The sequence below is a fragment of the Pelobates fuscus genome, chromosome 5 (genome assembly GCF_036172605.1).
Source record: "Pelobates fuscus isolate aPelFus1 chromosome 5, aPelFus1.pri, whole genome shotgun sequence".
Lineage (NCBI taxonomy): Eukaryota > Metazoa > Chordata > Amphibia > Anura > Pelobatidae > Pelobates > Pelobates fuscus.
In genome coordinates this window covers 66,955,235-67,099,413 of record NC_086321.1, presented here as the reverse complement: position 1 = coordinate 67,099,413, position 144,179 = coordinate 66,955,235, and the positions used below count along the sequence as shown (strand labels likewise).

At 43.8% G+C, this 144,179-nt stretch overlaps 1 protein-coding gene across 1 annotated transcript; it reads left to right on the top strand.

The window, feature by feature from the left end:
• Positions 1 to 45,320: 45,320 nt before the first annotated feature.
• On the top strand, positions 45,321 to 137,736 carry MTMR12 (myotubularin related protein 12). The gene is made up of 16 exons (XM_063453958.1): positions 45,321 to 45,452; positions 66,990 to 67,056; positions 73,873 to 74,009; positions 75,219 to 75,291; positions 81,730 to 81,866; positions 86,305 to 86,398; positions 87,809 to 87,938; positions 104,804 to 104,879; positions 107,130 to 107,233; positions 108,631 to 108,755; positions 113,631 to 113,709; positions 114,572 to 114,642; positions 132,554 to 132,723; positions 133,532 to 133,702; positions 135,758 to 135,919; positions 137,000 to 137,736. Exons 1-16 carry the CDS (start codon positions 45,378 to 45,380, stop codon positions 137,582 to 137,584), a joined length of 2,256 nt encoding a protein of 751 aa, XP_063310028.1. The 5' UTR covers positions 45,321 to 45,377; the 3' UTR covers positions 137,585 to 137,736.
• Positions 137,737 to 144,179: the final 6,443 nt, after the last annotated feature.

Below are 144,179 nucleotides of genomic sequence, written 5' to 3'. Positions count from 1 at the left end.
CGGTTGTAGATGCGCAACAGATTTTGGGGGTCAAAGTTTGAAAAAGTATATGATGTAAATAATGGTATCTCTAGAAAGACCATTAAATGGCGAGAAAAATGGTATATAATATGTGTGGGCACAGTAAATGAGTAAGAGGAAAATTACAGCTAAACACAAACGCTGTAGAAATGTAAAAAGAGCCCTGGTCCTTAATGGTAAGAAAATTGAAAAACAGTCTGGTCACTAAGGGGTTAAAATACACTGTTAGAACTGAGTGCATGGTAATAGCATGTTCATTACATAACAAGAGTCATGTTTAGCTCCAGTGATACTGGGTCTATAGACGATACTTGAAATTAGTCATAGTCGCTATTTTAGCTCTCTGTACTGGAATGCTTCCTGTTTTGCCTTCACTGTTTTGGCTAGCAACATTTTAAATCAACCTTTGCCATGGCTACCCCTATAAAAAAAGTTGAATAATTAAGTGTTCTTAATGTTATCTCACGTATATATCATTAAGTGTTCTTGCATAGCAAGACCACTTAATGTTATCTCACATATATATTAGTATTATTATTCTTATTATAGCCAAATTTGCCACCCTAACTCCTCCCACAGTTTTTACACTACATAGACAGTAATATACCAAAACGTGCAGATTGTTCCCGATCGCGTTGCTATTACTTTGTGGAACGTTTCGCCGAATGGTTCTCGGAATATCGTCGTTCTTGTGGCGAAATTTGTCCCATAGGAATGAATGGCAAAGCTAGAGTGGGAGCTGGCAAAAGCTGAAAAATCAGGACATGATTTCTAAACTGCCACCACTCCCTCATTTTCAGGCCCACCTACACAAATCTTATATCAAAACGTTCAGCTATCCCTGCTGCCACTAGAAATGTCCACGGCTAAGCCATAGTCCTGATAGTTTTCGCAATATGACCATTTGTTTGCAACTCACGCAGTCCATTGACATTCATTGAAACTCCACTCTGCAAAGCTCACATTTGAAGGGCAATTTCTAAACTGCGACTGTGCCTTCATTGTTAATATCTCAGAGACATACTATACATGTAGGTCTGGGTCTTGTGATTCTCACAATATAAAGCTCTTCACTGTAGGATAAATTAAAATACGACCGTTTGAAGATGGCAACCGCCAAAATACTCTGATCTGTGCAAGGCTGCAGCAGCAAGTGATGTCATAGACAGGGCCTTTTGCACCTGCTAATATAAATGTATGGTTTAATGTAACTGTGCAACAACATTGCGATTAAATGTGCTATATAAATAATAACAGTTACTCTGCCCCCTCCAGTTGTAGACTACTGGTGGAGGCAAGAACACTTCACACAATTTCCCCAGAAATTGTACCTTTTCTAGTTATTATTATTATTATAGCCAAATTTACCACCCTAACTCCTCCCACAGTTTTTACACTACATAGACAGTAATATACCGAAACGTGCGGATTGTTCCCGATTGGATTGCTATTACTTTGTGGAACGTTTCGCTGAATGGTTCACGGAATATCGTCGTTCTTGTGGCGAAATTAGTCCCATAGGAATGAATAGCAAAATGTTCAAAACTAGAGTGGGAGCGGGCAAAAGCAGAAAAATCAGGACATGATTTCTAAACTGCCACCACTCCCTCATTTTCAGGCCCACCTGCACAAATCTTATATCAAAATGTTCAGCGATCCCTGCTGCCACTAAAAATGTCCACAGCTAAGCCATAGTCCTGATAGTTTTCACAATATGACCATTTGTTTGCAACTCACGCCGTCCATTGACATTCATTGAAACTCCACTCTAGCCAGATCAAATCTGAAGGGCAATTTCTAAACTGCGACTGTGCCTTCATTGTTAATATATACATTCTATGTATCAAAATGTAGGTCTGGGTCTTGTGATTCTCACAATATAAAGCTCTTCGCTGTAGGATATATCGTTTTTAAAATACGACCGTTTGAAGATGGCAACCGCCAAAATACTCTGACCTGTGCCAGGCTAGAGCAGCAAGTGATGTCATAGACAGGGCCTTTTGTACACCTGCTTATGTTTTTATAAATGTATGTTTTAATGTAACTGTGAAGCACTTTGGGCAATTAAATGTGCTATATAAATAAAAGTTGAAATGCATTTCTCACTCTGTCAATATTGGCAATATCTGTATCTTTAGTGGCCGATACCGATATTGCCGAAAATACCGAATATCGGCCGATAATATCGGTAAAACTTATAATCGCTCGATCCCTAGTTGTAGATTACTGGTGGAGGCAAGAACACTTCACACAATTTCCCCAGAAATTGTAGCTTTTCTAGTTATACTTGTTTCTGTTATATTTGATCAGATTATAATACTTCATTGTCGTATCATAGAGATTAAATGTAACACTCACCAACTGGGGTTACTATTAACATCCTTGAGAACAGTTTTGCCACCAGGTAACTACAAATCTAGAATGTTTTCAACAAAGCCAAAACCGGAGAGACCATCCCTGTGAATTTGGGAAGCTGGATAATGTGACTTTACTAAGATTATTGCACAGCGCTACGGAATCTGATGGCGCTATATAAATAATAAAATAATAATTAAATGCAACTTTGTCTCACTAAGCAAATGATTTGCATGTAGTTTGGCAAGCTGTGTTTATGTTTTTTGTTTTTTATATATATGGCTTACAACATTCTACCTATGTTTTTACTATTGTTATATCTTGGGGGTTTATAATGTATGGCAACTATCACTTTTCACTTTTGGTTGATGATTTTAAGAAAAAGCTGCTTCTCCTTTTTCTTTAAATTGTTACGAAACATTTTCTGATAACAACATTATTACTACATTTGCCAGTACTAACCATGTTAGTTTCTTTGTTTGTTGTCTTCAATACCTAAAGTCTGAGCTTTTTGTAAAATGAACCAAATGTCTAGTTAGTTATATTCACTACCGTGAATTCTCCATACATCAGAGTGTAATGCGCTAAAGAACTTTGTTCTACTGGTGTTGGAATTGGATTCTCGATGCAGTGAATAGACTTGCAAAACACTAGTTAGTTCTTTACTTTAACTGCTGCATTAATCTGCAAGTTAAACATTTGGACTCTATTTGGCCCACCAGAATTTGACAATGGGAAGTTGCACATGTGAACAGAACTGATACTGGAGAGAATGTGTATTCATTACCGCTTAGAAACAAATCCCAATCCAGTAACATATAGACTTTATATTCCGTATGATCTAGGACAGGCTTTTTTTGGAAACTAGTGGAGGATGATCAACTTCCTCACTGTAGAAGATAACTTGAACCTTGAAGCAGAGTGGAAAACTCAACATTCAGTACTTCATGTATGAGGTCAGGGTAGGAGACTGTGGACCATGATACCATAGTGAAAAGAGAATGGCTAGTCACAAAAGGGTAAACTACCCACTTATGGGAAAGACATCACATCAAATACATCACACAACTGGTACAGGGACAGACAATTTTAACATTCCCCCAACTACAAAAAGAGTACAACCTTCCGAATACAGCTAAGTTTTCATTCCTTCAAGTAAGGGCATGGTTACAAAAACACTATATACCAGCTATGACAAATGTAAGTGAGTTGCGGCTGACAGCCTTCGAAAGGGTAATGACAACACAATTACCAGCTAAGAAATCAATTTTGCTACTATATACCAGTCTCACTACTGACACAAATATCAAAACACTGCCATTCATTCGAGCATGGGAATATGAGCTTAACCTCAACCTCCCAGACAAAACATGGGAAAAGATATTCGCAACCCACAAAATGTTCATCCCACATAGAACTGTCAAAAAAGCTACTATATCGCTGGTACCTAGTGCCAAAACGGCTACATAAGATATACCCAACAGTTTCTGATCAATGCTGGAGATGCCTCAATGACCTAGGAGACATGCTCCACACTTGGTGGGGATGCCCAAAACTATCAAAATACTGGCGAGAGTTAGCCAATCTAGTAACTTCTATAAAGAACCATAATAAAACTTTGGAATGCGCAGCAAGAATAGCAGCGAATCAACAGTCTAAGGTATGGAGAATAGCCTGGGAAAAATGGGCTTTGGCAACAAATGCCAACACACCGACCCATCCGCAGCACCGACAGCCACACTCACATAAACAAATTGTGTAAAGAAATTAACTAAAATGGGTGAAGATAAAAAAATAGACAAAGTATATGTGACAGGATGGCACTGAGCATTCGCTTACCTCAGGCTTAGGCCACCATTGAGCCTCCGATTGGCCTTTCCCTAAACAGAATCACACACAGAACTGGCCTCCATGGCCCGCAGCAGGGCCAATAAAACAACAGGTCAGATGAAGAAAAGGTCCAAAATGGTACAAAGCAAACCTAACCCCCAGAGAGACTCACAGTCCAGGGGACCATTCCCCCTCCTCCCCCCTCCCTGACCTACCCAAGTTTCCCACCCCAAGGTTTAGTTTGAAAAAGCCACAACATGTAATGAGCAAATGAAAAGCGCAATGGACTTGCGCCCTAAGCACCAAGTTGCAGCAGATAACTGTTATAAATTGACACACCCTAACTGTCTTATTCAATGTACATGTCATGCATGTTTGTGAACACAAATTGCGTAATGTTGGCATCTGAAATCTGAATACAATTGTGTATTGTGTATGTACAAAAATATGCCAGACTTTATAAGAATTTAGAGTGTAAGGCACTTGAAAAACAAAATGCATTATTTAGTAATCACACTTCACACGTAGTGCATAACCCAACCATATGAAATTAACTAAAAACAAAATTGTAGCGCTATAAAACTCCTTTAAGTGCCATCATAACAAAAAAAGAGAATTTTGGGGGCGGAGCCTGGCTTCCTAGCAGGGTGGACGTGCTACACGATAGCTCCTGCAAACCAGCCGCAAAAACGGGGAATATGGATAGGGGGGCTCTGCAGCAGACATGTATCCAGTACAGAAACAAGGCAAGACTAAGACAGGCACCAAACAAGAAAACAAGACAAGACTATTAGAACCCAGAACCGGAGCAGGACAGAAAGCAGAACCCAGAACATGTACAGGGCAGGAAACATGAACAGGGCAGGACAGGACTGTACATGGACTGGGAATACAAGACAAAATAAAACAAGACAAGATTTAATAGGCAAAACAAGAGGAGACAAAACTAAGTACTATATTTGTAAAACATTGGAGATCTAGACATACATAAATGGCCAAGATTTATGCAGCCCACCAACTGCGGCAAAGTACTCCAATTAAGGTGTACTTACCGGCAAGAAAAGGGCGGAGGACTTGTAGCAACTGCCTCCAGGAACCAACTGAAACAAAAAAGGATGAATGGAAAAGGAAAGGGTGTGGAAACAAAAAAACAAACATTTAAAGGAATCCAGGAGACTGGGAATTCCAGGAACGGAATACAGGACTGAACCCAGAAAACCCAGCATAAAGAAAACAAGACATGGAATAGAAAAACAGAAAAACCAAGAAAAACTAAACAAGAATTGTGAAAAGAGTACTGGATACCAGAAGCCAAGACCAGACATCTCCACAGGACAGGATGTGACAAGGAGAGAGGATGAATACGATATTATTTCCAGCTCCAGTTTGTAGGTTTTTTCAAATTCCATGCCTCGCGAAGGAGCTTGTGACGTACTGATAAGATTTGTACGGGACTCTGACCGGGGAATACTTATGGGGGCCACAAGAGGCTCTCCCACAGTGTCATTTGAAGGGGTGCAATTTAAATTTTATAGAGACTTCTCAAGACACACCATACAGTGGAGGAAGACCTTTCGGCAAGTTACTCAGCTACTTCGGGAGCAAGCCATCCCCTACAAGTGGGGCCCACACCGACTACAGGCGGACAAGGCCGGCACGACATACAAGCTATCACTGTCAGGGTACCTGGAGTCTCTACCTCGGAGGAGGTTAGACTTTCAGACGGCTGTCCTCTCAGGGGGGCTGACTCACCCGATCCTCACAGCTCTTCCAGCCGTTTACACGCCGGCCGCGATAGCTCCGCCTCCTTTTATGACGCGGCGCTCAGTAGCCGACGTCATGACGGCAATCACGTCCCGACCTGCCAATCTAATCCCGAACAACGAATCAGGGCTCGTCAGGGGCGGAGTCATCAATTAAAGAGCCAAGGTATAAAATAGGGATGTGTGTAATGGTTCATTGCCCTGTCGTGGTTGTAGCTAGTCTGGTCACTCAGTGCTCTTTTTACTGTTTGTCTTTTTGGTTCTGACTCGGCTTTGTGTTTTCGTTCCTGCTTACCTCTCTTATCCTTTGACCTCGGCTTGTCTCTCGCTTACCTGCTCTCTCGTTCCCTCGACCTCGGCTTGTCTCTGACCATTCTTTGCTTACTCCTTACGTTAGTCCGGCCATTCTAAGGTCCGGTATACGTACCTAGCTCCTGTTTGTATTCTGCGTGTTGGATCCCTGTCCCGATCCTGACATTACGACAGGGCCAATGGATCCTGCAGGTACAAACGCTCAGATTGGTTCTCCTGACTCGAGATTTGAAGCCATGGACCATAGAATGGACCAGATGGCTCTAGCGCTGCAAGCATTGCTATCTCATCCTAGTAATCAATCAGAGGAGATGCGTACGCCATCCATCTCTCTTGTTAATACAGGCCTAGAGGTAGCCACAGTGGGAGCCTCTTCCCGTGTTACTTCCCCTTTACGCTATGGCGGCTCTCCGGATACCTGTCGAGGTTTCCTAAACCAGATAGGGATTCATTTTGAATTACAACCCCGCGCCTACCCTACAGACAGGGCGAAGGTTGGATTCATAATCTCATTACTCATTGACAAGGCTCTTAGATGGGCTAACCCTCTGTGGGAAAATGATAATCCGTTAGTCTATAACTATAATGCATTTGTCGCTGCTTCTAGGAGGACTTTTGACCCTCCAGGAAGAAAGGCCAATGCAGCTAGACTACTATTACGTCTTAAACAGCATAGCCAAACCCTTGTGGATTATGCGTTAGAGTTCAGATCCTTGGGGCAGAAGTCAAGTGGAATGAACAGGCCTATATGGACGTATTCCTGAACGGATTATCAGATGAGATCCTAGACGAGGTTGCCACAAGAGATCTTCCTGAAAATTTGGAAGATTTAATTTCATTTATTTCTCGAATAGATGAACGCATGAGACAGAGGCAGAACACTCGAGATAGAACTCGTAGACCTTCCATAAGACTAGCTCCCGCATTTCAGAATTCTGAATCTACAACTTTAGCTCTCCCAGAACCTATGCAAATAGGTAACACTCGTCTCTCAGAAAATGAAAGACAATACAGGAGAAGGGAGGGGCTGTGAATGTATTGTGGAGTAAGAGGTCACCTACGCCTAAATTGCCCTAACCACCCGGGAAACGCTTGCACCTAAGTTTCTCAAGAGGACAGGCCTTGGGGGTTTCTATCTTGTCCTCTATATATGATTACAAAGATCATAGGCTTCTGTTACCTGTTTCTTTAGCTTGGGAGAAGGGAGTACTTAATGCTATGGCATTGATAGATTCCGGAGCAGCTGAAAGCTTTATTGACCAAGCCTTTGTCACGAACCACTCTATCCCATCTCAGCTAAGGGATACACCCTTGGCCGTTGAGGCCATAGATGGTAGACCATTATCAGAACCTGTTATTTTTCGTGAGACTATACCAGTTAAGTTAACCATTGGTATTTTACACGAGGAAGGAATATCACTCATGCTTATCTCATCTCCTTCAGTTCCAATAGTCTTGGGGTATCCCTGGCTTAAGAAGCATAACCCTATTATTGATTGGGAACAGGGTGAGAGAGTCTCCTGGGGTCAGGGTTGCCAGAGAGGATGTTTACAGAAAATCTCACCGGTTTGCGTAGTTGACGCGCCGAGTAACTCTACCCAATCCACAGATTTACGGATACCGTCTCAGTACCTGGATTTAAAGGCAGTCTTTGACATAAAGAAGGCTGATACTTTACCCCCACACAGGTACTTTGACTGTAAGATTAGACTCCTGCCTGGTACTATGCCTCCGAGGGGTACGGTATATCCTCTATCCACTAAGGAGAACTTAGTCTTAGAGGAGTACATACGGGAGAACCTAGACAAGGGATTTATTAGGAGATCCTCTTCTCCAGCCGGGGCCGGTTTCTTTTTTGTGGATAAGAAAGACGGCACTCTACGGCCTTGCATTGATTATCGGGGCTTGAATAAGATAACAATTAGAAATGCTTATCCTATTCCCTTGATTACTGAGCTCTTTGATCGACTGAAAGGCTCCAAGATTTTTACCAAGTTAGATCTGAGGGGAGCTTATAACTTGGTGAGAATTCAGCAGGGAGATGAATGGAAAACGGCTTTCAATACCCGGTATGGCCACTATTAGTATACGGTAATGCCCTTCGGGCTTTGCAATGCACCTGCAGTATTCCAGGACCTAATTAATGAGGTTCTTAGGGAGTTTCAACATGAATGTGTTATTGTATATTTGGATGATATACTAATACACTCTAGAGAGACTGAGACTCACCACAAACAAGTCAGAAGGGTATTGCGCAAACTTCTACAACATGGTTTGTACTGCAAATTGGAGAAGTGTAGCTTTGACCAATCTCAGATAAACTTTCTTGGTTACGTTATTTCTGGAGACGGGTTTAGGATGGACCCGGTTAAACTCCAATCAATTTTAGATTGGCCATTGCCCAAAGGACTCAAGGCCATTCAGAGGTTTATCGGATTCTCCAATTATTATAGGCGCTTCATTAAGGGGTACTCTTCTATTATTGCCCCTATTACCAATATGACTAGACAGGGTGCTGATACCAAGACTTGGTCTCCTGAGGCGCTTGTTGCTTTCAGAACACTCAAGGAACAGTTTGCCTCAGCACCGATATTAGTTCATCCTGACACCTCTTTGCCTTTTTTACTCGAGGTAGACGCCTCAGAGACAGGTATAGGCGCTATCTTGTCCCAAAGGCTAGGTTTGAATAAACCGCTGCATCCATGTGTTTTTTTTTCCAAGAAATTATCTGGGCCTGAAAGCAGATATGATATTGGTGACAGGGAACTATTAGCGGTCATTATGGCTTTAAAGGAGTGGAGACATTTGTTGGAAGGGACTTTACACCCGGTTACTATTTTGATGGATCACAAGAACTTGTCCTATATAGGGGAAGCCAAGCGCTTGTCTGCCAGGCAAGCTCGTTGGTCCTTGTTCCTTACTCATTTCAACTACGTGCTCACTTATAGACCTGGTTCTAAAAACTCTAAGGCTGATGCATTGTCCCGCCAACATGAACCTTCTACTATGTCTGATACGGTTTTTTCTTCTGTAGTTCCCAAAGATTCTCTTTAGGCGTTTCGGTGTTAGGTACCATCTGTTTGAGAGTTTGAATTGCGTTTCTGTAAGATTTAAGCAAGGTATATATTTATATAATTTGTTTAGGGAATCTATCCACTCTTCTTCTGCTATATGTACTTGCATGACATGCGCATTGTCGTCTTTTTGGCCTATTCCTGTTATAAACCAATTAGAACCTTCAATAATCACAGACACATAAATTAATTGGCAAAATATTCCACGGCTTTATTAAATATATATAAATAATAAAATATAAATTTAAAAGGTCATTGTCAACAACGCTTGAAAAGACATCCCCCCAATTAACATAACTAAATACCCAGACAATGACCTCAAACATATTTACAGAATACATCCATATAACAGTGTAACATAGCATAAATAACATAAACATTAACATAGCCACCCAGGGCATCCATTTCCAATTGTAGGGGCATACCAAGACACCCCTACACCATTATCCCAGCCACCAAGGGCATCCATTTCCAGTGTAGGGGCATACCGAGACACCCCTACACCCCCAGGTTCGTAGCTACCGCCGAGCTCGAACCTACCACCAAATCTAAAGGTAAGTATTCCTCCTGACCTATCCCACTTACCAAAAACCGACCTACCGCCAATTAACCTAATCCATCCCCCGCCACAGCACAGAGCTTGACCACCTCAAGTCTCCTGCGCGCCCCCACCCCGAATAAACAAGGCCTGTCTCAAACCGTCCTGGAAGCCCAAGTTAAGAAAATCCAAACCCACCTCCGATAAATGAACTCCATCACGCCTGAAGTATCCTGGTAACATATCCTCTAGTTCCCTATGTCTCACTACTAGCCGCCCCAGACCTTTTAATAAAAATTGCCAACAACTTATTGAACTTGCGTCTATATCTTGCCATAGCTGCGAAACCCCGCGCATGACGCCAATGGAAACGCGGTACCGTTTCCGACCAAACAATAACCACCCCGAGGAGCAAGGACCTCAACTTATCCACGTCCCTCTTTATACCACAAACTAATTCCCTTTGCGGCACCAGACCAAAATCATTCCCCCCTGTGTGGAACAGTATGAAATCGGGGACTTCCCCCTGACCTATCTTCCAAAATAACTCCAAACACGTATCTCTCCATCCAAAACCCCGAAAACCAAACCACAACAAACGTAACACATTCGATGGAAAGCCGAGCTGCGTGCCTTGTCTCCGAACTGCAGCTCTCCGTTCTGCCCAGTAGACATATGAATGGCCTACTATCCATGCGACTCCACCTGAAAATGAAAAGAAATAACTTATAACCACAGGGCCATCGTAATTGTACCCCATAATATCAACTTTTTTTACATTAAAAGATCAGGTCGGACATATGAACGGAACCTGAGCGATTCCCATCTCCCAATCTTTTTAACTAACTCATCCCCTAGGCCCAACCTCGCCGCCTCCGTGGCAGCCCCGATCCTGAACGAGTGGGTGCCAAATTGCGTGAGATCCAGGCCCAGGCGTTCCAAGCCCAACTTAAAGACCCTGGTGAACTGAAATTTCGACAACGCCGAACCGTCCGCATGGCGAAAAAATGAACCCTGCCCCTTTGGACGGATCTCCACATATCGCCGAGCACTGCTCACCGGGCAAGCCTCCACCTGAGGTATTGAAAATAGTTTAATCGTACGACCTTTCCCAAAGACATCAGTCTTCGAGCGCCGTAGTCGAATAGCTACCTGTTCTACCCCTACGTCCATGTCCGCGAACTGGAGACCACCTTGCCTAAGCTTGCTGCCACTTACAATCTCACTCACCCGAAAAGCCCCGAAAAATGCCCCTTACAAAAGCCACCTTAAATAACAAGACCTCGAACAAAGATAAACATAAACTCGGCAGGGCTCCCAATAGTTGTTGAAGCAACATAAAAGACACCGGCCTCCTAATGTCAGGTGATAACTTCCCTTTGTGGTAACCCTTTACTGCCTGCCGCACAATAAAGGACTTCGTCGAATCCTACCACCCACGGAGCTTGAAGAGGAACGCCAATGCTGCCAGGTTTCCGGCCGACCACTGCCGGAGAAGCCCCCGCTGCGAACAGCCGGCAAAGCAACCATAATAGAGTATCGAGAAAACCTTTGCGGATACCATGTCCCCCGTACAGCCTAATGCTTCGTCCCACCTTTTCCACACTTTACTATACGCTGCCAACGTGCCCGGAGCCAACGAATCCCTGATCAGTCTTCCAAGCAAGAGGTCCCGAGCCGCCACATGTGATCCGGACATGGCAGACCCTCCCTTTGTGCGTTCGGAGCCTCCCCCCGAAATTTTTCCCACTGAAAGCGAGAAAGTGCATCAGCAATTACGTTCAAGAATCCAGGAACATGACGTGCACGAAACACAATATTCAACTGCATGCAATACAAAACAAACCGACGAAGTAGACGCACCACTGGGACCGATGACGCCGAAAGATTGTTCACAGCCTCCACAAAAGCCATATTGACTGTAAAGAAAACCACTCTCCTATCGCGTAAGACCTGGCCCCACAAGGAGAGCGCTACCACTAATGGGAACAACTCGAGAAAAGCCAAGTTCCGAATCAGTGGGCTGACTGCCCAACGTTCGGGCCACTTCTCCGCACACCAATGACCCGCAAAGTAAGCCCCGAAACCTACGCTTCCTGACGCATCGGTAAAAAGTTCTAACTCGGGTGATTCGATACACTTTTCCCTAAAAAAGACCCGCCCATTGAAATCCTTCAGGAAGGCCTCCCACACACCCAAGTCCTCCTTCATCGGAGCGGTGACCCTGATAAAATGATGAGGTGACCGCACTCCCGCCGTGGCTTTGGCTAGGAACCGGTTGAATACCCTTCCTACCGGAATAATGCGAGATGCAAAATTCAACCGCCCCAGCAAAGACTGTATAGCCCGCAGTATCGCCTTCTTTGCCCCACGCAACTCCGAAATGGCGTTGCGGAGGGACTCTAACTTATCTCATGGTAACCTGCATTCCCCCGCGACCGTATCTATTTCAAGCCCCAAAAAACTAAGGCATGTAATAGGCCCCACGGTTTTGTCACGAGCCAGAGGTACCCCAAAAACCTGACTAACCCATTCAAGACACCGTAGCCTGAAGCGGCAAGCATCAGAGCCGGCCGGCCCGACACACAAGAAATCGTCCAGGTAATGGACCACAAACTTGGTGCCCGCTTCCTTCCTCACTACCCATTCCAGGAACGTACTAAATTTCTCAAAGTACGCACATGAAATGGAGCATCCCATGGGCAAACACAGATCCACAAAATAGTTTCCATCAAGATAACAACCTAATAAATGGTGACACTCTGGGTGAATGGGCAAAAGGCGGAAAGCTGCTTCTATACCCGCCTTAGCCAACAACGCTCCATGTCCTGCTTCCTTTACCAGCTCGACCGCTTGGTCAAATGATGCGTAGGAAACAGAACAGAGAGCCCCGTCAATGTCATCATTGACTGATGACCCTTTCGGGTATGACAAATGGTGGATAAGGCGAAATTTTCCCGCCTCCTTCTTTGGCACTACGCCTAAAGGGGAAACCCTAAGATCCGGTAGCGGTGGCTCCCTATACGGTCCCGCCATCCGGCCCAGGCGAACCTCATGAAGCAATTTCTCACATACTACATCATGATGTTCGCCCACTGAGCGCAGATTACGGAAACGGGGAACCACAACCCGTTCCCGGAAGGGAATGATGAAACCCTTTGTAAATCCCTCAAACAATAAACGGGCATCCTCCCGCTTACCGTAACTGTTTAGCCAAGGGAGCATCGCATCTACCCTCACTGGTGACCGCCCCAGAGGCAGCGGATGGTGCTGAAGCACTTCCGGCCGTGCCTGTTGGTGTGGGCTTGCCCCGCTTGAAACACCGGTTGTAACCATGCCCCCCACCGCATCCGGAGCATTCATGCCTAAAGCGGCATGCGGAGCCCCACTTACATTGGCCTTCATTATAGAGCCAGCAAAATCCCTTCCTTTGAGCAGCCGACGAGGTGGAAGAGGAACCGATGCCAGCCCCCCCTTGAAAGGGAGCCGCCTTTGAGCCATCATCAGCTTCATCCATAATGGCAGGTCCATCTGGTCCCACCTCATTCCCGGATTAGCCGATAGCCTCTGGCGGAACTGTTCGTCGTACCGCCACCAGGCTAGTCCCCCATATGTGCGGTAAGACTCCCACACCCCGTCTAAGTAACAGAATAATTGCGAGCATTTTTCCGGAGCCTTTTCCCCCAGTACACTCGCCAGTATGCAAAAGGCTCGCAGCCAATTCCTGAAAGTTTTCAGGATTTTCCTATACCGACGCCGCTTTTCTTCCTCCTCTTTCTTGGAATCCTTTTTGTCCTCTTCCTTCAAGTCTAGGTATTCCTCTAAGGGGAGAAGGGAGAAGATCTCCACAAATTCCCCTTTCCACAACCTTTCTTTAACCTCCAATTTGAGGTGACACCCCAGCGGACCCGCAAACGACACATGCACGTTCTGCCTTGCTGCATCTGGAATCTCCCCAACTAGCATGTCCCTCTCAGCCACCACTTCTGTGGCTACTGACCCCGCTGACGCTGCTACTAACTCACCTGCACTGCTCCCGGCCCGTTCGGAGACTGGTTTCTCCCCCGACCCCAAACCCGACGACCCCGGCAACCAAGCCTTGTTAAACGAAGCCCCCTTATCCAAACCTGAACTCCACGATGTAAGAAATGTTTTTAAACCCTCTAACAAATCTCCAGAAGGTGATGTACTGTGTGACCCCGTGGTGTCGCTGATCCTGGGGCTGCATCCTGAACTCCGCCGTGTGATGGTCCTGGCGAGGCTGCTGGAAAATCCCTGCCGTCCTGAGGCCTCCTGCGGCCTGCTGACCCGACCTCCAATGGCCTGTGAACGAAAGAAGCAAAACTGGGGAGGCCGTCATCAGAACCCAAGTCCTCCCTGACCTCACCCATTGGGCCTCTATGTGGACTGCTACTCCTGGCATGCTGGCCCTTACGGCCGTATCTATCCCCGGAAAAGCTTCTGCCCCGCCTGTCGGGAGAGCCCCCGCTCACTGACCTGGAGGCACTCCCCCGCGAGACTGCTCCCCGAACAGGTGAGCCACGGCAAAGACCATCCGCAGACTCCCCGCAGCTACTGCGCTGCCTGCTCCGCCGGTTACTCCTGGAGCGATGGCTAGCTCTCCTGTCCCCCCCACTGTCTCTGCGCCAACCTGTGGGGCTGTCTGTCCTCTCCTGAGCGCGGCAGTCCCTGCCCACCCGCTGATCTGTTGGCCTACAGCGCCCCATCACTGCGCCAGTCCGGGAGGGGGCCATGCCACTGCCTGCTGTGACCCCGCCGCCTGTCACCAGCGCCCTATGATCTGTGTTCTGGCCTGTCGCCTGCGGCTGCTGCGCTTTGGGGAGGGGTGCTTGCGGCCTGGCCCTAGCCTGCTGCAACCTGCTGTGTGCTATGGGCGCTTCCCTACCTACCCTGGAATAGGCTGTAGGTGCTGACTGTCCCCTGCTGTCCAAGCCCCTACTGGCTGCCCCATCCTCAGCGGAAACTGACTGGGGTGAGAGGGCCTCCTTCGCCAACCCCTGCTTTTTTCCCCTTTTAGCCCTAACTGCCCCAGGGGACGAATCACCGCGGTTACTCCGTCCAGCTGGCTGCTCCTTGCTCCCAGCAGAGCCCGCTGCCGGTAACGGGTCTGCTGCCTCCGGTGACACTGCGCTCCTTCCCACCGCCGGGTGGCGCGGCGCCATCTTGTCCTGACCGCACACCTCAGACACTGACTGACGACCTTGGTGTGCGGTCGCCCCCGGGCCGCCACCTCCGCGGATCCTAGCCCGGCCGCCACTTCTCCTGGTGCAGGTCTCTGTCATGCCTGCTGACGGGCTGCGGCTCCTAACCGCGCCAGCACTGGCATCAGGGCTCAAGCGTTGTGGAGGCCTGGTCCGGCGCGATGTCCTGCGCGCCGGCGCCGCCGACGGACCCGCCATGCTCAGTGCTGCCCCCAACTGCTGCTCCATCCAAGCCGCTCCATGCTGCCGGACTGCTGCCTTCACACCCTCCAGGATCGCCGCCATATCACTCTCAGCCACGGAATCCATCTGTAAAACAAAGAAGAAAAATCCCCACCAGAAGCCAGCAACAGCTAACAACAGGTAAAGATTTAAAATTAAAATGGAACCCGAATTTAAAATGGCGAATTATTATATGACTAGGCCACTCCCCTTTAACCAACTAACCAATCAAGTCACACTCATCCATAGGCCTGCCTCCTAGCTATGTCAAGGCCCATTCCACCTAGCTTTGCTATTCAATGGGCTTCAATTATTTTTCCCATTTATTAATCAATTCTATCGGTTTGTTGTGTTTCCATCTGTATATAACTTTGGCACATTTTTCCAACAGATTTTTGTAATTCTTCCGTTCGAGTATATGTGTGAGATTTATAATTTTCTCCCCCTTGTTTTTAAGGAGGCATTTTGCCATGAAGCCCTTAATTCGCAAATAATTAAAGGCTTCCCTGGGGGGAATATTAAATCCGTATATAATTTGATTGAAGGAGTTGATTTTATGTTCCTCTAAACAGGCTTCCCCAAACTCTGGCCCTCCAGATGTCGCTGAACTACAACTCCCATGATTCTCAGCCTATCTATTTCATTCATAGAATAATGGGAGTTGTAGTTCAGCAACATCTGGAGGGCCGGAGTTTGGGGAAGCCTGCTCTAATATGTTTTTAAATTCCCTTATCATCCCTGTTGTCCAAGTATCTATTTTAATATTGTCTAGCATATCGGAGATGATAGAAATTGGAAGCACATCGATTATTCTATTTCTAAGTCCTATGTTAGTTGTAAATTTGTCCCACCAGCTTGTTAATTCTTTAAGTATCTGTGATTTAGTTCGTGCCTCTATAATAATTTTTTTATTCACATCTAAAATAGTAAAGATAGGTTTCCTACCCCAGTTTTATCTTTTTCCATTTTGTACCATGTTTCTTGAGTTGCCGCATTGTTTTGTGTGAGCAGTATATGAAATAGTCTACTGGCCAAGTAACATTGTAAAATTTCTGGACACCCCAATCCTCCATCCTGCCTTGATCTGGCCAAAACTTTCATTTTAACCCTTGCTTACTTGCCTCCCCATACAAACTTAAAAAAGGATGAGTGTAATAAAGATAACCAGTTTTCTGGGAAATTAGAGGGATCATTCTCTATAAATACTGACATTTTGGTAGAATGTATGATTTTAAGATGTTGATACTGCCCGACCAAGAAAAGCCCAGACCTTTCCAATCGTTTACATTTTTATTTGTTTGTTTTAGTAGAGGTAAAAAGTTGGCTTCTTATGTTAGTAAGATATTGTCTGCGTAAATATTTCATTTTATTTGTCCTTCCGCATTAATAAAACCTTTCATTTTTTTTGTTTTGTCTTACTGAAATCGCAAGGGGTCCTAGCACCATTATATACAATAAAGGGGACAGAGGGCACCCTTGTCTAGTCCTGTTCTTAATATTTAAATTTTGTGATGTAAAACCTGACCCTGTTACCTTTGCTTATGGAGAGCTGTAGATAGCATACATGGCTTGTAAGATTGGTCCAGTGATTCCAAATTGTATTAAGGTAGCGAACATGAAAGCCCATCCAACCCTGTCAAATGCTTTCTATGTGTCTATTGACAGTAACATTAGAGGGGTTCCATTGATTTCTGTTTCTTCTAGTATGTTTATTATTTTTCTTAGATTATTGATTGAGGACCTCCCTGGTATAAAACCTACTTGGACCTGACACCTCCTCCCCTCGTGGTATAACTATTTAATGCTGTCAGCAAGAATAGAGGATAATATTTTAATATAAAAAAGAGATAATTCATAGTGCTTTTTATATAGTGCAATATCACTTAAATATGCAAAATAAGTAATAACATTTATATGCTCATGTGTGTCCATTCAGTAAAATATATTTAATCTAAAAACAAAATAAACATAAATAAATGGAGCAGACTTCATGGAATATAATTATTTGTAAGTGTCCCCCCTAGTACACTTACTCATACCAGAGCCGGTTCTGTGTAGAGAGGATCTCTATGACTAGATAGGCTCTTTCTACATGACTCCTTCCTTCTTCTTAGGTGTTCTAGATGTTTGTGAGATCTCTGGTGTAGTGACTGACATACAGTGCATTTGCAGTGATCAGAACACTTGAAAGGCTTTCCTCTTTCCCATGTACGTGTTACATTGCTGGACCTTCCTCTAATGACGTCCGTAGCATGCACATTTTACTCGGTCAGTGATGCGGAAGCACCCCTAGTGGTTGTCAGTGTAACGGCCACAAGAGATGGATTTTAACCCTGCAATGTAAACCTTGCAATTTCTAAAAAAAAAAAAATTAAATGCCATGTTTACATTGCAGGGTTAATAGGACAAAACAGACCCGGATAGGGTAATGTCATTCATCCCACCGGCCTGCAGGGATGGCTCCTCGACTGTGCCACTGTGCCCTGATGGTTCCAAGGCCCACACTGCGACTTCCCTTAAGAACACTTGTGTTTTATATGCATACTGTTTGACTGACTTCTATTTTACTGTTTATATTTTTATCACAGTTTTGGCTATTAACAGTACATATTATATCAATTTGTGACTGCCTGACAGGTCTCTTATTTCTGGTCATGATGACCCGAGATTCTCTCCTCCCCACCCCTCACTGTCCACCGACCACTGTAATAATGTTAGAGCACCGTTTAAGTGGGGTAACAAGCCTCATCGACTTCCCTAGAGTAGTACTGCCCATAGATCACACTAGACATGTGCAATTCGTTTCGGTCCGAATTTAAATTCAGAGGAATTTCGGCAATTCATACATTTGGATGCTTCTGAATGTCCGAATTGCCGAATTTCCGAAGTGCCGAAGTGCTTCGGATTTCTGAAAAGTGGCAAAACAGGAGAGGGAGGGAAAATTAAGGTGATGACAGGAATCTAACCCTTAAGCCTACTCCTAAACCTACCCCTAACCCCAAACCCACCCCTAACCCTAATCCTAACCCTACAAGGGTTAGGGGTAGGGTTAGAGGAAGGTTGGGGTTAGGGGTAGGGTTACGGGGAGGGAAGGGTCGAGTTAGGGTTATGGTTGGGATAGAGTTAGGGATAGAGTTAGGGTTAGGAGATAGGGGTAGGGTTAAGGGTTAGGATTAGGGGTGGGATTAGGGGTACTGTTAGGAGTTAGGGGTAGAGTTAGGATTAGGAGTTAGGGTTAAGATAGGGTTAGGGTAGGGTTAGTGGTGGGGTTAGGGTTAGGAGTAGGGTAAGGGAACTGCTAAAGTCCCAAAGTCCCGAATTGCCAAAGTCCCGAGTTGCCAAAGTCCCAAATTTCGGAAGTGCCGAACCAAACCAAAATGCCGGAGTCCCAAATTGCCGACGTCCCGAATTTCGGAAGTCCGAACCAAACCAAATTTTTTGCCCATGCACATCCCTAGATCATACTACACAAGCACGAAGGCATAACCTAATCCATGCCCATACATACCCTACCAACCATATCTCTACCATAACACGGGTAGCGGATGCAAGGTGTTTAACCATTGAAATGTATTTACCTTACAAAAAAATTATAAAACCCCTCGGTCATAATCACTAACAGCTGTATACTACATGTACAATGCTGCATTGTTTATGTTCTTTGAACGTTACTTTTTCCTGATTTTATCTGGACTGCTGTATTGTATTTTGTACAAATCTCCGAGAATAAAGAAAGGTTGACAAAAAAAAAATAGAACAAAATAGCTGCACCAAAACACTTCTTTAAATGTAGCTGGTTGTAAATGGGGGGTGGATGTACTTTCCTGGAAATATTGGAAATATTCTTCTCCAATTCTGCATTAATTTATTTTTTATTTAAAAATAAAGATTAGCAAAAAAAAAGCTGTAACAAAAAGCTCAATTTAGGATAACCTTATTAAAGCAATGACTGTCCACTTGTCTTAGGTTTGTGGTGTTTACTAAAAGTAATTCACCTATTGTACAGCACTGTGAAATATGTTGTCACTTTATAAACAAAGTAACAATAATCAAGGTAATAAAAATCACCCAGTTTATCTTTGCATAGCAAAGAAAGATCCTTACGCCACATTCTATCAGTGCCCAGTAGAGGGAGCACTTGATTCAGTCGAGACAAATCCTGCATTGCTTGTTTTGCTCATTCTTAAGATAAAATAACACCTCTAACTATCGTCCTATATCCCTGCTCCCTTTTTCCTCAAAGCTCCTGGAAAGACTGGTCTTTACCCATGTGTCTCGTTTCCTCAATTCCAACTCTCTTCTTGACCCTCTTCAATCTGGCTTCCGCCCTCTCCACTCTACTGAGACTGCGCTTATCAAAGTTACTAATGACCTAATCGCAGCTAAATCCAAAGGCCACTACTCCATACTAATTCTTCTTGACCTCTCTGTTGCCTTTGACACAGTTGATCATGCTCTCCTTCTTCAAACTCTTCAATCACTCGGTCTCTGTGACTGTGTCCTCTCATGGTTTTCCTCTTATCTCTCCCAACGCACATTCAGTGTCTCCTTTTCTAATGACACCTCCTCCCCTCGTCCTGTCTCGGTTGGAGTCCCCCAAGGCTCTGTACTAGGTCCCCTTCTATTTTTTCTTTATACTGCCTCTCTTGGCAAACTTATTACCTCTTTTGGTTTCCACTACCACCTGTACGCTGATGACACCCAGATATATCTCTCCTCCACGAGCCTCTCTCCTGCCGTCCTGCAACGTGTCACTGCTTGCCTTTCTTCCATCTCTGACTGGATGTCCTCCCGCTTTCTGAAACTCAATCTCTCTAAAACTTAGCTCCTTGTCTTTCCTCTTTGTAATACTGATCCTCCTCTTTCGCTCTCCCTTCAAGTTAGTGGTTCCCACATAAGTCCATCCTTGCAAGCGTGCTGTCTTGGTGTCATACTTGATACTTCACCTTTGAGCCTCACATTCAGTATGTTGCCAAATCCTGTAGATTCCATCTTAAAAACATAGCCCGCATCCGCCCCTTTCTTACGCAAGATGCTACCAATCCTGCATGGATTATTATAACCCTCTCCTGATTGGTCTTCTCAAAAGCCGTACTGCACCGCTACAGTCCATAATGAACACTGCCACCAGACTGATTTTCCTCTCTAGTTGGTTCTCTCACACCTCACCCCTCACCCCTCTGTCAGGCCTTACATTGGCTTCCTGCACGCTATAGGAGTCAATTAAAGGTACTAATGCACACCTAGAAAGCACTGAAGAACTCTAGCCCCTCCTATATCTCTTCACAGATCCATAGGTATGTCCCTTCTCGGTCTCTCCGCTCTGTCCGTGACCACCTCCTGTCCGTTGTTCGCACCCGTACAGCCAACTCACGCTTGCAGGACTTCTCGTGGGCGGCTCCCTTCCTATGGAATAGCCTGCCTACCACCATCAGACTCTCCCCTAGTCTTGCATCTTTTAAGACGTGCCTTAAAACCCATCTCTTTAGGAAAGCTTATGGCCTCCCAGACTAACCTCTACCTCACATACCTGTCTCTTGCGCTCTCCTAAAGGGCAGCACTCTACTCTCTCCTCCAGCTCTGCTTTACTCCCACCCTATTTTATATATTGTTGTTTTTTTTAAATTCTTTATTTAGGTTGTGCATGGATTAACAGACATGGTCACACCGCCACAACAGCTGGTGCCAACAATAGACAGTAATAAACAGTAATAAACAACAGTGTGGCTTGTTATGCAGTGCACATTTTCTTTTTTTTTAATAGTCCAATGTTAACCAGTAGGCTAGAGGTACAGGTCTAGGCTGAGTATGTCCTGCATTTTCACACAGGCACAATTTCAAGATATAAGCAAGTGTAATTAAGTGTAATTACTAAGGTCGTTTATTAAGCTATTCAGTCGATTTTAACTGCTATCAGTCGAGACCTGAGCTAACACATTAGATTTAGCTAACGAGATACACTTTTAATATACTTGACTAGTTAATCAAGAATACATTGGTGGTAGTTTGAACGAGTGTTCTACGAGTGAGACCCCCTGGGATCCCCTACATGTGCAAACATAAGGACATGAAACAAAATAAAAAGAGAGTAGGTGTCAGCAAATAATATACTTGTCCAATTGAGGCATTTAAAAACGGGTGGCATTGGGCACCTTGCCTGATAGCGTGTCACAGTCACTATGGGGTCAGCCGATGCCCTGTTGTGGCTGAGTGTTGTCTCCCAGTGTTGTTCGCGGTAGCACTTACCTTTTCTCCAGTGTGTGGGAGCTCCAAATCGCTGTCTCTTGCGGAGGTGTGTTTGTCGGCAGGTTTGTTGGTGAGTATGTTGCCCCCTTAACTGGGTGCTGCACGGCGTTCTCCTGTGTTTGGCTGGGGCAGCGCTGTTTGCGCCATCTTATTGTGGTCGCCTGTTTGGGTCTTTCACCTCTCAGGGTCGCCTGTCTTAGGTCTCCGATGAGGGTGCCATTGGGGATTCTGTTTCGGTATCTCCTGGACCCCAGGTCCCGGTTTGCCGCTCTTCGCCCTGTGTCGCGCGTGTAGTCTCGTGAGGGTGCCCTGCTGGAGCTCCGCTTTCGCGGGTTTAATTTTTGGAGGAGCTCTTGCGTTCCGCTTCTGGATGCCTCGTGGTGAGTTGTTTGGCCTGTCGGCTTTTGGAGATGTGTACACCGGGCACTGTAAGTGAGCCTTCAACCGCTGCCAAAAGGCGGTGAATATTGCTGTAAGTCGGCGTTCCGTGTCTAGCCAGGCAGGTTGTGGACATGTTGTGTGTGTGGTGTCTGCCATTTTGAGAAGCTTTGTGGTAGCACAGTCCGGGCTCGTCGTGATGGTCTCTGACCCACCGTTTTGCAGGGGTATCTTGTGGGGGTAGACCGGGATGACCCCCACTGGTCCAGGGGGGGGGGGGGACAGGGGCTCAAGGCTTGAAGCTTGGTCGGTCGTGGCCATGGGAGAGCGGCCATCTCTCCTGTGCCAGCCGTCTTGATAGGCCTCATCCTCATGTCAGGTGAATGTGGTTGGTTTGTCGCTTATTTAGTGTCTTCGTGTACACCCCAACATCACCCCGCTCCAGGAAGCCTTTCTGGCCTGATTAGTTGCCGTTTTTGGCTTGATAAGTCAGCTTTTTTGTCGATATTTGCAGGAGCTACTGTAATCAGCGTCTTCCCTGCTCCATGGTCAGGCCCCGCCCCCCCTATTTTATATTTCCTGTCCTATTGTGTTTTACACCCCACCTCCTATAGAATGTAAGCTCGTTTGAGCAGTGTCCTCTCCAACCTATCGTCCCTGTAAGTTTTTTGTAATTGTCCTATTTATACTTAAATCCCCTCTCGTAATATTGTAAAGCGCTACAGAATCTGTTGGCGCTATATAAATAGCAATAATAATAATAATAAAAAGAATAATAATGGAAATACGTTTGAACTTAGCAAAGGACAGCTAATAAGGAAATACTAGCCTGAGCATCAATGACTGGCAGTGATTGGCTGGGGGTGTCAGTTAACTGCTCTCAGCCAATCACAGCTACCTATTGCTAGTATAAAATTTTATCACTAATGAATAGTGTAATTTATGCCTTAGCTATACGTCATGTGAGGACCAGGCTGTGAGCAGCTGTTGACCCTCATTCTGGGTTAAACTGTTAGCAAGGGTTAGCAATTTTAAAACTACATAAGGATATCCTGTTCGAGCACTGGACTTTACAAACAAAACATGAACAAATACTGCTTATATAAAAGAGAGGAAATAATAATGATTCCCTTCTTATCTGCAAATAGTTTCCTATTCTAGAAAGATTGTCTTATAGGACTAAAGAATTCCATAATTCCATATATATATATATATATATATATATATAAAGCTGGCTAAAAATGATATATAGACCATAGAACGCACTTGAAAACTGTGCAAAAGCTAAACGTACATCTCCTGGTTAAATCCTTTGTCATGATTACATTATTACTGCTACGTAAAGGGTATGAAAAATTTGTTTTCACAGACAGAAACAAACAATACAATCTAACGGACACAAGGCTGTATTGTTGCTGGTAGATTGAGGATTCCAAATCAGCGGAAACTTAGTTTTGCAGATTTCCAAAGATATAGACTATTTCCGTGTATTATGCTTATTGCAATTTGTAGTATGATGCCTGTTATATTTCCACGTATTGTGCACCGTAGGATTCTACATATTATGATTAGACAGAAATGTTCAAACATCCTACAGCACTCTGTAACAAGTAATGCATTTAGTTGAGCAATAAGAGTTTATTTGCCAACGAATGCTGAAGTAATGCCCCAAAAAATTACATTATTTAAAAAGAACACAAAACCTGAAACATGAAATTTGAAGAAAGTAGACTAAAAATAAAAAAACAAAGTTATCTATAATTGATGGAGATTACAAATAAGTCACTGCCTTGGATGCATAACGTCTTAATTACCAGTGCGCTTTGTTTAACCCCTTAAGGACTGCGGACGTATGAGGTACGTCCGACTAAAAACGGTCCTTAAGGGTATGTCCGCGGTAAATATGAGTGCTGGAAGTGATTGTGATTGCTTCCAGCCGCTCTATGGGTATTACACGATGCCTCGATATATCGAGGTGACGTGGAATATCCCCCCACACTGCAGGGGACCCAAGTGATCGCTCCCCCCGGAGCGATCCCTTCCCGGGTTGCTGCACGTGGTGTCCGGCAGCAGGGCCGGACTGGGAATTAAAAGCAGCCCTGGAAAAAAATTATTTACCAGCCCCATAATGCGTCGCGCCAGCATAGTGTGCAGATACAGAGTTAGAAAAGATAACTTAAAATTACAATTATTACTCCAACGTGAAAAAAAGCACTCATAGGCTTAAAAAAAAAGAGTGCAGATTTATTTTAAGCAGATGTGCCTTTGCATATAACCAATGTTATAGTCCAACTACCATGACATATTAAGGAAAGCTTGGTAATGGGACTGAAATGGTGAATGTATGTAGGGCACAACTGTAAAAAATTACGTTATCTTGTTTATTTTGAGGTCCTGTGGGTGCACTCTTCACTTTAAATATGTTATTGTGCTGGAGTATGTACCTAGCAACAAGACTGGGCCAATATCTGCTTATTACATATTGTACATATCAATGGCATTTCTCAGTGTATTATGCATATATAAATGTACATTAATATATGTGTAAATATTATAGGCATAATTTTATATATATATATATATATATATATATATATATATATAAAATCAGTGGCGGATCCAGAGCCTGATCTCAGGAGGGGGAACCAATAGATTATTGAAAGAAATAATCCGTGCACAATAACCACTACTGCTCTGTGTAGTGGGTATGGTGCCAGTTGTGCCGGGACCCGTTTCCAGAGTAAATAGTCAAACCGTTTAAGTACAGTTTGACAACTTACCTGGGGTCTGCTGGGATATGGGGCTGTAGTAGGGTTTAGGAGCAGTGGTGCAATGTGTGAGGGGTGCAATGTGTGTGAAAGGTTCAGTGTGTAGGGTGCGTGGGGCAATGTGTGTATGGGTGGCTGTGTGTGTAGGGCAATGTGTGTATGGGGGTCTGTGTGTGTGTATGGGGGGGGCAGTGTGTGAATGTGAATGGTGTGTGTGTGGGCAGTGTTTGTATGGGGTTAGAGTTCACTCTCACCACTTGGACCACCAGGAATCCCTGGTGGTCGCAGTGGTGAGAGTGAACTCTAGCCTGTAGCTCCAGGGCTAGAGTTTCCCTGTGGCACTCTCCCCCCCCCCCCTCTGTCTCTCTCTATTCACCCCTCTTTCTCCCCTTGTGTCTCACTCTCCCCCCTTTCCCTGTGGCACTCTCCCTCCCCCTCTGTCTCTCTCTATTCGCCTCTCTTTCTCCCCTTGTGTCTCACTCTCCCCCCTCTGTCTCTTTCTCCCTCCTTTCCCTGTGGCACTCTCCCTCCCCCTCTGTCTCTCTCTATTCACCCCTCTTTCTCCCCTTGTGTCTCACTCTCCCCCCTCTCCCTGTGGCACTCCCCCCCTCTGTCTCTCTCTCTATTCAACCCCCCATTCCCTCTGTCTCTCTCTCTATTCACCCCCCCATTCCCTCTGTATCTCTCTCTATTCACCCCCCCATTCCCTCTGTCTCTCTTTCTATTCACCCCCCATCCCCTCTGTCTCTCTCTCTATTCACCCCCCATCCCCTCTGTCTCTCTCTCTATTCACCCCCCCACCCCCTCTGTCACTCTCTCTATTCACCCCCCACCCCCTCTGTCGCTCTCTCTATTCACCCCCACCCCCTCTGTCTCTCTCTCTCTATTCACCCCCCCACCCCCTCTGTCTCTCTCTCTATTCACCCCCCACCCCCTCTGTCTCTCTCTCTATTCACCCCCCCACCCCCTCTGTCTCTCTCTCTATTCACCCCCCACCCCCTCTGTCTCTCTCTCTATTCACCCCCACCCCCTCTGTCTCTCTCTCTCTATTCCCCCCCGCCCCCTCTGTCTCTCTCTCTATTCACCCCCCGCCCCCTCTGTCTCTCTCTCTATTCACCCCCCACCCCCTCTGTCTCTCTCTCTATTCACCCCCCACCCCCTCTGTCTCTCTCTCTATTCACCCCCCCACCTTAAGGGTATGTCCGCGGTAAATATGAGTGCTGGAAGTGATTGTGATTGCTTCCAGCCGCTCTATGGGTATTACACGATGCCTCGATATATCGAGGTGACGTGGAATATCCCCCCACACTGCAGGGGACCCAAGTGATCGCTCCCCCCGGAGCGATCCCTTCCCGGGTTGCTGCACGTGGTGTCCGGCAGCAGGGCCGGACTGGGAATTAAAAGCAGCCCTGGAAAAAAATTATTTACCAGCCCCATAATGCGTCGCGCCAGCATAGTGTGCAGATACAGAGTTAGAAAAGATAACTTAAAATTACAATTATTACTCCAACGTGAAAAAAAGCACTCATAGGCTTAAAAAAAAAGAGTGCAGATTTATTTTAAGCAGATGTGCCTTTGCATATAACCAATGTTTCAGTCCAACTACCATGACATATTAAGGAAAGCTTGGTAATGGGACTGAAATGGTGAATGTATGTAGGGCACAACTGTAAAAAATTACGTTATCTTGTTTATTTTGAGGTCCTGTGGGTGCACTCTTCACTTTAAATATGTTATTGTGCTGGAGTATGTACCTAGCAACAAGACTGGGCCAATATCTGCTTATTACATATTGTACATATCAATGGCATTTCTCAGTGTATTATGCATATATAAATGTACATTAATATATGTGTAAATATTATAGGCATACTTATATATATATATATATATATATATATATATATAAAATCAGTGGCGGATCCAGAGCCTGATCTCAGGAGGGGGAACCAATAGATTATTGAAAGAAATAATCCGTGCACAATAACCACTACTGCTCTGTGTAGTGGGTATGGTGCCAGTTGTGCCGGGACCCGTTTCCAGAGTAAATAGTCAAACCGTTTAAGTACAGTTTGACAACTTACCTGGGGTCTGCTGGGATATGGGGCTGTAGTAGGGTTTAGGAGCAGTGGTGCAATGTGTGAGGGGTGCAATGTGTGTGAAAGGTTCAGTGTGTAGGGTGCGTGGGGCAATGTGTGTATGGGTGGCTGTGTGTGTAGGGCAATGTGTGTATGGGGGTCTGTGTGTGTGTATGGGGGGGGCAGTGTGTGAATGTGAATGGTGTGTGTGTGGGCAGTGTTTGTATGGGGTTAGAGTTCACTCTCACCACTTGGACCACCAGGAATCCCTGGTGGTCGCAGTGGTGAGAGTGAACTCTAGCCTGTAGCTCCAGGGCTAGAGTTTCCCTGTGGCACTCTCCCCCCCCCCCCCCCTCTGTCTCTCTCTATTCACCCCTCTTTCTCCCCTTGTGTCTCACTCTCCCCCCTTTCCCTGTGGCACTCTCCCTCCCCCTCTGTCTCTCTCTATTCGCCTCTCTTTCTCCCCTTGTGTCTCACTCTCCCCCCTCTGTCTCTTTCTCCCTCCTTTCCCTGTGGCACTCTCCCTCCCCCTCTGTCTCTCTCTATTCACCCCTCTTTCTCCCCTTGTGTCTCACTCTCCCCCCTCTCCCTGTGGCACTCCCCCCCTCTGTCTCTCTCTCTATTCAACCCCCCATTCCCTCTGTCTCTCTCTCTATTCACCCCCCCCATTCCCTCTGTATCTCTCTCTATTCACCCCCCCATTCCCTCTGTCTCTCTTTCTATTCACCCCCCATCCCCTCTGTCTCTCTCTCTATTCACCCCCCATCCCCTCTGTCTCTCTCTCTATTCACCCCCCCACCCCCTCTGTCACTCTCTCTATTCACCCCCCACCCCCTCTGTCGCTCTCTCTATTCACCCCCACCCCCTCTGTCTCTCTCTCTCTATTCACCCCCCCACCCCCTCTGTCTCTCTCTCTATTCACCCCCCACCCCCTCTGTCTCTCTCTCTATTCACCCCCCCACCCCCTCTGTCTCTCTCTCTATTCACCCCCCACCCCCTCTGTCTCTCTCTCTATTCACCCCCACCCCCTCTGTCTCTCTCTCTCTATTCCCCCCCGCCCCCTCTGTCTCTCTCTCTATTCACCCCCCGCCCCCTCTGTCTCTCTCTCTATTCACCCCCCACCCCCTCTGTCTCTCTCTCTATTCACCCCCCCACCCCCTCTGTCTCTCTCTCTATTCACCCCCCCACCCCCTCTGTCTCTCTCTCTATTCACCCCCCCACCCCCTCTGTCTCTCTCTCTATTCACCCCCCACCCCCTCTGTCTCTCTCTCTATTCACCCCCCACCCCCTCTGTCTCTCTCTCTATTCACCCCCCGCCCCCTCTGTCTCTCTCTCTATTCACCCCCCCGCCCCCTCTGTCTCTCTCTCTATTCACCCCCCCACCCCCTCTGTCTCTCTCTCTATTCACCCCCCCACCCCCTCTGTCTCTCTCTCTATTCACCCCCCATCCCCTCTGTCTCTCTCTCTCTCTCTCTCTCTCTCTTCCCTCTGTCTCTCTCTCTCTCTTCCCTCTGTCTCTCTCTCTATTCACCCCCCCACCCCTCTGTCTCTCTCTCTATTCACCCCCCCCACCCCCTCTGTCTCTCTCTCTATTCACCCCCCCATCCCCTCTGTGTCTCTCTCTCTCTCTATTCCCTCTGTCTCTCTGTCTCTCTCTCTCTCTCTCTATTCCCTCTGTCTCTCTCTCTATTCACCCCCCCCATCTCCCCCACCCACCTTAGAGGAGTCAGGGGGCCGGCAGAGGAGTCAGGGGCCGGCAGAGGAGTCAGGGGCCGGCAGAGGAGTCAGGGGGCCGGCAGCGTTCCACACTGCAGCCTCGCCGGTCCGGCGGCACTCCTACTGCTGAGGGCTGAAGGGGGAGGGAGCATATCTCTACCATGCTCCCTCGCGGTTCCCACAATCCCCAGCAGCATCCGTGCTGTGAATTGTGGGAACCGCGAGGGAGCATGGTAAAGATATGCTCCCTCCCCCTTCAGCCCTCAGCAGTAGGAGTTCCGCCGGACCGGCGAGGCTGCGATCCGGCCCGGCGGCTCCAGCCTGGAACGCGGCCGCCGGCCCCCCTCTGAGTGTGCCACCGGACCGGCCACCCGGTGGCACATACTTGCGCAGCCCCCAGATGCCGCGGCCCACCGGGAAATTTCCCGGTATCCCGGTGGGCCAGTCCGGCCCTGTCCGGCAGTGTAGGCAAGAGCATGCTCTGCCTGTACTGAGTGTCCCCCGAGGGGTCGGGGCACTAAGTTAAAATAAAAATAAATAAATCCCTCTGCCTCCCCATGTACTTACCGATCGCCGCCGTTCTCCCCCCGGCGATCGGTCTTCTTCTTTTTTTTTTATTGTAAATATGATTTTATTTCAATACGAACGGGTCTGAGTGAGACTCGCAGGTCTCTAATTGCATGTAAATCAATCAGATAAGAAACAAAATGTGTCAAAACATAAGAAAATATAAGACACAAGATATAACATATTTAGTTGGGCGCGCAGGCACGCAATAGCACTGGACTCGCAGGTCCTTAACCAGAGTCTAATGGACCGGGCAACAATGAAATCTTTAGCTGGATTCATGGTATAAGCCTGAGACTAATCCTGACCTGTAACATATATTCCGGGTCATACAGACTCTGTAGGCGTGTATCCTGGCATCTTGTATGGGAATTGTCGATCCCTTCTGTAACATCTAGGTCCTTCTGGTCGGTGCGTGTTGGTTGGATCGGGGACGGGGGGGGATAGGATCAGGTAAGGAAGGAGGGGTAGGGTTGTACGATACCAGCGTGTGAGCAATTTGTAATCTGTCTCTTGGCTCTTGCTGAATATGGAGCAGTGGTGTATGATATTACACATCTTCTCCCATTCCAGGGCGCTAAAGGTTTGGTTCAGGGATTCCTCCCATTTACCCATAAAATTAGGCGTTTCAGTTGGTGTCTGTGATTGTAGAAGGGAGTATAGGTGTGATACCCCATGCGGTAAAGGGTCCGGGTCAGAGCACAGCCTTTCAAAGGCCGTGAGATCTCTGCCGAGAGCCTGGCCCTGTGGGAATAGCTTTATGTAATTGCGTAATTGTTCGTATTTAACGGGGGGTATAATATGTCTGCGAATCTCTTGTAGTATTTTAGGGGCAGTCCATCAGGGCCTGGGCTCCTCCCGGGCTTAGAGCTTTTGATCGCAAGCGCCAGTTCCTCAAGGGTAATGGGTTCTTCCAGCTGGTCAGCTACGTCTGTTGTTAGGGAGGGGAGTGTATGGGCCGAAAGGTATTCTTCTATGGAGTCACGGAGTCTGAGGATGTGTGAGTCTGTGTGTGGCCGCGGCATCGCGTATAGTTCCGTGTAGTATGCCCTAATGATCTCCTGTATCTTAGTGGGGTGTCTGTGAAGGATTCCTCCCTTGTCTCGAATGCGGTCAATGTAAGTGTCTTGCCTCTTTTTATTGAGCATGCGTGCTAAGAGTTTCCCACTCTTGTTACCATTTACATGAAAGAAAGCCCTGTTGCGCAATGCGGCCCTGTGGTGTTGTGAGTGTAAGTGTGTAGTCAGCTCTCTCCGTAGACTTAGCAATGTCGCCTGGTGTGTGGGGAGTTGTAGTCGTTTATTGAGGGCATCTAGGTGTTGTATGTCTGCCAGTAGTGAGGCCATGCGTGCCTCCCTCTGTCTCTTTAGGAGTGCGCCCTTTTGTATGAAATGCCCCCTAACGACACTTTTGTGTGCTTCCCATCATATGGTGGGGGAGGTCTGGGTACCATTGTGTGTGAAGTATTCGTGTAATGTAGTTTCTATGTCGGCCGTTAGTTCTGGTTTAGCCAGTAGGGCCTCATTTAACCTCCATTTGGAGATCTTGGGTCTGAATAGCGGGGACTTCAGGGTGACCGACACCGGTACATGGTCCGACCATGTTGCAGTGCCCTGGTCAGCCCGAAGTACCAGCGGTAGGTGGTATTGTGGTATAAAGAGGTAGTCGATGCGGGTGTATGAATTGTGTGGGTGTGAATAAAAGGTATAATCCCTTTCATCGGGGTGTAGGGCTCTCCAACAGTCCACGAGTCTTTCCCTCGCCAAAAGGGCCCTGATCGCTGTAAGATGTTGGGTGGGGACGTGGGAGGAGTCCCACTTAGGGTCCAGAGCCACATTCAGGTCTCCCCCTAGTACCAGCACGCCCTCTGTGAAGCTCTTAAGGGTGCGGAGTATCCGGGCCAGGAAACGATATTGTCTACAGTTTGGGGCATAGACGTTAGCGAAAGTGTATATTGAGCCTGCTATCTCCCCCTTTATGAAAATGTACCGTCCCTCCGGGTTGGTCATCACTCCCTTTTCTTTAAACGGAATGCGTTTGTGAAGCAGGATTGCTGTCCCCCTGGATTTCCCACCCTGGAAGTCACTGTAGTATCCTATGGGATAGTGCTGATTAGTCAGTGTGGGTCGTGACCCCTTTCTGAAGTGTGTCTCCTGTAAAAACACTATGGAAGCCTTGTGGGAGAGGAAGTCCCTCATGGCTCCCGATCTTTTCTCGGGTTTGTTTAAGCCCCTAGCGTTGAGGGAGAGAACCGTTATGGGGGCTGGGGTAGTGGACATGGCCGAGACCTGTCAGTCGTGTGTATGAGTGCTGTCTTGTCCGTCCGGCGGACAAGTGCTAGGATGGGGTAAGGGGGGAGCAGGGAAGTATAGGGTAAATGGGGTGGAAAGGGTCAAGGGTAGTATGTACACAGTCGCTGTAATCAGCGGTGTTGGAAAAGAGCGTCGGGGGGCAGGGGCCCCTCCGGCCGTTAGCGGGCGGAGGGGAACCGCTCACCTGATACTTGTCGCTCACTCCAGTAGGGCAGTCGAAGGAGTCCCGGAATTCCCAAGTGGGCGGGGCCCAGGGGACCAAGTGCGCTCGCAAATCGGTCGTCGCTGACCACTGTGGCCTCTCGGGGCTCCACCCAGTCAGGATCTTCCGTCTCCCCGGCTTACGGCACAATCTATCAAGAATGAAGCATATATGTCAACCTCACCTTAGAAGAATAGTAACTTGAACATGTATATCAGCCATAACAAAAAACATTTCAACATAGATCCCACTTGTACCTCCATCGTGTAGGTCACCTGGTGGCCTGTCACGGGACCCTCCCCCCACCCTCGCCTCCATTTCCCTCCCATCCTCTTGTCCCCCTATGTTATCTCCCTCTCTCTCCCTTCCCCCACTCCGGTGGGCAAAACCCAGCCTTGATGGCGAGCTCCTGGGAGCTAGTGTTGTGGGGTCTAGCCATCGGACGGATGGGGTATACTATATCTCTCATTCTCCTCTTGAGCATAAGGCCCAGTGTGTGTCTCCAACCCTCAATGAGGAAGCAGGTTAATAGTGTCCCCCCTCCCCCTAAGCTAGCCCCTCCAAGCTCTTGAGTGTCCCCCTATCTGCCCACCCTCCCCCCCTGTCTGGAGCCACAGCTCTAGCATTACTTGCTGTGTCAAAAGGCACGTCAACGTTCATAGAGTGGTGGAGCACCAGGGGCACCCCGATGTAAGGTCCATAGTTCACATCATGCCTGCGGTATCAGGGTAACAGTCCCGAGGCCGAGTCGTCTAGCAGGCGTGGGTGTTTTCAGTTGGGCATCCCCACTGGTCTAGTATCTGTGTGCGAGGTGGTCTCAGTCTCTGAGGACGGGGGCCCATGCCTTGCGGTCTGGGGGCAAAGGTGTAAAAATTTAGCGGGTTCGGCCAGGACAGTGTCTCTGGTGGCAGGTGTAGCTCTTTCTGGAGCGCCTGAGTATCTTCCTCTCCTAGGACCATGAAGGGGCAGTTGGGAGTCGCAACCTGCAGTCCTGTGGGAAAGCACCAGCGGTACCTCAGTTGGGCTGTTTGCAGTTGTCTGGTTAGGGGTTTCATCGCTCTTCTGTACGCCAGGGTTGCTGGGGACAGATCGGGGAATAGGTGAATCTCCGAGCCTTCCACTAAGATTTTATCTGTGTTTCTGGCTTTGCGGAGGATCTCCTCTTTCAGGGGGAAGCTCTCCAGACAGCAGATGATGTCGCGGGATGGGCCTTCAGGGGGTCCCTGGGGCCTAAGTGCGCGGTGCGCTCGTACAAAGCCTATAGGCGTCTGAAGCGGGCGGGCCAGTAGTCTGTTAAATAGATCTGACAAGGTGGCTTGAATAGGGGTATTCTTGTCCAGTCCCTCAGGCACCCCCCTGATACGAATGTTCTGTCTCCTACCCCTGTTATCTAAGTCCTCAATATGAAGTGCCATTTGCTGCAGTACCTTTGTGTGGGATTGCAGCATGTCAGTGTTTGCTGCCTGTGCTGCAGACATGTGATCGCTGTCTGCTTCAAGCTGAGCCACTTTCTGGCTGAGGCCTTGTATCTCCTCTCGCAGTGCGTGGAGCTCTGTAGTGATGGAGGTGCGGAGTTCTGCATTCGCCTGTTTCAGGTCTGCTTTTGTGGGTAGTTGTTGCAGTATGGACATCAGCTCAGGGGTGGAGGTTTGGGAGATCGTTGGCGTGTGTTCTCCCTGCGGGGACCGCGGGCGGGAAAAGCCCGAGGCCGTGGAGTCAGTTGAGGCCTGTTGGTCCGGGTCCGCCTGTGCCACGAGGTACTGCTTCATGGAGGGGTTCGGAGTGCTTTTCAGGGTGTCCGTGGGTCTTTGGGCGCTTGATGCGCGGTGAGTTTTCCCCATTTTGGCTGTGTGGTCGGTGAGGTTTAGTGCAAGGCCGGCGGGGAGCTCACGGTTTAGGCTGCCATGTTCGCGGACCTCCAAGCCACGCCCCGATCGGTCTTCTTCTGAGGGCCGGACGTGTTCTCTAAGCGCTCCGACATCAGCGGGCATTAAATCAACAACCCTGGACAATCAAACTATGTATGCAACACCTGATGCCCGGAAAATGCAGCAGGACACCCGGCGGAATGCACCGATATGTGTCTCGCAACTACCGGCAACACGAATGCTCAAACCGGCCACGAGGCCTCCACGGGAGCGGAGACTGGTGCCTGGGAGAGGCGGCCGCTCACCCGGCACGTGAACCGCTCGCAAGCAAGAAGCGCCCGCTACCCCCCCCTCTGGACCGGCGAGGGATATCCTGGTCCCTGCCGGGGCAGCCTACCCCCGCAAAGCAACGCGAACGAAAGATAAAACCTGCGGTTAGGCGAACTTGCAGGGGGACTGTTGAGATGGCAGAACAGGCACGGCCTGCAACACAGAGTCCCCATATCACGCCACCCAAACATATTTGGGCATTCTTCGACCGGCTCTGCGCAGGCCTCTGGACGGATCTCAATGCCGGGCGCCGAGCCTTCAAGATGGCGAGAAAAGCGGCTGCGGCCTGGATTCGCCCGGCAGTACGGCGAACCTTGGGCGGACTCTCGCCAAGAATCAGCAGCGTGGCCTCCCGACTAAAATGGCGCCGAAAAACGAGATGGCCGGAAACGCCGGCCGGGCCCACGAGCGACAGCACTCAACCACATTCACGCCAATGCGAGACCAGCCAACATACCCGAACTCACTCGGAGACTCCGGAGACCTCCGACCTACATACCGCACTCACCAACCCCCGAGCTCCAGCACGCAACGGAGGGACCAACCAGCACACACAGGCCGCCAACCGGGTCCGGAGAGAGGAACAAGCGAAGGCTTCGACCCCTGGAATGCTAACAACGAGGAGAGAAAGGCAAAGGTACACGGACAGCCCACAGGAACGCTTACTCGAGGACTCTGTCTGCCCCCTAGAGGGAATAGGCTAAGCGGGTGCCCAATGGACATTCCCTAGACCTCGGAGGTGATAACATACAAGTCTCACACATAAGGAACGTTATCCTGCCGTTTTAACATTGTTAGTTCTTTTGATTTAGTTCTCCCAGCTTGTTTTGTGTAGGTCCACAAACGGGTCACCTCATTAAAGCACAGCCTAGCCAAAAGCTTTCTGTTAAAGTTTATTAGTTGTAAGCAGTTCGACAAGCTCTGGAAAAATCATAACCTCATGTAAGATGTACTTTAACAAAATGTGCAGTACCCTCAAATGCCAGCAACTGTTTACATGATGTATTTATATTCTCAAGTGCAACTAGCTCAGTCACACCTAGCAATCTAGACACAAGCATTCCTGTCCAAGCGTTACCTACCTTACCTGAGTTACATATGTTATACTACAGCTTAACAGTCAGGAGAAACCAGAGCGTGAATAAGCATACCAAACTAAATATTACTTATAAAATTGTGCATGCATCAACATACCCCATTCTGTTTTCAAATGTTTATGAAAAAGCGTGAGGATTGCCTTTGGCAAAAAAAAAAAAAGTTAAAAAAATAAATTAAATAAAGTTTATAAATTAACAAATATAATATATATATATTGTATATATAAATATATTATAAAAATTAAATAACAGTTAATTAAAAATAAATAAAAACTAAAAATAATTAAAAAAATTATATATATATATATATATATATATAATTTTATTCTAACTGTATTTTGATGTTAATATATATATTATCAAAATACACTTAGAATAAAATTATATATATATCTATGTATATCCCCTTAACGACCGTGGTACTAGGTACTTCCGACAAAAAACTGTCATTTTTATGGGAGCCCTGGACTTACCTGGACCAGCGATCCTTGGCGATCACAGTCGGGGGGGGACTGCCGGTGATCCCAACAGTCCCTATGCAGCAGCCACCCCTGCCCTCTTGGGCCATGTGATCACCATGATCACATCGCCGCAATAGGACTCTAGGAGCTGCCAGCAGGGGGACTGTCTGAGCTGTCAGGAAGTCCTCCAGGCTGCTAAAAAGTAAAAAAAAAATATTAATAAAATAAATATATTACATAGGCACTACAACGATGTGGATTAGAGCCCACAATACAAATATTATTGCCAACACCAAATGCAAAAGTTACATGGACCAGAGGGACGAAGGGTAGGCACACGATGGGACAGGGGATCACAATACAGGGAACTACATTATCATTAGGCCAGGGGGTAATAATACCTATTAAGATAGAGAACCGAAGGACCGAGAGGTGCCGTGTGGAAGGGGCCGGGGATGTTCGGAGGCCCGCTGTTTGGGGGGAAATTGGGTGATGACGGGAGCTACTGGAAAAATACTACCATAATAGATTTGCTAAAGGTGAAACGTGATATCTAGACATTGATGTACTGTATATCCTTGCAATGCTTGCGCCCAATACACAAGTTGTTTTTGATTGTTTAACGTTAGTTTTGGGGGGGTGAGGTGGAGCGGGCGGTTCCACATTTAATTTTTGTTTTTTACTTGGGCGGAGCTCTAGTCACACTTCCCAACCATATACACTCGTGCTGAAAGTTGAGCGGCCGGGCCGTGGGTACCCTCGACTCCTGGGCTGGCACCGGAGCGAGCCCTTACTGGCGCTGGTTGCTGCACGAGACCCCCTTCTCCTTCAGAGGGGGCTTAGAATCGAGACACAACCGAAATCTGTGAGGACACCCACAAGCAGGGTACGCTCCTCCTTTTAAATATCACACCACTTAGCTGGCCCCGCCTCCCGAGACGCCGGGCCCTGCTCTATCTACTTACGCTTTCTGCTACCTTTCTCCTCTCACTTTTCTCTCCCTCCCGTTTCCTCCCCCCCACCCCTCTTCTAACCCCTCACCCACTGCCCCCCCCCCCCACCCTGGGTTGACCCGGGCCACAGACGTGTGACCACCAGAGGGCAATGGAGGGCCTAGATCCCCCATGATTCTAAGGTCGAATCCCGGATACGTGGAAGGTATGGCCTACCGAAGCACACCCCTGAAGATTATTACACAGAACTGCAGAGGACTCAACATTCCTGAACATGGGACGCACCTGCTGAGGGAATTGAGGAAAAAACATGTGGCAGTGGCTATGCTACAGGAGACGCACTTCAAGGAAGGGGCAGTCCCCAGACTACAGAATAGACATTACCCAAATAACTATTTCTGTAGTCATCCAACGGCCCACAAATCCGGAGTGGCCATAATATCAGCGGCGGAGTTGGAATTTAGGGAATTAGACCGTATACAGGACCCACAAGGGAGATATCTCTTCCTCAAGGGCATCATAGCAGATAGGATATATACAATGGCGACCATCTATGTTCCAAACCGGAGACAAGCTTCCTTCCTCCGACACACCCTGCATCTACTGGAAGACTTCACAGATGGGATTTTACTTGTAGGAGGAGACTTTAACGCCCCGCTCGACCCGACGTTGGACTAATCGATGGGTCATAGCAGCCTCCCGCAACGCAGCATCAGATCCATTCGGCAATCAATGGAGGCCCTGAGACTGGTCGACTGTTGGAGAACGCTCCACCCTACAGTGAAGGACATCACCTACTATTCCGCTCTCCACAATCGCTATTCTCGCATAGACTACCTTTTCATCACACAGGATGGTCTCTCATATTTATTTAAGGCTGAGATCACACCGGCTACATGGTCCGACCATGGCTCGGTCGAGATGGAATTGGACTTTCCCCTGTTCAGGACGGTGGCCTGGACATGGAGACTCAATGAGGCATTGCTATTAGACCCCGACACCAATGAACAAATTAACCAAGAACTAGAGCACTACTTTAGAGAAAATGACATTCCGGAGACCTCCCCAATATCTGTGTGGGAAGCCCACAAGAGTGTAATCCGCGGTACACTCATACGCATCGCTTCGCAGAAACGGAAGGCGGTTATGATTGAAATGGCCGATTTATATCAATCAATCTCGGCCCTGGAGCGTCAACACAAGCGATCCCAGCTAGATATTGTCTATGGAGAATTAATAGAACACAGAAGGAAACTCAAAGACCTTATTATGAAATTACTATACAGCGCACAAAAGGCTTTTACTATGTACATGCTAATAAAGGAGGTAAGTATTTGGCGAGACTACTGAAGGGCCCCATGCCCCACAAGCAAATTTGTAAACTACATCTGGCCATGGGGAGGTGACACCCTTCCCCCAGAGGATTGCAGAAGAATTCAGGACTTTTTATGAGACCCTCTATAATTTGCATACACCTAATGGGAATACCGAAGCCACCATTGCCCACGCAAGGATGCAGGACCTCAGGGACCTCCTGGTATATAGATAGGTAACAGCAATAAAACAAATACAAATGAATAACAGCTTATTTTGTATACTTATACTTTTAATCTTTTTAAATAAAGAAGAAATACTTTTTTACTCCACTTCCTGAGTCGTACTTCACCTTCCTTGGAGCAGGAGCAGTGTTCACGCCCCTCAATGATACCAGGGGTTATTGCTGGGATATCCCTGGAGGAAGCTGTCACCTCTGTATACTAAGATAAGTGTTGTATATTCATCTTTTTGTTTTAAGGGCAAAAAGTGATTGTTCTTTTGTATTATATACATACTATAAGAACTTCTCTGGATTGCTCCTGCCATGGTTGACCAGGGCAATCAATGCTGTGGGGGTAGGGGGGAACCTGGGATCGGAATCCTCGGCAGCCACCATTACAGTATTACTTAAACCAGGGAAAGACCCTTTGACGTGCGGCAGCTACTGACCGATCTCGTTGCTTAATGTGAATGCCAAATTGTTTACGAAAGTCCTGGCAACCAGGCTAAAACACCACCTCCCAGATTTGATCCACGCAGACCAGACAGGATTCATCCCAGGTCGAGAGGCCAGAGACAGCACCCTACAACTATTTTCCATTCAACACCATGCAAGGAGGGTGGGGACCCGGTTACTACTGCTATCCACCAATGCGGAAAAAGCTTTTGACCGGGTCAACTGGACATACATGATGGCAACGTTGAGACAGATGGGATGCGGATGGAAACTCCTCACATGGATAGCTGCTTTATACAGCAAACCGCGTGCATCCGTGAGGGTCAATGGAGCCACGACTGCCAATTTAGCGATTAGCAAAGGAACTCGACAGAGATGCCCACTCTCGCCGTTGCTGTTCGCGATGACCCTGGAACCATTGTTGCAAGCAATCCGCCAGAACCCCAATATACAGGGATACGATTGGCAAGGGGTGCAGCATAAGGTGGCCGCTTACGCAGATGACCTCCTTTTCTTTGTACGCAATCCCAGAACTACATTGCCATGTCTCCTCTCAGAATTTGAAAAATTCGGACAGATGTCTGGATTCAAGCTTAACCTCTCGAAATGCGAGGTCATGAACATCACACTCCCCACAGAGGAATTCTGTCTAGGTGGTCGTACCCTCATGTGACCTGGCACGGAAGAATAGCGGTGGTTAAAATGAATATACTCCAGACCATACCGCTTCATGCATACCAGCAACTGTTTTCTCCTCCCTAAAAACAGTGATCAGATTCGTGTGGCGGGGAGAATGATCCAGGATCCGACATGATATCATCTGCCGACCTAGAACTTATGGAGGACTGGCGCTGCCGGATTTTAGGAAATATTACCAAGCCACAGTCATGCAGCATATCCCGGCAACTAAACAATGGGTAGAGCTTGATAGGGGCCAGATTGGACCAATGCTAGAAGCAAAGATCTGGGGGGGCCTGGAGGACATACGACTCAAAGTCATAACGAAGGGATGGTCTTACAGACCTTGCGTGGCTGGAGGACACTGAGGGCGCAGACTCACATATCACCCACGCCCAGCCCAATGATCCTGATCACGCACAATAAGGCCCAGAGCGTGGCCCATACCGAGCCCGGGGACATATATACCCATACACAGGGCCCTGGAGGGTGAGAGATTGCGAGACCTGCCCTCACTGCTGGGAGATTGGCCGCCAACTCCTCTCGCCCTACTTAGATACTTACAATTGAAACATTTCTATGCAGCGCTACCACACAAAGATCGCTTACACAGAGACCTCACATGATTTGAGGACCTCTGTGAGCGAGGCGCCCCAATAGAACATGCAATTTCAGCCCTCTATCATCACCTGTTAACTGGCGGTATGCCCACGGCCACCACGTTTTAACATCAATGGGAGGAACAACTCGGAAGGCCACTCACAACACAGCAATGGGATAAAGCATTGCTCTGGCACCATAACAGCTCGATGAGTTCCTATTCTCAGGAAGTAAATTACAAACTGCTCTCCCTATGGTACAGGACACTGTCTTTACTACACCGAATCTTCCCATCGATCTCCTCGGTGTGCTGGAGGTGTCAGACGGAACGGGGCACGTTGCTCCACATATAGTGAGAGTGCAGAGACATCACCCCTTACTGGGACATGATCAAGAAAACAGTGAAACTTATCTTGGGAGACATACCAGAGTGGAACGCGGAATTGGTGCTGTTACACATCTCGACACAACCTATCCCTTCATACAAGAGATTGATCCTACGCCATCTGCTCAACGCAGCCAAGACTAACATACCAGCTCACTGGAAAAAGAGGGAAGTGCCCACTAAAAAGGAATGGATTCGCAGAGTGGAGGACATCCAGGGAGTGGAGGAAACACATGCCTCTCTGACGGGACGAGGAACCAGACACGCTGAGATTTGGATGCCGTGGTTCCTATATATAACCCGATACAGGCACGACTGGGGCGGCGACGAGTGGGAGCCCTAATTAATTCAGACTACGCCTCTCACATCTACACTGCCCACTATGTTCTACTTTCTAACCTTTCTTCATCCTCTCCCGCTAGACTTTGGGGAGCTGGGGCCTGGGGGATCGGGGGCCGGGGCTAGATGGGCCGACCAAGAGACATTAGATATAATAAACTCGGAAATTTAAAAGGACAAACAAACCATAAATGAAAGGAGGGAGGGCAGTGACAAAAGACTACGGTACCCACTCGGCGATACGGAGACCCAAGAAGGTTTATGACCTGGGTACCGGGTATTCGGTTGGGGAACTAACAATAAGCATATATAAAAATTGCATGAACCGTAGATGGGCCCACACACCACTACACTCACGTCACCCATGCGACACTTATCCCCAACTGAACGTGGAGACCCGATACACTATAGCTGATAATAAAGACTAAATATGCTAAAATATCATAATAGAGGTGAAGAAGGAACTAAGCAACTCCCGAGCTCCGCCATAAGTAAAATAAATCCAATTATCACTTAACAAGATATAAATATGGATGGAGGGACATCCCCCTCGAAACAGAATGACCGATAGCAAACATGGATTCAACTGTTAATAGGCGTAGGGGAAACTTAGAACCCGACTAACAAACACAAGATAGAATCGCACAGGTTAACTCCCACATAATTCAGAGACCATTGTGGCACCAATATATGTCCGCCACAATACCCGTATTGTGCGACCTCAGATATCATGTTCAGCGCATTGTACACTGATCTAAAGCCAAACACCCAAGAAACATTTAATAGCGGGAAACCCTGATATATGGCCTCGCACAAATGCGTTGCCAGAGCCGTTATGCACCCCCCCCCCCCTTACGTCCAATAGGCGAGCATCCACGACGCGGGGGATACAGTATTCAAGAAGTAGGAATATTATTATTATCATAGTGGAAGTAAATTTGTATAATTCATACAATGTGGGGGGGATACCCCTACGTATGTTTATGGAAATGGATAAGGACCTGCGAGTCCCACAATTATCTGGGCCTGTGAGCCAATAAGCCTACCCATCATAAGACTCTCTATAGACTTCTTGTTGATTATGTTATTGCTGTATAAAAGTTAAATACATGGCGAGACCTTTGAGTCTCACTGTTTGATTTACGCAAAATACGCAAATAAAAAAAAACGTATTTCCAAAAAAAAAAATGTCAATATATATTATACATATACAAGTGGTCCTCATTTAGCGACCTATTTGTTTTACGATGGCTCGCACTTGCGACCAGGCGTAAGTACGAGCGTCGTGGGGATTCCCCATCCTATGAAGTTTCCCCGAACATAGACGAACGCACCGGAGCAGGGAATCCCTTAACTCCTCACTTACCGACAAGAAACATTTAATAGCGGGAAACCCTGATATATGGCCTCGCACAAATGCGTTGCCAGAGCCGTTATGCACCCCCCCCCTTACGTCCAATAGGCGAGCATCCACGACGCGGGGGATACAGTATTCAAGAAGTAGGAATATTATTATTATCATAGCGGAAGTAAATTTGTATAATTCATACAATGTGGGGGGGATACCCCTACGTATGTTTATGGAAATGGATAAGGACCTGCGAGTCCCACAATTATCTGGGCCTGTGAGCCAATAAGCCTACCCATCATAAGACTCTCTATAGACTTCTTGTTGATTATGTTATTGCTGTATAAAAGTTAAATACATGGCGAGACCTGTGAGTCTCACTGTTTGATTTACGCAAAATACGCAAATAAAAAAAAACGTATTTCCAAAAAAAAAAATTTCAATATATATTATACATATACAAGTGGTCCTCATTTAGCGACCTATTTGTTTTACGACGGCTCGCACTTGCGACCAGGCGTAAGTACGAGCGTCGTGGGGATTCCCCATCCTATGAAGTTTCCCCGAACATAGACGAACGCACCGGAGCAGGGAATCCCTTAACTCCTCACTTACCGACCGATTCGTTCTACGACCGGGACGTAGGAACAGAACCCTTTCGGTAAGTGAGGAGTGTCTGTATTATATATGTATAATATATTATAAAATAATTAAAGCATTTTATAATCTATTACACATATATAATGCATATATTTGATCTCATTATCAGTGTACTTTGAAATATATATATTGTAGGTGTGTAACAGATTTTGGGGGTCAAAGTTTGAAAAAGTGTGTTTTTAAAAAAAAATGTCATCATATAATTTACTATAATTTTTTTATAAAATATGATGAAAATAAAAATTATTGATATGATGAAAATGGTCTCTTTAAAAAGATAATTTAATGGCAAGAAAAACACTATATAATATGTGTGGGTACAGTAAATGAGTAAGAGGAAAATTACAGCTAAACACAAACACCGCAGAAATGTAAAAAGAGCCCTGGTCCTGTCACGTATACATCCTCTCCATATGCTATGCACAGCATAAATCACCTTTCCAGGAGTAGTAGAAGTGCTGCTCAGTGGTCCTATGCCATAAGCCTGGGCTTTTGCGACATGCTGGTGGAAGCCGGCTGCTGCGGACCCACACTATTATATAGCCCCACCTCTGTCCTCGGTGGTAGCGACGTCAACGTGCGGGTGAGGACGCGCAGAGGACGAGCGCGCACGTTTTGGGGTCAAAGGCCGAGTACGGCCAATCGGATTCCCAAGAGGGATATTTAAACTCACTCATTTCTTCTACTCATTGCCTTGTCATGGTTTCCCTATGCTGGTTATCCGAGCGTGTGTTCCTCAACGTGTTTCTTTGGTTATTGACTTTGGCTTCGTTCTGACTTCCCTGAATTCTGGTATCCCTGACTATTGGCTATTCCTTGCTACTGTGTTTCGTTCTGTGTTCCTGACCTCGGCTAGTATTTCGACTATTCTCTGGTACGTTAAGTCTGGCCATTCTAAGGTCCGGTTAGACGTTATCCTTATTCCTAAGTGTGATACTAATACTGCGTGTTGGATCAATTGTAATCCTGACAGGTCCTTAATGGTAAGAAAATTTGAAAAAGGTCTGGTCACTAAGGGGTAAAGGGACACACCCAGGGGCGTATTAGCCGCAAGGCAAACAAGGCATTTGCCTTGGGCGGCATTTTCCAGGGGGCGGCAAAAAAAGCCGCCCCCAAATGCCCAAGGCAAATGTCTTGTTAGCCTTGCGGCTAACAGACATGCCGGCGGGCTGCAGGGCGATCGGGCGGCACTGCCTGGCGGGTGGCCGGCCGGCCGGCCGGCTGGCGAGGGAGCACTTCCCCTGAGCTGTCTGCTCAGCTCCCTCGCCAGCCGCAGAGTGAGGCTGGGAGGCGGAGCCGGAATATGACGTCAGATTCCGGCTCCCAGCCTCACTATGAGGCGCGCGAGGGAGCTGAGCAGACAGCTCAGGGGAAGTGCTTCCTCGCCCGCCCACCCGCCAGGCAGTGCCGCCCGATCGCCCAGCAGCCACTGGACTGCACCAGGGAGGAAGAGACACCCCCCTCCCCAGCATTCCCAAAGGTAAGGAGGGGGGGGGGGAGGTGTTAAATTAAAAAAAAATGTGTTACAAATAAATAAAAAAAAACGTGTTAAAAAAAAATAAAAAAAATGTGTTAAAAATAAATAAAAAAAAAGTGTTAAAATGTTTTAAAAAAAATGTGTTAAAAATAAATTTAAAAAAAATGTGTTAATGTGGGTGGGTGAGTGTGTGTCTGTGTCTGTTAGTGTGTGTCTGTTAGTGTGTGTCAGTGTGTGTGTCTGTTAGTGTTTGTGTCTGTTAGTGTGTGTGTCTGTGTCTGTTAGTGTGTGTGTCAGTGTGTGTGTCTGTGTCTGTTAGTGTGTGTGTGTCTGTTAGTGTGTGTGTGTCTGTTAGTGTGTGACTGTGTGTGTCTGTTAGTGTGTGTTTGCCTGTGAGTGTGTGTGTATGTCAGTGAGTGTGTGTGTCTGCTAGTTTGTGTCTGCTAGTGAGTGAGTGTGTGTCTGTTAGTGAGTGTGTTTGTCTGTTAGTGAGTGTGAGTGTGTCTGTTAGTGTGTGTGTGTTTCTGTTAGCGAGTGTGTGTGTGTGTATTTAGAATGCGGGGCGGGGGGAAAGGTTGGGTGGGGGTGGCGCGGGGGGAGGGGGCGCCTGAGTTTTGTCCTGCCTAGGGCAGCACAAAACCAGGATACACCACTGGACACACCTCTATGGAGTTGACTTTCAATTTCAATACATTTTTAGATAAATAATAAAGTAAGAAATATAGAATTATAAAAAAAAGAGAAGTGTGAAGTTCCTGTGTCCACAGAGTTTGCAGTTTCCGGATGTACACTGTACCCACACTAGTATGTAAATAATGCCTGTTAACCAAATCCCTTATCTTCCAAATGTCCTGAATCTTAAAATTGGGACTATCCCACTGTTCTGAGTTTAATCACCGCAGACAAGTGAAGCTCACTGCAAAAATATATTATTTGTTTAGAAATTTTAGGTTTGGTAACAAACATATCAAAACACGTAACCCTTAAACCGTAACGCAGTCCATTTGGTATATTATCTGTATTCCCAAAATCAGGACAAACAAATACATTTTTCACATACAATAGTACAAAACACGTTGGATACTAAATGAGTTAGAGGGAATTACAAATTAAAGAATAATAAAAATAAAGTATTATAAAAATTGCTCCAGCCCTCAAAATACAAAACAGTCCTTGTCCTATTCGTCCAGCTGTGATATGTATTTTTATTTCACATATAATATGTTTATTATATTCTCATGTGATATGTCCCCATGTGTTCCATCACACAATGCACTCCATGTACAACATACACACTGCTACTGGGAATGTCAGAATAGCCCTGCACGTCGCTCAGCCAATCACAACACTAACATGACCTGCTGACAGGGAAGAAAAATAAAAGTTCTTGAGTGACAGCTGATTACACCAATCGTGCCTTGCTTCCTGGGAGCTACTACGAAAAAGAGCCGTTTGTTGGATCTGCCCATTCGCTGTGGTTGCTGTGTGGGCCAATGGGAGTTCGGTGGGCGTGGCCGGTGTATTGCTAGCAGCCTGCGGACGGTTTGGGTGTGCAGTCTGAGGAAGGTAACATAGAGCGGGGACATGCTGGGGCTGGGAGCCGGAGGGGCAACCAAGTCCCCCAAGACGCCATCATTCGTGTCCTACTTAACCCCCGAGGTGAGTGACTGGGGTATTTACTGAGTGACAGCTGATATACACTGTATTAGGAGTGCCCACCGCTGGCAGCACCAACAACTGGATCCTGTCCTACCCTGGGACCTAGTATATTGATGTATTAGATCTACCTCTACTAACAAAACACACACACACACACACACACACACACCCTCTACTAACAACAGCACACACACACACACACACACCCTCTACTAACAACAGCACACACACACACACACACACCCTCTACTAACAACAGCACACACACACACACACACCCTCTACTAACAACAGCACACACACACACACACACACCCTCTACTAACAACAGCACACACACACACACACACACCCTCTACTAACAACAGCACACACACACACACACACCCTCTACTAACAACAGCACACACACACACACACACCCTCTACTAACAACAGCACACACACACACACACACACCCTCTACTAACAACAGCACACACACACACACACACACCCTCTACTAACAACAGCACACACACACACACACACCCTCTACTAACAACAGCACACACACACACACACACCCTCTACTAACAACAGCACACACACACACACACACACACCCTCTACTAACAACAGCACACACACACACACCCTCTACTAACAACAGCACACACACACACACCCTCTACTAACAACAGCACACACACACACACCCTCTACTAACAACAGCACACACACACTCAACCTCTACTAACAACAACACACACACACACACAACCTCTACTAACAACAACAACACACACACACACTACCTCTACTAACAACAACAACACACACACACTACCTCTACTAACAACAACAACACACACACACTACCTCTACTAACAACAACAACAACACACACACACTACCTCTACTAACAACAACAACACACACACTACCTCTACTAACAACAACAACAACAACACACACACACTACCTCTACTAACAACAACAACAACACACACACACTACCTCTACTAACAACAACAACACACACACTACCTCTACTAACAACAACACACACACACACTACCTCTACTAACAACACACACACTACCTCTACTAACAACAACACACACGCACACAACCTCTACTAACAACACACACAACCTCTACTAACAACACACACACAACCTCTACTAACAACACACACACACACACTACCTCTACTATCAACACACACACTACCTCTACTATCAACACACACACACTACCTCTACTAACAACAACAACACACACACTACCTCTACTAACAACACACACACACTACCTCTACTAACAACACACACACACACACACACACACACACACACACTACCTCTACTAACAACACACACACACACACACACACTACCTCTACTAACAACACACACACACACACACTACCTCTACTAACAACAACACACACACACCACCTCTACTAACAACAACACACACACACTACCTCTACTAACAACAACACACACACACTACCTCTACTAACAACAACACACACACACTACCTCTACTAACAACAACACACACACACACACTACCTCTACTAACACACACACACTTCCTCTGCTGCTATTCAATACCTCACACACACTACCTCCTAACGCACACTACCTCTGCTGCCATTCAATACCTTGCACATACTACCACTACTGATATCCAATACCACACATTCTCTCTCACCCCCCATCCAATATCTCTCACAAACTACCTCTACTAACATCCAATACCACACACACTACCTCTACTGACCTTGCACACACTGCCACTACTGACATCCAATACCTTGCACACACTGCCACTACTGACATCCAATACCTCACACACACTGCCACTACTGACATCCAATACCTCACACACACTACCTCTACTGATATCCAATACCTCACACACACTACCTCTACTGATATCCAATACCTCACACACACTACCTCTACTGATATCCAATACCTCACACACACTACCTCTACTGATATCCAATACCTCACACACACTGCCACTACTGACATCCAATACCTCACACACACTGCCACTACTGACATCCAATACCTCACACACACTACCTCTACTGACATCCAATAGCTCTCACACACACACACACACACACACACACACACACACTATATCTGCTGGCATCCAATAACTCACACACTACCTCAGCTGGCACCCAGTGCTTCACAAACACTGCCTCTACTGGCATCCATTACCTCTCAATCAGTACATCAACTGGCATCCAATACATCTCTCACTCAGTACATCAACTGGCATCCAGTACCTCACATTACCTCTACTGGCACCCAGTGCCTCACACCCAATGCTTTGCCTTTCCTGACAATCAGTGCTTTACACACACACACACACACACACACACACACTGTATCTGCAGGCACTCAATGCCTCACACACTGCTTCTGTTGGCACCTCATAACTCTCACACATTTAACTTCTGCTGGCCCCCTATGCCACAAATGCACGTATTACTTCTGCTGGAACCCAATGGCACATACTCACAAGCACAAGCTACTTCTGCTGGAACCCAATGATGCACAATCTACTTCTCCTGGCCTCTAATGCCACACACACTCGCACTCACTACTTTTGGTGGTACCCAATGTCACACAATACTTCTTGTGGTACCCAGTATCAAATGCATGCACACACTACTTCTGGTGCTTCCCAATATCACTCTGGTGGTACCCAACGTCACAGACATGCACACACTACCTCTACCTTTTATTATTAGCCATTGGTTAAATTAGAGAGCAAAATTGTTGGGGTCAAATTATACTGCTGGGCAAAGCATTCCATGCACCTCACTTTCGGACCGAATGTTCAGGGAGAGCCTTTCAGTGATACACAGACAACTTGTTTTCAAATTGGGCTACTACCAGTGTATTAAAGGGATCTTATAGTGCCAGGAAAAGAAAGCAGTTTTCCTGGAACTATAGGGTTAATAGGTCCCCCCCTCAGCCACTCACCTGAATCCAGCGCCGATGTCCCTCGGTGCTGGGTCAGGCTCCGCACACGCTCCTCTCCCGCCAACGTCAGCCGTCACCTAATGTGTGTGTGTGTTCTGATCAGAGTGCACACCTAAGGGGGGATTTATCAAGGCTAAGCAGGTTCAATTTTGGCTGCAAAGTGTTAAATACTGATAAACATTTTATTGATTTGCATGTGATACTTATTTAGCATTTTGTTTCATAGATTTTTTTCACTTACCGTATATACTCGAGTATAAGCCGAGTTTTTCAGCACATGTTTTGTGCTGAAAAACCCCAAGTCGGCTTATACTCGAGTCAGTGTCTGTATTATGGCAATTTACATTGCCATAATACAGACCGGGGGCTGTGGGGGCTGCAGAGCGTTTACTTACCTCTCCTGCAGCTCCTGTTAGCTCCCTTCTCCTCCGCGCCGGTCCGTTCAGCACCTCGGTCAGCTCCCAGTGTAAGTCTCGCGAGAGCCGCGGGGTCATAGTGCGGTTCTCGCGAGACTTACACTGTGAGCTGACAGAGGAGCTGCATGGACCGGCGCGGAGGAGGAGGGAGCTGACAGGAGCTGCAGGAGAGGTAAGTAAACTCTCAGCCAGCCCCCCTCCTCCCCCCATTGAACTACCAATGCCACTGGACCCCCAGGGAGTGAGAGCCCCCCTCCCTGCCATGTATCAAGCAGGGAGGGGGGATGGAAAAAATAAATACATAATAAAAATAATAAAATATAAAAAATAATAATAATTAAAAAAAAAAAAATAACAATATAACAAAAAAATAAAATAATAATTCATAAAATAAATAATGTAACAAAAAAATGATTAAAATAATAATGAATAAAAAAACAATAATCAAAATGCCCACCCCCTCATCAACACGTACACAAACACACACTCACACTTCATTCATATACACACACTGCACTCACACACACACACACACTGCATTCATACACACACACACTGCACTCATACACACACACTGCACTCATACACACACACTGCACTCCTACACACACACTGCACTCCTACACACACACTGCACTCCTACACACACACTGCACTCCTACACACACACTGCACTCCTACACACACACTGCACTCATACATACACACACTGCACTCATACATACACACACTGCACTCATACATACACACACTGCACTCATACATACACACACTGCACTCATACATACACACACTGCACTCATACATACACACACTGCACTCATACATGCACACACTGCACTCATACATGCACACACTGCACTCATACATACACACACTGCACTCAACTGCACTCCTACACACACACTGCACTCAACTGCACTCCTACACACACACACACACTGCACTCATACATACACACACTGCACTCATACATACACACACTGCACTCATACATACACACACTGCACTCATACATACACACACTGCACTCATACATACACACACACAGTGCACTCGCACTCATACACACACTGCATTCATTATATACACACACTGTAAAAAATATTCAATTAATATAATTTTTTTAGGATCTAATTTTATTTAGAAATTTATCAGTATTTCCCACCCTAGTCTTCTACTCGAGTCAATATGTTTTCCCAGTTTTTTGGGGTAAAATTAGGGGCCTCGGCTTATATTCGGGTCGGCTTATACTCGAGTATATACGGTATTTCTTTGGATATGTACAGGGTTATGTAAGAATTGTCAGAAATTCAAAGAGAATTTCAAATTTAAGGCCAATGTTGCTTAAAGAAACACTATAGTGACAGGAATACAACAGTATATACCATTTACTAGTGTTAAAAAACACAGTGGGTTTAGGCCCCATTGGCACTCTTTTTAAAGAAGTAATAAACGTACCTTTATTCCAGCGCCGCATGGGTCCGGTTGCAGCTGGCTTCTCCCGTGCCCCACCTTCTTGGCTGAGATCCTCAAAATTGACAATCTCAGCCAATACAAAGCTTTCCTATAGGAAAGCATTGGGAGGCTGTTGTGCATGTGTGACCAAACGTCGAGAAACTGTAAAATATTCTCAAGTAATTAGGCAATACACTCTGCATTTAATAAGTTGCATGCCTTATAATTCAATCATTATATTGTAAATGACATTCAAAGTGAAATTTGAGGAATGTGTTTTTTAACATTTTTACTGTTTTTTGGAATTTGTCTTCTGCAAAGTTTGTTGCTTGCTTCCACGCCTCAAGGTGTGCCAGACTCATAATAGTTGGATGGTGTAATACAAGCATGTCAAACTCAAAGTGTGGCACGGGCCACATAAACAAGGTTTAAGTTTATGTGGGCTGCACACATACTCACTACAGACACACACACATACTTGCTGACAGACACACACACACACACAGACTCACTGACACACACATACTTGCTGACACAGACTCACACACTTACACACACATACTTTTCATTATTGCTCCTTACCTTATGGAGCCGATGGGGGGCATCTCCCTGGGGTCCTTCCAGCTCCTCACTGCTCCCACGCGCGGTTTAGTGATGCCGGGTGCTGGAATATGACGTCATATTCCGGCACCCTGCTTCACTTCAGTCAGCGCGCACAAGGGAACAGTGAGGAGCAGGAACACTGAGCTCCCTCGCTGGCCCTCCTCCCCGGCCGGGTAAGTGTTAGCAGAGTAGGCACCTGCAATATGGAGAAAGCAGGTGCCTACTCTGCTATAACACTGAGCATGCACTCACGGCTTGCCGGGCAGCAAAGATGGTCCTTGTGGGCAACATGCGGCCCATGGGCCGCGAGTTTGACATGCTTGGTGTAATACATGCATATTAGTATAGCCATATTTTTACATTATTCCATCACAACGTTTTTTTTTGTATAGGCCTACAAGTTAAACAGATCTGGGCAAAATAGGGTGTCATTCAATGAGTATTACAAATGAACATTTTGTGTGTTCTTCCCAGAACCTATAGTACAAAGAAGAGCGTTCAGGTCAAACATTACATGGACAAACTTGGTAGGTTGGCAGTCTTAGGAGTTTACAATATATCTTTTCCCTCAGTTTTTGGACAAGTTTGTTGAATATATATTTATGGATCTCTTGTGGAACTTGGGTGTTTGCCATCTAGCATTCCCTGAAAGTTTTTTTGAGGTTCCATAAGGACACGTGCAATTTAATTCCTGACATTTTGTGGGTGTTAAATCATTTTAAATGATTTGCTACAGAATAATATCATATTTGTGCTATTTGTTGTGGATGAACACACACTTTCAGGGCAGATGGATGTACACTGTTATTCAAAGGTTTGGGGTCACTAAGAAATCTTCTTGTATTCCATGAAAACATACATGAAATGTCTTTGAATAGGAAATGTAATCCTTGATAAGGTTAGACATAATAATAATTGTGTCCTTTAAACATCGCTTTTGTCAAAGAATCTTCCGTGGAAAGAAATTACAATCCTGCAGAAGTTTGGTATTTTGGTTGTCAATTTGTTGAGGTAAAATGGAGAGATTTCACCCATGCTTCCTGAAGCACCACGCACAAGTTGGCTTGGTTGACACTTCTTACGCAGCATATGGTCAAGCTACTCAATAAAGTTTAGATCTGGTGACTGTACTGGCCACTCCATAATAGCTGACTAATTCTATCTAAGTAGTTCTTGCATAGTTTGGAGATGTGCCTTTAATTGTTATTATGCTGTTGGAGGAAATTGTCCCCAATCTAGTGCTGTTCCCAATCTAGGATAGCTTTCCTTCTTTAAAGTCTGTTTTACCCTGCATAAATCTTCCACATTACCATCACCAAAGCACCCCCAGACCATCACATAGCTTTCACCATGTTTGACAGATGTAGTCAATCACTCCTCCAGCATCTTTTCATTTGGTCTGTGTCTCATGAATGTTCTTCTTTGTGATCCAAACTCCTCAAACTTTGATTTGTCTGCCCTTAACATGTTTTCCAACCTTTCTTCTAATTTCTATATTCTTTTGCCCATCTTAATTTTTTATTTTTATTGGCCATTCCGAGATAAGGCTATTTCTTTGCAACTCTACGTAGAAGGCCAGCATCCCAGAGCCGCCTCTTCACTGTTGACATTGAGACCAGTATTTTGTGGCTACTGTTTAAAGGAGCTGCTAGTTGAGGACCTGTAAGGCATCAAACTAGACACTCAAACTAGACACTCTAATATAATTGTCCTCTTGCTGTTGTGCACCGTCTTCCTTCTCTTCCTATTCTGATTAACGCTAGTTTGCACTGATCTGTGATAGGAATAGTACACAGCGCTGTATATGAGTTTGTTTTGTGTGAATTTCTCAGAACAATAATAGAATTACAGATTTTAGAAGAAAGTTTTGGTCTTCTTGAGCCTGTAATTGAATCCACAACTGCTTATGCTCCAGTTACTCAACTAGTCTAATGAAGTCCAGTTTTATTGTTTCTTTAATCCGAATACATACAACTGAGTTTTCTAATGATCAGTTAGCCTTTTTAATTTATAAACTTGGATTAGCCAACACAAAGTGCCCTTGGAACACAGGACTGATGGTTGCTGATAATGGACCTCTGTAGATATTCCATTAAAAATAACCTATATTCAGCTACAATTGTCATTTACAACATTAAAGGATCACTATAGTGTCAGGAAAACAAAGTGGTTTTCCTGACACTATTGTGCCCTGAGGGTGCCCTCACCCTCAGGGTCCCCCTCCTGTGGTGCTGAAGGGGTGAAAACCCCTTCAGCAGCTTACCTTATTCCAGCGCCGGGCTCCCTCGGCGCTGGTGACCTTTCTTCCCCCGCCAACGTCAGCTCCCCCGTCTGACGTCAGCGGAGCCGAATGCGCATGTGCGGTAGTGCCGCGCGCGCATTCAAAGTGTCCATAGGAAAGCAATTCTCAATGTTTTCCTATGGATGCTTTGCGTGAAGGAGGCATAATATGCACCCAGCGTTGCAGATGCGCCTCTAGTGGCTGTCCGAAAGACAGCCACTAGAGGCTGGCTTAACCTCAAATGTAAACATAGCAGTTTCTCTGAAACTGCTATGTTTGCATCTGAAGGGTTAAAACCTGAGGGACCTGGCACCCAGACCACTTCATTAGCTGAAGTGGTCTGGGTGACTATAGTGTCCCTTTAACAATGTCTACACTGTATTTCCGATCTATATGATGATATTTTAATGGATTTAAAAAAAATCAAAAAAAAAATCTGCATTTCTAAGCAACCCCGCTAGTGTGTGCATTCACAGTGACTGTACTGTTTTGTAATTTGAGTATCTGAGACTGTAACTTCTTGCATCATACTAAATTATGGGTGTCTCCCTGGCATACAGACTATTTTAGCAGTTTAACAAAATGAACATTTTTTTTTTTCTATTGGAATTAAGTGGGATTATTTAAAAAAAAAAAAAATTTTTAATTTTATTTATTGAAATAATTTAATAAGTGCTAACATGTTGTGCATTGCTCTACAAATGAGTTAGAGGGTTACTCCAAACACCATAACCGCTTCAGTGATTTGAAGTGGTCACATTGGTAGCAGTCTGGATGTGTAGTAGTCTGCTTGGAATACTGCACATTCAGAAATATTTAAATTTTTGTGCTGGGGACTAGTTACACCACAGCACACGTGTAATTAGGCAGACCGATCAATTCTTTGCATATGTTATGTCTGTCCTCAGAACGCACGGCACGGTGACAACATGCGTAACAATCTTCTGTCTCACCTGCAAGGGGAAGCTTGCTCTCTCCTCCTTCCCTCCCTCCCTCTGTGTGGTGCCTTCGCATGCAAGCATTCAATACAGGTTTTAAAAAAAATAAAAATAAAATTCCCGTCTCCCATTCTCTGCCTTCCCTCCCCATAACAGTTTATTGCACGTGCATGTGCTCTGAGCTGGCAAAGTGGTCCATTCAAAGGACTTCTCTCTATGAGAAGCTTTGATTAGACTGCATGTGTGCAAGTATGATTTTAGATGGCGCGTGCAGAGGAGAGCTGACAGCTTTGTCTGTCGCTGGATTCATTTTTATTTATTTTAATTAAAAAACGAATCCATCGCCAGACAAAGCTCTCAGCGCTCCTCTGCACACGCCATCTAAAATCATACTTGCACACACGCAGTCCTATGAAAGGTTGGAGTTACCCTTTTAAAGGACCACTCCTTTATTGGTGAGTAATTTCCAATTTTAATTCTAGTTTTAAAAAGTAGTGATTTCTATGAAAAACCTGTTTTTTATTTTTTATTATTTATTATTTATTTAGTTATTTTTCTTCTTTCTAATACTATAATTCTGAAACACCTCCCTGGCTATCCATCAGAAGCCTCCAATTATTTCCCTGTTAAGAGGAGAAGGGGTTGGCTTGCAAAGACTGCAGTCATAAGAACATTTGCAAGCTCTTTTTATATATACAGTCAATGACAACAAGAAAAAAAAATGCATGCATGTTTTATTTGAGGTACATCTACTAAATAGTGACCCCCTCTCCCATTTTTCTGGTGGAGAGGTCCTTTAACTAAATACACAAGTCGTTGTAAAGAAGAAAGTTTGGCACATGGGGGAAAAAAGAGGTGAACTTGATTTTCTGTCTGAAGGAAGTAGAGCATAAACACAAAGGAACAGTCTAAGCACCATGTCACTACAGTCTGGTGTAGTAGTTATGGTGCCGGAGGGCCTGGCACACTTTCAGAGTACATAGAACAAATGTTTAAGAACAGTTTGACAACTTGGCTGGCCTGCACTACAGGCGCTTACAGCTCCAGAGAGGACGGTGGTGGGGTCCCAGTGGCCTCCAGGTATGTTGTCAAACTGTTCTTAAATGGTTTGACTGCTTCCTTTGATACTCCTGTTATCATATCCACTACATCCACCTGTTCCTTTAAAAGTGCAATTTATGAAACACAGAGATTGCCAGGTGCAGCAGGATGAATATATATGTGAGTGTGTGTGTGAATGTATGTATGTATACCGCTCTCTTAGAGGAGGATGTGAAGTAGGAAAAGTGCTGACAGTGAGTTGAGATAACCATTAAAGGGACACTATAGTCACCCAGACCACTTCAGCTCATTGAAGTGGTCTGGGTGCCAGGTCCCTCAGGTTTTAACCCTTCAGATGCAAACATAGCAGTTTCAGAGAAACTGCTATGTTTACATTTGAGGTTAAGCCAGCCTCTAGTGGCTGTCTTCCGGACAGCCACTAGAGGCGCATCTGCAATGCTGGAGGCATATTATGCCTCCTTCATGCAGAGCATCCATAGGAAAGCTTTGAGAAATGCGTGCGCGGCACTGCCGCGCATGCGCATTCGGCTCCGCTGACGTCGGCGGGGGCGGAGAGGTCACCAGCGCTGGGGGAGCCCGGCGCTGGAATAAGGTAAGTAGTTGAAGGGGTTTTAACCCCTACAGCGTCAAGGTTGGGGGACCGCTTTGTTTTCCTGACACTATAGTGATCCTTTAAGTGAGGATGAGAGGAATTACTCAGTGTGATGATAGACTTCTGATAGGAAGTAATTTTTCAAGGATTTCGAAAAGGATTGTAGAAATAGTAACCACATTGCAGAAAGCGTATTATATTTTTATTTGATCTAATCTTGGGGTGAAGAGGAGAAACTTAGGACAGCAGCCTGAACGAAGTTTATCCAACAGTTTATGGGACTGTGGGAACGATTGCTTTGGACCTTGCCAAAAGAGAATTATTTCTAACTATATACCCCTCTGATAAATAGAGAAACTGCAGAGTTGGAACATTTTGACAATTCTTCAGATCTAGACTAAAAATAACCATCCTCAGTGTATTGATGCCAAAATATTTTCACGTAAACTGTTTGCGATATGAATGAAAATAGTCACTGTAGACTGGATGGATCTATTTGTCATAATCACCACTTCCTCTTGGCTTGTAAAGCATTGCTCTAAAGTGGGATGGTTAAAGTTTTAGTTTTTTGTCTCATGTGAAACTCTGGAAACAGGAGCCGGCACATTAACTCTAAAATAACATTGCAATTGTGAAAGGTTGCTTTTTTTTTTTTTTTTTTTTTTTTTTTCCAATGTCTACCACCATCCTAACGCCTAACCCGGTAGACCAGTTTTCCAAGTTGCTGTGTTCAGGTGTGGTTATTGAACACAAGGTTTTAAGACGGCTACAAAAAGAGGTGGAGTAAGAAGAAGCCAGAAAAGGGTTATTAGTTTAAGAAAGTATAAGTTCTCTAAATAATGAATGTGTAGAAAGTGAAAAATCACGTGATATTCTGTTGATCCCTTATTTTAGACTGTAAAGAGGCAGTGTGAGTCACATCCAGGGGATGTGTGGCTAGGGCACAAAAAGGCACAAACTGTTCTTTTGACTCACGTAAATCCATTTGAAATCGTATTCCTGTATTTTAACCTATAAAACCTATACACATTTTGCTGCTAAATTGGTTTCACTGTAAATTGGTTTCAGTGTGCTATATCTTATTTATATATTTTTCATTTCTTGTATAGAATGACAAGACACCTAAAATTAAAGGGAAACGAAACAGAACAACGTTAGCTTAACAAAGTATGTGTGGTGTTTTTTTTGTGTGTGTGTACAGATCATGTCTCTGTTTATCTGCCATTTAGGAGTTAAATCACTTAAAGGGACACTCCAGATCCCTAAAGCACTGTGTAAAGAGTGTGCCCTTTTTTCATTTTACAAAAGTGCAGATTTCAATAGAAATTGCAACGTTTATAAAAATATACCTGTAATTAGGTACACTTAATTATACTGGAAGGTCAAGTAAAGGTAGGATAGGCATGCATCATTGGATCTGGCACGTCACACAGGTGCTCAAAAAGGGGTCATCAGCCTGTGTAGGCTCGTGTTTTGGGGTATTTGGTTTATGAACCTTTTTAATTGTTCGTATCTAAGTTTCTGCATGACTGTACCAGTTGAGCTGCCTAGGATGACATGTAGTGTAATGACTTTGCCATCTTTTACCATGTGTCTGATTTGTGTCTGATTTTAGTTGGCAGCCAGGACACGCCTTTGTCTCATAACTGCTCTTTATACGTAACTCATAATTTTATATAGAGACCCTTTTTTAATTTATTTATTTAATAATTATTACCTGCCAGTAACAAACTTGGTTATTAAAAATAAACTAATCAAGGCAATAACGGCAAGTATAAAGGACCTGACTTGGGCAAAATAATAATAATAATAACAAAGTATTTAACCAGGAAAGGTACATTCAGATTACTCTGGTTTCCAAGTACATGGGGATGTTACCTTAGCCCAACATCCAGGGGTTGTTACTATCACCCAATTTAATGGTACTGATTTTATCTACTTGGAAGGATGAAGGGCTGAGTCAACCGTGCCAGGATTTGAACCTGCGACCCAAGGGTTAGAACAGATTCTGCTGATGCATTAGCCCACTGAGCTATTTCACAAGATATTAGGATGAAAAATTTGAAGGGGCACTCTAAGCTCAATGGGTATTAAAGCTCAGTGTAGGGGCCATTGTGCAAAGAGACTATGCGAGTCATCCTATGTTTTCTGTTAAAATATTTTTCGTTAAAATGTTTGACAAAGAATGGGGGTCTCCTCAGCAGCCAGAGACCTTCCCTTTGCAGACACTGATAATGCAGAATTTATACTACCACATTATCTATACCAATTGTGTCCAAACTGGAGGGAAGTCTAACTCAAAGCTAATACTGAGGTATTGCTAAAGGACATTTAAATGCCCAGTATATGAAAAGAGAAAAGATGAATAAACAGCCTTCAAATGAGCTAGAAATATCTCTCAAGTATAAGGCATAACATCTCAAGTATGAGGCAACTGCTCAGCCAAAGTCTAATACAAAAGACACCCTCCAGCCCCAGTAATAGTAGCCCTCCAAAATAGACAGGAACAGATAAAGCACTTTGTATCAGTGCTACAATGTTATACACACTAACTAGTGCTATAAGTAACAGTCCTGTATAGAGAGGGCTATCTGGGAGACAGGAATCCCTAGCTAAACTTAGTTCAAATACGGCTCCAACTCCCCATAGCTAAATAAACACCCCAAACACTGTGGAAATGAAAAGTGCAGTGATTATAAAATCATCTTTTCGCCTAACGCGTTTCGGCGCTACAACAAGCGCCTTTCTCAAAGGCTATCTTTGATGATTTTATAATCACTGCACTTTTCATTTCCACACTGTTTGGGGTGTTTATTTAGCTATGGGGAGTTGGAGCCGTATTTGAACTAAGTTTAGCTAGGGATTCCTGTCTCCCAGATAGCCCTCTCTATACAGGACTGTTACTTATAGCACTAGTTAGTGTGTATAACATTGTAGCACTGATACAAAGTGCTCTATCTGTTCCTGTCTATTTTGGGGGGCTACTATTACTGGGGCTAGCTCCTTTGAAGGCTGTTTATTCATCTTTTCTCTTTTCATATACTGGGCATTTAAATGTCCTTTAGCAATACCTCAGTATTAGCTTTGAGTTAGACTTCCCATATAGCTCACTGAGCTCCATTTTCTCCTCTTGGTTTATTAGTGTGTTTATTATTTTTTCTTTTTCTTTTTTTTTAAATATATTCATGCTTATGATTTAATAAATTTATGGTTTCAAAAGAAACATTGTACTCAGACCTATATCCGACTAAGTGTATCCTAGACTCCTTGGTCTTAGGATCACTTTCCTTTTTCTCCTTTGCAGTACATTTTTTTTTTTTTTATTCTTTATTTAATTGTGCGAAAGTGGTACAATTGTACCTATCCTGACACAATAGCGGGAATAGGTATTTGATCAGGCATACACTTGTGTGACATAGAAAAATAACAGGTTTTAATCAGCACTTTTTTGGATATCTACTGCGTTTGATAGGGCATGTCAAAGATTAGATCTGTGTCTGTCAGGTTAAATAGGACATGTCAGTACTCAAGAAAGAGATTTAAGCGTTGGCTTGTGGGTCTGAGATCATGAAGGTGTCTATGCTGGTGTTGAGTGCAGGTTCAGTGCGTTGTAGGCTCAGGCCCTAGTTTTTAATGGACAATATCATGCTAGATCCCAGGATAGGAGTGTCGCCAGTGAGGGTGTTGTAGTCTACGTTTGTAAGCCATGAGGGTTGGGGCGATTTTGCTGTCTCACTGACTGCTCTCTCATCGCTGTGTGCTGCATAACAACATTTGTTTATTGTCAAGCTTTTTACCCCTAACCTTGGGGGCAGTGGGGGAGGAGGGGGTTGATATCTTGCATTTATTTTATCGGGCACGGGCGCCCTGAGAGGGGGTCCCAGTCCATCAGAGGGGTCAGGTAGGAGACCCTATCGCTCAGGTTAAACATATTCTGCATTAGGGTATTTAACTTGTAAACAATTTAAAACCAAGCCGGCATAGTATAGATATCATCTAACGAGGTCAGTAACTTATAGTCACTATGCAATGTCCCGTGAAGTTGTGCCTCCTGCTGTGTTCAGATGGTCATGCGGGGTGTCTGGCTGGTGCCTGGAGCCAGGAGAGCGCTTCCCTCCAAATCTTCCGGTCCCTCAGAGGTTTGTGCATCAGCGTTTTTTAGCCCTAGCGTTGCAAAGAATGACGGGGCTTCCTCGAGTGATGTGAGTGATGTGAGTGTGTGGGTAGTCCCATTGTGTGTCGTTAGTAGTGAGCCTGGCGCTCCCCATCTGTACTGTATGTTAGCGGCCCGTAGTTGTTGGGTCACAGGATGGAGTGAACGGCGCCACTTTAGTGTGGCCCTCGTTAGGTCCTGATAAAAGGTGAGGCTGGAGTCTTCAAACGTCAGTGGGGTCTTGCCCCGCAGTGCCGCGATTATTAGGCCCTTATCTGAAGAAGACACACAGCGTAATATGACATCTCGAGCTGTTTGTGTGGTGGCTCTTTGGGGACCTGCAATCCGATATATTCCATCTATCACCAGTTTTCTTGTCTCCGCCGGAGGTAAAACAGTTGCTAAAAGCGGTCTTGTGTAATGCGGCAGTTCCTCTGTGGTGACACTTGTCGGGATGCCACGTATTTTTATGTTGTTGCGTCTATGGCTATTCTCGAGGGCATTCAGGTGTCGGGCCATGTTATGGTGGGATTTTTGGAGCTGTTGTACAGAGTCTTGTACCGTTGTTAGGTTGGTTATGACTTTGGTCACTTCAGCCTCCGTCGCTTGTACCCGGTCTTTTGTGGTTTGTAAATCCGCTTTAAGTCCTGCTAGTTCCTTCGACAGGATTTTATGGAAGTCCTGTAAAAGTATTTGCAGGTCGTGTTTCGTCGCTGGAGGCGATCCCTCCGGGGGTGCTGGTATCATGGTGCAGAGGTCATTCCTCTCTGCTTGATAAGGCTGAGTGTTTTGATTAGTGGTAGGCTGGGTTTCCTCTGGGGTCAGTTTGGGCCTTGCAGGCCGCTGGAGCATGGCCCCAATGTCTCTTCCTTCTGTCTGTATACCGGCTTTCTGGGAGCGTCGTCCCATGGCTGGCATGTGGATCCAGGGGTTCAGTGGCAGGGGTGCTCGTGGTTCCCTGATAGATTCCGCCGAGGAGCGCCTCCAAGGTAAGTGGTGCGAGCGTGGAGTAGGCCCTGGGCTTGCTTTTCCTCTTTGGTGCCATCTTTTTCATAAAGAATGGCATCTATCGGTGCAGTTCGGGTTCCCGGGCCGGGGTATATGTTTGGAGCGGTAGGATCAGGCTGGATTCTCAAGATTGAGGCAAAATATTAGGGTGAGTGTCGGAGCTGTCAGAAATGGCGTCCGATCAGCTCGGTAGTTGGCTCCGCCCCCCCTTTGCAGTACATATTAATGGTTACCCCCTTCTTGGATATGGTCTGGACACACTCCATTGTCCCTGTTTAAGGGATATTTTCTTTTTCTGTTTCAAACTGGAGGTATGGAGTGAATTGGAGAACTGGGGACTTGTTGGCTTTAGTAGGTGATGCATTAAATATTGGGGGCAAAAACAACAATCAATCAAAATACTCCAATTTAAAATTCATCTGTGTGTTGCAAATCTTCAGACATTAAGCCACCATCATCACATGCAGAAACCCACACAGTGCTGGCCTTGTAAAGTACCCTGAACAAATCCCACCTGCTGCCTAGCACCTACAGTACTCTGGCAGCAAGCATGGCAACCTACATCCTGATTCCTGTCATATGAATACTCACAAGAATGCTGTATGTGGTGGTGGCTGCTTGGCAGTTGCACTGTTTGCCAGTCCTTCAATGCTGTATATGAGATTAAAATATTTTACAGGATACATTCTGCTATCCTAAGGAGCATAGGTTTTTGGGGTGTCTGGTATACCTCCCAGTATTGCAGATCACACAGGACAGTCCAAATCTGGAACCTCTCCTCTGCCATTCCTGTTATTCCAGTGGTCTGCATCTTGAAGACCAATATCTAAAAAGTGCAAAGCAAGCACTTTAATTTTTAATTTTTTTTTACTTACCCCCTTACTCCTCTAACAGTGGGGACAAGGACTAAATTATAGTTTTACAGCTATAGTGTCCGTAATACACGTTTCTATTACCGAAACTATAGGAGTGTCGCCAGTGAGGGTGTTGTAGTCTACGTTTGTAAGCCATGAGGGTTGGGGCGATTTTGCTGTCTCACTGACTGCTCTCTCATCGCTGTGTGCTGCATAACAACATTTGTTTATTGTCAAGCTTTTTACCCCTAACCTTGGGGGCAGTGGGGGAGGAGGGGGTTGATATCTTGCATTTATTTTATCGGGCACGGGCGCCCTGAGAGGGGGTCCCAGTCCATCAGAGGGGTCAGGTAGGAGACCCTATCGCTCAGGTTAAACATATTCTGCATTAGGGTATTTAACTTGTAAACAATTTAAAACCAAGCCGGCATAGTATAGATATCATCTAACGAGGTCAGTAACTTATAGTCACTATGCAATGTCCCGTGAAGTTGTGCCTCCTGCTGTGTTCAGATGGTCATGCGGGGTGTCTGGCTGGTGCCTGGAGCCAGGAGAGCGCTTCCCTCCAAATCTTCCGGTCCCTCAGAGGTTTGTGCATCAGCGTTTTTTAGCCCTAGCGTTGCAAAGAATGACGGGGCTTCCTCGAGTGATGTGAGTGATGTGAGTGTGTGGGTAGTCCCATTGTGTGTCGTTAGTAGTGAGCCTTGCGCTCCCCATCTGTACTGTATGTTAGCGGCCCGTAGTTGTCGGGTCACAGGATGGAGTGAACGGCGCCACTTTAGTGTGGCCCTCGTTAGGTCCTGATAAAAGGTGAGGCTGGAGTCTTCAAACGTCAGTGGGGTCTTGCCCCGCAGTGCCGCGATTATTAGGCCCTTATCTGAAGAAGACACACAGCGTAATATGACATCTCGAGCTGTTTGTGTGGTGGCTCTTTGGGGACCTGCAATCCGATATATTCCATCTATCACCAGTTTTCTTGTCTCCGCCGGAGGTAAAACAGTTGCTAAAAGCGGTCTTGTGTAATGCGGCAGTTCCTCTGTGGTGACACTTGTCGGGATGCCACGTATTTTTATGTTGTTGCGTCTATGGCTATTCTCGAGGGCATTCAGGTGTCGGGCCATGTTATGGTGGGATTTTTGGAGCTGTTGTACAGAGTCTTGTACCGTTGTTAGGTTGGTTATGACTTTGGTCACTTCAGCCTCCGTCGCTTGTACCCGGTCTTTTGTGGTTTGTAAATCCGCTTTAAGTCCTGCTAGTTCCTTCGACAGGATTTTATGGAAGTCCTGTAAAAGTATTTGCAGGTCGTGTTTCGTCGCTGGAGGCGATCCCTCCGGGGGTGCTGGTATCATGGTGCAGAGGTCATTCCTCTCTGCTTGATAAGGCTGAGTGTTTTGATTAGTGGTAGGCTGGGTTTCCTCTGGGGTCAGTTTGGGCCTTGCAGGCCGCTGGAGCATGGCCCCAATGTCTCTTCCTTCTGTCTGTATACCGGCTTTCTGGGAGCGTCGTCCCATGGCTGGCATGTGGATCCAGGGGTTCAGTGGCAGGGGTGCTCGTGGTTCCCTGATAGATTCCGCCGAGGAGCGCCTCCAAGGTAAGTGGTGCGAGCGTGGAGTAGGCCCTGGGCTTGCTTTTCCTCTTTGGTGCCATCTTTTTCATAAAGAATGGCATCTATCGGTGCAGTTCGGGTTCCCGGGCCGGGGTATATGTTTGGAGCGGTAGGATCAGGCTGGATTCTCAAGATTGAGGCAAAATATTAGGGTGAGTGTCGGAGCTGTCAGAAATGGCGTCCGATCAGCTCGGTAGTTGGCTCCGCCCCCCCTTTGCAGTACATATTAATGGTTACCCCCTTCTTGGATATGGTCTGGACACACTCCATTGTCCCTGTTTAAGGGATATTTTCTTTTTCTGTTTCAAACTGGAGGTATGGAGTGAATTGGAGAACTGGGGACTTGTTGGCTTTAGTAGGTGATGCATTAAATATTGGGGGCAAAAACAACAATCAATCAAAATACTCCAATTTAAAATTCATCTGTGTGTTGCAAATCTTCAGACATTAAGCCACCATCATCACATGCAGAAACCCACACAGTGCTGGCCTTGTAAAGTACCCTGAACAAATCCCACCTGCTGCCTAGCACCTACAGTACTCTGGCAGCAAGCATGGCAACCTACATCCTGATTCCTGTCATATGAATACTCACAAGAATGCTGTATGTGGTGGTGGCTGCTTGGCAGTTGCACTGTTTGCCAGTCCTTCAATGCTGTATATGAGATTAAAATATTTTACAGGATACATTCTGCTATCCTAAGGAGCATAGGTTTTTGGGGTGTCTGGTATACCTCCCAGTATTGCAGATCACACAGGACAGTCCAAATCTGGAACCTCTCCTCTGCCATTCCTGTTATTCCAGTGGTCTGCATCTTGAAGACCAATATCTAAAAAGTGCAAAGCAAGCACTTTAATTTTTAATTTTTTTTTACTTACCCCCTTACTCCTCTAACAGTGGGGACAAGGACTAAATTATAGTTTTACAGCTATAGTGTCCGTAATACACGTTTCTATTACCGAAACTATAGTGTTCCTTTAAATAAATACTAAGCAGCCTGTATATATTACACTTACAGCATAGCATGGAAATGTCAAATCATTTTTATTTCTGTAAATATTTGCCACTATCTTGTGGTATGCAAGTTTTCTCTGCTGAATTGGTAGCTTTGTGTTGTATATAGTTTTTGTGTGTGTTTGTCTAAATCCTGAAGAAAATCTTGCAGTATAGAGCTCCCCTTACATTATTCATCCCTAATCTGATTAATATTTTTAAAAATCTTTTTTATTATTTGCGTGTGTGTCTTTTTTAGGTTATTTTGGTAAAGCTGTATTCCATTAGCTATTTGATGTAGGCTTAGCTTAAATTTTTCTATTCCTTCTATAAAGCCTTTTTCTCCCTCAAATTTTGGGACTGCATAAAGGTTTCCAATCTTATTGACTTGTTATTGATTCTTAACATGTTTTATTTTGGTATCACATATGTGTGGTTTCTAGGGGATTAGTGCATAGATTGAACTTTAATTAAAGTGTGTGTGTGTATATATATGTATGTATGTATGTATGTATATATATATATAATGTGTGTGTGTGTGTGTGTGTATATATATATATATATACAATAAATACACAAGATCCAGCGCACTCTCCTATCTACTAAACAGCAACTTCAATGTCGACAGACTTTATTAGTCTGTAAAAGTTTTTTTTAAAAACACCTAATCTAGGCAAAAAAAATGGGGATTTAGTTACATTATATGATCATACATTGCATAAGCCTGCCACAACGTCAATGTACCCCATCTTTGGCAGGTCCTACTCTCACAGTCTAATGTCTGCTCTTATGAGATTAACCACTTACTTGGGAAAAAATTCCATCTGAGGCTCTCTGCAGTACAAGGCTAAATAGGGACCTGAGATGAGGCACCTGTAACAGGGAGGGGTGCAGAACCAAGGAGTTGGCTAGACTCCCAAATATATATATATATATATATATAAAAAAAAATAACGATATAACGATTATATATATAAAAAACACAAAACACAAATGGAGGCTCTTTAGTTTTATTCCAATGGCCATTTGAATATAAGCTCACCTGCCACGTCAAGGCAAGCCCCAAAAGGTGAGTCCTACTCTAGCCATTAGATAGGTTAGAGCATCCATTTTGTTTAAATGTACATATGGATTTAGGCCAGAGCGCAGGTAACTTTCTCCTTGATATATATTCTCCAAAATACCAGAGTATTGCAGTAATTAATGATACCTTTTTTTATTGGACTAACATAATTTTAAATACTAACATATTTTAAATACATGCTTTCGAGAATTTCCTCTCTTCCTCAGGTCTGAAGCAATACTGATCAATCTGAAAGAGTTTAACACTTAAGACAACTGATATTAGATGGGGGGGGGGGGGGGGGGGGGGGGTGGATTGAGATGTCCTAAGCAGGAGATGTGCCTGAAAGTGAAAGGTGCAGGTTGGCTGAGAATTGTTCTTTTCATGTTTCTGGTTCTCTCTAGTAAAGGAAAAAAAAATCCTAAAAAATGATTAGTGATGCAGAAGTGGGTAGTATATGTAATTTTATGACTGACAGCCTCTATACCCTGCGATTTCCTTTTCTACATCCTTTTCCTTGTATTTGCTCATTTCTGTTTTCTCACACTCCTCCCTATTGTTCTCATGCTAACTTAGCTCTTATCATCCAATGCAGTTTTATTTTTACTGCATTTTTTTTATTTTTTACAAGTTTGGTATTTTTTCTTGGTTATGGTAATATGCTCAATTTCAACACTACTTTTAGGAGCAACAAACTAAAATTCCTTTGATGCACTGCTCCTGGTGTAGTTGATGTAGTTTCCCTGAGACTCCTGGGAATTTAGACAACGAAGACTAAGCGCCATAAGGATATGACGCATGTTAAGTGCCTATGGCCTCCTAACTGGAAACTGTGGTCTTTGAGTTGGTCAGATTTATCTTGCCTTGAGAATTCATATAACCTTGCCCTGTTAGTCTTAGTCTTAAAATGTTAGTCTTCTTATTTTTACTTATTACCAGCTTTTTAAAGGCACACTAAAACTGTAGGAATATAAACCGTATTTAGATTACAACATTGAAATGTTTGAATAGTAGTATTTTTTTATTTTTAGATCAGCTCAGAATTCCATTATAGTTTGCATAGGCATGGTAATATTCTAGAAGAAGTTTTTTCTAACTGGTATGTACCGATATGTCTTTTTTGTTTACTGCTTTAATTCAACTCAAATCTTGAAAAGATGATCTAGGTACTATTTGTCTGAGCCAACCATGAGTCACTTCAGAAGCATATTTACTGTTAAATAAAATACCGCAAATTCTACAATTAAGGTAACTCTATGACTTTAAAACGGGTGTTCATAAAAACACAAACTTACCTGGACTTCAAAATCTACCAGCATAGTATCCCCTCTATAAAGGCATATATAGAACATCCACAACATTGATAGATTGGCCAGCATGAATCTGGAAAATCCCGAAACTCTGAGTTTAAAGCCTGACGTTTTTATTGTACCTTTAAATATAAATGATGGTAATTTTGCCTATGTCTTTTTTTAAATGTATTTATTTATTTATATTTATTTTTTTATAGGAGATCATTGTAAAAGATGTGCCAACACAGCCACTGCCAAAGACGAATTGTCTGCCACTGCTACAAGGTAAGGGTAAATCTTGCCTAGTTAAGGTTCATGACTAATCAGATCCTAGCAGCAATGCTCAATGTATTTGTTTGTTTGGGCTTGTAGTCTCTTGTCTGGCAACTCCTGGGTAAATTGCTAGGTGCCCTAGTGATGTTATAATCATTGCAGTAATTACTTTTAATAAACAATGTAACATAGCGATTATTATAAATCATTTTATACGCTATATTTTCCATGATGCACAGGCAGGCTAAAGGCGGTTAGTCTATTACCATCTGCAGTGCCGTAAGCAGCTGCTATAACATTAGTTGTGTAGCATAATTAGAATGTCCTTTGATGCTTTGTCTAGTCTTGTTTATATTATTAAACGGAATGGGAGTTCTGAGCAAGATATGAGTTTCATAGCTAAACCTTCTAAAAGTGCTTCTTCTTTATGCACTACCACCACAATAGGATGATGTGTAGCTGATTTATGTGACGTTTAAAAATTAGCAGCAAGCGCATTTTGTCACCTACGTGTATTCTGTCAACAAAAGTTAAAATTATGCTCCCTGTATCTGAATTCGTGTTTTTTTTTTTTTCTGAATGCTTCAGTTTTCGTAAAATACATTTAAAGTAGTGACTACTTTTCAGTAATACATTTTTTTTTTTTTGTCAATCTTTCTTTTATTGAGGCATAAAATTGCAGGGATACAGAATGAAGAGAGGGAGATGATACAGTACATGCATGAAGGGGTCATAACAGTTCAGTATATATCACCTCAGATAATCGTCTGCCTCTTTTTTATATATTAAGTAGAAGGATCAGTGGCTGACACGTGACTGCATAACAACAAAATAGAACAACAAAAACAATATAGATTTTCGTGTAACTAGTGGATACTTAAGAAGGATTAGTCAGGTATCAGGTAGTGAGTAGTTAAGCATTTATCCGAGTTGCTGCACATTTGTATAATTAAGTAGAAATGTTTCGGGGTCATAGATCAAAAAAAAAACCAAAACATGTTTTAGGTTTAGAACTATAGATAAACTGCAGAATATTTAGACCACTGGGCCCAAGGACCCAACAATAGAACGAACAAGCTGGCATCGCCACAGCCGCAGGAGCAGGCAGACACACTGACAAATTTTAACAGTCGTATGGCATAAAAAATCAGTGCACATGTTTAGTATTATTCAGAGTAAGCGACTGGTTAAGAGACGAACAGGCTTATATATTTTAACTTACTGATAGCTTAGTGGTATGCTTGTTAGCTTAGTGACAGGTAAGATTAGCCTATGCGAGAGTAGTCGCGTTTTAAGTAGCATATAGGCATGCAGCAAACCTTCTACAGGAGTGATATCAAATGGTGCTCAGTAGGATGTACTTTTGGAGATTGTGCAATATATGATAACATTGACATTTCTGTGTATGGTCATAACAGGCTGGACTGAGCATGCTAGGAACCTCTTCCAAGTGCATAGTAGCATAATATAGGTTAGGTAATGGTAGTCGGCTATACTGGCATAACCCGCTAGAAGATGCAAAGCAAGCCTACCCCAACCATCACTGGCATACAAGTCAACTCTGTATTAGTGCTGCAGTTAGGCTCTAATATTAAGGTATATATGCATAGGACTAGGCAAGCTAGGGTCTGTACTAGATCCTGCTCTACAGTAATGAATACATCAAGAATCAAAAACAAAACATACTAGCTTTATAAACCATTGTGTCCCTATTAACCCAATCACTACTGGAGTTGCAGTTCAGGGTAAGCCCTTCAGCGTTTAGATTTGTAACATATATAGTAATGAAAGATAAGAGCTCAAGTCCAGGTTAGTGCTGTGCTAGGATATAAATAGCACATTAGCGTAGGGTGTCTGTGCAGTCCAGCTAGGCCCAAAAAGGAATGGGGACCAGACCTGTAGCTTAAGTCCAGTTTCAGTTTCAGCCGACGCCAGTGCGTGGGAGCCCGCTGAGGCAGGCATGTGGCATCGTGAGACAGGTGCAGAGATTGGCCTCCCTCCAGCCCCAGGTTCTGAGGAGAGCTTGCATCTCATTGCCACGGAGTCGGTTGCTCACGTTGGAGTCCGGATCCTTCCCATGTTGGGGATAGCTTGAGCTCCAGGTGTTTCTACGCCGCCTGCGGCGTCGGGGCTTCAGCTGCTGTGGATGATGCCGGGAGATTGCCTCCCTATGTGCTCTCTGCCCAGGTGGGCCTTTGAATGCAGGTACTCTTGGAAGTTTGATAGTTGTGCCCAGAGGGGGCCCGCTCTTTTCCTGCCTCTCTCCGCTCAGCTCACCTCTCCAGTCCCGTGCTGGTTCTGCCGCGGTGTGAGCCTCCAATTTGGCCCAGAAGCGCTCGAAGGCTGCGTCTATGCGCTGTGCTAGAGAATCTATCGTGCACCCCTGGGTCGTTGCCGACAACGTGGACTTTTGTTGGGCCTGCGTTGCCGCCATCTTGCGTGTGGATGCTGCGGTCTGTGCTCGTGTCCCTTTGCCGGGTTACCGTTTCCCTTAGCCTCGAGTCGGGTAATTCAGCGGGAGGGACCCTTACATTGGGTATCCCCAGGTGCAGCGTCGTCCCGTAATCAAGAAGATTGCAGGCTGTGGGTTGCAAGAGTGAGTGGACATGGATTAGTCCCCGTAAATTGAAGCTTGGCCCGGGAGCTCTGGCTGTGCACGTCCAGGCAGCATGGCAGTCAAGCTCCGCCCCCAGTAATACATTTTTATATCACTTGTTTTATTTCTCATATTAGTGTGCATTGATATGTTTTTCTTTATATATTGTCTATATTTTTCAGATTTCTTTTCTTTTGTTCACCGCAAAATGTTATTTTGACTGCATTTGAAGTCGACACACACTGTTATGTTTCTTAGGTTTCGTTAGTAGCCACAAAATGTGAATTTGTTTCAAATCAGATGTGTAGATAGAACAGAATCCAAATTCAGATTATCCAGGCCATGGGGACCCAAGTGACTCTCAAATTGTGTCAAATAGCGCAAAAATTGTTTGATTTGGAAGTGAGTGACAGCTTCAGAGAGCTGTCTTACATTTATACTTGTAAGCAAATTATGTTTAACACTCGGACCTTGAATTGCTCTTTATACCGAGCCATCCTGTTGTAGATTTTTTGCATGCTTGGCTATTACCATTCTAAGATGTGTGCTACTTAACTTCCCAGTGATGTAATGTGTATTGGAAGGAAGGAAATGACAAAATCCAGATCAATAAACTCTAAGCGGATGCACCTAGCTGGTACTTTGTTTGCAGCACCAATAACAGCTCTGCATTGTACGTCATATTGAAGGGCTGGCTTGTTCGTGTTTATAATTAAAATGCCTTTAAGGCAGAGGTTGATAATCTTCTAATGTGTTTTAAGAGCCAACCTGTTTTTTTCCAGGGAAGTGATGTGTACACAAACTGCTAAATAGTCTGGAGACTGCAGTAATATACATATTTTTTATTTTTATATTTGGCTTTGCCGAGCCAACTTTAAAGTAAACCTTGTCCTTTCTAAATTTTATTATACCCTCAGAATCTTCCTGGGGGGAAACAAGTATATGTCTATTGCACTGGGATTTGTTTGGTATTTTAAAGGAGTCAATAGACTTCATTGTGTTTAACAAAATAGGGACTTTTCCATTGGTCATGTCAAAATGTGGCAGTAGTGGAATATTGATTTACTTTCGGCTGCCGTGCCATAAGTTTTACATCAGCTGTAATGGCAGAAAAGAAGAGGCATCTTCCCATTTAACATACATTAGGTGCCTATGGTATGTCTTTGTAAATATAGAGGTAAATTAGAGAGAGAATATGGTGTTGATGATAGAAGACAAATTGGAGCTTCCCCTGCATGTTTCCTGGGTGAATCTTTGCAAAAGCAAAAAAAAAGTAACAAGTTCTTCTTAAAAGAAGTTTGCTGAACTGAAGCACCAAGTGACCTTGTTTTAACCACCAATGCATGACATTTCGGCATAATCACTTTTAGTTCAGAGAGAATCTTGGGTTTCTTTCATCTCAGTTTAAAGGGACACTCTAGACCCAGAAAGCACTTTAACTACATGAAAAGCTTAAAGGACCACTATATAGTGCCAGGAAAACAAACTCGTTTTCCTGGCACTATAGTATTAATAGGTCCCCCCTCCCGCCGGGCTGAAGGGGGAGGAAGGGGTTAAATTCTTACCTTTCTCAAGCGCCGGGCTTCCTCGGCGCTGGGGACTCTCCTCGTCCTTCGGACGTCATCGGCTGAAGGCGCATGCGCGGCAAGAGCCGCGCGTGCATTCAGTCAGTCCATAGGAAAGCATTCTCAATGCTTTCCTATGGACGCTGGCATCTTCTCACGGTGAAAATCATTCTCTGAAACTGCTATTCTCTGAAAATGTTTACAGCAGGCAGGGTTAAATCTAGATGGACCTGGCACCCAGACCACTTCATTAAGCTGAAGTGGTCTGGGTGCCTATAGTGGTCCTTTAATGTGTGAAAAGTGTCCTATTTTTATTTTCTTAAATTTTTTTTTTATTTTACAAAAACTAGATTTCAATAAAAATGGTCACTTTTTATAAATTAACCTAGTTACGCCCCCTGGCTTTCAAGCAGACAGCCTGCCCTGTTACTTCCTGTTTTGGTTAGCTCAGTGCAGCTAAACTCGAGCTGCAGCGATTGCTCAGAACACCTACCTTGCAAAAATGCCTCATTGAGCTGCATTGGAATGTCTGTGATTGGACAGCTTTAAGGGGAACTCCAGCTTGAATGCAGCAAGTTTAACTCAAGTTAAGCTCCTAAACCAAGCTCCCGTGCAATAGAAGGGTGACTTTTCTCCGGGAAGAGGTCTTACAATCACAAGTAAATTCACTGAGCATTCTTTCTGATTAGGTCTTGATTCTACATCCTGGGAGATCCCAAACAGCTTTTTGGATGAAACTTTGTTTTTTTTTTGTTTTTTTTTTTAACATCAAAAAATGTAATAAAATCTTTTTTTGTTAGCTGCATAGTAAATACAACTATTCCTTATGTAGAAGATATAGCTATAAAAGAGCAGAACATTTTCTGTTAAAGCCCCTGTCTATTTTCATTACTCTATAAAGGGTTAAACCTCAAGAAGTCCGTGTTTCTCCAAGCATATTGAAAGGCAGCTTGTATGGAATTTCATGTACTTTGCAATGTGTGTGTTTGTTACAATGGGCTCTTTCATACTGAGAAAAGATGGACAGCTTTCCTGACACTACGGATTGGAATGGAACCACCAACCCATGGTGGGGTTTAACACAAGTAGACAAGATTAAAAACCACAATATTTGCAAATAAAAAAAACCCTCTCTGAATGTTACTATTTTTTAAGCAAATCTGTAGCATCTGCAGTGACTGAGAAATGTTTGAGTAATCAGCTGATTATTGCCTTGCCAGTTTTTTCTCTGAGTTCTGAATATACATTCATTTACCTGCAAGTAGCCTCCTTCACGGTAATGCATGATTAAAGGTACACTATAGTCACCAGAACAACTTTAGCTTAATTAAGCAGTTTGTGAGTATAGATCATGCCTCTGAGTTTTCACTGCTCAATTCACTTCCATTTAGGAGTTAAATCACTTTTGTGCCCTAACTACACCTCCCATGGCTGTGACTGACACAGCCTGCATGCAAACAAAATGGTTTAATTTTCAATCAGATGTAACTTACCGTACTTTAAAATGTTTTATCTCCAGCTCTGTAAATTGAAATTTAATTACATACAGAAAGCTCCTGCAGGATCTAGCAAGCTGTTAACAGAACAGGGGGTAAGACATTGTAAATTAAACAGAATTCGAAAAAAAGGAAGTGTAAACATTAAATGATTCTTTACAGGAAGTGTTTAGGAAGGCTGTGCAAGTCACGTGCAGAGAGGTGTGACTACGACTGCATAAACAAAGTGATTTAACTTCTAAATGGTAGCACATTGAGCAGTGAGAGTGCAGTGGCATGATCTATACACCAAAACTGCTGGTGACTATAGTATCTCTTTAAAGTTATTATGAAAGCCAACTACAAAATTGCCTCTATTGGCTTCCTAAATATATACTTTATAGCAGGGGAGCCCAAAAGGTAGATCCCCAGATGTTTTAAAACTACAGCTTCCATGATGTTTTGTCATTGTAAAGGAGTTCTAAAGGCATGCAAAGCATCAAGGGAGTTGTAGTTCTAAAACATCTGGGGAACAGGACATTTTATTTATTATTATTATTATTATTTTTTTTTTTTTTTTTTTTTAAAGAAAACTAATAGACTAATGTTGGAATTTCACGAAAGCGTTTCTAACTTCACATCCTGAGATTTCCCATTAGCCATTGTGAGAACAAGCATCAACTTGCACTATGAACAATAATCTATTAAGTATCCCATAGATTTTTGAGATCTTCATTAGACCCCTTTTTGTAATCTTATGTATAGATGATTATGCAACCTGGAGCTAAGGACCTAGAGGAAGATGGTGGTGGTGCTGCTGAGGAGCAGGAAATGCAATTAAACCTTTTTGCCACTAAATGCCACCTTGGGAAAAAAAACTGTCAACTTGGTGTTTTTTACAAAAATTACAAAGACATCAAAAGTGACCGTGCTACCACCATCTCTTCTTAAAATAAATAATTTAATTTTTAAAAAGTGACAGATGCGTTCTAACATATGAGTGCAATATGTAGGCACTATGTAAGGTGTTATGATTACTTGGTCCTTGGAATAAACCCCAAATGTATATCTAGAAGTATAAGCTAGAGAAATGGAATTACATTTAATATTATTGGCTAATTGAGGGATGAAGAATGCATTCCTGAGCCTAATTTACAAGATCATGACTACCGTATTTATGCTGCGTTTCTAGGAGAACTGTTGATGTGCGAGGCCAACACAGTGTTAAAATGTACTCAGGATGAAGGATCCCAGCGAGGGGTCTATGGAAGACTGATCTGCACAAACCTAAAGATCACTTTCCTTTGCGATGAGGTGCCTGACGATAACGTAAGTACTCATAGAGCTATCGTACGCATTTATATTTTGACAAAGGTATTCCATTCTTAAATGTCCACTATAGGCACCCAGACCACTTCAGCTCATTGAAATGGTCTGAGTGCCAGGTCCCCCTTGTTTTTAAACTGCTATGCTTACACTGCAGGGTTAATCCAGTCTCTAGTGCCTGTCTCTGCGATTTACACGGAGTAAATCGCACTTATTTGACACTGGACGTCCTCACGGAGTCCAGCATCAAATAAGATCCCCATAGGAAAGCATTGAGTAATGTTTTCCTAAGGGCAGGTTTAAATGCGCGCGCCTCTGGCTGCGCATGCGCATTCGGCTCCACTCGGGAGCTGAAGTCGGCGGGGGAGGAGAGGTCACCAGCGCTGAGGGAGGGGGGCACTCCAAGAGCCTATAGTGCCAGGAAAACGGGTTTGTTTTCCTGGCACTATAGGATCCCTTTAAATATTATAAAATAAGCTGAAACATGCCCTGGATCACATTGATTTTTATTTCTGTGTACTAAAGTGGGTTTGAAACCTTTTAAGAGAGGATGGGGTGGGTTTGCGGAAAAAGGTAAGTGGGTGGAAAAGAGCCTGTTGTGTATTGGTGAAGGGTCCACAGATCTTACCATAGCATGTTAGAACAGCTAGGCCAAAAATGCACGTAAGCTACAAGTGTGATGGCAGCAGCGGTGACTACTGTATCTATGCATGCTGCAATGCTATGGCTTGAATCTTACAATGCCTTGCGTTGTGTGAACTTGTGGATGTTCTCAAGCACAGACACAAATCCAAATTTCAAGTATGTATAACATTTAATTTATACATTTTGTTGGTTATTTTGCTAGCAGCATGTATAAACGTAATGCTGTAATTTACAGGAAGCTTTCCTTTCCTTTTTCAAGATTACTAATGTACATCTGGTTAAAGTATTGATTCTGTATGGATGTGCATTTGTGTACAATGTACTGCATAGTGACACATGTCTTGATTATTTCTTGACCTTGCCACGGGAGCTCACCACAAACTGATTCATACTATTCACATTTTAACATCCAGTTTATTAAAGCCATGAACACATAAGATTGGTTTTCTCCTGGCTGTTTTTTTGAGATGTTCTGCCCTCTTATCTCTGTTTCCATCCCAACCCTTTTCAACTTTGCCAGCCTTTTTTTGTTCACGTTCTCACCCCATCCTCCTGATTCTGTTTCAGATTCCAGAATTCAAAAACAAGATTGTGGGTGAAAATGATATAACTCTTCAATGCGTGGACCAGTTGTATGGAGGTAGATTAACTGTATTTCTGTGTCTATTTCCCTCACTAATAGTCATTTTGATGTCTTCATATAGGTATTAAGTGTTGCAGTAACTCACTTCCTGTTTTCTAAAATAAACTCCGCTGTAATTCTTTTCTTTTGGGTTTGACCTCATTAATTCCTCATTCATTTCCCTACCAGCTGTTTAAAAAAACCATTTCCGGACTTAATCAGAAAAAGGAAAGCAAAGCAGTGGTTGTAACATAATAGAACTGTGCATTCATTATGGTTTGCGATGAGTTAGTATTGTTTTGATAATAGCAACAGTTACTGAGGTTCGAATGCAGAGAACATCGATTTTAATATGTTTTAGATAGACATTCTGTGAAACTCTTTTCTGCTATCCTTTATGGTTGATTAATGGGAGTCAGTGGATTAGCTATAGTGAGAAATTTGGGGGTAAAGTTGTAAAAGGGGAAAGGTCACCATGGAAGCCATTGCTTTGTTCCTCCTGATTATTCCACTTTTAGAACTTTGTCCCAGAATTGCGTTTAAATTTGTACTGATCTGGAATTCTTGCCAGTAGACTTTGATTTCCCCTTTTTGCCATGTGCCTAGCCTTGGTCCCAATTTTTTTTTAAAGATGGTAACTCTAAATTTGTTTTTAATATTTAAAGTAACACCCCAAGCACCATAACTACTTGAATCCAGTTGGCTCCACTGAGCTAAGTAATACCATGCATGGTGGACATGCTTAGCTCCGTGAAGAAATCCTGCAGGAGAAAAGAGGATGTGGTATGGGTGCCTGAGGGATCCAGTTAAAGGAACACTATAGTCACCTAAATTACTTTAGCTAAATAAAGCAGTTTTAGTATATAGATCATTCCCCTGCAATTTCACTGCTCAATTCACTGTCCTTTAGGAGTTAAATCACTTTGTTTCTGTTTATGCAGCCCTAGCCACACCTCCCCTGGCTATGATTGACAGAGCCTGCATGAAAAAAAAACTGGTTTCACTTTCAAACAGATGTAATTTACCTTAAATAATTGTATCTCAATCTCTAAATTGAACTTTAATCACATACATGAGGCTCTTGCAGGGTCTAGCAAGCTATTAACATAGCAGGGGGTAAGAAAATCTTAATTAAACAGAACTTGCAATAAAGAAAGCCTAAATAGGGCTCTCTTTACAGGAAGTGTTTATGGAAGGCTGTGCAAGTCACATGCAGGGAGGTGTGACTAGGGTTCATAAACAAAGGGATTTAACTCCTAAATGGCAGAGGATTGAGTAGTGAGGCTGCAGGGGCATGTTCTATACACCAAAACTGCTTCATTAAGCTAAAGTTGTTCAGGTGACTAAAGTGTCCCTTTAAGTTGTCAAACCTGTTAAGAAAGTTGACAGATTACTCTGAGAGGGTTCTTGTGCACTCGTGGCACCATGACCACTACAGTTGCAGTTAGGGACTATACACACTACCTTTTGCAATGATTAAGTACTCACACAGATTCTCTTTTGGGATAATTTGTTCTTGTTGTTTTTATCCCTCTTTCAAATATATATCTCTGACTCTTGGAAGGGCCTTTTGAGAAGTTCTTTACTAAAAGTGCTATTTATATTTTAATGTAATATTCAATGAATTATGAATTGTAGGAAATCTGAAATGATATTTACTCAAGGTTATTGTTGGAATGTTCTGTGCTGTTGTCCTGTAACTCCTTTTGCAAGATTCAAAAGCATGACGTTAATTATTCATTCTGCTTACACTGTTATCAGTATTAATCATAAGCTCAAGCTATGCATTTTATCTCTGTGCCACTTGCGTCCTAAAAAAGATTGCCAACTAAACTTTATAACTAAAGAGCAACAAGCCATTTTACCCGTTTTTCTGCACATTTTGTGTTTCAGCGCACAGTGATACATTTATCCCAAGCTCCTTGAAATATTAATCTTTTAGACTTTACCATCTCTACGTTTAATGTTATTTCACGCATCATAACAAATATTTATATTTGCTTTTCATTCATTTCCCTCCCTCCGTTAGATTTGTTTTCTCAACCTTGCAGTCTTTCACAAACATTATCACACTTTGTACCTGTATAACTCAATTAGTTATAAGGTTCTGTCATGTCATTCCAATTCATTCTCTTGTCAAAGTATTGTGTATAGGGTTTTCTTTCGATCCACCTTGGATTTACCTGTGGCATCTTATTTAAAGGGACACTATAGTCACCAAAACAAATTTAGCTTAAAGGGACACGTCACCAAAACAACTAAATCTTATTGTAGTTGTTCTGATCAGTATAGTCAGTCCCTGCAGGCCTTTTAATGTAAACACTGCCTTTTACATTACAGCCTAGGAACACCTCTAGTGGCAACAATGTGCAGCACTTATATTCAGTGTCACAACGCTCTGTATAGAGACGCTGAGCTTTCACCTTAGAGATGCAGTAAATCTCTTTGAAGAGATGCTGATTGGCCAGTGTGGCATTTGGCTCCACCCCATGCCTCCGTGGCTGCGATCATCAGAGTTGCCTCCTTGGCTGATATCTCAATTCTGATGATATCAGCCAAGGAGGCAAATTAGGGACCCAAAATAAATTGTGAGCCCCTGCTCCATGGGAATTAGGAACTGCTACTCAGCCACTGCTTCTAACTGGTTACCAAACCTGCCACTATTGTTTAATGGCTGCTGCTAACCCACAAAATAAAGGAACACTTTGCTGTTAGAATACAGCCTTTTATTCCTTACACTCCAGTGTCCCCGTCTTCTCCCACACTGCTCGCCATGAAAGGGTTAAAAACCCTTTAAACAGAGAAACATAGAATGTGACGGCAGATAAGAACCATTCGGCCAATCTAGTCTGCCCAATATTTCAAAATACTTTTAATTAGTCCCTGGCCTTATCTTAAGTCTAGGATAGCCTTATGCCTATCCCACGCATGCTTTAACTCCTTTACTGTGTTAACCTCTACCACTTCAGCTGGAAGGCTATTCCATGCATCCACTACCCTCTCAGTAAAGTAATACTTCCTGATATTAGTTTTAAAGCTTTGCCCCTCTAATTTAAGACTATGTCCTCTTGTTGTGGTAGTTTTTCTTCTTTTAAATATGGTCTCCTCATTTACTGTGTTGATTCCCTTTATGTATTTAAATGTTTCTATCATATCCCCCCTGTCTCGTCTTTCCTCCAAGCTATACATGTTAAGATCCTTTAACCTTTCCTGGTAAGTTTTATTCTGCAATCCATGAACCAGTTTAGTAGCCCTTCTCTGAACTCTCTCTAAGGTATCAATATCCTTCTGGAGATACGGTCTCCAGTACTGCGTACAATATTCCAAGTGAGGTCTCACCAGTGTTCTGCACAATGGTATGAGCACTTCTCTCTTTCTACTGCTAACCCGATTTCAGTTCCAAGTCCCTCGGCGCTGGCCCTCTCTCCGCCTCTTCTGATGTTATCACAAGGGGAACCCAATGAACATACGTGACGAGCGTCACACTGGATTTAGGCCTTCTCTATAGGAAAACATTGAATCAAGGCGCTGGATGTCCTCATGCAAAGCCTGTTAAGCAGCCACTAGAGCCAGTCTTACCCTGCAATGTAAACATTGCAGTTTCTATAAAAGTGCAATGTTTCCAGCTGCGAGATTAAGGGGACAGGGACACTGCACCCAGATCACCTCAATTAGATAAAGTAGCATGGGTGCCTATAGTGTCCCTTTAACTCTAGGCTCTGGCCTAGAGTTAATGGCAGCAAACTCGCCTTACATGCACGTCCGCTCAGTGGCATTATGTTGACCCCTTACAGCACAAATCAGAGTACCATATAAGCCGAGTTTTTCAGCACATTTTTTGTGCTAAAAAACCCCAACTCTGCTTATACTCGAGTCAATTGTCTACATTGCCATAATACAGACTGGGGGCTGTGGGGGCTGCAGAGCGTTTACTTACCTCTCCTGTCAGCTCCCTCCTCCTCCGCGCCGGTCCGTTCAGCACCTCTGTCAGCTCCCAGTGTAAATCTCGCGAGAAGCCGCGGGGTCATAGTGCGGCCGCGATACTTACACTGTGAGCTGGCAGAGGGAGCTGACCGGACCGGCACGGAGGAGGAGGGAGCTGACAGGAGCTGCAGGAGAGGTAAGTAAGAGCTCTGCCAGCCCCCCTCCTACACAGTGCCCATCCACTGGACCACCAGGGAGTGAGAGCCCCCCTCCCTGCCATGTATCAAGCAGGGAGGGGGGACGAAAAAAATAATAAAAATATAAATAATAATATTTATAAAATAAAAAATTATAATTAAAGGAACACTATAGTCACCTAAATTACTTTAGCTAAATAAAGCAGTTTTAGTGTATAGATCATTCCAATGCAATTTCACTGCTCAATTCACTGTCATTTAGGAGTTAAATCACTTTGTTTCTGTTTATGCAGCCCTAGCCACACCTCCCCTGGCTATGATTGACAAAGCCTGCATGAAAAAAAAAACTGGTCTCACTTTCAAACAGATGTAATTTACCTTAAATAATTGTATCTCAATCTCTAAATTGAACTTTAATCACATACAGGAGGCTCTTGCAGGGTCTAGCAAGCTATTAACATAGCAGGGGGTAAGAAAATCTTAATTAAACAGAACTTGCAATAAAGAAAGCCTAAATAGGGCTCTCTTTACAGGAAGTGTTTATGGAAGGCTGTGCAAGTCACATGCAGGGAGGTGTGACTAGGGTTCATAAACAAAGGGATTTAACTCCTAAATGGCAGAGGATTGAGCAGTGAGGCTGCAGGGGCATGTTCTATACACCAAAACTGCTTCATTAAGCTAACGTTGTTCAGGTGACTATAGTGTCCCTTTAAATAAAATATATAATAATAATAAAAAAAATTATTACAATAATGAAAAAAAAAAATTCTAAAATTGCCCACCCCCCACCAAGGCTCTGCAACACACACACACACACACACACACACACACACACACACACACACACACACACACACTGCACTCATATACACACTGCATTCATACACACACACTGCATTCATTATATACACACACTGTAAATAAATATTCAATTAATATAATATTTTTAGGATCTAATTTTATTTAGAAATTTACCAGTAGCTGCTGCATTTCCCACCCTAGTCTTATACTCGAGTCAATAAGTTTTCCCAGTTTTTTGGGGTAAAATTAGGGGCCTCGGCTTATATTCGGGTCGGCTTATACTCGAGTATATACGGTATTTTAAAGCACAGTAAAATGAAAGTACAGGCACATGGTGTGAATAATAAAATTGGTCTTAATACAAGTCATTTACATACTTTATATAATTTAAACAAACCATTCACACAGCAGAAATAAACCGTAAAAAATAACATAAATATGTATTTTGGCAACTGAAGTAGACCTGTTCAAGGAGGGGCTGTTTTTTTTTGTTTTTGTTTACATTATTTTTTTTACTGGCATGTTGTGGTTGCTACGGGGAGAATTCACACCACATGTAAGTGTACAGGGGCTAACCTGCCGCTGGTTAGAAACATTGCGAGCAGACGTCCTCAGTAGCCAGCTGGATAAAGAACTAGCAACCTGGTTGGAAGATAATTGCTAACTGCTACAAGCTACTTTTTTTTTTTTTTTTTAAAGAACTTTTTATAGTGACCTCAAATGGCAGTTGTTTGCAGACAAGATTGTAAACAATCCCTTGGTAATTCTAGGACTCCCTTTTTTTTTTTTTCTTACATCTGCAATATGCAGAGCTATAGCTGATGCTTTTTACAGCTCTGTAGGTGCACACCAAAGAGACACGCGTCAGGTGCAGTGTATATGACAGGAGTAGGCTACCATTGGCACTCCAGATGTTGATTAAATGCTTTGTGTGAGTGTTTCTCCCCTTATTTATTTTACAAAAAAAGTGCAGATTTTAATAGAAATTGGCACTTTATTTATTTTTTTACCTTGTTACACCATCTTGGCTGTCAATCAGAGCTAAACACAAGAGGCAGGCAACTGCTCAGCGCACCTGCCTTGCAAAGACTGCTCATTGGGAAATCTGTGATTGGACAGCCACATAGTCTGGGCAGTGTTAGAAGGGGAGGGCTTGCAAAAGCTTCAGACAAGAGAATGAGATCTGCAACATTAGCAAGCTGTTTTAGATATATCCCAATTAAAATATGCATATGTTCAGCTCAGCAGTGATCCTATGACGATAATGATTGGCTGAGTCATGATTTGTACAGAAATCCCAGTAAAAGCACTGTGGATTGGCAGCAAATGCAGGAATTTCAAATTTGGTTTTCCAGAAAATAAATAAATATGTATGTACATACACTTCTGCTTTTACTGTTTCACTATTGTTGTTTTTGAATGTTTTGTTATTTTTCTATTTCATTTTCTTGTATTGTTTTGTTTATTTAACTACAGATAATAATGTAATATATGCATGCAGTAGATAACCATGTGGTATTACTTTTTTCTCCAGTTTTCGATGATAAAAAGAAAGTTCCCATTAATAAAACAGTGCTTACAAAGTACCCAGAAAGACTAATTATCTACTGCAAAGACTTCCGTGTTTTTCATTTCTGCCTTAGCTACGTAAAGGAAGAGGAAGTTAAAAGGGTAATTATAACCTCTCTTGTATTTTCATTCAGTGGGTCTTAATAATCGGTAAAAAAAAAAAAAAAAAAAATAACATTTTTAGTTTGTTAATAATAAACATTTAACAAAAAAAATGAGGGGAAAAAAATTAATTTGCAACCGGTCAAACAGTAGTTCAATGCACATTGGTAAATATATTGTTTAAAGTGTATTTGAAACATCTGAACTCTGAAGCCATGTTTTATTGTTTATTGATTGATACATTTTCTGTAGGTGATATGCAAATTCAAAAGTTTCCTATCTGTTACTCCTCTCAAGAAAACATAAACGCACTGGAGGTTTCTTTTTTAGTGTTATTTATATATATATATATATATATATATATATATATATATATATATATATATATATATATATATATATATATATATATATATATATATACCGTATATACTTGAATATAAGCCGAGGCCCCTAATTTTTCCCCAAAAAACTGGGAAAACTTATTGACTCAAGTATAAGACTAGGGTGGGAAATGCAGCAGCTACTGGTAAATTTCTAAATAAAATTAGATCCTAAAAAAAATATATTAATTGAATATTTATTTACAGTGTGTGTATAATGAATGCAGTGTGTGCGTATGAGTGCAGCGTGTGTGTGTGTGTATGAATGCAGTGTGTATGAGTGCAGTGTGTGTGTGTATGAGTGCAGTGTGTGTGTGTATGAGTGCAGTGTGTGTATGAATGCAGTGTATGAATGCAGTGTGTGCAGGGCCGGTGCAAGGATATTTGCCCCCCCCCCATATGTCCTGAACTCCCCTCCTCCTCCCTCAGTGGTCCTTACCTCCCCACCCCCGTGTTCCTTCACCCCCCTCCCCCAGTGGTCCTGACTCACCCCTCCCCCAGTGGTCCTGACTCACCCCTCCCCTCCCCTAGTGGTCCTTACTTCCCCCTCCCCTCCCCTAGTGGTCCTTACTTCCCCCTCCCCTCCCCTAGTGGTCCTTACTTCCCCCTCCCCTCCCCTAGTGGTCCTTACTTCCCCCTCCCCTCCCCTAGTGGTCCTTACTTCCCCCTCCCCTCCCCTAGTGGTCCTTACTTCCCCCTCCCCTCCCCTAGTGGTCCTTATCCCCCCCTTCCCTCCCATAGTGGTCCTTATCCCCCCCTCCCTCCATAGTGGTCCTTATCCCCCTCCCTCCCATAGTGGTCCTTATCCCCCCTCCCTCCCTCCCATAGTGGTCCTTATCCCCCCTCCCTCCCATAGTGTTCCTTTTCTCCCCCCCTCCCTCCCATAGTGGTCCTTTTCTCCCCCCCTCCCTCCGATAGTGGTCCTTATCCCCCCCTCCCTTCCATAGTGGTCCTTATCCCCCCCCTTCCTCCCATAGTGGTCCTTATCCCCCCCCCCTCCGTCCCATAGTGGTCCTTATCCCCCCCCCTCCCTCCCATAGCGGTCCTTATACCCCCCTCCCTTCCATAGTGGTCCTTATCCCACCCCCTCCCTCCCCTAGTGGTCCTTATACCCCCCCCCCTCCCACAGTGGTCCTTATACCCCCTTTTTTTATTATTATTTTTTTTTATTATTATTATTATTATTTTTTATTATTATTTCTTATTTTATTTATATTTTTATTTATTTTTCGTCCCCCCTCCCTGCTTGATACATGGCAGGGAGGGGGGCTCTCCTTCCCTGGTGGTCCAGTGGCAGTTCAGTGGGGGGGAGAGGGGGGCTTGCAGAGCTGTAACTTACCTGTTCTGCAGCTCCTGTCAGCTCTCTCCTCCTCCGCGCCGTCCGTGCAGCTCCTTCTATCAGCTCACACTGTAAGTCTCGCGAGAGCCGCGGCTCTCGCGAGATTTACACTGGGAGCTGACCGAGGTGCTGAACGGACGGCGCGGAGGAGGAGAGAGCTGACAGGAGCTGCAGAACAGGTAAGTTACAGCTCTGCCAGCCCCCCTCTCCCCCAGTCTGTATTATGGCAATGTAAATTGCCATAATACAGACCTTGACTCGAGTATAAGCCGAGTTGGGGTTTTTCAGCCCAAAAAATGGGCTGAAAAACTTGGCTTATACTCGAGTATATACGGTGTATGTATATATATATGTGTATATATATATATGTATATATATTTATATATATATATATATATATATATATATATATATATGTATATATATATATATATGTATATATATATATATATAAACAAGGGTTTGGCTGCACTCACCTAAACATGCTTAAATGGGGTGCTGCTGGGGGCCAATAAGTACAGTAAAAATGAAAATCCAGCACACTCACTTGTCTACTAAACAGTTATTATAGTGCTGAACAATTTTTTAGTTTTTTAAAAACACCTACCGTAATCTAGGCAAAAAATAATGGGGGTTTAGTTACATTATATGATCATACATTGCATAAGCCTGCCACAAACGTCAATGTACCCCATCTTTGGCAGGTCCTACTCTGTCTGCTAAATGAGCTACTCACTTGGGGAAATCCTTCCATCTCGAGTTCTCTGCAGTACAAGGCTTAAATAGGGTCCTAAGATGAGGCACCTGTGACAGGGAGGGATGCAAAACCAAGGAGATGGCTATACTCCTAAATATATACATATATATATACATATATATATATATATATATATATATATATATATATATATATATATATATACATATATATATGTTTTTTTTTTAATTTGGCTATTTTTGCATAAAACTTTAAATTCCCTGACACTGCCTACATTTTCCAGCTTAGTAAATATCATGCTTGATTTTAGATGTGTCATGTCTTTCTTGCACAACTGGTAGCTTAAAAACGGTTATGGTTTGTGCTAAATATTTTAAGTCTGCCTCATATGTAATTTTATGATATACATTATAAGCCCTGTTATCCTGGAAGAGCTCAAGCATACTGTGCAAATTACATTAACCCTTCAGGCTCCACATGCACAGCTGTAGCAGAATGGGAAGGACTGCCCAAGTGGCTTATAGAAGTGACCCTGAGGTGTTTTTTTGTTTTGTTTTGTTTTTTTACACTTTGCTCTGCTTTTAAGTTCAATATCATTTAATAGGAAGTTCGAATGAGGAATTGTCCAGAATCGTGACCGTTTCAGTGTTTCCAGCATTCATTGGGTGTTGTGAACTGGTAAATCTTTTAGGTTCTCAAATGCACGTCAATGGTATCCAAAGAGGGTCTGTGTACAGAGCAAAGTTCAATATAATATTCCATTTGTTCCCATAGGGATTACGACACTTCAGGACTTTGATCTAGAATTGCTCTTATAAACAACCCTTAAATGCTCCGTTGTTTTAAAGCTGCACAGTGCAGTTTGATCCTCCTGCATTTGCTGCAACATCAACGAAGTGGAACTCCTTAATAGAGAGACTTACCAAGATGGCTCTGTAGCATGAATTCTTTTTTTTTTTTTCTACATTGCACATTTTAATCACTCATTATCTTCCAGCGATTTACAGACCCTTATGTACCGTCCTAATCCACAGGACGGTACATTTATTAATGTTCCCTATTATGGCCCCTTTCAATCACTGAAGTTTTCAGGGTCTTAAACACTGTTGAGGAGTCTGTGAACCTAGGTCCAGGGTAAGTATAGGAGTAAGGGCAGTCAAAATATAAAGGAAAAAAAGGTTGAAAACAAACTGTGAGCAGAGTTAGGCCACCTTGCTGAAACCTGAGCTTTTAGCATGAAAAATTCAAGCAAGCAGTTAGAGAAACAAAGGCACCTTTCAGTGTTAAAACAAACACCTTTCCTGCTCTTTCTTTCAGTTCCCTAATGAATGCCTAAAAGATTCATTTTAAAACTGGTGTGCTTTTTGTTTATCACTACTTGCACACCTTCCTTTTTGTCCTGTAAGTAGCCTAAAAAAAACAATACAAAAGAAATATGACTACAGTTTTCTTTTAGGTATATTCCCTGGATCAGGGGTGGGTGCCAAATCAGTGTAATCCTGTATACACGCCAGAGTTTGGGGATTTGGTAGACAAGAACTGGAGCAGGAAAGCAGGTTACAGAGGGGAAGAGGGAAACAACAAACATCCTTGTCGTAGTTTTGGCTTTAGGCACAAGAGGACTAAAATAGCTGCATGCTGTCTGGAGCTGGTCAGGGGAATTAATTTGCTGATTGTAAGAAATTGCAAAGCCACTTAGATGCTGTGTGTTAAGTTACCCTTACATTTTCATAGACCTCTGTGCCTGTTGCACTGTTGCATCCATCATTGACTCTTGCATAGCCACACAGACTTTTGAGGCGAGAGCAGCACAGTTTGGCTGCAGAGATGACTTCACGGCCTGTGATAGAACATAAGTGACCCTGATATGCAGAATGTTAACAACCGTCAACCTTATGTAGTCAAAGTCAAAGTTGTCAATAGTGTTGTTGATTTTAGACCTTTATTTGCTTGTGGTTTGCAAGCATTAAATACATTTTCATTTGTTTCTTCTTTCAGATTGTCAGTGGGATAAGCCACTACGTTCTAAGCCCTAAGGGTTTGAAACATCTCTTTCTGTTTACATATGCAGCAAACGTACCTCGTTATGCAGGTGAGTTATTTCCATTGAGTTGAGCCACCATTCACTTCCTCCATTCAGTGGTGTGTGTGTGTGTGTGTGTGTGTATAAGGTTCTTTTGCAAGATGAGCTTAGGAATGGCTTAGCCAGTTAAGTAAAATAATGCATGTTTTATTACATAGTGGTTTATGGAGATTTGACCTCTGAATTAGAAAATTTAGGCCAGAATAGAATGTCAGTTGTGCCACCACCTACAGCTTGCAGTGTAGTGATGTACCCCAATAATATTTTATTATTTACAAGTATTAGAAAGAGTTAGACAAAAAAAAGGCCAGCTTTTAGGGAAAAAACAGGCATCATATTTATAGGTAATTCAGAGCTAAACCATTCTACCTAGTACTTTTCCTGTGGTGGTCTCTCTGTACCTTCTGTCAAACACCTTATTCCTCCAGTGAGACTGCAGGGACATGTTCTATTAAGCTAAAGTTGTTTTGATGTCTGTAGTAGCCCTTTAAAATTCTATTTAACATCTTGATGCTCACCTACCAACCTATCCATAAATGTGCCAGCCTGTCTCAAACCTCTCCATTTTGCAAACTAATTTTAAAGAAATCCCAGAACATGGGAGGCACAACAGCAGTTCTAAACGTGCAGATATTTTTTACAGCATCCAACAGAATAGCAATATCTGTAGGCATTCTTCTTGTATGCATTATCCCAGATTGGAATAGATACTTAAAGGGACACTATACTCACCCAGACCACTTCAGCTCAATTAAGTGGTCCGGGTGCCAGGTCCCTCAGGTCTTAACCCTTCACATGTAAACATAGCAGTTTCAGAGAAACTGCTGTTTACATAGGGTTAATCCAACCTCTAGTGGCTGTCTTCCTGACAGCCGCTAGAGGCGCTTCTGCGAAGCTGGATGCGAAATTTGCATCCAGCGTGCAGAACGTCCATAGGAAAGCATTAAGAAAAGCTTTCCTATAGACTGTTAGAATACGCGCGGCCCTTGCCGCGCATGCACATTCTGCTCCACTTGGGAGCTGACGTCGGCGGGGAAGGAAAGGTCACCAGCACCGAGGGAGCCCGGCGCTGGATACAGGTAAGCTGCTGAAGGGATTTAAAGCGCCACGGGAGGGGGACCCTAAGTGTGATGCTCCCCCAAGGATGACATAGTGTCAAGAAAACGGGTTTGTTTTCCTGACACTATAGGGATCCTTTAATTGACTTGTATATTTCTGCCCACGAACTCTAACCTCATGTGAGCAGGGCCTCGTCTGTTCTTTTTACTGTTTGCAGAACTCCCCCCCCCCCCACCCCCACAATACCTGCTTTACCCATTGCAGATCATGTGGAATATGATAAAGAGATCACATATACATTATTATTGTTCTTTATAAAACATGAACACCCATTGTTTTACCCTCTTGTGACATATACAGCTACCTGTACAAAGGAGCAAACCATAATGTTTGAATCAAGCAGTGACTGGATGATGGAGTTAGAGCGGACCAAAGCAAAACTGAATTACAAAGTGTGCTCTGCCAACGAATATTACAGAAGATCAAAAGGGTATGAGTTCTTTTTTTTTTTTTTAATTCTTTATTTTGTGCGAGTGATCGCGTAAGGGTAACATGACATATGAAACACGTCTCAATTTTTACAATCAAACATGGTATAATTTTTATGATGGGGGGGGGGGGGGTTGGGTATAAAATCTGCATGTTAGGCAATAGGCAGTCTTACGGTCCACCGACAATGTGAACGACCGGCATGGGTGTCTGTAAGTCCCGCACTTAGGTAGGTGAGGTGTTCATCTCACGTCTCCCTCTTCCAGGAACAAAGGGAGTGATTCCCGCCACTGTCCATGTTGGACGTTCTGTGTGTAGTGCTGTCTCCGCTGGTATGCCAAGGCGCTGGAGAAAAGTGGGTGCTTCTGAGAGGCATGACATTGTGTGCATCTTGCCGGCTTTATCCGCCATAATGCGGCGTGGACCCATCTGTAGGGGATAGAGTGGTCCTGCAATGTCTGTGTGACTTGCTTGAGGGACCTCTGCCAGGTAAGTGTGTGCCTTGAAAAGTCTCGGAAGAAAATCAGCTGTGCCCCCTCAAACGACACTGTGGAGGAACCTTTCACTGCCCCCATTATTGCACCGCGGTCGGAGTCTCGGGTCAGCTTTAGCAGGATGTCTCTGGGCGCTTCTGGGGCAGCGTTGGAAGCCTTGTTGAGGCGGAAACAGGAGTCCACCATCATTTGCTTTGCCTGTTTGGGCATGAGCAGCGTGGCGAACAGTCTCCGACAATAGTGGGGGAGTTCTGCCCCTGTAATCGACTCCGGTACCCCCCGGATTCTTAGGTTACGGGCTCTGGCTCTGTCCTCCATGGTGGCTATTTGCGCTTGTTGGTCTGCGCATTGTTTCTGGAGCGCGCCTATGGCTGCATCAGTGGCTGATTGGGCCAGTTTAGTGCCCTCCATTCCCTCCTCAAGTGTCTGTACCTTGTCGGTTAACTTAGTGACCGCTTCTCAGATCGGGGCCATATCAGCAGCAAACATTTTTTTTATTTCAGCCATTAGTGCCCTGATGTCTGCTTTGGTTGATGGTGCAGACTCTGCCAGCTCAGTGGTTGTTTGTGGTCCTGAGCGTGGTCGGGAAGGAGGTAGGGAGTCGGCAGCAGCGCTGTCATCGTCCAACGACGTTGGTGTGCAGGCCTCAGCCGGCGCCATCTTGGCTCTGTCAGTCCTCGAGGTCGCGCGGAGGAAATCTCCTATATCGCGGGTACCCGAGCTCGGGTCCGCTCGATATTTCTTGGTTTTTTTCCCCATGGTTTCGGGAATCGTTCTGGTGCCTTTGGGGTGATATAGCAGTGCCTGGGACGGTAATTATCCCTGTGTATTGAGCGCGATGCACGGAGCAGTCTCGGTATGCGTCCGGCTCGTTCAGGTCTGGCTCCGCCCCCCCATGAGTTCTTTTTAAATTAACATTTTCTATAACTTTGTGCTGTTTAGCATTGTGGATTTCCCCTCTGGTCTGGATCTGACCTCTGAGCTGAGTTTCTTACCAGTTACAATTTTTGATTCATGACAGATATCCTGAGAGTGTCATGATATCAAGATTTGCCCAGCCCCTTGCCCCAAAGGGATTAAAATCTGGTCTGCTTCTGAACACAAAGAGTTGGAGCTGCGAAATGTCTGCTTTAGAACATTTTAGTTATATTATGTGATTTTTTTTTTATTTTTTTTTCTGTTATTGACTCCATATCAGCGGTAATATTAACCTGCTGTTGATATTTTTGTGAAGATATTTTAATGATGCAAACACACGTCCAGTGTAGTTTTTAAAGTACATTTCAACTTACCTGCCCAGGGGCTTTTTTTTTTTTTTTTTAACTTGGTTCTACTTTTAGCTTACAATGCTTCCCAGCATTGACTGGCCTCATTTATTTTCTTACTCTTTGATGTCATGCAGTAATTTAAAAGCTTAGGTCAGGGTAGTCAACCTTTTAATACCCACCGCCCACTTTTGTATGTTTGTTGATGGTAAAATTTCCTTACTGCCCACCAGTGCCGCTGTAATTAATTTTATAGTGCAAGTACAATTTAAAAAAAAATAAAATAAAAAAAATTGTTAATTTTTTTAAAGAAAGGTTTAAATAAAAAAGTACTTAAATGGATCTATTTTACTCCCCCCCCCCCCCCCCCCCCTATGTGTGTGAGCGGGTCAGTGCCCATGCGTGCGCGTGTGTGTGTGAAGGGTTCATAGGGTCTTACTGTGTGTAGGTGGGTGAGATGTGAAAATCTATCTTAATGTCTCCCCCTCCCTTCTTCTTACCTTTTACCAGGGAGGGGAGACATAATGCTGCAAGCCCTGGTGGTACAGTGGTAGCATGTTCACTATAGCCTGCAGCTCCTCTGGTTGCAGGCTAACTCTCCTGTCCTCTTGCGAGCAGCACAGCACTGTGTCAGGGTGTTGCCATGGTAACGTGCGACAATGCTCCGACAAGCCTGCTCGCGGGAGGAACACAGAGCCTTTTAGGCTTTTTCCTCCCTTTACTGAAACTAAGTGCAATCGGGCCGGTGAGGTAGATCTTTGCTCTCCTCACCAGCCCCAGAGATTACAGCAAAGCTGGCTCTGCATGGGCCGGCAGGGGAAATGAGAGGATTGCCCCTGCCGGCCTTGGTCCTCTGCCATCGAGTCCCCGTGGGCGTCTTCTGCAGAACCCACCACCGCCCACCTGAAATCTCAAACCGGTAGGGACCAGGTTGACTACCCCTTGCTTAGTTAGATGTGTGCCACTAGAGTAATGAGCTGATAACATTTCTGACAAATCTTTAGGTTTTGGTTAAAATGGATTATTAGAGAGTCCCGGGTACTGTGGGTCCCACACATTTTTATTGATGCTAATTGATGGCTCCTAAATTGAGCATTAGAACATATAAAGTATAGTACGTTCAAAACAATGTTTAAAGCACACAAACCGATTATTTGCTCTGAAATGATTGTAGATTTCAGATGTACTTTTGAAAGCAGTTTATCTGAGCACGTAGACAATCAACAAATTGCGGATAGACCTGCATTGACGATAGTTGTTTTAGTCAGTGATGCTATCAGGCAAGAATTGTTATTGTTCACCCTTGTGTTAATCTAGTTGACACCAAGTGATGATACCCTTCAGCTGTAGGAAAAGCAGTGTCCCTATTGCACTTAGTGCTGCAATGTTAAACATTGCAGTTCCAGAGAAATTGCAATGTTTACATTGCAGCACTAAGTCTGCCTTCAGTGGCTGTCTTCCACTCGAGGAGCTTCCTGGATCCGAACGGACATCCAGTGTCAGATTTTTTCACCGTAGTAAAGCATCGTCGCTGGACGTCGGATGGGGCGGAGCCACGACCCAGCGCCGAGGAACATTGGTGCTGGGGTAAGGTAAGTAAATTAAGGGTTTTTAAACTTTTATTCACGCCAATAGACGGGAGGGGGGAGGGGGGGGGGGTTGCGTGGTAGAGAGGAGGCAGGAATACAGGTTTTTATTTCTGGCACTATAGTATCCCTTTAACCCCTTATGGACCAAACTTCTGGAATAAAAGGGAATCATGACATGTCACACATGTCATGTGTCCTTAAGGGGTTAAAGACCCAAAAATAGTCTTCAAGCTGTATCCCCTAAATCAAACGGGGTTATTCACTCAAGTGAGAATTGTCGTGAATTTCAAAATTCAAGCCAACATAGCCAAATTAGATATATCCTCCAAGTCAATTCTGTTTTCTGTTTAGATATTTTGGCCTTACGATTGTAATTGCCTTTGAATTCCAATCAATTCTTACCTTGAGTAACTCTGGAAGTAATATGGTACTTTTTGCAGTAAACCAAAATGTTTAAATGTCTATCTGTTCCTGTCCAAATCAATAAAATAAATTGCGTATATACGCTGAAGTAATTAAGTCTGACACACAAGGTTCAGGTTAAAATAACTTCGAGAAAATTTATTGGCAAGTGATTAAAAAGCGGACACGCAGGTCCTTTTAAGAGACATTTTACGTCATCATTGCTTATTAGAATATCAGTAAATAAACATCATTGATTGGATTAATTGTCAAGTGTCGGGATTAGTGTCCACCTATCAATATTATTAATTGGCTCAAAAGACTAAGTGGTTAATCCCGTGTCCACCCACCAAGAGGTGGGATTGTTCTGGACACGGGTGGGGGACAAGGGGTCTTGAGCGTCATTTTACACGGTCGGTGATCTCAGGCCTCGTGGCCAGGTGCAAGGTCTCTTATGAATAGAACATTTCATTACTACTGTGTTCGCATGGCCTTCAAATTATACTTTGTTGCAAATCTAAGGAAAAGTCAGCAATTCCTGTGTTAATCATATCTTTATAGAAAATACAGTCTTTGTTCTATTGTATTAGATGTGCTGGGAAATTCTGTCATGTAAGGTGATTTTAAAATGAACAAGTTAGGTTATGAGGACAAAATGGAGGATTGAAGAAGTCAGGTTAGGGGGACAAAATGGAGGATTGTCACAGTATAAAGTTAAAATGGAGTTAGTGCAATAATTGAATACAAATACAATAAGGTTTTTTAAATAATCCCACATCAGTCCCCCCTATGAAATGTTAGATTCTAAGAGATAAAAAACTTTATTAAGTTAGTACCAGGAAGACGTGTTAACCCAAAGGCACAGAAACCCTGTGGCCGCTAGCTAGGTGTTAATGCAAAGTGCAAGGCTGTCCCTAGTTCTGACCCTGATAGGCTAACTCATCCGTCAGTATGGCTCTCGAACACTTCACACCCATGGGTATCCCATGGCAGCTAACCCACCACTTCTCCAACACGGGGTCTTTACCATTCACTGACAGATGCTGTCCCTAAGTTAGTCCCTTCCTAGAATTCCTGCACTTTATCAACAAAAGGGATTGTTTGCAGCGGCAGACAGGGTGAGTTGATGTCTTGGAGCTCTTGGTCATCAACTTCGAGATGGGTGAAAGTGGGTGCCGCTTGGTCAACAGTCTTCAGGAGGGATTTTCTCAGACATGGGAGGATACAACAAAAGAGAAGAGCAAAGAGAAAAAGAAAAATTAGTATAGCCATACCAATATGCATTAAAGCCTTTTGCCATCCTGTCATCCAACCAAACCATCTTTCCCAGGGATCTTGTATCCCAGAATTCCTTTTCAACTCTATAGACAGGTCATTTAATTTCTCTATGGCTAATGTAACTTTACCATTAGGGCCTGTGTTTTCTGGGATATAGGTACAACATGTCAAGGTGTCGGGCAAAATTTTACAAACCCCTCCTTTTTCGGCTAAGATCATATCTAGGGCCATTCTATTCTGGAAAGCCATTTGGGATGTGGCCTGCAATTGTTCGGCCAATCCCTGGAGGGCGTCTCTGGTATAATTAACAAAACGCTGTTGATTATAATAAATGTAGTTTATCCAATTTAAATTCTTGTTTGTGGTAACTATGGCAAAAAGTGATTCAAATCCTGCAGCAACTTCATCTCTCGCTTTAAATTCATTGGGCACCCCCCTAGGCACCCCAATGGCATCAATATAAACATGAGGATCAAAACTTCCTTTTACTGGGGCGTCACGCTTAACCTTAGTGTGCCTGGACTCATGGGTGACGAGGTGTGTGTCAGAGATGATATGTATAGGCATAATAGCTTTAGCCAAAGTACACTCCCCCCACCATTCCTTGTCCATTCTGGATCTTAGCTGTAAATCCCCACACAACCAGTAGATATCCCCTAATGACTTGGTGTGAAACTGCAACAAGTTCATAGAGACACTCCTGTAGGTAGCACAATACCCCTTAGAGAAGTTACCCAAGAATTTACCAATTCCATCATAATTAGCATAACAAGTGTAATTACCTTTATACACGGTAATACCATCTGGGGGTTTGACATCCTTGGTTAGGAGAGGATACTCCTTTGTCCATGCAATACATATGGACCTGTTAAAATCATAGTGATAGGCAAAAAGGCTTAAAACACATTCCTCTATATCTACTGGCAGGATTAGAGGTACAGTACCCAGGTGAGGCCGGGCACCACCACACACATAGCATGCAGTCTTATTATGCTTATTAGCATTATATTTCATCCATTCTAACCATAAATTTACATCATTAAAACCTGTTTCAGCGGCCATGGTATCTTCAAAGGTGGGGTTAGCAATGGCCATCATGTCTTGAAAGGTCTGGATGTGAGGTTTTAATGGGTTAGGGACCATATGGGTGGCCCCTTGCCACTCAGAAGAGTTGCACATATCTTTTAAGAAGAAATGCCCTAATTTACGGTAGGAACCCTTTTTCCAATACATTCCCATCACATACTGGTCTGCATCCGTTGGGCTTGGATGCTCAATGTTAAGGATTAATTTCATTGGTGTACCCCCCCCAGGCTTTCTCAAAGTCATTCTCTGGAGAAGGGATCTACCTTGATCATCTACTTTAGATAAGGCACTTTTTGGCTTGTAACCCCAGGCAGGCCCGGCATTCCATCCCGCCGCCCCCCAATGATTACAATTGTGCCCCCATTGCTTGTCAACTACACAAACATATGGATCTTTTGAATGAGGGATATCTCTGTAAATACTCTGGATTTGTGATGTGGGGAACGGGCATTCTACAATATCACAATAGTCAAAGGTGTAAGTAGCTACATGGGTGCATGATGAATTGTACCAGAAGGTATACCCACTAATATCTTTGGTGATGGCTACTTGTTGGGCCTTTATGAGGCTGATTAAGGAGAAGATGTGCCAGAGGTACATGCTTGTGCGGTATCTGCTTCCTCTGGGGCAGGAGATTTCTTGCAGTGGGAAGCGTGGATCCAATTTGGCCTACCGGCCAGTTTGACGGAAGTTGCGGTAATCAGGAGAACTTGGAATGGACCGTCAAATCTTGGTTCCAGGGTATTTTTCCGCACAAACTTCTTGACCAGAACCCAATCTCCGGGGAGCAGGTTATGGGCACCTGTATCCAATTCGGGATCTGGAATTGAAGAGAAAACTTGGGCATGTATTTTGTTTAAGGCACTTGCAAGTTCAGTTACATAATCTACTAAAACATCTGATTGGAGCTGTAACTGCTGCGGATAATAACAACCTAGTCTGGGTGCTGTCCCAAATAGAATCTCATATGGGGACAGTGAATGCTTCCCTCTAGGTGTGTGCCTAACACTAAATAAAGCTATTGACAGGCTTTCTGGCCAGGGCATCTTTGTTTCTTGTGACATTTTTAACATTCTGGCCTTTAGAGTGCCATTCATGCGCTCTACTTTACCACTACTTTGTGGGTGGTAAGGGGTGTGGAAGGCTAAGGTCACCCCTAGAGCAGTCCAAATTTCTTTAGTCACTGTTGCTGTAAAGGCTGGGCCTTGATCACTTTCAATGACTTCTGGGAGTCCGAACCTACATACTATCTCTGTAAGTAGGCGTCTTGCGGTTGTTTTCGCAGTGATATTGGCCACTGGGTAGGCCTCTGGCCATCCTGAGAACATGTCCACTATGACTAGTGCATATTCATGGGGCCCACTCTTGGGCATCTGGATGTGGTCAATTTGAATTCGCTGGAAGGGGTACATGGGCTTTGCCAGGTGTTTTGCAGGCACCTTGATTGGTCTTCCTGGATTGCATTTTGCACAAATGACACAGGCCTTACAGAAGCTGCTGATCAATGTTGTGATTCCGGGTGCTTCATAATACTTCTGTATGAGGGCGGCCATCAATTCCTTTGACAGGTGCGCAGGCCCATGTGCCCATTGGACAACTGCTGGATATAAATTTTTGGGGAGACAGAATTTGAAGTTGTTGTAATATACTCCGTCCTTTTGGACAGCTCCTTTCTTTTTCCATTTCTGGATTTCTTCAGGAGTGACTGCAGCTTGCTGTTCTCGCAAAATTCGCAAATCAGTAGGAAGAGTTTGCAGAGCAAAAATAGGGACTTCTTCTTCTTCTTCTTGTCCGGACACGTCTTCATCCACTTCCTGCAAATCCCTGGCTGCTAGCTTAGCAGCCTGATCAGCCAAATGGTTGCCCATTGCTTCATCTGTATCCAACTTCCCATGGGCCTTTACCTTCAAGACGGCCACTTCTTTAGGGAGTAGGAGGGCATCCATTAGCTCCTTGATTGCAGTACTATGCTTGACTGGCGTACCGGCGGTGGTAAGAAATCCTCTTGTCTTCCAGATTAGGCCGAAGTCATGTGCCACGCCTAGAGCATATCTTGAATCTGTGTAGATATTGGCACGTTTTCCTTCGGAAATTTTGCATGCTGAAGTCAGAGCCTGTAATTCAGCTTCTTGCGCAGACATTGCTGGTGGTAAGGATGATGATTTGATAACTTCATCTGTTGTGGTTACGGCATATCCTGTATGGTATCTTCCTTCTTCATCAGCATATCTTGAACCGTCCACAAACAGGGTAAAATCCGGATCTGGTAATGGATTCTCGTGCACGGTTGGTAGGTGCACTGTCTCCATTTTCATCTGTTCAAAACAGTCATGAGGTGTTTCGGGGTCATAATCATTCACTATGACCAGATCTTGAAATTCTTTTTCTAGGAAGTGGCGTGGCCATGCTTCCAGAAGGTCAGTTGTTGGGTATTTGACAATACCATTTTCCTGTAGCTGTTCTTCATCCATGGTGGCCCATAACTTTGCCATGGGCCCAAGATCATTCCATGACTTTGTCTTCAATTTGGTAACAGGAATATGTGGGATAGCAGTATCCCAATGGCGGTAGAGGTAGTTAAGTTGTTGAGGTAGTTGGACCAAGACCATGCTATTGCCTTCAGAGTCACAATAGAAATCTTGAGCAGTGAGCTTAACATCAGTCCAATGGTAGAGCTCATCTTCATAGCAAGGCTCGGGAGTAATGTCTGGTTTGTACCACATGGTACAGAAGGCGTGATCTGGGCCTTCACAGAGAGGCTTTTCACCTTCATAAAATGTCAAATGTGGATGCATGACTTTCTTGATACATCCACAAAGCAGGTAAATGTAGGTTTCATCTGTGATAAATCCATAATAGATACCCCCCTCAGGGAGTGGAAGAAGAGTGGATGGGTTAAGAACTTGACATCTTTGGATGGAAATGTTGTCAGGTAGAAGAAGATGGCACTGGAGGCGTAGGTGTCTGGCTGGAGACACGTGCTTGAGCTGGACTTGGTTGATGATGGCAGAAATGTCATGAGGGGCCAAAACAACCAGGGGGTGGCCAAGGACCAGGTCTGAGGTTCTTTCTATGAGCTCTCTTGCAGCAAAAACAGCCCTGAGACAGGAAGGAGTCCCTCTGGCCACAATGTCCAGTTGACATGAGAAATATCCAATAGGCCTCTGGCGGCCTCTTAAGTCATTAGTTTGGGTGAGAACTCCTGTTGCGTGGCCTTGTCTTTCAGAGACAAATAATTTGAAAGGTTTGGAGTAATCAGGTAGGCCCAAGGCAGGAGCAGAAGCAATGGCACGCTTGAGAGCATTGAAATTGTCCAGAGCTTCATTAGTTAAACAGAAAGGGTCAGACTTAAGTGCGTCATAGAGGGGTTGCATGAGCAGGAAGGCTTCTGGGATCCATGCTCTGCAGTAGGAAATGAGGCCTAGGAAGGCATGGAGAGATTTTGAAGTTCTTGGAGTTGGAATATCCAGTACGGCTCTTACCCGGTCCCGGGTAAGATGTCTGGTACCTTGAGATAGGCAATGTCCAAGGAAAATTACTGAGGGTTGGCAGAACTGTAGCTTGATGAGTGAAGCTTTGCATCCTTGTTCTGCCAAATAACAAAGCAGGCTAATTGAGCACTTTTCAGTAGTGGGTATATCATCTCCACAGAGCAGCAAATCATCCACATACTGAAGCAGAACAACTTCTGGGTGCTCGGCTTGCCATGGGTCAAGGATGGTGGCCATGGCCTTTGCAAATTGACTTGGTGAATTTTGTGCCCCTTGGGGCATGACAGTCCAGGTATACTGTTGCATCTCATGGGTGAAAGCAAACAGGTATTGGCAGGATGGGTCCAGTGGAACACTGAAAAAGGCATTTGCTAGGTCAATGACTGTGAAAAATTTTGCAGATGGTGGGACTCCAGAGAGCAGAGTATGGGGATTTGGTACAAGAGGGGTGTCCAGGACGGTAGCTTCATTAACAGCACGGAGATCCTGAACCATCCTGTACTTCTCTGGCTCACCTTTTGGAGTTTTCTTTTTCACAGGGAATAATGGGGTGTTGCATTCAGATTTGCATTTCACTAGGGCACCCTTCTCCAAGAGTGCCTTGATGTGGGTAGAAATGGCAGCAGCCTGTGCTGGTTTTAATGGATATTGTGGTTTTCTTGGTAATTTAGCCCCTGGAATAAGCTTTACCACCACAGGGGGAACATTTAGGTGACCTATGTCCTCTGGGCCTGAGGACCATAACTTGGCGGGCACCTGTGTTTTTAATGCCTCTGGGAAATTGGACCTTAATTCTGCTGCTTTCTCACGGGGCTTTTCTAAATGCAGCATTAGAGGCAAGGAGCACAAGGCTGAGGTGTCTGATTCAGATAGAGGTGTGGACATTTCTACCTGCCCATCCGGGGTGAAGGTAATGGATGCTTGCAGGCGTGAGAGAACATCAGCACCTAACAGGTTAATTGGGCATGTGGAGGATACCACAAAGCGAGCTAGCAGGCTGGAGCCAACTCGGAGTGGAGTTGTTAAAGGGCTATGTCTTGGCTGGCCATCCACTCCGACACAAGAGACATCAATATTTGACAGAAAGGATGGATCTGGCAGGTCTTGTTCACGGAGAACACTACGGGCTGCACCTGTGTCAACTAGAAAGGTGGTAGGGTGGCCTTCAATGGGCAAAGTCACTGTGGCAAGTGGCCCCCCTTTATCCCCTGTAGACACTGCCATTACAGGGGTTACAGACACAGGCTTGCCAATTTCCTAATCATCGGGTTCCTCAATTATCGGAACCTCTTTTTCGGCCTTAGGGGCCGGGGCAGGCCTGGATGGCTTTCTTGGCTCTCTCTTGGGTTCTGGACAGTCACTTTTAAAATGTCCCTTGGCTTTACAATTAAAGCAGAAACCATCCTCTGGTCTGGTGCCCCTGGGGACAGGGGTACTGCGTGATACCATAAGAGGGGCAGAGCTTGGCCTTCTGGGGGTCTGGGCAGATTCTAAGCCCCTAGCAACTAAAAGTAGGGTATCCAGGGGAACAACCTTATATTCAGGGCGTGCAGCAATGATTCCCTTGCGTATAGAGTCCTTAACACCTTGGACAAACGCACCTGACAGCATTTGTGAATGAATTTTGTCAGTAAGATCAAACCCCAAATCTGTAAACATTTGATACAGTCTTGCATGAAACCTTTCCACTGATTCTCCTTTATCTTGAATAACATCAGTAAGGCCAGCAGCCTGATCTGCAAGTTTGTCCTTAGCCCATTCTTTTAATTGGGTGCAAAAAGTTACTCCAGAGGGGTAATCAACATCACTGTTGAGCTGATCTGTACTGAGGTGTCGGGCCATACTTGGCCAATATGCATCCCCTGCTTTAATAGCACAAATGCTCAATAGATCACGCCATGCGGCTGAATAAGTCTTTTGAATTTGAACTATCCCTCGGTAGAAGGGCATGGGCTGCTTTTCTGGGTCCGGGAGTGATTTCATCAGAGCACTAGCTTGAGTGGGGTTAAAAGCTACATATTTAGGAGGGGCCTGTTCTCCCCGACCCTTGTGGCCGAAGGGATCATCGATAGAACGATGAGATGGGGCTCCCGCAGCAAGTTCCGATGAGACATGGGACACCCTGTCCATCTCGTCATCATCGAATTCTATGATATTGACTCTTCTACGCGGTGCAGGTCCCGCGTGAGGTGAAAGGGTCGGTGGCTGGGAATGAGCCCCAGATGCAGGGGTGGCTAGCGAGTCGTAACCTGGGGACAGGTAGTCGCCGGGAATTACTGGCATCAGGGCTGAACTGGGAGCCGCCATATTGGAGGCGGGGAAAGGAGTTGCTTCAGGATTAAGGGAAGGAGCGGCGGCCATATTTGATATGGGCACTTCCGGGGTAGATTGGGCCGGACTGGGCATGACCGGAACCTGGGGAGTGGCTTGGGGAAAGGGAGGGTAACCGGGGTAGGGCAGGGCCATGGGATATGGGAAGGGGTAGGGCCAGGCAGGGGAGGGCAAAAGAGTAGGGTGGGCAGGTACGGTTAAGGAGGTAGGATATTGGACTGGGGCGGAGCTGGTTATCGGAGGAGACAGGACAGGATTAGTAGGTATGGATGCAGAAAGAGGAGTCGTAGCATGGGAGGGAGGGGTAGTTAGCTGGACGGGTGCTGATGGAAGGGGATTAACCATAGAGAGGGATTGCAGGGAGGAGGCGGCAGATGAGATGTTAGGATTAGGCATGGAAGGAAGCGTGGGGATGGCTGAGGATGATGGGACCGTTAGAGAAAGGGAAGGGGTAAAGAAAGATCCATCAGAATTCAGGACCGGGCAGACAGGGGAGGTGATGGGATGGGATTCGGGAGGATCGGGAGTGGGGAACATAGTCAGCTGGCTATCACCTATGGCTGACTGAACCTTGGGGACGGACATCCCCTGGGCGCCATTTTGGGGCGCTGGCTGAGGGTAAACCCCAGCAACACAATTTTTATGATACACAAACAATTTTACACCTTTGTGATTTACTTCTTCCTCAACCCAACCTTCTAACTGAATAGCCTTCGCTACTCTGTACCATGCTTCAGCAGTCTTTAATAAACCATTATCTGTAAGCTTGCCTTTCATTTCTGCTAGTAACTTGCGCCAACTTTCTGGTTGCAATCTCCCACATGTCGGTACAGCAATTTTACATACTTTTGCAATCTTTTCAACACCTTTAACCATCTCTTCACCCTCTCTGTTCTCTACCAAATCACATGCTAACCAGCCCTTGCTGGGCTTATCTAAATCCTGTCCCATAGTCCCTTTACCCCTATACCAGCGTCCTAGATATAGAGAGAGAGAGGGAAATTTGAACAAGAACGTCTACAATGCTCGACTGCCACCCGAGAATCGTGGGACTTTCTCAGGTGCGTCTTCCCAAAACGTAGACTAGTCACTGAATCCGCCTACCCGGGGTGGTAGACACGGATTGGAGCGAGGTGAGAAGTGTGTGACCAATCACTTCTCTTTTAAGAGGAATGGGAGTGGATAGTATAATAATATAGAAAGTGTAGAAAAGATGAAAGGCAAGGAAAAATCCTTAGAGACAGACACAGGAGTACATGAGACTCCTCATTAAACAACCAAGACAACAATACAGTTGAAATACAGTGCATGCATCACAGTTCAAATAAAATCAACAGTAATTCCTTTCCTTTACTCGTGTGCTTACTCCAAAGTCACCTCCCTCAATCCCGTAGTATCTTACTACCAACGGCCAAGGATAACAGCTAACACCGGTCCGAAATCCATATGCCTCCCTCGTCACAGCAGCCCACTAATGGTGTCTGCGCTACCCTCACCCTTGTAGTGCCCCTATAAAAACCCACTTTATAAGTCCCACTACTCCGTGGTGATGAAGACAGCAATGCCTGCCCGAATTCACACACCACAAAATAAAAATTGGAATAGCTCCAGCTCAGCGCTCAAAGCTGGAGGGTACCACCACTCTGCAAGCAGAGTAACGTGCACAGAGAAGCTAGCAAGGCTATCAAAGTGACACAAGAAGGATCCCCAGGAAACTATGAGTCTACACAATCTCCACAGATCCAACACACCTCTTTTTCCCTACAGCCCCAGCCACGAGGCTCCTAAAAGAGTTAAACAGGAAAAGATGACCCCCAGGAACACATCCACAGGTCAACCCCCCTTTTTCCCTACAACCACAGCACCGTGGTTCCTAAAAGGGGTAAAACAGGCAACAGAAGACCCAGGCAAATCCCCTCAGGTCCACCCCCCTTTATCCCAAAAGAGGTAAAATACAAACAGATAAACAGACAAAACAGAAGACCCAGGCAAATCCCCTCAGGTCCACCCCCCTTTATCCCAAAAAGAGGTAAAATACAAACAGATAAACAGACAAAACAGAAGACCCAGGCAAATCCCCTCAGGTCCACCCCCCTTTATCCCAAAAAGGGGAAAACAAGCAAGACAGAACCCCAGGCAAATCCCCTGCAGGTCCACCCCCCCTTTATCTCAAAATGGGGAAACAGGCAAACAATTCAAACACAATTCAAACACACCCAGGCAACAGATAGACTAAAATGCAGGTAAACAAATGAGTAACGAGACACCGGGCAAGATATTACCTGTCTTTGATGTCCTCCCGGGAAGCAGTCACAGACACGTGGACGGGTCAATCAAAGGGGCCGGAACGTACCGGTGGCTCTGCAGAAGTCTCTACCGTGTATCTGGAGGTGATCAATCTCCCTTCCTTCCCCCTGGATTCCTCCGTCCACCCTTGTCTTCCTTAGGATGGCTCACCGGCCGGACATAGCCCGATGCCCCACGTTGGGCAGCCAAGTTGTTATGGTACTTTTTGCAGTAAACCAAAATGTTTAAATGTCTATCTGTTCCTGTCCAAATCAATAAAATAAATTGCGTATATACGCTGAAGTAATTAAGTCTGACACACAAGGTTCAGGTTAAAATAACTTCGAGAAAATTTATTGGCAAGTGATTAAAAAGCGGACACGCAGGTCCTTTTAAGAGACATTTTACGTCATCATTGCTTATTAGAATATCAGTAAATAAACATCATTGATTGGATTAATTGTCAAGTGTCGGGATTAGTGTCCACCTATCAATATTATTAATTGGCTCAAAAGACTAAGTGGTTAATCCCGTGTCCACCCACCAAGAGGTGGGATTGTTCTGGACACGGGTGGGGGACAAGGGGTCTTGAGCGTCATTTTACACGGTCGGTGATCTCAGGCCTCGTGGCCAGGTGCAAGGTCTCTTATGAATAGAACATTTCATTACTACTGTGTTCGCATGGCCTTCAAATTATACTTTGTTGCAAATCTAAGGAAAAGTCAGCAATTCCTGTGTTAATCATATCTTTATAGAAAATACAGTCTTTGTTCTATTGTATTAGATGTGCTGGGAAATTCTGTCATGTAAGGTGATTTTAAAATGAACAAGTTAGGTTATGAGGACAAAATGGAGGATTGAAGAAGTCAGGTTAGGGGGACAAAATGGAGGATTGTCACAGTATAAAGTTAAAATGGAGTTAGTGCAATAATTGAATACAAATACAATAAGGTTTTTTAAATAATCCCACATCAAATATGTTTCTTTTTTGTTTTAGAAATCTATATTGATGCTTGGCAATAGAATACAGAAGTATTGTGTGAACTGTATAAAATGAGATGTTATCAGTGCTTCTCTCCCTTAATTGTTAACCGGTATAAATGAGGGATGGGAATGTTAGAAAGTCAATCACATCTAGTGATTTAGTAGCTTAGAACGTTTGATAGCCGTGAAGTCTGCGTTCCTGACCTTTGAACATTGTGTCAGGCAATCTTACATTGTGTGGCAACCACTATGGCAAAACCGCAATAGAACTGAAACTTGGCGTGTGGATAATGTTAAAGGGGAACTTATCCTTATATTTAACAATATTTATTTGTGAGATTTGAAACATAAACTTAAAGGAACACAATAGCGTCACGAATACAAAATACAGTTTAGATTACCGGCCCCCTTGTTAGAGGAGTAAAAGGTTTTTACTTACCATTTTGAGATATTATTCTGAATGCACGACAAAATTCCACACTGCGCCAATCATCATCTAATAATAGAGATGCATTAAATCAATACATCTCTATGGGTAGCGTTCAGCTTCTCCATGCAAAGCGTTGCCCAGGAAGCGCCTCTAATGTCTGAGTGACTGCCACTAGAGGTGTTATTAGGCAGTAATGCAAACACTGCCTTTTCTCTTAAAAGGTAGTGTTTTCAGCCTGCAAGGACATGCTGTAGACACCAGAACAGCCACATTAAGCTGTAGTTGTTCTGATGACTATAATGTCCCTTTAATGTAGAAATCCCCATCTTTTTATCACGTAACTGCATCATAACTCCCTGTCAATCATTGCTATAAGTTCTGTCCTTTGCACCTGGCAGTCAGAATAGAGAAAGTATACAGAGAAAAGCAGAAATTATATTTCTATTCATCTTCTTTATTTGCAATGTTTGCCCTGGGTTTTGCCTTTTTTGTAGGAGATCATGATGTAATTTGCTTAAACTATAATGTTATTTAAAAAAAAAAGAAAAAAAAAACCTTATGAAAAAAGGTTAAAACAGGCATAGGTTGTTTTCAATGTTTAATTAAATTTATTGGTGTAAATAAAGTATTTCCCCTTAAATCCCACAGAAAACTGTTACAAAACAGTCAGAAAAGATGGCACGGCACAGTTTGTCTTTAGCAGTGTTTTCTTATGAGACTTTCTCTCTTTCCTGGTTATTCATGACACTGGGATTGTGGAGAATGGACAAGGGAATTGCATATTGTAAGCCGAAATAGTGGAGTTGGAGGAATTCTTAAGTTGAGCAATTTCATCTGAAAATGTGTCATTTCTGCGTCACTTCTCCACATTTTCCGAGGCAGAGGTTAAATGCCTTCAGAACTTATTCACTAAATACTGAATAGCAGTGAATTGAAAGCAGAATTGCAGAAATCACTTGAAACATTTCAACAACTAACTATACACAGCTTGGATTTTTACTTTTTTTTTTTTTTTAATGGCTTTATTTTGTAGTTTGGTTTTCAGTTCACCACTATTTGCAGTTTAGTGACTAAACCTCTTTGTGTTTTGCGAGGTCCAGGAGACTCATTTTCAAAGTAAAGTTATTTGCTGTCGTTTTGAAATCTTGACTAAATGATGAAGCCTTGCAGGATGTGTATACACGCTAGGATTTCATGCTATAAATGTACTTGTTATGCTGGTTTCTACAGGTTACCACAACATTTTGTCGTTCCTGTTTCTTTGCCTGAGGACATCATGTTTACATTCCAGGGAAAAGGGATTCCTGTGAGTAGATGCCTGTTCCTTACATGAGGAATCGGGAATATACAAGTTAATACATGTTTCTTTATGGGTTTTTTTTATTTTTAAATGTTCTAAAGGGTGTGACTCTTATTTATTACTGCATTATCCTTCTAGTTTATAGTGGTTTATATGCTATGAAACTGCAGTAGCAAAGTACTCCTTAAAATATAGTGTTCCTCACCAAACTAAGTTTGCGCATGTATATTAATTGTTTCATCTTTACAGTGGTTTACCAGTTCTGTGGTCATGGAAGTCCCAAATAGCACGCACTTCTTAAATGTGGGAACTGGGCTTAGGTGTACATGTTGTGCGTGGTGTACAATTTATATTCCATTCCTCTTTACAGCAGACTGAACTGAAACAATAACAAGAAAAACGGTTGCATGAAAAAGCTTGAGAAAATTAGAAAGTACTGTACAACTGTTTGTGTGTTGGTCAAATTGTCTTTTGTGAACGAGTGTAACTTAGATGAATTTTGAGTAATGGATGCACAAACATTTTCTTTTCTTATACTTTCTTTTTCTGCATGGACGGCAATCTAGAAATGTACTGCTGGCTTTTATGTAGATGTATTCAGAAACACACAATATATTTTAATTAGACTCTGAATGCTAAACCGGGCACAGCACACGTTTGCAAGTTACGTTTCCCAGGATATTCAACCCTAACCAGAAGTGTAGCTCAGACAGAGCTTGACTGGGAGAATAATGTGGGGCGGGCATTTGACGCCAGAGCAGAAAAATAGGATGGATATGTCATGTCGTTAACAATGACAAGCACGCCTTCTCAAAGTAGACGTGTCAGTTTGCTGTCTGTCCAGGGCATCCCATGCACACAACTCATTCCAGGGCTGTACATGTTTATGGGGGATGTTTTAAATAATAATTATTAAATAAATCTGTATTTGTGTGTGTGTGTCCTTGTTTACTCTGGCCAGGTTAGGGAGTGGGGGGGGGCAGTACATTTTACATTTAGTAGCCGATTGGCTGTTTGTGTATTTAGCAGTGGGATTGTTGCTTGAATTTAAATCATGGTCAATGACCAGAAGGTCAAAGATGACCATAAATAATGGAAGCCACTGGCCTATAGAAATAACATCTTCAAATCTGTCAGTTATCAACTCTGGCATTAATAGTCCAAGCTTTTCAAAAATCCAAAAATTAGATTCCACTTTGAGGGTCACTCTGCCGCAGAGCAGCAGACCCTGATGTAGCCTTTGTGAAAATTGAAGTTTTTTTTTTTTTTGTTGTTTTTTTGTCCTGAGTGAGATTACTATGTAACTAAAGGAAGCTTTATATGCCTGGGAAAAAATATTTAGTAATTGCATTTAATATAATTGGAAAGAAAAAGAATTGCTGGATATTTTGCCAATAACAACTTTGGCTTAATTAATCAGTTTTGGTGTATAGATCATGCCCCTACCGTCTCACTGCTCAATTTTCTGCAATTTAAGAGGTAAAAATTAATTTGTTTGTTTATGCTGCCATAGCCACACCTTCCCTGGCTTTGACTGACTCAGCCTGCATGAAAACGAAATGGTTTCACTTTCAATCAGATATATAGTAAATGTAAAAAATGTTTAGCTCCTGCTTTGTAAATTGAACTTGAATTACACACAGGGAGGCTCTTGTAGAGTCCATCAATCTAGTAACAGAGCAGGAAATAAGAAATTCTAAATTAAAAACAGAATTTGCAGTAAAGGAAGTGTAACCATTAGATGACTGATTACAGGAAGTGTTTAGGAAAGCTGTGTAAATCACATGCAGGGAGGTGTAATTAAGGATGTAAATATAAAGTGGTTTAACTCCTAAATGGCAGAGAATTGAGCTGTGAGACTGCAGGGCCATGATCTATACTCCAAAACTGCTTAATTAAGCTAAAGTTGTTTTGGTGAATACAGTGTCCCTTTTAAGTAACACACATTTTGCTTGTGAAATCTGCACCACTCAGGGGAGTACTGCCACAATAATAAAACAGGTAATTTTATTTTATGATTTGTAATAATTTAGCAATTGACCAGTGCAAATCTCTTCACAAAACGTACATTATTTTAGCACATTGGATAATTTCACACTAGAAGTACACATTGATGTTTTATTTTAAACTGATATTTCTTGCATTTAGGTACTTTAGCAAACTGTTATTTTTGTGGGAAATTTGAAATTTTGAAGAAGCTGTCCATTTTCTTCACAGAAAAATCAGTATAACATTTGCTGGTGTCTTGGTTTTCAGATTTGGTGCTGGTCTTGTCAGAATGGTTCAGCCATTTTAAAAATGTCTTCTCTTCAAGATGTGGATGATGGGAACATGCAAGCACAAAAAGCCTTCTTGGACAGGTCAGTTTACTTTCATATCTCCAGGACAGCTATAGCTAAATGTGTGTGGATAATAACTGAAACATAGTCATAAACTCATATCTATAAAGAGAGTTTTACCACACTCCTCTAGTTTTAATAAAGTGCCACAAGGAAACTCCATGAAAATGTTAATTTATTAAGCTAAATATGCATACTTGGCATATATTCAACACTAAAGTGCAAACAAAATTACAAAAAGCTTTGAATTCCTGGAAAAATGATAAAAGCACTCTTCCTAAATGCAAAGCTGGCTAACTGTCTAACTGAACTCCACATGTTAAGATACAGCCCCAGAATTTTGTAAGAAGGAGTTTGACTTCAGACAGTGTTTTCCAAGCTGATTGCAAGTTGTTAGCCATGTGCTATTTCTCTATATATTTTTTCTATTTTTTTTTTTTCTATGAGGCTGTTAAGGTACAAAGAGGTATAAGATTTAAAATCACATGAAAGAACTGCCAGAGCACTCATGCATTCCTTTGGCATTGTGAAAGAAGATGCCCAAGTGTGCACGCTGCACCTGGAGAATTTTTGGAAGATGTTGGTGAACCAGAACTACTTTGTAGGTGATGTCTGCTTAGCTTTGCTGCATACCTTACTTTAGTAAACTTTTTACTTGGATGAAGGGGAAAAAAATATTTCACGATCTCAAAAGTTACTGTGACTTTTTTTAATGGAACATCCTAAGCAGCGTAACCAATACAGTGTGCTGTAGTAGTTATAGTACCAGGAGTGCTTGCCTCCCATTTAAGTAGTCAAACCGTTTGCCAATGAGACGCCATTCACCTTATCTATCTGAACCGGAAGCTCAGGCCGGCAAAGAAAGGCTTCGTTTTTTCCTGATAGTGAACAGCTGACACTCGGCCAGTGATCTGGTCCTGCACACTCGGGTTTAGCCTAGAAGAGCCAAACGAATTTCCATGCAGGAGCTTATTGCTCTCCTTGGAGGAAGTGACCGGCATCTGGCAGACACCATGTAAGGAGAGAGAGGCTCTGTTTGGAGCCAAACTGATCCCAACTTTAATCAAAAATAAAGCCTTTTGAGGAAGTTGCATGTACCCATACTTTTGTTTGTCATTTGTATTTGGAGACTGTCACCTCCTCTCTGGGGCACCATGCTGAAAGGGATCTCATTGTATTACATGTGCAATCTCCTCAAGGGTTTTATTTTTCCCCAGGTAAAAAGTGAAATCATTGGCAAACGGTTCTTACAATAAGGTGGCACAATGTGCTGTAGTGGTTATCGTGCTTGGAATGTTTCTACAAGTAGCAAAATAGTCTGCAAGATTTAGATAAATGATTCTGTCTCTGTAACATGTAATTATAAGGAGTCTTTTTTTGAGTTCTATATTTTTCTTGTATTTTGCTGTTCCATACAGAGTAGAGAAGACACTTCACAGACCTCCTTATGAAGAAGTCCGAATTGAGGATCTGTCTGCCAGTCTCCCATCACTCTCTGAAATCCAGACGTCTTACAATCGATTTAAACAGCTGTTTCTCATAGGTAAGAGTGGCAACAATATACTTATTTTTTGTTTAATTTTTTTTTTTTACATGTATGCACAGGTTAAGAAAATGAATCATTTTTGTCACCTCATGCTTTAATTATTGTACAATCAGCTCTGCACGTACATACATTTTATGGATTTTCCAAGTAAATGTTCACCCAGTATTTTTCAATGCATTTTCTAGATAATACATTAGAAATGTTGACAATAATTAAAACAAATGGAAAATTGATACCTTAACCCTAATAGATACATTTTACATTGCCAGCCAAATCACTGCAAAGTGAAACCCACCTACATCAGATTTTAGCCCATAATTTATAAAGGATGTTTGGAACTGTTCATTAAACTGATAGGAGCCATAGTAAAGCTGCTATTAGTTCATACACAGACCAGTTTGGGTTGTGTTTTTAGATCCATGGATTGTGGTTTCCAGCTTAGCTCTCTGTCATAGGAGAGCCATCCTTTTTGTCCTTGCACAATGTGGGCAGCATTGTTTGATATGTTCAAGGTAAAGTGTTCAAGGCAGCATGATTGACAGCCCTAATGGTCTGACTTATGTGGCAGTGATTTTATTTATACAAGTCACTGCCGCTGTAGTCCACCCTCTGTAATAGTGTAATAGAAGTGGGCTTGTGGTTCTCTAAGCACCAAGCACTTTTCAATACAAAGTGCATGTGGTGCTTAGATTGACCCATGGATTTATAATGCTCTAGCCCAGGGGTAGGCAACCTACGGCACTAGTGCAATGCACGGCACTCAAGGTGTCTTTGCACGGCACTCAAGGCTGCTACAGCCAAACAGGCTCTGGCCTATCAGGAGTCCCAGTGAAACTTCAGATATCTGCTAATACGAAAAGGTGGTGAAGGACAATCCTCAATTTATGCATTGCAACATGTAGAGGAAGTGATCTCAGATCACTTCCTCCCAGCACTTGTGAATGGGAATCCACACTGTAGTAGAGCAGCCTGCAGCTGCTGTTGCAGCTCCTGTCCTTGATCTGTACCTGGCCAGCCTGGTCTCCACTGGAACACAGGGAAGCCACCCACACTGCTAGATTTACACAGAAATGCACAATAACCCTCCCCTCATACAAATAATACGAACAGCCCACACACAAGCATACACACAATCCCTACAAACTCAACACCACTAACAATCCACATACATGCACACAACCCCACATGCATCCTCTCACATGCAATACCCCAAACAGCCCCCACACATACACACACTACCAAATACACAATGTGACATATCCATCCACACACACACAATTCCACAAGCAGCCCCCATACACAGCCCACATTCATAGGTATTATACACGATATCACAAACTACTCCTGAACATATACAATGTAATAGCTCATATACGCACAAATACAATGATACAAAGCAATTACAGTAAAAATAACACAAGCAGAATACGGCAGCATACACACCTCAATTTAAAAAAATAGGACCGGCACGCTATGGGACATTACAATCCTATATCGGCACAGTGCTGCTAAAAGGTTGCCTACCCCTGCTCCAGCCTGTACATATTTTTACCTTGGCCTGGTTCCCTGGTAATTACTAAACTGTTTGCCCCCTTACCTGAGTTCCTACTGGACTCCAATGCTCTCTGGTAGTCTGGTGACTCGCTTCTGTCTTCTTCAGAGCCGCGAAAGCCACAGCCGTTGCCAATTAAAGTGGCACAGACTTGCAAGTTGCACATTCGCTCTAGTTCCATGCTGGCTGTTGGCAGCCTCCTGATGCTGCAGGGGGTGGAGTAAACACACATACAGACTCCACGCAACATGACCACTTAAAAAATAACTGAAGTGGCCATGGTGCTTGAGTAACCCTTTAAACCTTATCCACAGAAAGATATGCTTTAACAAGCTCCCCATTAGAATTCACCATCTTGGACAGTAATGAATCAGACAGAAGTGAATTATTAGTACTGAAAGAAAGCAGGTGGGTGTCAGTGCAATAAGGAGAGACTTTATGGCAATGTAGTAAGTTTTAGAGTATTGTCACATAAAATCGGACCAATAATCTTTTGTTATTTAGGCAAAGATGCACTTGTATTTCTGCCTTAACATTGGAACGGGAAATGCAAGGGGCACACTTGCAGTGATCAAGAATCTCTCCTGTAGGAGTAAATCCCTGTACTTTGCCACCAAATGTGTATCATTATGATTGTTTCCCCGTGGCACTTCCATCATGTCTCAGCAACTTCAGGGGACAATTGTAGTAAATAATATGACGTCCGGCACCAATAGAATTTATTTATAAAATATTTTACCAGGAAAGATACATTGAGATTTCTCTCGTTTTCAAGAAAGTCCTGGGTCCACAAATCATTGCATTGTTACATTACAAGTTATAGAATAATAACTTGTGCTTCATTTTGTCTATAGGTAATATAGATGTATATGGAGCAACAGTGGCGTACACATGACCCATGGGGCCCCGGTGCGAAAATTGATCCGTGGGCCCCCCCCCTCGCGCTTACTCTGCGGGGGCCGGGGCAGCAACACATGGCGGCAGGCACCTGGTCGCAGGGGTTGCGACCGTGGTATGTACGCCACTGCATGCAGATGCACACACACTTAAAGGACCACTACAGACACCCAGATCACATCAGCTCAATGAAGTGGTCTGGGTGTCAGGTCCCTCTAGTTTTAACCCTGCAGCTGAAAGCATAGCAGTTTCAGAGAAACTGTTATGTTTCACTGAGGGTTAATCCAGCCTCTAGTGGCTGTCTCACTGACAGCCGCTAGAGGCGCTTCCGCCATTTTAAGACACTGAACGTCCATAGGAAAGCATTGAGTAATGCTTTCCTATGGGCGGTTTGAATGCGTGTGCGGCTCTTGCCGTGCATGCGCATTCGGAGCTGAGAGGCGGAGGGATCCCCAGCGCCATGGGAGTCCGGCGCTGGAGAAAGGTAAGTGCTGAAGACACACACACACACACTCTCACGAACAAATGCATACACACTAGCTAACAGACACACACATTTACTGACAAAGACACACTCAGCGGCAGACATACATACACACTCACTTACAAAACATACACTCTCACTGACAAACACACACTCACTAACAGACATCAAACAGACTCACTAACACACACACACACTCAGTAACAGACACACGCAGTAACACACTCACTAGCAGACACACACTCTAACACAAACACCAACACTCACACTAACACACACACACACACACACACACACACTAACGCTCACACACACACACACACTAACGCTCACACACACTAACACACACACACGCTCACACACACACTAACACACACACACTAACACTCACACACACTAACACTCACACACACTAACACTCACACACACACACACTAACACACACACACACTAACGCTCACACACGCTCACACACACACTAACACACACACACACTAACACTCACTCACACACACACACTCACACACACACTAACACTCACACACACACACAAACACACACACACACTAACACACACACACACACTAACACTCACACTCGCGCACACACACACACACACACACACACTTACACTTACACTTACACATGTTTTTTTTTTTATTTAATCCCCCCAGCCTCCTTACCTTTTGGAGTGCTGAGGGGATTCCCTGGGGTCCAGTGGTGCTGCTGGGCTCCTGGGGGGGCCGGTCACCCGGCGGGCTGGCTGGTCCTGCGGGCGCGCGAGGGAGCACTCTCCCCTGAGTGCTTCCTCTTCAGCTCCCTCGCGCGCCGCGTACTGATACCGGCGCCGGAAGATGACGTCATCTTCCGGCTCCGGTATCAGTGCGGTGCGCGAGGGAGCTGAAGAGGAAGCACTCAGGGGAGAGTGCTCCCTCGCGCACCAGCCGGCCGCTGGGTTTAAGGAGGGCCAGCCTCGGGGGGCCCGGAGGTGGCCGGCTCCTGGGCCCCCCAGGAGAAGAGGCTGGCCCAGAGCGTACATACCGGGTCGCAGGGGCGGCCGGGCCCCCTGGTGGGCCGGGCCCGGTCGCAGCCGCGACCCCTGCGACCCTGGTATGTACGCCACTGCACACACACACACTTACACTTACACATGTTTTTTTTTTTATTTAATCCCCCCAGCCTCCTTACCTTTTGGAGTGCTGAGGGGATTCCCTGGGGTCCAGTGGTGCTGCTGGGCTCCTGGGGGGGCCGGTCACCCGGCGGGCTGGCTGGTCCTGCGGGCGCGCGAGGGAGCACTCTCCCCTGAGTGCTTCCTCTTCAGCTCCCTCGCGCGCCGCGTACTGATACCGGCGCCGGAAGATGACGTCATCTTCCGGCTCCGGTATCAGTGCGGTGCGCGAGGGAGCTGAAGAGGAAGCACTCAGGGGAGAGTGCTCCCTCGCGCACCAGCCGGCCGCCGGGTTTAAGGAGGGCCAGCCTCGGGGGGCCCGGAGGTGGCCGGCTCCTGGGCCCCCCAGGAGAAGAGGCTGGCCCAGAGCGTACATACCGGGTCGCAGGGGCGGCCGGGCCCCCTGGTGGGCCGGGCCCGGTCGCAGCCGCGACCCCTGCGACCCTGGTATGTACGCCACTGTGGAGCAAGATATACATCTTTTACTTCTGTACATCTGTTTTCATGACGGCCAATACATTTTAGAAAAGGAGTGCAATCATGAGCAGCATTTTCTATTATTGGGATATCACACGTATTATTAAGGTGTCTTGGTAAACCTTGTGGAAAATTTAAAAAATGGGATATCTGCTGAAAGTTGAACGCCACAAAGCTTTTGTGGTGACGAGTATTATAATCTTCTCCAGACTCAAAGTTGCACACTTTCACTACATAAATATAGAATTCTGTGTGTCCCACTATGTTAATGTCCCCAATAATTCTAAATTTCAGACAATTCATCTGACTTTTGGGATTCTGATTTAAAATGGTTCACCTTGCTGGATACCTCCAATTGGCTAGAAATCGTAAGGTAAGTGTCATTGCCTTTTCTAACCGGCAAACAAGCCATAAGCTTTAGTGAATAAAATTTGTTTTTAAATTGACTTTAATTGAGTTAAATAATTAGCATGAAAACTACCTACCAAGAAAGAAAATCTGTCAATTATTCATACAAATGTAAAGGATTAAAGCAACTGTCTCACCACACAACAAAAATTCAAACATATATTCTTTCACGTAGATAAAATAATTATGAAATACTTGCATTGTGTTGAAATTTCACTGAAATTCCAACGCAGTCAAAAGATATCATAAGGCAAAGTAGGGATTCATTGTCTTATGCATTTCCGTACGCTTGAGAAAAGGCTAAACTACCGCTGGTACTAGTGACGGCTGTTGTAGAAAGGCATTGTCTCTCTTATCGCAACACAATATCTGACATGGGCACCTGGTGGAGGAAACGCCAGGAGCTGAAGAAAAAAGATGGCAGCAAAATATGCGAAGAAACCAGAAGAAGACGGAACCGCTTTAACTACATGTATTCATCCAACCTTTCCCTATCATTGAGATACTTACCAGGCTTATACCCTCAGGAGCTACTTTTCCTAAATAGCCGCTGATGCTTCAGATCAAACCAGAGTCAATTAATGCACAAACTGAGGACAATTTCCCCAATCTTGCTTGATCTGAAATTTAAAACGCAGAGATCTATAATTTTGATCTAAATAGCGATTCCCACATAGACCAGAGAATCTCTGTTTTGGTAAATGTTGCACCTGGTTTATTTGAACTATCTTAGCGATCGTTACAATCACTGCATTGCACATTCTTTTATATTTCTGTGACGTGTTTTTTTTTTTTTTTTATATTACCTCATTGTTTTTTAATTATAGGCAGTGCCTGAAAAAAGCAATTGAAGTCATTGAATATTTAGATACCCAAAAAATAAATGTTGTTCTTAAAGGTAAGTGGTACAAACTTTTCTCCCTGAGTTTTAAACTACGATTTAATAACCCCTAAAGTAACTCCATGGGAAAGATGTATATCTTTAAAAAAAAAAAAATTTTTAATATGTGGAATATACCAAAGGAGCTCTGTATTACAAATGAATAGTTTATTTGAAATGGACCAATGATAAGTTGTACATAGTAAAAATAAGAAAACTAATGAAATGTAACTTTGTCACTAAATGGGTTGTAAAAATAAAATCACAAATACCGTATTTATCGGCGTATAACACGCACCTTTTTCTCCCTAAAAATACGGGGGAAAATGATGGGTGCGTGTTATACGCCGATATACCATATTTACTTACCTGTCTTGAAGCGTGGGCCGGTGTTCAGCGCGCACCGCGGTACTGGAACTTCCGGCGGTACTGAACTTTCCGGCGGGGCTGAAAGGAAGTGTGCACACAAAAGTGTGCACACAATAGTGTGCACACTTCCTTTCAGTCCCGCCGGAAACCGGAACCTGAAATTAAAGTTCCAGTACCGCGGTGCGCGCTGTGAAGCTGGCCCACGCTTCAAGACAGTTAAGTAAATATGGGACAAGAGGGAAAGTGCACTAGGGGACACTATGGGAGGGGGTGGAGCATACTATGGGAGGGGGTGGAGCATACTATGGGAGGGGGTGGAGCATACTATGGGAGGGGGTGGAGCATACTATGGGAGGGGGGGGAAGAATACTTTCGGAGGGGGGGGAAGAATACTATGGAAAGGGGGGGAACACTATGGGATGAGTGGGGGAATACTATGGGGGGGAAGAATACTATGGAAAGGGGGGAATACTATGGGAGGGGGGAAGAATACTATGGGAGGGGGGGAAGAATACTATGGGGGGGGAGAATACTTTCGGAGGGGGGGGGAGAATACTATGGAAAGGGGGGGGAAGAATACTATGGAAAGGGGGGGGAAGAATACTATGGAAAGGGGGGGAATACTATGGAAAGGGGGGGAAGGATACTATGGGAGGGGGGGAGAATACTATGGGATGGGGGTGAAGAATACTTTCGGAGGGGGGTGAAGAATACTTTCGGAGGGGGGGAAGAATACTATGGAAAGGGGGGGAACACTATGGGATGAGTGGGGGAATACTATGGAAAGGGGGGGAATACTATGGGAGGGGGGGAGAATGCTATGGAAAGGGGGGGGAACACTATGGGAGGGGGTGGAACACTATGGGATGGGCGGGGGGGAATACTATGGGAGGGGGGGAAATTTCCTGGAATTTCCTTCTGAAAATGAGGTGCGTGTTATACGCCGGTGCGTGTTATACGCCGATAAATACGGTAACTATCCAATATATAAGTTCTACACATCACGTCAATGAGAAATACAGTTATAATTATTTTTTTTAATATATAATTTATTTATTATTTTCTTTTATATCGTACAATACATACAAAGTAGATACAATAGATAAACAAATTGTTGCGGTCACCGGCCCGCCGAGCCTCACGGTCGTGCCCGACCGGCACGACCGCTCCGACTACACGAGCTTACCTGCTCGTCGGCGAGCCGGGAACCGCGCACGTAGTTCTTCCGGGCATCGCGCCCAGATCCAAGATGGCGCCGACCGCGTGGTCGCGTCTATTGCTAGCCCCGCCCCCGAGAATTATACCAACGTGTGCGTGACGTCACGACGTCAACGCACACGCACGTTTTGGGGTCAGAGGTCGCCCTCTGACCAATCATAGCCTAGAGAGGGGTATTTAAACCCCTAGCTTTCCCCATTACTTTGCCATGTCGTGGTTTCAGTTTCCTGGTTTCCTGAAAGTGCTATTCTCGTGTTTCTGATTTCCTGGTATCCTGATCCTTGGCGTTTCCCTGGTTATTCTGATCTCTGGTTTCCCTGACTTGGCTTGTTTAATCGGTATTGAGTATTTTCTGGCTTCCTTGACCTCGGCTTTCCCTTTGACCATTCTCTGTCTCTAGCGTATTAGTCCGGCCATTCTAAGGACCGGTTTACGCTCTTTCCTATTATTTTCCTTTTCTTACTTATGTATATGTTTACATAGTTTCTGCGTGCTGGACCACATTACTAGTCGTGACATTACGACATGGCCATGGATCCTGCAGAACTATGCAAGCATATGATCGCATGTGAGAGTAGGGTGGAGGATATGGACCACAGGTTAGACCAATTTGCCCAGGCATTTCAGACCTTGCTCCAGAGGACTGCCTATTTAGAGGTCCCTCCGGTACCACCTGTGGTTCCGCCACCTGTAGTGGTTCCCGTACCACATAAACCACCGTCCATAACCTTGTCACCGCCCCCTCGCTATGGAGGTGATTCTAAGGAATTCAGAGGTTTTTTAAACCAAATTGAATACCACTTTGAGGCCTCCCCAGGTTCATTCCCAACAGATAGATCAAAAAAAGGCTATCTGATGAACCAATTAACTGGAAAAGCTTTGACCTGGGCTAACCCCTTATGGGAAAGTGATGACGCAGTAGCCCGTGATTACAATACTTTTCTTACGGCCTTTAAAGCTACATTTGAACCTAAAGGCAGGGAGAAGAACGCTGCCAAAGCCCTTATGCGAATCAAGCAAGGCAGTCGTTCTGTAGCCGATTATGCTATAGAGTTCAGGACATTAGCGTCTGAGGTTGATTGGACCAATAGCGGTCTGGTGGCTGCTTTCTCTGAAGGTTTAGCTGAGAATATACACGATGAGACTGCAGCTAGAGACCTTCCGGTTAATCTTAACGAGTTTATTGCCTACATGATAGACATTGACAACCGGCTCAGAGAGAGAGAGAAAAACAAACAACGTAACAGACGCTCTAATTTGTCCATAGCCCCTCGTTTCTCTAACCCAGTGGTGAGTAGCCAAACGCCTCTTCCAGAACCTGAACCCATGCAATTGGGTAGTGCTAAACTCACTGAGGCAGAGAGACAACACAGACGTAACGAGGGGTTATGTATGTATTGTGGCAAGAAGGGGCATCTAAGGTCGTCATGCCCGGTTCGGCCGGAAAACTTGCACACCTAAGGCACGTACGGGGACCGACCTTAGGTGTGATGTATATGTCCCCTAAATTGACTAAGAACCGTTTCCTTATCAAAGTAACCTTATCTTTCGAGAACACTACTGTTCAATGTGAGGCTATGATTGACTCTGGGGCAGCGGAGAATTTCCTAGACAAAGAATTCTCTGCAAAACATCTCCTGCCCTTAAGACATAAAGAGAAACCTATAGCAGTCGAGGCCATTGATGGGAGGCCTCTTACCCAGCCTTTCATCACACACGAAACTCTGCCAATCACTGTTTCAGTGGGTGTTCTCCATTCTGAAGAAATGACCTTTCAAATTATCTCTTCACCTACAGTTCCGATAATACTCGGTTTCCCTTGGCTCCTTAAACACAATCCACGTTTGGATTGGATTGAAGGAGAGATTGTGAGTTGGGGTGAGAGATGCAAAGGTGTCTGCTTTAAACAAATCCCACAACCTATTGGCACCATTAATGTTCCTGTTACACCTCCCTTGACCACACAAATTCCACAACAGTATATGGATTTGAAAGAGGTATTTAACAAGGTCCAGTCAGAAGGGTTACCTCCTCATAGACCTTATGACTGTACTATAAATTTATTACCAGGGACTATGCCTCCCAAGGGAGGAATCTATGCCTTGTCCCCCCAGGAAAATCTTTGTTTAGAGGAATACATTAAGGAGGCTCTCAGAAAGGGTCATATCCGTAGGTCCTCCTCACCAGCCGGGGCTGGATTCTTCTTTGTCTCTAAAAAAGAAGGAGACCTACGCCCTTGTATTGATTATAGGGGTTTGAATAGGATTACCATTAAAAACGCCTACCCTATTCCCCTTATATCAGAGCTATTTGACAGATTGAAGGGAGCTCGAGTCTTTACCAAGCTCGATCTCCGAAGTGCATACAATCTAGTCAGGATTAAGGACGGTCACGAATGGAAGACCGCATTTAACACCAGAATGGGACATTACGAATACCTGGTTATGCCGTTTGGATTATGTAACGCTCCAGCGGTATTCCAGGATTTTATTAACGATGTCCTAAGAGAGTACCTTCACATGTTCGTTCTAGTGTATTTGGACGACATTCTCATCTATTCCCCAGACCTAGAGACACATCACGAACATGTGAGAATTGTACTGAAAACCCTGTTACAAAACGGCCTTTACTGTAAACTGGAGAAATGCCAGTTTGACCAAACGGAGATACAATTCCTTGGATACGTTATATCTCCGTCTGGTTTCCAGATGGATCCTCGTAAACTGGAGGCAGTCTTACAGTGGCCATTACCCAAGGGCCTTAAAGCTACTCAACGCTTTATAGGTTTTGCAAATTACTACCGCAAATTCATAAGGGGATTTTCCTCCGTGATTTCCCCTATAACCAATTTAACAAAAAAAGGAACAAATTGTATATCTTGGCCCAAAGAAGCAAGAGAGGCATTTGAACAATTAAAATTTTTATTTTCCTCAGCACCTGTCCTGACCCATCCTGATCCATCCAAACCATTTATCCTAGAGGTGGATGCATCAGAAACAGGAGTTGGAGCCATTCTGTCTCAAAGAGAAAGTCCTGATACGCCTTTACATCCCTGTGGATTTTACTCTCGCAAACTCACACCTGCAGAGAGGAATTACGACATAGGGAATAGGGAACTTTTGGCCATTGTACTTGCCCTTAAGGAATGGAGGCATCTCTTAGAAGGTTCCAAAGAGCCACTTTTGATCTTTACTGATCATAAGAATTTGGCTTATATTGGGGACGCTAAGAGACTGTCCTCTCGTCAGGCTAGGTGGTCATTGTTCCTCTCCCGATTCAATTTCGTAATTACGTACCGGCCTGGTACTAAAAACACCAAGGCAGATGCACTTTCTCGGCAGTTTGAGACAGATGAAGTACCAGAACAGGAGATATATCCTATTGTACCTCCTGAATGCCTCATTGCCACTACTGTTTCCGAAGTGTCTTCTCCACTCTTCTGTGCCATAATAGCAGATCAAACTCAGGCACCTGTGGGAAAACCTCCGGACAAACTGTATGTGTCACCTCAGTTTCGAAAGAAGGTACTAGATTTGTTCCATGACAACCTCACAGCGGGCCATCCTGGAGTCCATAAAACTCTCTCAGCCGTCTCCAGGAGATTTTGGTGGCCTGCTCTTAGAAACGATATCAAAGATTATGTTGGGGCATGTCAAATATGTGCAGTTTCTAAAGTTCCTCCTAGGTCACCTCCTGGACTGTTACAACCACTGCCCATACCTAGTGCTCCATGGACCCACTTGGCCATGGATTTCATTGTGGATCTACCCAGTTCAAACGGGTTTAATACAGTCCTTATGGTTATTGATAGATTCACGAAGATGGCACATTTCGTCCCACTTAAGAAATTACCATCTGCTCAAGATCTTGTTCAAATATTCTTGAGAGAGATCTTTCGGTTGCACGGTGTACCCAAAAACATAGTATCTGACAGAGGTACCCAGTTTGTTTCTAGGTTTTGGCGTTCCTTTTGCAAACAATTGGGCGTCGAACTCTCCTTTTCATCAGCATATCACCCTCAAACAAATGGAGCAGCAGAGAGGGCGAATCAGTCTTTAGAAGCCTATTTACGTTGCTTTATAAATGCCAATCAATCTAACTGGTATGAGCTCTTACCCATGGCTGAGTTCGCCAGAAACAACGCCACTCATGAATCTTCTAATCACAGTCCATTCTTTGTTAATCAGGGTTATCACCCCGCTGTTTTACCTTCTGCATTCTCAGACACAGAAATCCCCGCTTTGGACACCCGTTTAGAATCGATTCATGATACCTGGGATTCCGTCCATTCAGCTCTGCAAAAAGCCTCATTCCGAGCAAAGGTCCAAGCTGACAAGAAACGGGGCGCTAATCCTGTCTATCTTCCAGGTGACAGGGTGTGGCTCTCCACGAGACATATCAAGCTTAAGGTCCCATCCATGAAATTTGCCCCTCGGTACATTGGTCCCTTTCGAGTTACCCAACGTATTAATCCAGTGACCTATTCTTTGGCACTACCGGCTCATATGAGAATAGCGAATACTTTCCATGTGTCTCTGCTCAAGCCCCTTACTTGCAATCGCTACACCAGGGTATCCACTCCTCCTCCGCCCTTGGTAGTGGGTGATCAAGAAGAATACGAAGTCCATTCTATCATGGACTCCAAATTATCCAGAGGTGTCTTGTCCTATCTCGTTGACTGGAAGGGTTATGGTCCCGAGGAACGTTGTTGGGTTCCTGCTGACCGGGTCCATGCGCCCCGTCTTATCCGGTCGTTTCACAACCGCTTTCCTCTTAAGCCGGGTCCTTCCCGCCCGGTGCGCGGTCTTCGAGTGGGGGGTACTGTTGCGGTCACCGGCCCGCCGAGCCTCACGGTCGTGCCCGACCGGCACGACCGCTCCGACTACACGAGCTTACCTGCTCGTCGGCGAGCCGGGAACCGCGCACGTAGTTCTTCCGGGCATCGCGCCCAGATCCAAGATGGCGCCGACCGCGTGGTCGCGTCTATTGCTAGCCCCGCCCCCGAGAATTATACCAACGTGTGCGTGACGTCACGACGTCAACGCACACGCACGTTTTGGGGTCAGAGGTCGCCCTCTGACCAATCATAGCCTAGAGAGGGGTATTTAAACCCCTAGCTTTCCCCATTACTTTGCCATGTCGTGGTTTCAGTTTCCTGGTTTCCTGAAAGTGCTATTCTCGTGTTTCTGATTTCCTGGTATCCTGATCCTTGGCGTTTCCCTGGTTATTCTGATCTCTGGTTTCCCTGACTTGGCTTGTTTAATCGGTATTGAGTATTTTCTGGCTTCCTTGACCTCGGCTTTCCCTTTGACCATTCTCTGTCTCTAGCGTATTAGTCCGGCCATTCTAAGGACCGGTTTACGCTCTTTCCTATTATTTTCCTTTTCTTACTTATGTATATGTTTACATAGTTTCTGCGTGCTGGACCACATTACTAGTCGTGACACAAATACATATAGACTAACAAACATATAACAAAGTTGACTCATTGACTCATTCAACTCTGCACTCAAACTACATAAAATTAGATTAAGTTCCCACTTCTTCAGAGATTTCTAATGATTACACAATATACTTTCCAATATTTAATTCTCAAGAACCTTTATCCAATCATCCCAAATCTCATATTGGTGAATATTAATACTTAAATTGGAGGCTATTCCCCTTTCCATGTTACACTGAATAATAATAGATGCCTTAATTTGTCAATTGTTGTCAAAATGAGTCAATTGTTGTCTTCTTCCAATTTTTTGCAATAGACATCTTAAAGGCCATCAAAGCCTGAATTAACAGGTCTTTCTTGTCTTTAGTTAATTGCGGAAAGTTGAAATGTAAAAGCAAGTTGTCTGGGGTCCAGATATGGGTAGTATCCAACAATTTATTTATATAACCCAGAAATTGAGCCCATGCTTCCTTGATTGTTGGGCAATCCCACCATATATGTAATTCATTTGCTCCCTCATTTCCACATCTCCAGCATCTAGATGTCTCTGTCTTTGAAAATTTCTGGATCTTATTGGGGGTCATGTACCATCTATTAAGTATTTTAAAATATGCTTCCCTAATATTTAAACAATGTATTGTAGAATAAACGGATTGTAAAGCCTTATACCATTCTTTTATGTCAAATTTTATTAATAAATCTCTTTCCCATTTACTTTTAGCTATAGGATAAACCGGAACTTTTATGCTTTTCATAACCTCAACACATCTAGTTAATATTTTAGTATTTTTCTCCGAGTCTATCAGAGCATTTAATGTAGATAATGATAAAGAACTCATATTACTACCGAGGGAACTTTGCAAAAAGCTTTTAATCCTAATATAATTAAACGCTTGTGAATATGGGATACCAAAAACTCTTCGTATCTCAGCAAAGGGAATAATCTTCCCATCTACTAATAGATCAGCTAATTTTTTAACGCCACGTCTAGTCCATTCGGACGTATCCATATTTTCCATCCATATATCTAAATTTTTAAAAGTCAGAGCGGATAAAACTTTATTTTTCAGATCTAATTGATTTTTAAGGTGGGACCAAAACTTTAAGAGGGGTCTAGTTATCAAATTATCCGTCATGCATCTTATGTTGTTGGTTCTGCTATTATTTCTTGTAGGCCACATTAGTCTAACGTTATTATATGGGTCTGTAATATCTGCGCCTTCTATTTTAAACCAGTCTTGTAAGAAACAATACTGCTTAATTAAAGGGAGAGTATGCATCAACTGTGCCGCTTAATGATATAAAAAAATATTTGGGAAGCCAATCCCTCCTTCTTTGTACTTCAAATACAAGAGATCCTGGCCTATTCTGGGCTTCCTATCAGACTGAATGTAATCCCTAAATATCTTATTCACAAGTCTAAGTCGCTGGGGATGAATCTGTAATGGGATCATCCTCAATAGGTAAACAAACTTAGGGAAAACATATGACCTAATAAAATTAACCCTACCCCACCATGATAACTGCAAGGTGTTCCATTGTTTCAGAGAGTGAGTACATTCTCTGATCAAAGGAATTACATTAGCCTTCATTATGTTCTCTGGATCTTTCACTATATTAATTCCAAGATATACAAATCCCTTTTTTTCCCATTTAAAAGCAAAATATTCTTTCAAATGTTGCAGGTCTTTTTCATCCATATAAAAGGGTAATACCATTGTTTTTTTAACATTGAGTTTATAGTTTGACAAGTAGCTGTATCTTTCAATTACTTGCATGGCAGCTGGAACTGACTTGATTGGGTTGGTTAGGGTTAACAAAGTATCATCGGCATATTGGCTTATCTTAAAGTCTTTATCTCTCTTTTTAAGCCCTGTTATATCCATGTTTTTACGTATTTCATATGCTAGGGGTTCAGCGGTTAAGATATACAATAGTGGGGAGAGAGGGCATCCTTGATGAGTACCATTTGATAACCTAAACCACTCTGACTTAATCCCCCCTCCTACTATCCTACTGGAAGGTGAAGAGTAACAGGCCATTATCGCCAAAAGAATCTGGCCTGAAAATCCAAAAAACTTTTAAAGTTGATTGCATAAAATTCCAACCAACCCTATCGAATGCCTTTTCTCCATCTAAGGCCATCGTTAAGAAAGGGGTTTTATTCTCATGGATCTTAGTAAATATATTTAGTATCCTCCTAATATGATTGGAGGGCACCCTTCCTGGTATAAAACCCACCTGATCATCTGCAATCAAAAAATAAATTATATTCTTAATTCTTTTAGCAATGATTGAGGCATACATTTTTTAGTCATTATTTAATAAGGCAATTGGTCGATAGTTATTTCTTCTGGATTTTTATTATTTTTTAAAATAGGAGTAATATTAGCTGCCAACATTTCTTTAGGTAATTTGCCAGCATTAATCGCTAAATTATAGCATTCTACCATCCCCTGGGCCAATCTAACCTTGTATATTTTAAAAAAAGAATCTGTAAACCCGTCTGGACCCGGCGCTTTATTTTTTTTCATAGTATCAATAGAGTCAATAACTTCTTGTAATGATATCTCTGCATTTAGTTGGTCTAATTGTGGCTCGTTTAGTCTAGGGATATGAATGTTCAAGAAATAGTTGTTTATATCCTCTTGGGATGATTTCACTGATAAGTTATATAAATTGTAATTCATTTCCCTGTTTTATTTTTGTAATTAATTTATTTTTTTGTTGATTTTTAACTTTATTGGTAAGGATCTTATCAGCCTTATTCCCCCTATAGTAATAGTTAATTTTCATAATCTGCAGATTTCTGTTTATTCTAGATATCAAAATGTCATTAATTTTATTTTCTATAGTCCTAATTTGGTTAGACATTGTTCTTACAGGAGCAACGGTGTTTTTTTTTATAACATTCACTCAATTCGATATATAGGCTGGACAAAGATTCCTGTCTGTTTTTCTTATCTTTGGCTTTTAGGCTAATTAGATGACCCCTAATGACGCTTTTAAATGCGCACCATTTTATATCAGCAGACACTTCATTATTGTCATTATCCATCCAATACATGTCTATCTCCTTGGCAATCTGTTCCCTATTCATTTTAGAGATTAATATCTTATTATTTAGTTTCCAATCTGGTCTTTGCTTTATAATATTGTTCTTTACTTGTATTTTGACCAAATTATGGTCAGACCAAGTGACCGTAATTATATTTGTAGATTGCACATGTTCTAATAAGCTACGATCTCCAAATATAAAATCTATTCTTGAATATGAGCAGTGCGTCTTACTAAAACACGTGAAATCTTTCTCTGAAGGATGAAAAATCCTCCAACAATCATAAAGCGCTTCATTTTGAATTATATTGCAAATTTCTTTTGCCACATTAAAGGGACTCTATAGTCACCATATAAAAGCAAGAAAGACAGGTCCCCCAGCCTTCCTTCTTGCTTTTATATGTACTTTCATTAATTAAAAATAAATTTCGAGGTTTTTTTATATTAAAAACTTACCTCCGTTCCAGCGCCGAGCTCCCCGCTAGGCCGCGCCCCCTTTTTCGTCAAAATGACGAAATCGCGGGGCCCAATGGGACGGCTTCGCGCTGCACCAATCGCGTTCTTTATAGAGCGGCATTGAATGCCGCCCTATGAAGAACCTGAGCGCTTTACCGCGCATGTGCGCGGAATGCGCGTTCGCGAGCTGAGCTGTCTGACTGACAGCTCAGCTCGCTTTCTAAAATTATCAATAAGGGGGGGGACCTACTGTCCCCCCCCGGCCCCCACCCCTGTGCGGCGGGTGGGGGCCCTAAAATGATCAATGAGGGGGGGACCTACTGTCCCCCCCCCAGCCCCCACCCCTGAGCGGCGGGTGGGGGCCCTACAATTATCAATAAGGGGGGGACCTACTGTCCCCCCCGGCCCCCACCCCTGTGCGGCGGGTGGGGGCCCTAAAATGATCAATGAGGGGGGGACCTACTGTCCCCCCCCGGCCCCCACCCCTGAGCGGCGGGTGGGGGCCCTACAATTATCAATAAGGGGGGGACCTACTGTCCCCCCCCCGGCCCCCACCCCTGAGCGGCGGGTGGGGGCCCTACAATTATCAATAAGGGGGGGACCTACTGCCCCCCCCGGCCCCCACCCCTGTGAAGCGGGTGGGGGCCCTAAAATGATCAATGAGGGGGGGACCTACTGTCCCCCCCCCGGCCCCCACCCCTGAGCGGCGGGTGGGGGCCCTACAATTATCAATAAGGGGGGGACCTATTGTCCCCCCCGGCCCCCACCCCTGTGAAGCGGGTGGGGGCCCTAAAATGATCAATGAGGGGGGGACCTACTGTCCCCCCCCCCGGCCCCCACCCCTGAGCGGTGGGTGGGGGCCCTAAATACAAAGGTTAACCCCCCCCCCCCCCCCCCAAAAAAAAAATATCTCCCTACCTACCCCCCTCACCCTAAAAATAATGAGGGGGGACCATTAACTAAAAACCTGTAAAAAAAGAAAAAATGAGAAATCAACTTACCATTCGATGTTTTCTTTCTTCTAAAATCTTTTTTCTTCAGCCCCAAAAAAGGCCAAATAAAAATCCATAATAACCGACGCAATTAAAAAAAAAAAAAAAAAAAAAACCGAGCGCAAAAAATAATAATCCATCTTCACCCATGGAGGGCTCCGCGCAGACTGAGCTCCGCAGGGCGGGGGAAGGCTTATAAAGCCTTGCCCCGCCCTGCAATTATGCTAAGAACACTCTGATTGGTGGGTTTAAGCCAATCAGAGTGCTCTTTGTCATTTTACAAGCGTGGGAAAGTTCTTTGGAATTTTCCCACGCTTGTAAAATGACACAGAGCACTGTGATTGGATGGATTTCAAGCCATCCAATCACAGTGCTCTTTGTCATTTTACAAGCGTGGGAAAGTTCTTTGGAATTTTCCCACGCTTGTAAAATGACACAGAGCACTGTGATTGGATGGCTTGAAATCCATCCAATCACAGTGCTCTGTGTCATTTTACAAGCGTGGGAAAGTTCTTTGGAATTTTCCCACGCTTGTAAAATGACAAAGAGCACTCTGATTGGCTTAAACCCACCAATCAGAGTGTTCTTAGCCTAATTGCAGGGCGGGGCAAGGCTTTATAAGCCTTCCCCCGCCCTGCGGAGCTCAGTCTGCGCGGAGCCCTCCATGGGTGAAGATGTATTATTTTTTTTGCGCTCGGGTTTTTTTTTTTTTTTTTATTCCGTCGGTTATTATGGATTTTTATTTGGCCTTTTTTGGGGCTGAAGAAAGAAGATTTTAGAAGAAAGAAAACATCGAATGGTAAGTTGTTTTTATCTTATTTTTTTTTTCTTTACAGGTTTTTAGTTAAAGGGTCCCCCCTCATTATTTTTAGGGTGAGGGGGGTAGGTAGGGAGATAAGTTTTTTTGGGGGGAGGGGGGGTGGGGAGGAGAGGGTTAACTAGGGTCCCCACCCCCTTTGTATTTAGGGCCCCCACCCACCGCTCAGGGGTGGGGGCCGGGGGGGGACAATAGGTCCCCCCCTATTGATAATTTTAGGGCCCCCACCCACCGCTCAGGGGTGGGGGCCGGGGGGGGGGGCCAGTAGGTCCCCCCCCTTATTGTGAATTTTAGGGCCCCCACCCGCCGCACAGGGGTGGGGGCCGGGGGGGGGGGACAGTAGGTCCCCTCCCTATTGTGAATTTTAGGGCCCCCACCCACCGCTCAGGGGTGGGGGCCGGGGGGGGGGACAGTGGGTCCCCCCTTTATTTTTTATTTTAGGGCCCCCACCCGCCGCACAGGGGTGGGGGCCGGGGGGGGGACAGTAGGCCCCCCCCCTTATTGTGAATTTTAGGGCCCCCACCCGCCGCACAGGGGTGGGGGCCGGGGGGGGGACAGTAGGCCCCCCCCCCTTATTGTGAATTTTAGGGCCCCCACCCGCCGCACAGGGGTGGGGGCCGGGGGGGGGACAATAGGTCCCCCCTTATTGATAATTTTAGGGCCCCCACCCGCCGCACAGGGGTGGGGGCCGGGGGGGCAGTATGTGCCCCCCTTATTTTTAGGGCCCCCACCCACCGCTCAGGGGTGGGGGCCGGGAGGGGGGAGGAGAGTAGGTTCCCCCCCCTTCAACCACTATTGTGGCCGGACAGCATCCCTGTGGGTTCGGGCTTCAGCTGTCAGCTGAAGCCACGCCCACAGCAGTGCTGACAGGCTGTCAGCACACAAAGCGCGTTCACAGTGCTTTGTGTGCTGATAGCCCGTCTGATGCATTCACCCAGAATGCATCGGACGAGAGGCCTTTTTAGGGCCTCTGAACTCGGAAGTCCCTCTGGTGGCCGTCTGACTGCAACAAGAGGTGTTCCAAGCTTCTAATGTAAACACTGCATTTTCTCAGAAAATACAGTGCTTACAAGAAAAAGGCTCCGGGTAGCTGTAGCACTCACCTAAACAACCTCATTAAGCTGAAGTTGTTCAGGTGACTATAGTGTCCCTTTAATAGCATTCCTCGAAGGGTTTTTAATCTTTTCAGAGCTTCTGTCTAAAATAGGGTCAATTGCCAAATTAAAATCGCCCATAACTATAGTACGTCCTTGCTTAATTTTGTCTAATTGTGCAAAGAATTTATACAAAAACTGAATCTGAGAAGTATTTGGGGCATAAATATTCGCAATTGTATATAATTGATCTTCTATTGTACATATGAGAATAATCCATCTACCCATCTTATCAGTTTTCACGTGCTTTAGAGAGAGATTTAATGCTGAGGGGAAAAAATGGCTACTCCCCTCTTTTTTTTAATCTTTAAACGAGGAGCAGACTGAAATAGGAAAGTCTTTGAAACTAAATTTTGTCTTATCGTCTCCCCGCCAATGAGTCTCTTGTATTCCGACAACTTGTGCATTTTCTCTTTTTACACGTTCAAATAATAGTCTCCTTTTTTGTGGAGAATTCAGGCCCTGCGCGTTAATCGAAACAACGCTAATCATATATTTCTCATCCTACTTTTTCCTTCTCTTTCCATATTCTATTATCTTTATTTCTTTTATACTGCCCCTTTAGGCCTAAGGTATCCCCAGAGTGGGTATCTCTTTCTTTCTTTCTTTCTTTCTTTCTTTCTTTCCTTCTTTCCTTCTTTCCTTCTTTCCTTCTTTCCTTCTTTCCTTCTTTCCTTCTTTCCTTCTTTCCTTCTTTCCTTCTTTCCTTCTTTCCTTCTTTCCTTCTTTCCTTCTCTCTTTCTCTCTTTCTCTCTTTCTCTCTTTCTCTCTTTCTCTCTTTCTCTCTTTCTCTCTTTCTCTCTTTCTCTCTTTCTCTCTTTCTCTCTTTCTCTCTTTCTCTCTTTCTCTCTTTCTCTCTTTCTCTCTTTCGCGCTCTCTCTCTCTCTCTCTCGCTCTCTCTCGCTCTCTCTCGCTCTCTCTCGCTCTCTTTTTCTCTCTCTCGCTCTCTTTTTCTCTCTCGCTCTCTTTCTCTTTCTTTCGCTCTCTCTCTCTTTTGCTCTCTCTTTCTCTCTCTCTTTCTCTTTCTTTCTCTCTCTCTTTCGCTCTCTTTCGCTCTCTCGCTCTTTCTCTTTCTCTCTCTCTCTCGCTCTCTCTCTCGCTCTCTCGCTCTCGCTCTCTCTCTCTCTCGCTCTCTCTCTCTCTCTTTTGCTCTCTCTCGCTCTCTCTCTCTTTCTCTCTCTCTTTCTCTTTCTTTCTCGCTCTCTTTCGCTCTCTTTCGCTCTCTCGCTCTTTCTTTCTCTCTCTCGCTCTCTCTCTCTCGCTCTCTTTCTCTCTCACTCGCTCTCTCTCGCGCTCTCTCGCTCTCTTTCTCTCTCTCTCTTTCTCGCTCGCTCTCTCTCTTTCTCGCTCGCTCTCGCTCTCTCTCGCTCGCTCTTTCTCTCGCTCGCTCGCTCGCTCGCTCTCTCTCTCTCGCTCTCTCTCTCTCGCTCTCTTTCTCTCGCTCTCTTTCTCTCGCTCTCTTTCTCTCGCTCTCTCTCTCGCTCTCTTTCTCTCGCTCTCTTTCTCTCGCTCTCTTTCTCTCGCTCTCTTTCTCTCGCTCTCTTTCTCTCGCTCTTTCTCTCGCTCTCTCTCTTTCTCTCGCTCTCTCTCTTTCTCTCGCTCTCTCTCTTTCTCTCGCTCTCTCTCTTTCTCTCGCTCTCTCTCTTTCTCTCGCTCTCTCTCTTTCTCTCTCTCGCTCTCTCGCTCTCGCTCTCTCTTTCTCTCTCTCTCGCTCTCTCTCTCGCTCTCTCTCTCGCTCTCTTTCTCTCGCTCTCTCTTTCTCTCGCTCTCTCTTTCTCTCGCTCTCTCTTTCTCTCGCTCTCTTTCTCTCGCTCTCTTTCTCTCGCTCTCTTTCTCTCGCTCTCTTTCTCTCGCTCTCTCGCTCCTTGTGACATACCAAACAACATAAAACATTTACAAAAAACACTAAATATAAAATAAACATCCCTTAAAGGAAGTGTGGATGGTCCTGTAATAAACCCTCTTTCACAGAACCTCCAAATAGATCCTATTCGGGATCATTATTTTGATGCTGAGCCGCCCCCATCAAGGAATATTTTCAATCATAATATATTGCCTTTAGTCATGAAGTTATCAAATAAACAATCCTGGTTATCTACTTAGCATAAGTCATCATTAGAGAAAAAGAAAAAAATAATTATTACTATCATCATCATTTATATAGTTCAAACATATTCTGCAGCGCTTTTCAATACCATAAAGGGAAATTTAAGAATAGATGAGACTTTGACAAAATGTTACAGGAAAAATAGATTGATGAGAACCCTGCTCAAAAGCGCTTACAATTTAGAAGAGGTGGTATATAAAAAAACAATAGGATGGGCAATCTGGTGGCTAGCAACTAAGCGACAGGGTGAGAAATGGCAGAATTGAAACAGGAGTGCAGTGTGACCCTTTAAAAGAGAGCGAGAGACAGGTTTGTGAACTATAAGTTACTGTGGGAGGACATAGGTTATTCTGTAGAGATGGATTTTGAGGGACTTCTTAAAGGGACACTGTAGGCACCCAGACCACTTCTGCTCATTGGAGTGGTCTGGGTGCCAACTCCCACTACTCCTAACCCTGTAAGTGTAATTATTGCAGTTTTTTATAAACTGCAGTAATTACCTTGCAGGGTTAACTCCACCTCTAGTGGCTGTCTACTAGACAGCCACTAGAGGTCACTTCCTGGTCCATAGCACAGGAAACCTGTGCTAGAGCGTCGCTGGACGTCCTCACGCTCAAATCCCCATAGGAAAGCATTGAAATTCATTTTCAATGCTTTCCTATGGGGGAGACCTAATGCGCATGCGTGGAATTGCCGCGCATGCGCATTAGGTCTCCTCGGCCGGTGGGCGGGATCAGTCTCGCCCGCCGGCCGACGGAGCCAGTAGGAGGAGCGACGCGGAGGAGGAGACAGTGGCGAGGGACATCGCCGAGGCCTCAGGTAAGTGACTGAAGGGGTTTTAACCCCTTCAGTAACTGAGGATTGGTGGGTGGGAGGGAGAGGGACCTTCCAGTGCCAGGAAAACGGATCGTTTTCCTGGCACTGGAGTTTCCCTTTAAATGGTTGAAGACTAGGGGAGGTCTAATGGGAGTAGGCAGGCTGTATCAAAGGAGTGGAGCAGCCCGTGAGAAGTCATTACAAATGCAAGTTAGCAGTAAGGGTAAGAGCAGCAGACAGGAGAAGGTCACAAGCCGAACGGAGAGACCAATAAGGGGGTACCTATGAATTTGTGAAGAAATGTATTGGAGTTAGATCTAATTAGTGTTTTATATTTAATGTTTAGTATTTGTAATTGAACCCTACAGAGTACAAGGAGCCAATGTAAGGATTGACATGAGGACGAGGTGTGATAGGAGTAATGGGAGACCAATTAGGAGAGAATTACAGTAGAATTACTACAAGTTTTGTAGTAGTTTCTTGCAGGGTTAAGTGCATGAGATATTTTTTAGGTGACATTTGCAGGAACAGTCCTATTTTCCAGTCCCATTTTTAAGATGTTCAGGATATTCTCCTAACCAGCCATGAGGGCCAAGTTGGTGTCTCTGCATTCACAAATATCAATAAACTGCCCACACTCCCAATGCAACCGTTTCATTCCTGGGATCCACTCAAAATATTGTGGAAAAAGGACAATGATTGATTACATATCATTTCTCTCTGACATGCCACAGGGCTTCCTTGAAATTTGAGAATAGTTATCAAGATGTTATAAATTATCCCCCTCTAACCCCCTTTCGAAAAATACAATATAGATTTCCTGTTCCTTTAATTATAGAGAAATGTGTATTTATTTTGTTAAGGCTGATTAGCTAACCATTGAGAATTCCGTATGCTAATCTTCAATTTTCTGTAAACTACCATAATTTCCTTCAAAAGCCAGTGATATCAAAATGTGTTTTTTAACCCCTTAAGGACACATGACATGTGTGACATGTCATGATTCCCTTTTATTCCAGAAGTTTGGTCCTTAAGGGGTTAAAGGACCAAAGAGGAAGAGGAAACCAAAGAGGAAGTTCCCAGCATCCCAGCCTGTCACATAACCTATCACTGGGAAGCCCAGGACGCCCACTTTACAATACTGCAGGGATTGATAGAGTAGCTCAAAAGAATAAAGGGAGATGCATATGAATGAAATGCCCAGTTCAGAGGACACAAGTTAATGGGCTCGGTCTCAGCAGGATATAAGAAACTTTATTAAATTGAATAAAAAAAACTTCTGCATGTCTCTATTACTCTTTGAACACAGAGGTAGCTTGTTAATTGTCATTTAATATGTATATGCTGGAACTACAGCTGTGATTCATCCACAGTTTGTCCCTTGAGAAATATTTAAGCATGGCTTTAAAATGACCAGAATCATATCCAGGTCCCATTAATCTGATACCAAATGACTCTGTCTATAATAATATAATCCAATCATGTTTTGTTTATTTGTAGAAGATACTGGCTCTGATTTCTGCTGTGTAATCTCCAGCCTGGTTCAAATAATGATGGACCCATACTACCGCACAATGCATGGTTTCCAGAGCCTAATTCAGAAAGAGTGGGTAATGGGTGGGCACTGCTTCCTGGACAGGTGCAATCATCTGCGGAAAAATGATAATGAGGTACTTTGATGATATATATCAGAAAATGTCTGTTGTGTTAAAAAAAGAAAAAACAAGTTTTGTGAAGTTCCTCCACAACCTGCAACATTGTCACTTTACATTGCCCAGTGTTCATCACCTCTACCCCATTAACTCCCAGTAAGTCAGATTTCTAGAGTATTCTATCTCCACACAGCTACATTAATTATTGATGAATTAAAAAAAAACACACTGAAGGCACTATAACCGCTTCATGTTAAGTTCTTATAGTGCCATAATTTTACTCGATCCTCCATTTCTCCCCTATTTTTTTTTTTGTATTGGGGCTTGAAAGAGCATCTTCTAGCCACACCTAAGCCAGGAAGTACACTTTCTGATGAAGGTTTTTAAGATGAACTGAATCATTGACAAAAAAAGTTAGGTGTTCGTTGATGAAATCCTTCAGGATTGCTGTACATTTCTTTTCTGGATTGAGCAACAAGACACCATGAGACCTTAAATCAGGAGTGCCCAAAAGATAGAGCCCCAGATGTTTTAAAACTACAGCTTCCATGATGCTTTGTCATGCAAGGCATTGTTGGAGTTGGAGTTCTAAAACATCTGGGGATCTACCTTTTGTGTACCCCCTCCCTTAAATTGAAGTAAACAGAACATGATGTGTATAAATTGATAAATCCTGTGCAGATTGACAGATCTACCTGTTTATGGATTGAAAAATGCAACTGCTTCATTGTGAATAATGTATATCAGATTGAAGGGCCTTCAGTCAGTGGGTCTGTGTTACTGACTTATGTACAGCCATAATTATTGAATGTTTCTTTTTCTGTAGGCACCGGTGTTCCTTTTGTTTTTGGACTGCGTGTGGCAGTTAATACAACAATATCCTCTTGCGTTTGAAATCTCCGAGACGTATCTCACAGTATTGTCCGACAGCATCAATATACCAATCTTTAGCACATTCTTCTTCAATTCACCGTATCAAAAATATGAGAATAGATGGGTAAGAATCCATTTAGTAGAACTATAATTATAAAAAATATTTTACTTTGATTGTGTTATGGTAACCTTCTTGGTGCTGGGGGAAAAAAAGCACATTTATGTTTAGTAACAAATTAAAACAAAAAAAAAAAAAACAGTGGTGCATTGTGATACATTGTATTTGATGGAATGTCCACAAACAGGTTTATAGCCAAAATTGTATTTCATCCTGAAGTATTGTATCAATCAGCAGTGAAATGTAAATTACTTCCACTACAGTGAGTGCTAAATACAGATTTAAAGGACAGCACACATAAAAAAGCGGCTATTACAAGAGTACTTAAAATCACCTCTCAGCAAACAAATATGGGGATTTAGTTTCAACGTATGGCCATATCGTGTCAAGCCCACCACTACGCCACAGTACCCCAATTTTGCTGGAGTCTACATTAATTTTAACATGGGAGACATCTGTGCATATGGGCAGAAAACTGGTGTACACATACAGGTGACCAAGCATTATGTGTAGTAAATTTTCAGGAATGTTTTTTTTAGCACTTGACATTTTCATGCCTTTTAGTAATTCTACCTGAGCTGAACGTTTACCTCTCGATCTTAACTAGAAACAGACACAGTCTCTATGTGTTTAATTGTGTTGCCTCCTCCGTGTATACAGTGTTTTAGACCCATGAAGGGTTAATCACGGACGAGACCCGAAGTTCCCTCCCTCCGCTTTGGCAAGTACTAGTGGCCAATGAGAGCAGAGGGCGGGATATTTAAACCTGGATCCGACTCAGACTCGGTTCCCTTGAAAAGCCGCTAGTCGGTGAAACCCGCGTCGGGAAGAACCAGAGGGGAGGGGGGCTTTGACAGCAAGGGAGGACGCTCCGTATTTGATATAATATCATACACTTACTCACCCTCCTCGAAAGACCGTATTTTGTTTTTAATCAGGACAGCAATCTCTTAGAGCAGGAAGTATATTCTAGGATTAGAATTTCTGCAGCATTACAGTGACTAGTTTATTAGCTCGATATAGCAAAGACTCAGAACTTAGAAGTAAGCTAAGGGAACGTTTGGGGTTCATTTTGGAGTACAGATTTTCCTCATTAACCCTTTCCCTCCTGTGCTCTACTAGTATGCCACTACTTTATGTGGCTATTGTCTCTACTCTATCCTAGTTTATTCAGTTCCTGGCTAACTCTGTATGGGATTTCTGTCCCTATTTAGTTCTATTTTGATACACTATTTATTTCGATTTTAAATTGATCTTGCATCCACACAAACTGTTTATGCATTCTCATTCTGCATATATGTGCTGGTATAATACAGCCATGCATTCATATACTTAATGCATTTGGTTAAGGATTCACAGAAATAGATATGCACTTATACACCCAGTAGCATGTTACACACATATTCACATACAACTGTTACATTAGAAGCTACATTAAAGGACCACTATAGGCACCCAGACCACTTCAGCTCAATGAAGTGGTCTGGGTGCCAGGTCCCTCTAGTTTTAACCCTGCAGTTGAAAACCTAGCAGTTTCAGAGAAACTGCTATGTTTACACTGCAGGGTTAATCCAGCCTATAGTGGCTGTCTCACTGACAGCTGCTAGAGGTGCTTTCCGCGATTCTCACTGTGAAAATCACAGTGAGAAGACACTGGACGTCCTTAGGAAAGCATTAAGTAATGCTTTCCTGGGGCGGTTTGAATGCGCACGTGGCTCTTGCCCCGCATGCGCATTCGGATCAGACGTCGGCAGGGGGAGGAGAGGTCCCCAGCACCGAGGGAGCCCGGTGCTGGAGAAAGGAAAGTGGCTGAAGGGGTATTAACGCCTTCAGCCCAGCGGGAGGGGGGCGGGGGACCTAATGACCCTTAAATGCCAGCAAAAATGTGTTTATTTTTCTGGCACTATAGTGCTCTTTTAAGAAATCAAAGAAATACTCTCGTACATCTAAACTTTTTGGGGTGTTTGCCTGATGGCTCTTTTTATTCATGAAGAAAATGTAAATTAAGTCCATGTTTCTATTTGTTTCACTCTAATTTTCCAAGTATTTTGTTTTTGGCAGGCAGAGGAAGGACAGCCTAGACAGGACGAACCTTTACGTTTTTACAACGTCTGGGACTGGTCTGTTCAATTTGAGCTTAAAGCACTTTCATTTTTAACCAATCCTTTGTATGTGGAGAAGTCAAAACATGAAAAACAACTACGAAAGGCTCAACGGTCAAAGGTAATATTACATTCTATATCAATGTACTGTAGTCCAGTCAACAGACATCTCACCTGGTTTTATGTAATTTTCAGCATTCTTACCAAATTAAGTCCTCTTATGGGACAGGCAAACAATATGACTATTATTCTGTATAATGTATCAACATTTTACATGGTGCTGTACAATGACATCATGAAACATACATACGTTTGGCTTACAAGAATTAAAATCTACGGTGGCCCTGCTGAATTATTCTTAAAATCTAATAAATTTTAAAGGGACACTGTAGGAACCAAAACAACTTGAGCTTAATGAAGCAGTTTTGGTGTATAGATCATACCCCTATACTCTCACTGCTCAATTGTCTGTCCTGTAGGCGTTAAATCACTTTGTTTATACAGCCCTAGTCACACTTCCCTGCGTGTGACTTGCACAGACTTCCTAAACACTTCCTGTAAAGAGAGCTCTAATGTTTAGACTTCTTTTCTTGCATATAATGTTTAATTTAGAATTTTGTCCTGTTTTGTCAATATGCTTTTAGACCCTACAGGAGCCTACTTTGTGTGATTAAAGGAGATAAACCATTCTAAAGCATGTTAACAAATTTTTTTTCACGGAGGCTGGGTTAGTCACGGCTAGAGGAGGTGTGGCTCGGGCTGCATAGACAGAAACAAAAGTGATTTAACTCCTAAATGGCAGAGAAATTATCTATACACCAAAACTGCTTCATTAAGCTAAAGTTGTTTTGGTGCCTATAGTGTACCTTTAACGTTTGCTATTTTCAAAATATGACCTCTGCTCTATTATTTATTATATTGAATATTATAAGTGTGTACGCAGTTTCATAGATTTTCTGTTCTTTTCATAAATGTTAGCAAACTCATTGTAATGCATCAATTACCTTTATGTACCGAATATCAGTTTGTTAATTCAGGTGGTGTTGGTGATGCTGTTTCTGATAAGAAAGGCACAATTGACATTGTAATTGGCTGTAAACCTCTGGCAGGAAGGGGAAGATTTGTCAGTTTTGCGTTTTTGTTTTATTTAACTTTTTATGATAGATTCTTAACCCATTTATATTTCTGTCATTCTTTGTAGCACATTCGGCAGCTCTCTCTTCCACTTACCCAGTCTAAGCCTTCAAATAAAAAAGGATTCTTCAGAGATGAAACCGGACCATTTATTAAAAATCTGCTGGGGAAAAGGATTAGTAAATTAATCAGCAACTCTGATGACGTGCCAGGTACTTACCGGGCATTTTATGAGAACTGGCACAGGAAGCCTGTGGACTTTCATGGTCTGATCTTGCCACACATTGATGGGCCTGATATACGTATTTGGGCACAGCGCCACCTGCGCTGGATTCCGGAGGCCCAGGTTCTTGGTGGGGGAAACGTTTCCACCATGCAGAGAATTTTGGAGTTAATGGAAGAAATACAGAGTTTAAAGAAGAAAATAAAAGAAAAGCCTTTGCATGACCACTCTTCTAGCAAGGAAACAGAGGTTGATACCAGACGCAAGAGATCTGTTAGGCGGTCATCCCTATACCCATTTGCAATGCTTCATATAAGCTCATTTAGACCTGCCATTGCCACGACCACATGGCGAAGTTGGGATGGGGAGGACGAACTTGTGAATAGGGAAGATGAACTTGTAGATGTAGAGGAATTTGGATATTTATAAACAAACAAAACAAAAAACCCCAGTGATAAAATTTGGCCTTCACGATCTGTATACAATGATTAATCTGACTGAAGCAATGTGCACAGTCCTGGCTCATTTATAATTTATATCTATAGCTTTCATTTAAATATTAAAAAAAAAAAAACCTTTTTTTATTTTTTGGAATCGGACAACCTTTAAAAATAGGTTTGATCGGGGAAGGGGGTCATATTTTTTAATGATGCAATGCTTTTTTTATTTTATATTTTAATATATTTTCAGTCCTGAAGAGTTCACAGAAGGAACATCTACAGGTCTTTCTTGTAGAAAGATATTCAAATATATCAGAATAGACCTAAATTGTATTATGGCTTAAACAACTTTTGTCCAAAAGTAAAGGTATTTTGCTGCAAAAACTTTTAGAATCACCTCTGTATCTCAGGTGTAGGGTAATTAGAGGACAAGTGCAAGCCATGATCACATGTTAAGGGCAATTACTGCTAAAAACTGTGATCACACAGGATTATATGTCATCACACGGTAGACTCTGGAAAAAGTGGTTTGCTATTTAAAGAAGTCTTAAATGTTGCTGATTATTGCAGGGTAATGTGGCAGATACCTAGCAAATGTGTGTACGCTTGTGCCCAATTTATATCTTGGCACAGATGCTTGCCTTACACCAACAATGTCATATTTGGATTTTTGAGTCAGTAATTCTGCCATAAAAGGCATTTTTGTGTCTCTGAATTGCACTAGGTCAATTTACACTTTCTATTACTTAGTAATATTCTAAGTATAAAAAAAAGGGAGAATGGCATACCATTCTGTATTCCTCTAGTGCACTGTAACAGGTACAATTACTGTCTTCATATTATAACCGTGATCATTCCTGATGTTGTACAGCTACAACATACATATTAAAGTAAGCGCGAGCAGTGTGCCATTTGTGCAGTAATATGATTTAGATTTTTTTCCAGCAAAAAGGTAAAATTACTATGCAGTTTTGTGCTATTTTATACACTTTTATTCCTTTCAATTCTATTGTATAGCAAAGAGACCATTCCCTTATTTTTTCACGCAAACATGAATTTGTTTTCTGTGGTTCCTAGCTACAAGTCATTAGTTTTCCTGTTGCTATGCACCCAAGGACAGGTTTTTTTTTTTTTTTTTATATCTTTGACGTATAAAATCTGAAACAAAATATATAATTCTCAGGCCAAATAAAATGAGATTTAATGCAATGTAAATAATGCAGTGTAAGGAGATGTTTTATTCTTAGATTTAATTATACATACAGAGCTGAAATGTTTAAATAATATTTAATTTAAGGTAATGGACCTATGGAACGACTGGTTAATTGCTGTCCTTTTACCTTTTGGAATGACAGGAATTGTTGCTAAGTTACTTGTTGAACCGACAAGATTACCAGGTTTTTGTTTGAGACTAGGACAGAAGTTTCCAAATTTGGCAATCTAATTTTCTTTGGGGTAAATTTTCCCAGAATACTCTGACAATCTTTGGCTAGATCGATCACCACAAAACAACCATGTTGGTAATTCCTAAAATAGAGAATCAAATCTGGATTGTAAGAAATTTGCTGCTTATACTTGAGCTAACATTTAATTCTATTTTAAAGGAACCCAGTCAATCTATTTTTCTTTACAAAATGCAACCTATTCACTGTACATTTATTTAGTGTTAGTTATTCACTGTTATCAGCAGTTTTGTCTGTTGTATTCCCTGTACACTGTTTCAAAGGTCCATTCCAGAATGTTGTACAAATGTAAATATTAGACAAATGTATATGTGTTTGTGCTATGTTGGTGTAGACTAACCCTTGCCTACTTGTGGTAGATATTAAATTGTTCCAGCAGTAGGTGGTGGTGAAATCATTATCTGATCCTACATTGGCAAGAAGTTAAACTACTACTCATTCCTACTGTGGACCTCCTCTGAACCTCTCAGGAGTATTCAATATGCCAAGAATTCTAAATTATTGACATACTTACACATTTTGGGGTAAGTTATCAAAGTTGTAACAATTTATGGGATTGGCTCTTTCAGATGAAAATCTCCAGCTATAAGGTTAATTTGTGCCATGTCCTGATGTAGTCAATAACCTTGCATTCTTTTACCAACAAAAACCTTTAAAGCAGAATTATAAAGGCCATAAACTAGATTTAAATTTTTTTTTGTTTTTTTATTTTTTATAATCATAAAATGCTACTAAAAAAAAAAAAAACTCGGTGTGCCAAGTATTACAGTAGAACCTTGGTTTGTGTTTGCCCCTGTAGGTTATAATTAGCTAATCTGCCATCTCTCTCTTGTAGCAGTAAATTGCTAGCACAATATAATATGCTAACGTCTTTGCATTATTCTTCCTCAGACCCAGATTTTCTTATTTACTTAAAGGGACACTCAATGCACAATAATCACTAGAGCTCATTGTAGTGGTTATGGTGCTATGAATCTTTGAGTGCATTTCTCCCGTTTTCTGAGTAGCACTCAAAGCCTGGCATTTTGCTCAAGGCTCTTAGTCTAAAATTGCTGTGCAAGGCTGGATGACTTAGGACAGATTTGAAGTGTAACCTCTGCATTATCTGAGTACTTTAAAACGGTTTGAGAGAAAACATAATTCAACACTCCATAACCATTACAATGTTTTTTTATTTTTTTTTTATTCATCCAACATATTTTCAGTTTTTCTGCTATTCAGGTCTATGGAAGACAAATGCAGGTGCACAGATTATGCATTGTAAATTTTAGATGCACTACTGTCATGCAATACACCTGCACATAGCTCCCTTGTATTTAAGTGGAAGTGACTTATCATTGAAGGGACACTATAGGCACCCAGACCACTTCAGCTCAGTGTAGTGGTCTGGGTGCAGTGTCCCAGATCTCTTAACCCTGCAATGGTAATTATTGTAGTTTTTGCGAAAATTTAGTAATTGCCTTGCAGGGTTAACTCCACCTCTAGTGGCTGTCAACCAGACAGCCACTAGAGGTACTTCCGGGTGGTTAGATGACTTCTTGTCTCCTAAGTGATGCTGGACGTTCTCACGCTATGCATGAGGACTTCCAGCGTCACCCAAAACCCCATAGGAAAGCATTAGATAGATTTGGGCGGAACTGTTAGATAATGCTTTCCTATGGCAAAGTCCTAATGCAAGCTTGGTGCTTGCCAAACATCCACATTAGGTCCCACCCGCCCAATTTGACGGAGGAGTGTAGGCTGAGCCTGAACCAGCTCAGAGGGACAAAGGTGCTGAAATCGGGTAAGTAAGGGGAGCGTGAGGGAGAAAGGGAATAAAGGGAGTTATAGTGAGTTTTCCTGGCACAATAGTTTCTCTTTAATGCATAGTGTGAGAGGATTATGCATATGCAGTTATTTTTCATGGAGAAATAAAATAAGCCCTTAATGTATTTTACCTAGTGGACCAAGATTAGCACCATATGCACACAAGAATTTAAGCAACAATACTGTATTTTAAGAAAATAAACATTATTAACCAAGCTAAGTATGCAATGTTGTTATTGCCACTTTGAAACTTGTACTAAATAAATGAAAAAGGATGTCACATTGAAATACCAAGTGCATTTCCTTGTTCTGTTTGATGGCCAGTCTAGACGGGAGATGTCAACGCTATATTTTGTACTAATATGGCATTATATTTTTAAGTCAAAAGTTTATTTTTCTTAATTTAATACATGCTACTTGTAAAAGAAGAGTCGTGTGTATTAGGTATTGCTTATTCTATTATCTGGGCACTGATTAATAAAGTACTCAAAATTAAACTTGTACTTTTCAAGAAATTTAATATTATATTTGGACTGAACTGTTACATAATCTCCCATCACAGCATTTGGTAAATTTTTCTTATTAATGGGCTATCACGGGGGTTTTTCACACAGGTATTGGTCACATGCCATGTGGTACGCTGGATTGCAAGAACATGCGACTGGCGCTAGGAGTTCCAGAGATGGTTGACGTATTGATAAAATGGAGTTAGATCAGGGTTTTGTTTTGGATCTTTTTAAGTCCCCACCTTTCACATCTTGGAGGACAAACCCTTTTGGGGTAGTCCCGAGGAAATACTCACACAAGCACAGAATTATTATTTGACCTATCAGCCCTCACTACACAACCGTACCTAGTCTCAAGACTCTCATCCCCTCTGACAAGTTCTCTCTACAATTGAGAACGTTATCTTGGCCATTTCTTGCTACAGGGGTAGACAGACATGGCTAACTCTGTCAAATTACTACCCATTCACCTTTCACTTCGGCATCCAAGAGCAGTCCCAAGATTTTGACATTTTCGCAGGAACCTTATGTGGGCTACCGATTAATGTAATGATAATGCAGATGCCAAACAGTCATTCATTACCTAGACTATTTTCTCACAGTGAAAGACAACTCTTCCCCCTCCTCCCCCTCATAGTCTCACTGTGGTGATCAGACTTTTTGTGTCCCTGCGTACACCGGTAAACACTTCCTGGGGATCCAATTTGGATTTGGTTGCAATGCAGTCCTGTCTTCCTCATGATCGGATTGAGTGCATCCTCACAAGTATACACTTGTACTTGAAGTTGGGGTCCTGCAACCTCAAGGAGTTACAGTCTCTGCTGGGCTGGCTCAATTTTGCCATGAGGATCATCCCACAATGAAGATCCTTCCTTTCACGACTTCTGAGTTTATTTCCTGACCTTCATTCAGACTGTACCCGCATCTCCCTAGACCACACGCAACTTGCGACTTACTCATGTGGCACACTTTCCTGACTACATGGAATGGGAAACATGTTCATCCCCCTTATATCGGCTAATTCTCCAACCCTCTGGACAGAGGCAGCGACCAACTCTGGTTTCACTGCCATCTGTAGCAATCAGTGGCTCATGGTCCACAGAGGTTGAGAATAGACCAGTTTTCAAATAAACATCAGCCCTATTCGAGTTATATCGAATAGTGGCAGCAGCAATTCGGTCAGATGTTTTCGGACATCCAAGCTAACTACCACTTCATAAATAAGGGACGGTCACCTACCTGGTTATTATGAGGTTCTTAAGGTAACTTACGTGGGTGGCTGCTACACACCATTTTATCCTCACATGCATCCATGTTCCTGTAGTCACTGTGTCTGACCACCTATCTTTCATGTTTTTCACACTATACCTACAGCTTCCAAGCTGGCCACTCCGTTCCAGGATATGTTACTGGATTATATGTCTTGTTAAGACACGCTCGGATTCTCACCCACCTGGCACTATCTGCAAACACTAGGAATCTTAGGATAGGGCTTGGCATTTTCAATACGTTCACTACTGATTATCACGTATGAGTTAGGTTTGCTATGAAACCCACGTTAGGTTTCACTTCCTTTTGCCACCTCAATTTAAAATTGTAATTTAGCACCACTAAACTCTACCAAACATGCATCCAACACCATATGCTGATACAATACCCTGAAAAAAAATAGGATTCCTACCATTTTACTAGATTAAGGCCTTACTCAACGGAATCCAAAAATATGCAACAATATTACCCACTTAAGACTACCTATCTACAGTTAATTGGTCCACCTACTTAGCTCATCTATTAGATTTGTCACCTTTCAAACCCCTCACTAACATGGTAATCAAACTGCTATTTACCTGGGTTTTATGACTCCTACAGCCAAGAGATTTCACAGCCATTAACCTCGCCTCCACGGATTAACTCAAAGGTGCCATATCCACAAATTACTAGTGTCATTATGTCCTTTCACTCGCTGCAAATTAGCCAGATAGGGCATACGGTTTAAATACTCTTCTATCCTACGCACAATCAATGGTGCCTGGTGGAAATATTGGTCAATTATCTTAGCTCAACGCAAAACATCCACACCAACCTTTATTGGAGCTACACGGTACAATACTTACCACTGTCATATTCATGCTCTATGTTCGCACGCTGTCAACTACATTAGCCCTAAACACAACCTACTGCTCAGGCCACTCTTTTCGTATGGGGGCAGCATCCTCTGCATCTAGCGATTAACATCCCAGCCCATGTCATTGGGACGCTGGGAAACATCCACCTATGCAACATATATATATATATATATATATGAAATAGGTAAATCCAGGAGCTAATTCCACTTAAAAAAGGCTTGAATCACCGATATGGATATGCAGTGCGAATACCAGGCAACTATTATATATATGGTGTGTATACCTTTAAATCTGTTAAAAACAGAATAGGGTTGTAACATACCAATTGCTATACTTAATATAAAAGAAAGATAGTCTTTGTATACAGAGAAGCAGTATGAGGAACTGTTCCCTATATTAGTGTGAAATTAGTGCAACATAAAGAATATATCTGGTGTATATCCCTTTAAATCTGTAGATGGGCTATATGTCAAAAACAATATGCTTATGAAGATAAAACTTCAAAGTCTTAAAAATAGAAAATACAGTATAGATGACTGTATTCTATATAAAAATTAATAGAATCCAGAGAGTTAAAATTGGTACAAAATTTATTAGAAGAAGAAATAATAATAACTGTGCCAAACCATAAATGCTTATACAGAATGACAATGAAAGATTAAAAATATATCAAAAAGTATAAA

Bases quoted from the DNA above. Each gene is read 5' to 3' on its own strand.
- MTMR12 (XM_063453958.1), top strand. From the start codon at position 45,378: ATGCTGGGGCTGGGAGCCGGAGGGGCAACCAAGTCCCCCAAGACGCCA. The intron at 74,010-75,218 runs GTAAGTACTCAT...ATTCTGTTTCAG, and splicing joins ATGAGGTGCCTGACGATAAC to ATTCCAGAATTCAAAAACAA. The intron at 135,920-136,999 runs GTAATATTACAT...CATTCTTTGTAG, and splicing joins GAAAGGCTCAACGGTCAAAG to CACATTCGGCAGCTCTCTCT.